General features: G+C 39.1%; 2 protein-coding genes across 6 annotated transcripts; both read left to right on the plus strand.

Moving 5' to 3' along the window:
• The first annotated feature begins 72,043 nt into the window (after positions 1-72,043).
• Positions 72,044-81,129, plus strand: SULT1C4 (sulfotransferase family 1C member 4). Of its 5 annotated transcripts, none has more exons than XM_050331292.1 (10): positions 72,044-72,256; positions 74,138-74,403; positions 75,367-75,584; positions 76,509-76,686; positions 77,755-77,892; positions 79,141-79,238; positions 79,561-79,687; positions 80,138-80,232; positions 80,440-80,620; positions 80,776-81,129. In XM_050331292.1, the coding sequence occupies exons 4-10, from the start codon at positions 76,521-76,523 to the stop codon at positions 80,886-80,888; spliced, it is 918 nt and encodes a 305-aa protein (XP_050187249.1). In that variant the 5' UTR covers positions 72,044-72,256; positions 74,138-74,403; positions 75,367-75,584; positions 76,509-76,520; the 3' UTR covers positions 80,889-81,129. The 5 variants fall into 5 exon arrangements, with proteins under 5 accessions (XP_050187249.1, XP_050187251.1, XP_050187248.1 ...); XM_050331294.1 differs by lacking the exon at positions 72,044-72,256 and adding an exon at positions 72,290-72,567 and having other exon boundaries at positions 73,675-74,403; XM_050331291.1 differs by lacking the exon at positions 72,044-72,256 and having other exon boundaries at positions 72,290-74,403.
• A 6,602-nt stretch (positions 81,130-87,731) lies between these two features.
• GCC2 (GRIP and coiled-coil domain containing 2) lies at positions 87,732-117,044 on the plus strand. The gene is made up of 23 exons (XM_050331278.1): positions 87,732-87,858; positions 90,641-90,703; positions 91,366-91,450; positions 92,540-92,607; positions 93,769-93,873; positions 94,626-97,097; positions 97,773-97,842; positions 98,527-98,627; positions 98,707-98,805; positions 99,800-99,919; positions 101,127-101,291; positions 101,671-101,775; positions 102,364-102,526; positions 103,065-103,165; positions 103,293-103,370; positions 104,041-104,178; positions 105,331-105,452; positions 106,956-107,132; positions 108,585-108,802; positions 110,117-110,311; positions 111,112-111,251; positions 112,128-112,329; positions 113,428-117,044. Exons 1-23 carry the CDS (start codon positions 87,757-87,759, stop codon positions 113,496-113,498), a joined length of 5,160 nt encoding a protein of 1,719 aa, XP_050187235.1. The 5' UTR covers positions 87,732-87,756; the 3' UTR covers positions 113,499-117,044.
• Positions 117,045-121,896: the final 4,852 nt, after the last annotated feature.

The raw sequence follows: 121,896 nt of genomic DNA on the forward strand, positions 1-121,896 counted from the left end.
AGAGAGACCCTGTAGATGAAGACAGCAGCTTAGGAAAGCTGTTATTTTCCATTATGAAGGCAAAACAGGCAAGCCAGAGACTGTTTCAGTGTGAGAAAAAAAACAGCATAACTTCTGTTACTGTTTTGATCTAAATGCTGCTTTGGGAATCTTAGGATGAATGTGAGATCATATAGAAGCAGAAGCAGAGCCAACAGAGAGAAGCATCCAGATAATTCAGTCTAGATAACCAGAAAAAGTGATGCATGCTGCATTGACCACAACATGTTTCCCAAGAAGAGTATTGTCATTACAGCAGGCACTTGCTTTGCTCAGCTCCCAAGAAGCAACTCAAATAGCTCCAAGGAAAGCCAAAACTCCTTGGTGCAGCTCCATTAGGTGAGATACCTGAGAAAAATGAGGAACAGGAGCGTTGATCTCTTTTTTTGCCTACATTTCTATGCCTGGATTTATGTTGGTGAGCTACTGACAAGTTAGGAGAGCCTTAAAACATTTTAGTGTCTGTACCAAATAAATAAACATAATTATATCCTTGGGCAAAATTTTTCCACTCATCTACCTTCAAAACTGCTGGCATCATTCCCAAGGGAAAGTCTAGACACAGGTCTGGAAATAGCCCTTCAATCGTACTGTATTGTTGGGAACATGAGATCATCTTCATGCATTCAGAGCTCTCACAGCGCTTCACCAACCCCTGTTGCTTTGAATAAGCCTATTTTGAACAATATGAGGATATATAGAGATATTTCAGATGGTCTAAACAAACAGGTGTGGTAACTGAAGCAATCTAGATGTACCTGCACAGCCATAGCCTAAGCTAACTAAATCTGTTGCTAGGATAAGCTTGCTTTCAGTAGCCTTGCTACCTCTAAATCAAATCTCCCTCTGCTATCCCTGGAGGCAATCCAAGGGCTGTTATCCAAGAAGCAGGACTTTGGTTAGGCAGGGGACAAGGACCCACAGGAGAAATTGTCAGGTGGAGCAGACCAGATGGTTGAGTGGGACAGAAGAACTGCACACATGCAGCAGGCAAAAGAAGTCTCATGAGAGTCTCAAGAGTGTCACGTAAGTGTTACTCTGCAATACTGAGACCTAAGATGCAGACATACCGGTCAGGTCATAGAACCACAGAATCATAGAATAGTTTGGATTGGAGGGGACCTCTAAAGGCCATCTACTCCAATCCCATTGCAATGATCAGGGACACCTTCAACTTGATCAGGTTGTTCAGAGCTGCATCCAACCTGACCTTGAATGTTGCCAGGGATGGGGCATCTGCCACCTTTCTGGATAACCTGTTCCACTGTTTCACCACCCTCATTGTGAAAAATTTCTTCTTTATATCTAGTCTCTCAGTTGAGGGAGAGGCTGGCTTAATAAGATGAGGGTTAATGTTGACTCACAAGAACTCATCACCCAAAGGCTGGAATTCTGAATGTTATCTTCTCTCTGATTCATTCTATTGGACAAAATACATTCCTCATTACACAGACATAGTGCAACCACCTCAGGATCATCAGCTCAGAGTAAAAAGCCTGAAGGATGGAAACATTAAAGTGAAAAATCAGTCCTTATAAAGAGAACATTATGATAAAACTGAGTGTTTAAAGTAGAGCAAATGTATTTGAGAGCATAGAAAGATTCAACTGCGGTCATTCAGGGGAAATATTTATACTGGGACAAGGACACTTCAATGGACTATGGCTGCTACAGCCCTCACATGTGGTATCTGCAGTTCATCACACTAAATTAATTTACAGACCTAATGGACAGCACCATTGCCATTGATACACATGACTGAGTGAAAGAAATACAAATCTGAAAGGGTCCAACAAGTGCTTTAAACAGATACTCTTCTGAAATGCAATAAATAGATCATAACAAGAGTGGAAGTCATCTTTTATTTGTTGCTCCTTGGACTGATTTCCTTTTACTGGGTCCACTCTTGAATATGTGTGAGAGGATTATGGAAGGGAAAAAGGATTAGTTTATAAAGGCCATGTGTTAGTAATTCATTCCCAGACTCATTAATATAATGAGGTGCCAACTATCAGGCTTTCACATCATCCTATCTTGTTTTCCTCTAGGCTTAAACTCCTGAAGCATTAAGTAGCCTGCATATACCACTCATGTCAAATCAAAGATTTCTCTTGGCATGTGCGCTTCTCAGAATACTAGGATTAACTTCACTGTCGGTGCTCAAAAGTCAAATGCTTTTCCAAAAGCCTCTATGAGCCACCTTTACTGAAACAGGGTTTACATGCATCCCACAGCTCTGTCAGATTGAGCAGAAGGGATTAGATACACTCATTTCATACCATCCATCCAACCAATACAATAATGCCATTTATCAAGCTGTAGTACAAAGCTCCTGAATTACTCCAGAATCCACAGTCACAACTCACAAGGGAAAAATGCATTAAAGCATTTTACCTTTACATGTTGCTATCTGCTTTTCATTTGCTTTACACTAAAGTTTATACCCTCTATTACAAAGAACTCTGTCCAGTGTATCTTTGTAATAAATAATCTAATCCAAAACATTACATCAATGGACAACACTATCATAATCTGAAGAATACAATATTTCTCAAGCTTATCATGCTAAAATTCAGGTTTCTGTGCAGTCATAATGGTGACATTATTTCTTAAACAAATATGTGTCTCCCAAATATTCAAGAGGCTATATTTCATCCTTAGTGTCAAACACATGAGACATTCAGCTGGAACTTTCCTTGAAAATAAAGACGTCTAAGATTTCTTACATTTGTCTTACAGGGCTATTTTTCATACTTAGTGTTTTAACGCCATTTCCATTTACCAGTTTGTCTCTCATGCCCTCTTATCTGAAGGTCAAATGTTAAAAATAAAAATAATCCTTAATCCTGATAACATTTAAATACTTGCAAATAATCACCATATTTCTCCAGGACCTAGCATTATTTTCCAAGCTACCAATGTTTAACTCTCTGGTTTTCCCTCAAATTCAATACTTCTTGTCCTCAGCTAGAAACTTCAATTCCACTAAAATACTCCTCTCAGTATTTCAATCCAAAATGGCATCACTGAGGTCAACGTTATCACTAGCTATAGAAATAAGGAATTTCTTCATATTCCATTCATAATAAAACCAGAATTTCATATTATATCATACTCTCACTTGTCATAAAACCATGGGATTTCATCAATTCATACCCTTGAAGGACCACTATAGTTGTTCTATTTTCTTGCTAAAAGACATGTAACAACTTCTGAATATTCTAGATTGGAAAAGCACAATCCAGTTCTGTTTACTGTGTGTATTACCATTAACATGAATTAATCTGATCATGTGTAGAAAATAAATTACTAAAGTTTATGTCTTGAGAGTTTAAAAAATCAATTATGTGGTTTCATATATAGCTTTTTATATACATATATATGTACACACGTATGTGTATACCCATACATGTATACATATGATCCTCCTCCTGCAATCTTCCTCTGTGTGAATAATTCACTCGATGCTGATTAGCAGGCTTTTGTGCTCTGGTAGCAACAGCTCCTGTCATTATGATTTAGGTTGTATGGGGCACTTGTAATGGAATTATAAAATCTATTTCTAAAAGAATGACTGATTCAATTCATTACTGGCTTTCAGTATAAAATAAAAACTTTCTGAACCCTAGAAAAAAAAAGTCATGAGGCAAATCCAAGTGATAATAAATCACCTGTGTATATGTTAACAAAATGGACTCAATGCAAAATTCACTCTGCATGGCCACAGTGAATACTCTATAAATAAAACATATTTTCTTTTTCACTAAGTAACAATTCAAGGAGTTAAAATAATTCAGTGTAGCTGAAAATAGGTAAAAGCTGGCTGTAGCAGAGTGCACAGTAAAGGTCTTTATTGACTGATTAGCAATTTGTTTCTACAAACACTGCACAGCAGTTGCCCTACTTTGCAGCAGGCTATTAGAGCCTAATGAAAAATGTGCATTTTCATTAGAGTTAATGGTCTTGAACAGAAGCCCTATGCTTCTATGAGGTCTTATTCTGTACTTAAATTATGGATTCATGTCTATGATTATATCTGTTGTCCCTTGTTTGTACAATATATGCACATTGCGTAGTTTTGTATTAATGGTGTGACTCCAGTGAACACAAGGAACAAAACCTGTTACTCTTGGATGGTGAAGGCACTGTCCTGTGAGACCAAGAAGCAAGACTGTCAGCAAATGGGCTGAGGCCTGAATGGCAAAAAGCAGGAACGTTTTTTCCTTTAGCTGAGTGTTTCCTGCTTTTAACATTTCAGATTCTCACTGAACTGAAAAACTTCAGTGCAGGCAGTGGCCTGCTGCACATGCAGCTGAAGTTATAATGAATCACAGAGTAGATGAAGTTCTGGATTAATTAAAAACCAGGGCATGGGCTGGGCATTCTACTGCCTGGGAGAGCGCAGAGCTGTGCAAGGTGCAAGCACCACAGCAGGGAGAACAGGAGCACATCCTCCATAGAGTGCAGGATGACAGCACAGCTAACAGCAGGCTCTTTTGTGCAAATCATAGAATCGTAGAATCATAGAATCAACCGGGCTGGAAAGGACCTCTGAGATCATCAAGTCCAACCCTCGATCCACAGCAACAATACGATAAGGATAATATCAATAGGCAAGCAAAACAAAACAGGTACAATTTTACTCTTTAACAGATAATAACAGAGGCAGAGAGGCTGCAGCAAAGAAATCTTCCCAAGTCTTATCTGAGCTATCTATAATACTTTCACCTTCTAGCCTAATACTTCTACCCTGTTTAATACCTTTCTGTAATATTAGGGAGCATGTCTTACATGCTACATCCATTTAAAGCTTGCAAATCAGCAGATCTTTTTCATAATACAATCACATATGCACTAGCAGAAAGATCCTTCTCACAGTCTTTGGTGTCTACATCTTCTGCTTCGGCAATTGCCTATTTCTAGGTGTGCCTTAGTAAGCATACACTGTGCTGAGTTTTGTGTGGAGTACATGTATGTGTACACACATGTTATGTGGCTTGTTATTTACCTGATTTGGTTTCATGTGCATGGGAGCCATTTTTCCCAGACATCTTTGGTCTCTATACTTGTAGATATGCCTGACTTTGAGACTGGTTTTAATTTTCCTTTTGCTTTTCTTAAATCCGTGAGATCTGCAATGTCTATTCCTTATCCAGTTCTTATTTTAGTTAAAGTGGAATTCCCAGAACCTATTATCCTAAATAATAACAGAACTGTTTTCCTCCATTTCTCCCTTCTGATCCTCCTTAGGCTTGACTTTGGGATGGTTATTTATTTTCTTCTCCTCTGTTTATTCTTTATTTTGCTATCCACTTCTTCAGCTGAAACAGGGCTTGTGATGATAATGACAGTAACAACAGGAGAATTGAATGTGGTGATTTTTTCGTGCTTTTAAGATTTTGCTTCCTGAAAAAAATTGCTATTGATTGTTCATCAAGTTCTCTGCCACAACCCATTATTTATATTCACTCCAGTGAGAGACTTTTGGGAGAGAATTATGTGGCTGATGATGTGTTCTGTATATGGAATGTTATTTTTTTATTGCTAAGCTTCCTAGAAGAAAATCTATTATTAACTTAAATTCTTGTGCTTTTTGACAAGAATCAAAAACTTCTGAAGTGAATGAAATAAACAGAGTAAAATAAGAAACATATACAAGGAAGCGCATTTTCTCACCCTGTCTGCATGCACTGAGCACCTCCAACAGCCTCACCACTGCCATCACATAGTTATAGGCCCATAAACACAGTCCATATAGTCTTCAATTTACATATTACAGAGCAAATATCACATCTCCTTTAGCCCTTGGGTGCGTGGAAACATCCAAAACATCCATTTAACCTAAAATTTTCTCAAGCCTCCAACTGAAAGTGATGAATACTGGTGGCTAAACTGTGTTAGATGATTGGTAGTCCAAGGACTACTAATAAGGTGTTCTGAGTAGTGTGTTGTAGCAACTTGTCAGCTCTCCATCAGTGGACCACGAGTGTGTTGCAGGATTTATAATGACCTGTTGGCCTGGGAACTTATGCTTCAGGGTCAAGTCATTTATACTGAACACACACAAAAAAAAACTGAACCAAACCACTGCACACTGAAAATACAACCTCCTTAGATCTCTACATGGGCACTGTTCATTTGCAGTACAGCAGTACTGCTTTATTTCACATTTTAATACACTATTCATATTAAACAAAATGGAGCAAATCTTCCTCTGAAGCTAGGAGACCTAAAAGTCTCAAATCTCCAGAGTTCTCATCCTGCTCCTAAACATGTTCCCACTACTCAGATTCCACACAACACTGTAAAGGCTTTTCTGTTTTTCAGCAAAAGCCTATGCAAATGACCATCTTAAAAAAAAAAAAAAAAAAAAACACAAACACTACAGGCAGTTCACAGAAAATCACATTGACTGAGAATATAAATTACATTGAGAGAACTCATTTACTCATTCTGATTGCCAAAGTATCACCTAGCACAGTACTTCTCAATCTCTTTTAATCTCTTTTAATTAGAAGGACAACTGATCCTTATGAAAATTGCATAGGCCAGCTTATGCTGTGCTGTCTCTGTAGTTTTTATTTACAACCAAATGGAAATTAGATTTAAATTTTAAAGTTCGTGTATTGCCTACATTTACTAGCTTACTTGCATGTAAGAGTATTTCACATATGAAAACATATAGATCATTTTTTGCTTCTGGCATGTTGCAGACTACCTGGCAATGTCTCACACAGTTTATCAAACACTAACCTATGGTCTTTGACTGTATGAATAAAAAATCAGTTACTGGTTCAAATTATTTGTGATATAAGCACAGGCACAAAGGTCTGACATACCAATAGGACTAAAGACAGAGCACATGGTTGCAAGTCATGCATATAGGGAGGAGCATGAGTCAACATCTTAATTTGGGACAGGCAGGAGTTAGGATGTGACTAAGGCATGTCAGTTCTCCATGATTTTTAACATAAGCTGTGAAGGTTCCTGATCAAATGTACAGTCTTTTCTTGCCCACTCCCACCTTATCAGGTTGAATCTAGTCCCACCCCTGCAAAAAGTGATCTGGGTTGGTTGGGGGAAGTGCTTTTTATTACTCAAAAACCCCCATAAATTCTAGTTTTTTGCATAGTTCCTTTTGGGATAAAGGGAGTAGATATCTTCCACTTCCTGGTAATATTATCCAGTGCTAAAATTCTATCTAAATTCTTAAAGAGAAACTGAGTGTACTCCTCTTTGCCATCTGTCTCTTTAATGCCTGTTCAGAGTTACTTCTAAAGCCACCAGCCTTAGCCTTCTATGCCTAGGGAATTCTGTATTTCAACAAATTTTGCAATTTAAAAAATAATATCAAAGGTCTTTTTATTTTTCTACCTAATAATTCCATCAAGAGAACTTGTACATTTGAAAACACAGCTTTACATTATCTTTAACTCATTGTGATTTTTATGTTTCTTGGAGGAGAAGCTCTTCAGCTCTACAATACCTGTTCTTTCAGAGACACGTTACCTTCCAGACTGACAGCACATTAAATTTATTGGAAGCTGCACATCTCAGAGAAAACTGACATGATAAATACAATTGTGCTGCTGCCCTTTCTGAGAATGTAGATATTTTCTTTGCTTATAAGGTTTATTATTTTACAAAAAGTGAGATGAAGAAAAGGCTGTTACTGTTTTTTAACCCATTACATTTCCAGAAACTGAAATCTGGTTTCATGTTTTCCTGAAAGAGAGTCATAGAATAATCTCCCCAGCTGGGCTGATTTTCCGCAGTGAACTTGGTTGACCTTAAAAGAAAAGGAAAATTGCATTATTCCAGACAGAGTCCAGATGCCCTGCCTTGTTCCACAACAACTGTTGTATATAGAAGCTTAACGATATGAGGCTGTTAAAGGAAAACCTAGAGATGTTACAGGACATAGGGTCCTAGGTAAAATCTTAAAATACAGAGGAGGAATGAGCCCATTGTAATTTTCTAAAGAAGCATATCTGCTGCTCAGTTAATATTGCTATAGTCCATCTTAAATTATTACCATTAATTTAGTGCGTTAGTCAGCAACTATTTACAGCTAGACATAGAAACATTTCTCATAAACATCAGAAGAAGAGAAGAAAAATGGTTTTTCCTAATATTATTGTGTGTTTAATTTTGCCATATAATGTGACCTAAGCCATTAGTCACTGATGTATTTCTTTCTGGAAAGGAACAAAGATCAGTTATAGAGTTGCTCAACAAAATTATAAAATATACTTATTTTCTGCTGTATAACACAAGCTGACAGTCATAACAGGAGATGCTGTCTCACACACTGAATCAGTAAATTTTACCAGAAGACCAGAAAAGCCTGCTTCCTCTAATGTTGTCCTTTTTGCTCCCTTCTTCCTTGTCTTCTCCAGGATGAACATCCACAGTTCTCTCAGCCTCTCCTCATAGAAATGATGCTCCAATGCTTTAAACATCTTTTTGACTTTTTGCTGGACTAAGTTCAGTACGGTCATGTCTCTCTCATCCTGGAGCCAGCACTCCAGGTTTGGCCTCACTAGTGCTAAGGATCCCCACCGTCAACCTTCTGGCCATGCTCTTTCTAATGCAGCCCAGGATTCCATCATCTTTCTTTGCCACAGGGGCACATTGCTGGACCACTGTCAACTTCACCACCCTGCAGGACTCCCAGGTTCCTCTCTGCAAAGCTGATATTTATGTAAATATACATGACTGTCTAACTTAGTACCTTTTGCTTCCACATGTACATGGAAATCAATATAGAAACAAGAGAAAAATTGTCATGGGAGGCACAGGATCTTACAGTATTCACAAACCTAGTAGGTGCTTTATGTCACACACTGTTTATTCCCTTCACTGTGGAAAAAACCCAACAAATAAATGCTTTCTTGTGAACACATTTTGTTAGGACCCAAGCTCAGTGCCCGTGGGTAAAGCTGGATGGGGCTCTTTCATCTCTCAGTTAACAACTTACAAAGAGGCATGAGTGGTAATTTACTCTTAAATAAACAAATAGGCGAGTGATGACTGTGGAAACGGGGCACGCAAGTTACAGTTTGCCTGAAGGGATTTAATTTCTCCACTGAACATTCTCATTCAGCATCTGAGTGTTGCAGCCCGGTGATTAATCTTCCTGAGCACCAGACTGTTCGTAACAGGTTCAGGAGGTTCGTATCTGGAGTGTACAGCACTGCTAATTAGTGAATTCACAGAGCTCTTGACATGTGTGGTCCTAAATGAGCCTAATTTATTAGGTATATTTATTAATGTCTTTTGCATTCAGATACAGAGAAATATTATAGGTAAAGCTATTGGATGCACCTAGGAAGAATAATTAATCTTGTAAATAACCCAGGAGAGAATGGAATATAAATCAAGGCATCTGCTACCTTATGTCATCTTAAGTGTAAAGGAAAATTTTGTTGTCTTTGATTGAATTCTCTGTGCATGTTTGCAGCAGTGTCCAAATACAATATGACACAGAAGGAATGGATAGATAGCTATGTATTTGAAGAATTAAAAGTTGCAGCAATCAGATGATTGTTTTTTACAGAGATACCAAGAAAAATAGTGTTTTATATATATAATAATAATAGTGTATCTATAATAATATAATACTAAACTTTTGTTGAGGTGTCTGATCGATGTTTTATCTGTGGTATCCAGTATCTGGACATTGATGGATTGGATTTACTCATGTTTCAAATCCAAAGAACTTGCAAGGAACTCGTCTATGCTATAGGGTATTAGGATAATGCCTCTGACTGCAAAAAGCATAGAAAGTAATAAGAACATGGTTTGATGTCACAGACAATTAAAACATTGTAAAGAGATTAGGCAGACAAATAGAATAATAAAAGTGCACAGAATTTGAAGGAAAAAAACTGAGTGCCACGTCTATTGCACTGATGAAATTCAAATAGGAACCAAGGGGACACTTTGGATTTTTTCTTGTACAAACTTCCCAGCATACACCACTGATGAACCAAGAATTAGATTCTGGTCAAGTTCACAGGCATGTTCTGACCCTGATAAAAGACAACTGCAGCTGTGAGCTGGAATACTTTAATGCCCCCGGATAAAAACTCGAACTGGCCCAAATGGAACTATCCCTTCCTTTTCCTTTGAGACATAAGCAGCTGACCTCTGTTGATTAGTGAAGGCCATAAATGACCAAGCTACTTGTCATCAGTGCAAGATGGCTATTAATGTCACTGTTCATATTAAACTTTATAAAAAAACCCCACTGTGATATTCTTCAGAAACACTCTGAAGAGTGCCTGATTCTCTCTGTCAGTGAGAACATGAGCTTTGCTTTAAACTGCAAAGACCATTTGCTGTCTGCTGAAATCCTAGAAGGACACGGCTTTCCAGCGCAGTGACTGCCAGTGCCACTCCTGCTTCTCCACAAGGAGACCATACAGACCCATACCATTGATAAAAAGGCACTTGTTTACTTTGGCTGCTTTAAACCAGTAAGCTTTCCTTGCACCCTATGTGGGGACAGAGTCCAAGGAGACCCCATGCCTGTCTGGGTTTCTTCTCACAACAGCATAACTCATGCTGTGCTCTTAAGCAGCTCATATCATCAGCATATGGGCTTTATTATCTTTGGCACAGAGACAGAAGAATAAGACAATCTTGAGGACAAAAACCTAAGCACTCTCTACCTCCAGTCATATCCATTAGGACTAAATTTTTACTAACCTCTAGGATGGTATTAAGTGGGGATATAAATAATCTAAGACTAACTAGAATTTCAAGTATGATTTAGTTATTTCTTTCTGGGAACTTTTCCTTCACTCTTACTTATCTGTCAACCTCACATATTTCATAGTTTTCTTTGAATGTAGTCAGCTGAAATAAATGTTCTGCATTAATACTTTATCTAGAAAACAAGACAGTAACTGTTAATTCTTACAGTCATGACCTACACCTAGAGTGTTAAATAGCATCTATGCAGTTATTTTAAATTTTTGAAACAGTGCTTCATAGAGTTGAAGTATTCTAAGAATTATTAGAATAAATAATTATTAACAATAAATATTCCAGGAATCACTCTAGGCAGGCTTTGGAAGAGAGAAATGATTTATTAATTCAGTTCAGCACAGGATTTCTAGAACTTTACAGTAGAAAGTTGTACTTTCTCCTTCATAATCTAGGCCACAGCTTCTTAGTGACATAGAATGACAATTTCTGCTCAGGACACTATGCATATTGTTCACTAGATCTTCCATTTGCAATTAAACAGTATCTGTGGTACCCACTGCAAATGCATAGTTGGTAAATACAAACTCCTTAGTGATCCTTAGATAAGAATGATAGCACCAAACCACCTATTAAGGCACAAGAACTCCTTAGTAAAACAGTAAGTGACAGAAACAATGGTCAGGACAGGTTGCAAACAATTTTGAGTGGACTGCATTTCCTTTTCATTGCCCTGGAGCAAAACCTTCAGCATAGATATGAAACCTTTCCCATCTAGGCCTCTCCTAGATCCAGCTCCAGCAAACCATTCTGTCACATCAGCAGCTTTCTGCTCAACCACCCACGGGAGTCTCCCAGCACAGATGAGAAGTCTCAGGGAAATTCATGTGCCAACCTACTCTCAGCAGGGATAGGGGTTACGGAAGTCTGAGAGACAGCGAAGGTCTTGTCCCAGTAGCACCATGTAATGAGAAGTTTCCAGGAGTGCCTCCTCTTTGAGAGGTGGATTGCACTATGTCTCCAAGCTTGACTTTGCTCTTTTTCAATGTCAGTATTTCATTTCCTGTACTCTTCAGCTACTCTGTATGTGTTTGATGTGACGCTGTCACATTAAAATGGGGCAGAAAAGACGAATTTTCTGTCCAACTTGTATTAATTTATTTTTTTGTCTATCAGTGTCCCCCTCAGGAGATCAAAGCCTTTTAATGTCCGAAACAGTCTGTTAGTGTCTCACCTAATGAGACCCTTCGCTTAACAGATTTGCTGAGACAGACAGGACATTTGATACCTTTTTATATAGGGACTGTATTTAACAGCGATAGAAAAACCCCTCAGCAGGTTTCTCCTATGAGTTATTTCACCGTCAATGAAACTGTCAGCACCTAAAAACAGACTCACTCTAACAGTTCATGAAATAACATATTTAATAACACAAATTTAGGACAATTTATGGGGTTCATTGTGTCTGGAATAGGGTCTAACTGCAAAAAGCACACTTAAACTATATAGTAATAATAAAGCAAAGCACAGGCATATGCTCTAAGGCAGAACAACTTAGAATACTAATACCACAAACCTAAGCAAAAACCCTAAAACAGAAGCAAAAAACTTAAGCACACACTCTAAAGCAAAAGCAACTTACAATGAATAACCAAAAACGTTAAAGTACTATGAAGCACAAGTAAAATTTGTGTATACATATGTATGTATGTGTGTGTGTGTGTTTGAAACGATTGCTCACCTCAAGGCATCTCAATAGGGTGGAGGGAGAAAAGGTATCTCATCAGTTACCTCCACAGAGTTGATGAAATTTCTCCCCAGTTTTTGCTTAGGTCCAATCTCTTTTTATACCTTTTTTCTTTAAGCAGTTTGAGCAGCTATAGTCAATAAACTAATTTTGGGGTGATAGACAGATGACAGAAGCCCAAGAGTCATTTTTCTGTGTTCTCATCTGTCAGGATACTTTTGAAAGAAGGTCATGTTATCTCCATATCACTCCTTTCTTCATTTAATCCTCTTATTAGTTTCTGGGAATGTCTCCCCAGGTGCTGGGGTTTTCCAGGAAATGATCAAGTGTTTTTTTCCTCCTATTGTGTAGCCTTTCTATCACCTTACAGATGCTAATGTGAACAACAATTTCTTGAAGTGAGGGTATAGCACAAAGTTCTGTGGGATTTTCCTTGGACTCAGTCATTGATGTTCAATTTAAAAAGTTGGCTTTCTACATTTTTAACAGAGCCTGTTACAGGTTGAAGGTTAGATCTACAGTAGAAGGCCAAGCACCTCTCACCTGTGCAGTGCAACTCAGAAGAAAAGGTCAGACATCCTGGCATTCTCAGATAATTAATGGAGAGAATTAGGCACAGTTCTGAAGGGCAATCAAAAGATATCCCATGCACAATACAGAACACCAAGAAATTACCACCTTCTTCCTAGAGATTAGACCTCGTTCCTTTTTGGTATTGAATGAGGTGTCTTCTCCTAACGAAAGTATGTTGAGATGCCCTCAGGAAGAGGAAGCCTTAGGTCCTGAACCACATTAAAAGTACGTGTTTCTGAGGAGCAGGTCCTTCCCATGTGTCTATACAATGTTCTGAGTGAGAAAACCATCCATGAAGAGCGAGAAAACCATCCATGCAGTCTCTGCAGCTCAACAGCCAAGAAGATCAGAGCCTTCAAGGCTGAGAAGAGAAATGTAAATATCTTACCTTGTAGCCTATGGATTGTAACACTGACCCAGAGGATGGAAAGTCTGTGCTCTGATTTACAGGGTGGTCTTGCCAAGTAATCTCAGTGTTTAGCCTACAGAAATTTTGTAGGGCAGAGAAAACTAAAAAGAAGACAAATGTTCTGTGGATTTTCACAACAACAGCAGGAAAGCTTGCTGCCACTATAAACCACATATGATACTCTGAAAATACCTTAAAATTCAATGGTATCCCACTGGGGAAAAGTAAGCTTGATCATTGTAGTGCAAATATTATGGCGTGCCACTAAGGTGTAAGGTATAAAAATACTACCTCTACATCTCCTTTCCAAAGTAGTGCTGCAATAGGCTTTACAAACTGAAATACTTTCTAGAGATATGATATAAAAATTAAATATCTATATTACTGTCATCCTTACCAGATGTAACAAGAAAGATGGGTATTTGGACAGGATCAATTTATTATACTGCCAGTAAGAAAACCTGAAATTAGAAAGCAATAACTGGCTTTCACAGTAGCTCCAAACCTCTTGTGCTAAATTAGTCCTCAATTAAGTCTGTTCTATTCTTTTGGTGAGCAGGGTTGTGCTGCTTAAAAAAGAAAATCCTCATTTTATAAACTTTCAGACAAAGCACTGTAAAAAAAAAAAGACACAATACAGCTGAAAGAGCTGATGTTCTCTCTCTTTGCAAGAGCTGTAAATAACTAGTTCATGGGTAGGCTGCAAAACATTTAAATTATCCCTACAGAGGCTAGTAAAGCAGTATTTTTCAGAATAAGTAAATTTGCATCAGTTCAAAACCACAAAAATACTGATGCTTGTTGTTCTCCTTTTCTCTGCAACCGTCATTGATTTTTTATGTGTACCATGCAGGACACTTTTTATCCTTTTCTGCCTGGCTTTGTAAAAGCATCTGCACTGCTTAAATCACTTCTTCATTCCAGTGTACTCTTCTCTAAGGCAAGAAAACAGCCTGTAAAATGTTTTCAAAGTGAATTTTGAACCAGGACCAGAATGGCTCTTAAAAGCAAGCCTGTACTATAAAATCTTGCTTCCAGCTACAATTTGCTGAGGTCTAATGGCCATCTGACAATTAGACAGTCTGTACCCACATATGAAAGAAAGTGGATATACAAAGAACTCTCAATATTTCTATATCCCAGCTAGCAATAGCTCCAGTTCAAAATGTAGCTCTCCAAGCACATGTCAAAGAATGGAGAGGATGGGTCAGAGGGCCAGTTGTTTGCGTCACCACAGCTTTTGCTAGACAGAATGCATTAAGAATATTTATGAGTTGGACGAGCACAGTCGACCATAATGCAATTGCAGCTCATTTAATTGAAAGAAGGGAATGAAAAATGCTTACCTCAACATGTCTGCTTAAGCCATCATCTGATTTACTCCATTTGTATCAATACAGGAAGTCAAACAGGCAAATTGAATTTATGGACGAGAAGAAGATAAACCAATTTTCTCTGGAGAAACCCAAGTAACATAGCTCATACCTAAGCTTCCTTTTCTGTTTTCCCATCAGTCACCGTACACGGCATTTTACAAAGCAGTAAACCAATTTAAATGATCCATACACGTCAGCTGTTGTACTGCAATCTCTGCAGCAAAACCTTGCTCTTTGTAGGACAACTCACCATCTCAGTCCTCTGCTTAGGGTGAGGGTCCCAGCTCAGACATCCACACTTATCTCAAGTCTTGCTGGCTTCAATAGGGATGTGCCAAGATCCTGTGCCCTCCTGATCCCCCTTTTCGTGATCACATGCAAAATGGTGCCCATCTGTCAGAACTAAAAAGTGTTCACAGCCTAGGACCAATTTAACGACAGTCTTGCCCCACCACCACGCCAAGTCTTTTTGTTATGGTTAATATAAAAACGTGTGCCTTTCAGGGCTACTTATTCTAAGCAGCTTTTTCAATTAGCTCAGTTAATTGTATCTGAAAAACAACAGTATGTCAAAGACAAAGCTTTAATGTAAATAGGCATGTATTCGAAAATACAGCTGACATGGCAGAAGTTTTTCTAGACTTCACATTTTTCTGACAGAAAATGACAGACTTATCAGAACTGAAATGTTCTCGGGAATATGTTGACAAAACATCCAACTGACTCAAGGATGGTTCCCATGAAAATCTGCTTGGTCACTGGCCCGTTTGCCCTCTCCTCTTTCCTCCCCTCACCTCTCCAATGACCAACATGGTAGGGACTCATCAAGCCAGGAGTGAAACAGTAAGCAGCTCCAGAGTCAAGAAGCTGTATTCCTAGGGAGCCCAGGAAGTCTGTTCTGCTTTTGAAAGTTTTTGAAAGACTGTATTTTGCAGTGATCCATGATAGGGATCTAACCCAGGACCTTCATACTGAGAGAAGCTTCCTCCCTTTTGAAACAGATGCAGGGGACTATGGGATGCTCAGCTTCTACTACATTTACTGAAAGCATGGCCTTCTCTGGTGCATCTTCCCACACACCTCAGTATAAGTTGTCTTATAGTAGGCTCTTGGATGAAATATCGCACTATTTGAAAGTAACGGACCAAGACAAAAGCTACCTCCTTTGAACTATTTTGCTGGCAGGGAAGGTTGTCTTGATCAGGAGGTCATCTAACAGGCATCTGCTGTTACCAAAACAAAAGTAATCATGAAGTTGCTTCAGGGACTGAAAGACTTGCAAGGTCCAGACTCTTTTCCCTTCTTTTTGGCCTTTTTTCCTTAAAAAGGGAAATGAGACAGCGATAACGCGCATCAGAGTGCACTGAAGCTCAGACATTAGGAGGACATCTGTGGATCTGAGCCAGTCCCTTGTGTTTTTGTTCTTGGAAGGGGATGCTAAACCAGAGTTTGGGCCAAGTTCCCTAAGAGCTGCTTGGTGAGTTAAAAAAGTCTAATTTACCAAGGTCACCTCTAAGCAGACTGAACTAAGCTACTTTGCAGATGTAGTCTGAACTTTATAACGGGGGTTTAGCTGACCTTTGGCTGTCAGATGACATTCTGTTTTAGCATGCAGATTCCCATGTTGCCTGTGTCTGAAGTCAGGCAAAGTGCATCCCACCCACAGCGCCAAGCGATTCAATATGCATTTTCAAACACAGTATAAACTGGGTTTTTTCCACATGGACACAAGATCCTTCTGTCCTTGGTATAGCCTGGAAGGATTCCATCAAAATCATTTCAGGGGGATGATTACATGTATTCTCACTGTGCTCACTCTCCTTTTTTTCCTTAGTCAAGATTAGGCATGCAGAATGCTTATTTTCCTATTTGATAAAGTGCCTTCAGATCATTCTGGGAGGAGAGCTAGATGCCATCTCCTTGCCCTCAGGAAATCATGTCTGCCTTGCCTGCACCATAATGATACACAGGAGTCTTGAGCAGTACATGTCTAATCAACTATGACCACAGATTAGAAAATGTGTGTTTGTACACTAAGTTCTAGTCCTTTAAGTACAGAATAGCAAATTGCAAAGGAAAAATTTCCAGGATAAAGTACTAAAACACTCTACCACCATCAAAATATAAGCTCAGGAATGGCAAGAAGTGTTAAGATACGTGGCTTTCTTGAGTTCACAGTCAATGCTGAAGCACAAGGGGTCTAGGCTGATTTAAATTGGCCCTCATGTTGAGAGACATTAACATTTCTGATTTTTTTTGAGGGAGTCGTAGTATAATTATATAAAGCTTTAATTCAATAACTAGATCTGCCAAACTCAGCAAGAGAAATAAGATGTGACGTGTAGAAGTTAGAGAAGTAGGATGCAAAATTCATTAAGGCTGTAGCTGTATCATTTATAAGGACAACATAGCCTGAAGGAAGACTGTGTATATTTTAAGAGGGTGACCCCAGAAACTAGGCTTACATAGGATTAACAAACAAGTGAGTTTAATCTATTGTTTGTGACAGGTAACAAACTGACAGCCTTGGCAACAGAGTTATTTATCCTGGGACCATGGACAGCATAGACAACACCACCAGCAGTAAACTATTTCCCACTTCACACAGAGCTGTTCACAGCCCTAATGTGAAAAGATTACATTTGAAAAGACATAACATGACTGTGTCTCTATGGTCCTTCTTTCCTGGATACTCACCAGCTAATGACCAAGCTTACTAAAACTAAAAATTGTCTCTCCACACAGTCTCCATTGCCACTGAAATCCAAACCTGAACTTAAGTTATCTTGTTCTTCTATCCCTAAGATCTCCACTAAATAATTGGATTCATCATTTGGGAAATTCAAAACTGGCAGAGACAACTTCTGTATTCTAAACAGAGATACATTATACTCCTCTTCTTCTGTGACACAGTCATTTTCTTTTTGTAGATCTCAAAGATGTCCCATCTTTGAGGTTCCCTTTGCTTAGATCTGCCTTTGTAGTAGATTTGACAAACTGTTGTCCTTCCCATGCCCTTCTTTTTGACATTTTTCATGAAATTGGTGTCTTGGAGTTTCTTCTTATCCTTTGAAGTTTCACTTTCTATTTAAGACTTCAAAGACACTCTTTCACATACTTTTGGTAAGAAGTTCTGGTCATGGCCAGCTGATAGCTGAGAGGCTCTGTATCAGAAAAACAGGGAGACAGTAGATCTGTAAAGAGTTATTCTGATCAACAAAACAGCCTTTGAGAAAAAAAAGTAATCTGCTACTCTACTCTTGCACTCCTCCAGCATCTCCCAAACATGCCAAAATAAGTGGGAAAGACATGCTGCTCTCATTCAGCAGAGCAATCCAGGTAGGGCTCTTGGACCTCTGAGAGGACACAGTCCCAGAGCAGATATACATGGAAACATAAAAAAAATATAATGAAAAATAAAAATAATGTAAAAAATCAAAATAATATAAACTATAACATTTCTAACCCAGTTAAACTAATTTCAGCAACTTCTCAGATACTTTTGTGCTTCCTTCAGAGTAGCTTGAGTTGCTACATGAAACTTAGTCAGAGGAACTGATAGATGACAAATCAAAACCACACCGCCTTTCACAAATGCCACCCTAACCTCAGTTCCACCATAAAATCCTTCCACTGATAACAAATACTCATTTGTTAATAGCCTCTGGATTTTGATCTTTTTTGGGTCATATTTACAAGCAGTCTCAATATTTCTGAACAACTGCCAGCCCAAAATTTTCCTTTCCCTTCTATTTTGGTTGTGTAAAAGGACTTCATGTGTTTGGCTCATTAACTTTGTGCTGTCTGGGAAGGGAAGGCAAAAGCTCTGCTTCTAGGCATAATTTGCATGTAGCTGACTGCAGCAATTCATCAGGTTCTTGGACCTTAATATATCCAAGAATCTGTGCCTCAGTTAAATTTCTAAATCAAGTAAATCTTTAAAGCTATAATCAGACAGTGTTTTCTAAAAAAAAAATCTTATTAGTTAAGTTGTTATAATTGTCAAGGTATCATTTCATTATGCAGACTATAAGCAGGGCTATATGCTTCTAAAATCATACAATTCTAAAATCACAAAAATCTATACAAAAGCCTCATTGCCTTAACCTGTGATAGAATAATATGTATAGTAACATACACACATATTCACCCTTTGATATCAGACCTCAAAATCTACCAGAGAGGAAGTTCAGGATTTCTCATTTATAAGATACTGTTAAGACAATTTAAAAATTCTATACTTTATAAACATTTAAAATTACATATCTTGGTTTACCAATCTTATACTACTACTTTGTATTCTATATAAGCAATCTATCTTTACAAACAAGGTTGAAATCACCTCAAATAGAATTCAACTTTCCAGATAGAAAAAAAAGCACAGGAAAAATAAAGAAAAAAAGGCTGAAACCCTCTCTCAGATGAATTAGTGGAAGGGTTACCCTTGATTTTGATTTGGCTACATTTTTTACTGTTCAGATCAACTTCTAAAGTCCTTTCTCAGCTGAAATTTTCACTTCTCTTTCTTTTTTTTTTTTTTTTTTTTTAAGAAAAGATACATTTGTTCTTACTATTGTGTATCTGACTGGAATTTTAGTTACTTTTAGAGACTATTTGGTCAGGCAGCTCAGACCCAAATGCAGCCCAGAGACAAAGCAGGAGGAATATGGTCCCCAGCATCAAGAAATGCAGTCCAGAAACCTCTGCTTGGCAGCATTAGAAACTGTTTAGCCATGCAGCTGTCACAACTGCATATTTGCTTTTGTCCTGTACCCAGGAGTTTCTGATTTCCAAAGTGCCAGTTCAGGTTTAATCCAATTTTGGCAGACTGATTCACATCTCAGACCAAGGCCCTGCCATGGCTCAGCTCTGAAGCACATCCACACCTTCCTCCTCTCAGCCCACCAGCTCAAAAGCCTCTGTTCAGATTTTCCCAGAGGTCAGTGGAGTTGAGGCCTTTTTGTTCAAGAATGGTCCTGGTTTCTCCAAGACCCACAAATTTTATTTTGCTGGATTATTTGCTGTTTTGTATTGGCTTTTTTTAGTACAGCTTATTCACTGAAGCCTAAGGCTTATGGGACCTGCATTCTAGCCCTTTATTTATCTGAAGTGGTCCAAAATCACTTCAGCTGTCAGTGATGGTGTTGTGTTGAAGCTGTGCCTCTGTGCTATGGCCAGACTCTGACTCTACACTAGCCAAGGTTGTCCTAGGACACTTGATCAGAAAGGGGGAAATCCTGAGCACCAACCACTGTAACCAGTATCCATCTACTAATATACACAAACAATATCTGCAGCAAGGACTGGATTCCAGCTTTATTACCAACCTGCAACACTGGTCACCTGCAGCACTGTAGTAATACTACAGAGTATTTTGTTCCTCCTAACTTTATTCTGCTTTCAGCTGATTATTAAAGTACAAGTAGGCTCTTTTCACAGAGCGAGTTGAAAACATCCCCACACAGAACAACCTCCGAGATGTGGACATGGCACTTCTGGAAAGTTTTCACTTGCTGTCAGCTCAACACAGGCTCAGCTTGTTTGAGGGCAAGGGCTTTGGTCCTGGACCACATCTTGCAGTTGCAACAGCTCCGAGGACACTTTTACGATTTCACCATATACCAAGGACTGTCACGGCAAATGAACATCATGCATTTGGGATGCAAGTTAGCTGAGGTTCAGACTTGTGGTCTGAGATGCACAGTGTATGTGGCAATGTCTGGATTAATTATGCTAAGTTTTAAGAAAACTAATTCAAGTGTTACTGCTAATCACACTTTCCCTTTAAAACCGTCAGAGCAGCAAAACTGAATGGTGCAATCAATACTCATTGACAATTCTGTTTTATTCATTATCTGCTTATTGACAGATGCAAAAAGAAAAATTAGGATGTCTGCAAGCTACCTCAATTCTTGGTTAAGTTTTGTGCTGGTTTTTTTCCTCTGTGGGGACATAAACATTTGATTTGGAATGACCAGTGACAAAACACATTGTTAAAATTATTCATACATTCATATTTGCCTGTTGCTTTATTTTATTTAAAGAAAACAATACACATAACAAACAAGTTACTAATAAATTCCAGTTTAAAAGAAGCTGAACCTAATATACAAAGAATGCTTACTAATGTTCCGTAAGGCCATTTGACTAAGCAATTAGAAAGTCAGAAACCACTGTATTCCAGATTTTTTTTTATCAAATGCATATTTAGAAAATTTTTGCTGCAATTTCTTACATCATTTAGTTTATGAAAACTAGCATAGGAATTTATCTGATCTTACAGTTTACTCTTTATTAAGCTATAATCTGAAATTACATTTGTCTTCTTTGGAAATTTGCTTAAAGGGAAACAAACTGAACTTTCAGGAAATAGTATGACAGTTCTTCATGAGGGCAAAAGTAAAAAGAGATGGAGATTTAGCTTAAGGCACCACAATTAGTTATTGGAATGAAATTAATGGCTTGTCACTAAAAAGCTAATTCTCTGTTTGGAACATCTGGCTGGCACTGGCTGCTACCAGCATTATGTTGGTGTCATGTCATATGATAAGTAATAGAAGAAGGCAGGATTTCTAGGAGATGAAGATCTAACTTTATTGGGCCTGTTCCTATAAACACCACACAATGTGTCCACTGTTGTCCACTTTATAACTTTTTCTACTTTGAATGGTATCTACATTTTTTCTTGCTATTTTACTGAGACAATATAAACTCTTGAAACCAAACATACTCTGCAGCCATGTTTTTGCTTTCACTATACTTTCCTATGCACATCCAATAACACCACTGCAACTGAAGTTTTACTTGCTGCTCAAACAAGCAGTCATAGGATCTGTTTTCAGTGTTTTGAAGACCATGGTCTTGAATTGAAACAAAGTTGTAAAATCCTGTAACTCTTTTTCTTGCTATATGCAGTTGCCCCATATTTCAGCCATCTTTCCAAGAGAGTTTCCCAAATTAAGTTGGAACGAATATTTCTATATCATACACTGTGGTAATTACTACAATGAAGCTATTGTCATTGCAGAAACTTGATTTGTTTAATAAATGAATGTCATATTTTCCTCCACGTCTCACTCTTTTGTGATTTATTTCTGCACTATGCATTGTAGCCTTTCAAGTGAAGCTTTCCATGACAGTTCACACACTAATCTTTCAGAAATCTAGACTCAACAATGAAAAACCAAAGAAGAAAAAGAAAGCAAACCTGATGAAAGGAAACTGTTAATGACAGAAGCACACATTTTTCTGTTTTGCTGAGCCAAATCAGTCCTTAAAGCTATCCAGATGCTACAGTTTCAGAGGAGCAGTAGAGTAGAAAACACAAAACTACTCTGATTGTCCAAGACTGATTAAATTTAGAGGAGTTGGTGTATGCAGCAGTTCAGTTAGTGGGGTTTTTTTTAAGTATGAACAGGTCTGAACCATACCAAGCTGTGCTTGGTTTTTCCTTAAGTAGCTGCACTACAGTTATAAATTCACTCTACTTATGCTTCCTGTTGGGTAGCATGCCAAAAAGGTCCCCTCTTCATCTACACTACAATATTCCTGTTTCCTTCAGTTCTGTCTCAGTAACTTCAGAACTTGCTGTCTAGGTACACACACAACAGCAGATGCATATAGCTACACCCTTTACAGAAAAACATCTGTCTCCAAGGTAAAAATAGTACAGATTGATGAGATCAGTATTAAAATGGTTCCCTCTAATGAGTTAAAGACTCCCATCTGTTCCATATAGTAATGTGGTTGAAGCCTGCAAGAAAAAAAAAAGATCAATACAAATTTATGTGCTCTTCATAAGCATTAAATTAAGAGCAAGAGAAACGTTCCGTGGAAGGGATGCTCATGATGCTCCACTGAGGCTTATAAAGCTAACTGAGCACAAAATTATGTAATTATGGTGTTAAATAAGACTTCTAGGGTAGAGTACCTAGAGGATTAAAAAAATATATATATATGATTGCTACAGCCTTGGCAATTTAAAAAATCTTTTCAAAAGGAAGTCTGCACCATCAGTCTATCTGTCAGGGGTCAGCTACCCTCTCTCGCTCTCTCCCTTTCTGCCTTACCAGTTTCTCTTTTTAATCCTCAGCATTTCCAACTCCCCCATCTAAGGCCCTGCCCTGTGTGTTTCCCCAGATCTTTACTTCATCAAGGTATAATCTTTTGGTACACAGAGTCAAAGGTTTGCTATTTTCCACTTTGGGCCTTTTGACCTCTTTCAAAGTTGCTTTTATAGTCCTAATGATTTACTCTCTCCTCCTGCTGTTAAGTCAGACAGTTCCTTCTGAACTGCAAAGTACAAATTATATGTATTAAGTCTATTGACATGTTAAGAAATTATCAAGCAAAGGAACTAAAAAAGCTTCAGTTCCTGCTGAACCAAACGAAAGTTAATTAAAAAGGGACACCATAGACACTTTGGGTATGTTATAAAAAAAAATTAAAGTCATGGCTGCATTTTGCAAAATGTCTTTGGGAACATACTATCAGTTTAATAAAAAAGCTTATTAGATAAAGCCCTTTGGAGGAATACAGGCAGAAGAATTACTCTTTTCCATCTCCCAGCTGGTCACCTCTGAAGTCTCTGTCCTGCTGAGCCTAGGCAGTAATGAAGATGTGAAGAACTGACATGCAGCACAGCAGCCATGGCAGATCACTAGGTAGTGGAGCAGGATTTTCAGGATCTAAATGCATTCTCAATCTGCCTCTACTCAGCAAAAAAAGTATGTTGTACTGCAATAGTCTTTCTTGCCAATGAGTCAGAAGTACTTTTATGAATATAGCTTCACATAGTGCTCATAAGTGTCAAGCGCATAAATAGAATTTGAAATATTAATACATATAATTAGAATGTTTTCAGGAGTCAGTATTTTCCTTGGTTTTACAGAACTACATAACACAAAAGGACTACATTCCATGTGCCGTCACAGCAACAAACTTGGAAAAAAAATTCCTTTTTGGAGATCATATAAATTTAGAGACAGGCTTTATTTTCGGTTTCTTAGAAAGTTGCTGATAAATAGCACCAGCGTTTATTGTAGTCTAGTTACCTTTGGCACTGAAGAGTGACACACATTAAAATCAACAGTATCAAACTATACATCTGCAATTTGGATGTCACAGAAGGCAGCTTCTCTAAATTTGGAATAAAGCAGTGCTTCGTTGTCATTTGCTGCAGTTTGGTGAATTTTTAAAGCTGATGCTGCCTACAGAGGTAGCAGAATGGCTGTGGCTTAATTTGTAACAAGACTTTTTTTAAAAACAGGTTTGAGGTTTTTCAATGGAATCAATTTCTTTTCCCCCTTGTTTACTTTGCAGGAAAGTACTAAGGAGAGTTATCTATGCTTCCAGGTTTTCAGATTGCAGAAAAAAAATTTGCTGCTAAAAGATGATGAGCAAATGAGTCCTGGAGACCAGAGGCACAGGGAAGAGTGGAAAGTTTCCATATGGTATTATGAGCCATTACAGGTGTCAGTATTTCCACTACGAGGAATGACTCAGAGCCAAAGCAGATAACTGCATAACATAAAATCAAAATCAAATTACAAGGTGAATATTATTTGTTTCTGGGTATGCACATAATTGTTATGTCCTGCTTTAGTGGGAGGCTCTTGAATCAAGGAATCCAGACTCTACTTTGAGATTATTTTAAACCTTTAGTAAATTTTGATGTTTACAGATCTTTGACCACGTTCAGAAAAGCTTGTCCATGTGTTTCCTTAAGTTTATAAAACTTAGGAAGAGCCCTGGCAAGGTAACTGCATAGTATGAAGGCAACCCTCCCTACGCACGAGCAAAGGACTCTGGCTTTCATTCTGAGATGAAATCCAATGCCAGGAACAAGAAGTTCCTGTAACTCTGCTAGTAGATACAATCAGAATGGAATATTATTTTCTGAACTCAAATAAGCTTGGTACTACTGTCAGTCTCCTTGCAATCCTTCCCCATTAGCTCTGGTAAAGCTGTTCCCATAGCTGAAATCCTATATCCCTAGCCTTGTTCAAATCTTCTTGGCTGGGCAAGATCTGAGCTAAGACCTTGAGTCAGGTTAGCAGGCTGCACACCAACCGAGCAGAGAAGCTTTGAGTGCTTCCTCCAAGCAGGCTTTTCCTGAAAGCACCACAACTCATTCCAACCTGAATTAAAGGTCTTCCTCCTTCCAAGAACACTGTTTTACATGCATGCATCTACCTGCTTGCATTGTTAAGTTTTAGGAATGTTGCAACTCCTTTTGTTCGGTCTTGTCACCCCATTACAATTACTGAATAATAACAGAGTTATGAGGTGCTAAACAAGCTGTTTTGCATACTAGCTTCAGGAGTGCTGCACAGATTAGTCCTTGGCTGCCTGGTTCTCTTGTGCTTCCACCTGTGCCCCCACCACCACATTCCCTCTCAATAGAGCTGAACTAAGCTCTCTGCACAGTATTTTCACTACAGTTTTCTTCTTTGCCCCTTCCCAGGCTTGTGGCAGAAATCTTCCTTTTCCTTGTGAAGCCAGCAGAGCAGAGCTGATGAACAAGAAGGGTCATATGGGAAACGTATGTGGGGGTGAGAGGGATAGCTAATGGGATGCATCAACTGCCATGCTTTAGGTCACTGATGGAGATGGACCAAGTCTCGCTGTCATTCTGCTCCACCATGGCGAGTTTCTATCAGGAAGTGCCTACAACCCCTCTCACCATCCAAATTAGATAGAGGGGTGACTGAGACTAAAAAAGGGCAAAGGATCCTGTCCCAAGTCATGCATCTGAAACTGTGGAGATTCCTTGGCTAAAGTTCTAATAATAATGACATACTATACCATTTTTAGCATACTCAGTGATGCTGAGAGGATTCCTTTTCACTAACAAAAAGATAGTTCTAAAGTCTCATCAATCCTTGATCCAGAAGGGACCATTAATCTTTTAGTCTAAACCCTGGGACTAGAACTTCACTTAATTTACTCCATATTATCCCTTAACTTTGGCTGAATCTGAATGAAGTGTTTCAGAAATATGTCCAGCCAGGTTTCTTAAACTTCTCACAGTGGGAATACACCACATCTATCTTGAATTGCTCCAGGAGGTAGGCATATTCACCACTTAAAATATCTGCAACTTGTTTAAAATCTTTATTCACCTAGCTATGTTACCAGTCTAGAGTTTTCTGTTGTTGCATTAAAGAGCTGTTGGTTTTCTGAAGCTTTTCCTATATCTAGATATCTGTAGGTAACGAGGAAATCACATCTGCAACATGAACCGTTTGAAGTAATTGGTTCAGGTTTCTACCTGTTTTTCAGGTTTCTACCTGTTTTCCAGATGACAGCTTAGACTCTTTTCAGTTTTTTCAGAAGAATTCTCAAAATTAGGACCTCAGAGCTGAAGTGTTCCAGTGATGGCTTTGCTAGCACTGACGTAGACAGCCCTGTCTCTCCTCATACCCATGCCTTTGCTGATACCTCCCCAGGTCACATTAGCTCTTTGGCTAACCATCTCAATGGAAATGCCCATCCTGCCAGTTGTGTACCTTTCTTCTAAAATCTTTTCGATGTCAGTGTAACAGTATCTTATCTCAAAAGTCGGACCCATATTCTATGTTTCAAAATCCAGTCTTCAATTCAGTTGTCTTTAAAAGCCCACAACTCAGATCAGCTCACTTTACAGAATAATCCAGCTTACTCTGTATGATTAGCTTGTCACCTCTCTTTATTTACTTACCCAATAGCCTGAGGTCACCTGCAAATTTTTCAAGCATTGATTTTCTATTTTCTCCCAGTTGATTGATACAGTTACGAAGAATGCCTTTAATTTGCTCACAATGTACATATAGTCTCCTGTAAGATAAAGGTTCTGGATCTTAGTGAAAGGAGAAACATAGAAGTAACTCTATTGATGTTTCTTCTTTCCTCATTAAGAATGTCTTTTCCAGTTATTCTTGCCAGACATTTTTATCTTGAGCCCAAATTGCAATAGAATTCATCTTCAAAACTCAGTAGTTTGGCAACAGTCTCTGCAGTGAGATGAATTAACTGTGATGTTCACCTTGCAGGCTACTGAGGGTATTTTTCTATCACTGCTGAATTTTCATTTAATAAGACAAAGCACATTTACAGAGAAGATTTTCAGGAAGAAGGACTGACATCTACCGTAATCCAAACCAGCATTTTGATGCTCAGTGCACATGAGAGATGATCAACAAAGAATAGAGCACACCCTTTTGCTTATACTCTGTACAGACCATCCCATTCAAACACTTATGACATCAGAACCTTTTAAATTTTCAGTCCCTCCGCCCCCCATGCATAACTCTTCTACAGCAGTCCGTCATTCAGAAATAGCTTTTGGTCTTCAAAAGCTACATCTTCTTATTCTTGCTCTAAGTGAGAAAATGCCAGTTTCAAATCAGCAGCTCAATTCCATCTTCTTTAAACATAATGGAAACTTTCCAGATAGTGCAGTAGATACAAGATGAAATTCCTGAGATACTTTGCTCTTAATTGTATTTTTCCAAATATGTGTTTATAAAGTGTGTACTAAGTTCAAAGTTTCAAAGTTGATTGTTCAAGAAGGACAGTTTTAATGTCTCTGGTCCCAGGCAGCGCTCCTCATGAGACTTTCCCAAGTTTAAAACCGATCAGTTCCAAAAGCAACAAGTGACTGCCACCTTTCATGCCCAGACTCACACAGCTAAACATGCTGACCATTGAAGGACAGCCCAAAAGTGATCAGCCTTTAAAAAAATCCTCTTTCAGTCTACCACCCTCCATAGTTGTCCATGGGGCAAGCCAGCCTCTGTTGGGTTATCCTGAAAGTAAAACAACAAGCTTGGCAATGATTCAGGCATGTTGATGCAAAAACACATGGTTTTTTCCCGAAGGGAGAAAACACACTCCAAACTTATAAAACAAGCAAGCTGCTTCTCTCATGGACTTGCAAAAAAGAAACAGAGTGTTTAAAAGAAACCTCAGCAGATGTTCAGTGCCACAAAGAGATAAATCATGTGACACTTTTTTTCTGCTAGAAGAATATACACTACACTACACAGCAGAATCACACTATGCTACTATTCACTACCAAAAGACAGCTAGTCCATCAAAACCCATCATGGTTCCGTATTTTATTCCTCTTCCCTGAGCTGAAAGTATGCAAAACATTTTCTTTCCCCCCTGCCCAAGTTTTGCATAAATATTCCCAAATGACCTGAGGAAAAATATAAAAAGTTATAGAAATATTTTAAGCAAACAAAATAGTGAAATGGATCCTTGCAGTGAATGGCAGGGAGGTTAGAATGAAGATGGAACATAAAAGTTACTGGGATACCAGCAAACAGAAGGAAATACTTATGATTAAACAGTGAAAAGGACTCCCAGTAGCACACATAGTAATAAAACCATTTATAGATTACTACAAAAACATTCCCTGACCATAACTGAGGGCATCTATTATTTGGTGGGTGCAAAAATTGGAATATCTGCAGCAAAACCTTAAGGGGGAAGAGTTCAATTTCTTTCTAGTTGAATGCGGTGTCAAAGTACCACATGTTCTTGTAATAAGTTGCTGGGAAAGCAAAAATCATATTGCAAGCGAAAAAGAAAGAATGGTTCATTCATGGTTGGTAAATCTCTATTTCGAAATCCTATAATTAAAGTAAATAATTATTAAACATTTTCTTAGTCTTATATTTCTGCTGAGCCCCTGGTGGTCTAGTGGTAAAGGCGCGGCGCTATCACCGCCGAGACCCGGGTTCGATTCCCGGTCAGGGCCACTCCCGGGCAGGTGGGGCTCGTTAGCCCTTAAAGGCAACCCACCTACGTCCTGAGGACCTCGCTGCCACCGTCCAAGCTCGCTTGGCCCCGGCAGATGAACCTTAGGATTAAAGGGTGGGCTCAGTTCCGCGCACACTGTGTCTCACCTAAAAAATCCAATGCGCAGGCTGGAAGGTGGAAAGACCTTCCCCGGATCTTCGCTCGCGAAGACTGGCCATTATTTATTATTATATTTCTGCTCCTCTGGCATTTATTATAGATTTGTGTTTGGAGTGAAAAGTGAGGCTTGGGTTTGCATATTTTTCTAATCATTATTTTACACAGTCTTGTCTCTGCAATATGATAGCTCTGGTCTTCAGTAGTCTAGCGTCACTATCACACATACGTCCAGACAGTGACAGAAAATTGCCATGTTGTGTGTGGGAAAGAGGGTTAATCTACTCATTACCCTACATAGCAGCTAATAAAATTTATGATCTGGAGTTGCTAGGGTCGCTAGCTGTTCTAAATGTAAAGCACACTGTCCTCCATTTCTCCTAGAGATAATTTATTTTTACATATAAGAGTGGGAGTTGTGGGAACTCCGTTTGTACATCTAGCATAGGATTTGGTCAGCCAACCTCATCTTCCTTGCTTAACTTTGAGAAATAATTGGTGACTAAGACCCATTCCCACACAGAAATGTGGGACCTGCTGTTTACGATCTCGCTCTGAAGCAACTCCATTTCCAGCATGAGTTTCTTCCTCAAAGGTGTTGTAGCAATTGCAAGTGCCAGAAATTTGAGCTGACACAGAAAAAAAAAATCATTAAGTAATTTTTTTCATTTATTAATCTGTCGTAGATGAGAACAGCAATAACACATGTGCTGAATACTATATAGCTGAGACATTCTTCTCTGAACCACTTCACTACAAAAAGGTTGAAAGCAAGTTAAAGAAAGAAATGCATACTAAGAGAGAAATGTTTTAATCAGAGATTGCTAACCAAAACAGAATGCCAGATAAACCAGGTCTTGTTTATCTGTAAGGGCCATAGTTATGCCATTAGCTTTTCCTCAGTACAATTTGTTCAGGGCAGTGGGAAGTTTCATGTAAAAAAATCAATGGTTCAATCTGGTCCTATAAACATCAGGTAGTGTAGCCATCTACAGCATTCTGGCAGATTCAGGACAAGATGGATGAGATTCTTTCTTTGAAATTTTCTCTCTGAAACTAGAAAAATGACCAGAGGGTGGCATATTAAAAAGATCACAGTCTTAAAAAAATTAGTTGTCTAGGATGATTAGAAAAGTCAAGTAAATTGCAAAGTGATAGCCACTCCCTAGTGTAATTTGTATCATCAACACCCAAAGAATCATCAGGTATAAAGCAACAGCTGTGACGAACACAACCTCCACAGCTTAGATGTGTTGCCTTACAGTAACACCCCACCACGACAGCTCTTTGGAAGCAAATGTCAACACTCTGGCTTCCTCTACTGGTCCTTTCTAATGAACTCAGGCAGATGACCAAATGAGCAGGTATAGACTGACGGGTAGAAAAAGAGACCATGGCATTGATTTGAGTGTTTAAGCACTGACTATTCCTCTGCTCTTACTGAAAGGTAGAAACCCCTGAGGAAGTCACTGATTGCTCTAGGGGCAATATGAGAGCTCTGGACATCTCTGTGTGACATCCTTTGATACTAGTAACAAGGTGTAGGAAGTATTAAGTTCCAGTTAAACTCACATTTATGTGGAAAAACGGGTGATGACCCCAACTCTAGAGTGACCAGCTTATCAAATCTTCTCAGAGAAAAATCCTTTTTAAACTGTGGTCCATCCCTTGTAGCCTATAGATGATAAGTGATCGTCAACCTGTTACACCCTCATTGTCTAAGATGATCTATGTAATTGCTTCAAATTTATTTATATATTACAACTCTGTAGCCATTCTCCCCCTTCTATTTGTATTTATTTTCTAAACATTTAATAAAGTACCCTTGCAATTTAATTTAAAAAAAAAAAGGAAAACTTACTGTTTCTCAAACTGTATAGCATTTTAATGCATAATTTATGTGCTCACAGCAAACTGCAGATTCATTTATAAATGGCACACACAATGGCATTTTTCTGATAATACAAAACTCCGAGATGTGACTCACAATTAAGTCATGGCTCATAGACTTGAATGCCTTCTGTGGTGCTCAGAAATGTGCTCAGTGCACCAGCAATGTCATATAGTTTACAGCCAAACAGGAGTACTGTAGAGTGCCTGAAACAGCAGCTGTACTCTCTTCTCACTCAGGGCAATGGAAGAGGAATCTTCCAAAACACCATTGCCCTCCAGGCTACTGTATCCAGAGGTCAATCCAAAATCATGAACTTAAGGCTATTGCATCTTTTAATTTGGCCATGTCAGTCACTTACTCAAATGCTGCATGAAGATATTTCCCAAAATCATTGTGACTTAAAGCCATGTGTGCTTTAGATGTTGATGGGAATTCTGTGTAGAGGATGAGCAAGTAAGAAGTGTGAGTACCCTTTAGGGAGTAACAGAGTGAAGCAGAAATGAGTCAGTCTGTAAGGAACTGATACAACTCTGCATTCAAGGTCACCATAATGAAATTACAGTGTACATTTGAAAGTAATCAGAAGGACACTCCAATGTTCATTTGGCACAAGACACTCTTTTATCACAAGAATCAAATTTTGAGAGCCCTAAATAGACTTCTCACATTTCTATGCAGCCCAGTTCAATCTTCTAAATTGCTCATGCTTGCCCCACAATGGCAAATGTAATCAAATAAATTAAGATTATTCTCTAATGTAATTTACCAAAAAACAAGTTCCATAACAGGTTCTGAGCTACAAGAGTATCAAGTACACATAGTATCTTCTGAACCTGCATGTGACTTTGAATTACTGTCTTGATGTTAAAAATGGGAAAAGGAAATTCATACTGACTTGTAAATTAAATATGAAATAGCACAAAAAACATAATGCCTGCCTATTTATGGAATACTTTTACTAGACAATATTAATATAAATGTAAGTGTATAGAGGCAGAAAATACACAAGTGGCTGGGAATTTTTTTTACAAAGAGGTAATTTAGTCCTAAGTAACTTCAACCTGCTAAATTTCTTTATTTCTCATGGTGCAAACATAAGAATTGTCACACCATTGAAAACTACAGGCCCATTTGGCACACAGCTTCAGACTAAACCATTTAGATGTACTTTCCAACCAGCTGCTGACGTACTGTATCATATCAAGGCACCATCCAAGGCAGAAGACTATACCCACACAACACATCCAACACAGCTAGTTGAACTTATTGCTTTTTCCTTAGCCCTCCAGCCTAAACAACTTTTCAAGTTATCTGAAGCCAGCATTGTGGACTGTATAGTCCACTTACACAATACCCTGATACAATAAAAATGAAATGTTCTCTGTAGCAGCGAACTAAGAAACTGCTCTGGCTTTCTACCCTCCGCCTCAGTACCACCAATGTAGTTATAGAGCAACAATATCTACATGCAAGCTCCTTTCCTTTCACAGTCAGTGGAAAGAAACAGAAGCTCAGGACTCAGCTCTTCTTAGAGACATCTCCTCAGGCTTTTCTCAGAGATGAGCAGTGTCCAGCAAGAGATTGGACTAGCTGACTTCCAGAAGTCCCTTTCCACCCATTTTTTTCCTATAACTCTGTGTAAAGCCCAAGTGTCTATTTCTCATCACAAAAGTATTTTGTTCCAGGAATACACAGTGACCTACTGCAGCTCCACAGCCAGCACTAATGAAAAATGTGATGTCCTGATAAGAAAATGAGATAAAAGCCTTTTTTGCTGCTAATAGGAGGCAGTATATCACAAGTCATTAAGTCTTCCACAGTACTAAAGAGTTGAATTGCTCCATCTATCATGGGACATCACACACAAGAATACCTAGTTCTACAGAAGGCTTTCCATATTGTGGAAACACTCTTCTTGAATGGACATTTAATGGGGAGTCAGGTGAAAGAGAGGAGCATAGAAGCTCATGCTGGTTATTTTTCTAAGCATCTCCTATTGTACTTTCTTTGGAAGGACCAATCTTCTTTCCTGCATAGCAGATGTAATAATTAAGCCTGTAGATTTGAACTAGAACTGCAAAAGGTAAATATCTGACTGATTTGATCTTCTGAAATCTAAAATACATGATTTATCTCATGCAGACCCTAACTATGTAGGTCTAAGTGAGTCATCTTCAGCTCCTTGTGCTTTACATAACAAGAGAGAGGCACAAAGACATGGTGGCTTTACTTGCTGTTGTGGTTTAATCCCAGTCAGCAGTTCAGTCCCCACCCCTGCTGTGGGTTGGATGAGAGAATCAGAAGAGCAAAAAAGAGAAAACTCATCAATTGAGATAAAGACAGTTTTACAGGGAGTGTTCTCTGAAGATTTGGTGTCTTCTTCAGGTAATGAAGAGATAAAGTTATATGTCTAAAATGAGTACAAAGGAACACCAGCTGATGACTCTGAAGGTGTCTTACACACATTAATCAACCTATCAGGTATAGTCACTATGAAAGCAAATGCCTTCATTGAGAAAGCTGTAACAGAAAAGGCGTATTCCCTCTTCAAATTAATTTGAATGTAGTAATGTTTGACTTATGTTTTAGGTAGTATTCTGCATGCAGATGTGAAAAGAACAAGATTATCGTTACTTTAAAAAGCCATATTTTTTTCTTAATACTACATATCTGTGTGTTTAAGCCTCAGCTCAGCATTTCTTATCAAGTTGTTCCCTGGAATATGTTTATATAAGGAAATTGATTTTTTTTTTTTTTTTTAAGTAATGCTGCTTTGACTTTGCATTTTGGCACTATTTCAGAAAAATGACATCTTTTTGTAAGGATGGCAATAAAACAAAGTGTGCATTACCTCTCAAGTGCAAATACATTTTGATCCTGTGACTTTCTTGTCTGAAGATAGGAAGTCCTGGGGGAAAATTAAACTTAATAGCAATCTTCCAATAGTTAAGGGAAGATAACTGAGACAGAGCCAGATCCTTTAATGAGGGAATGTTGAAGAACAACAGACAGTACTCACAAACAGAAACAGGGAAGGATCGAGCTGGACATAAGGGAAAAAAACCTAAAAAGCTACAAAGACATTTCAAGCTTCCAATCACTACAGAATACCATGTTTGAATGCTCTAATGACAAAGAGGTCTTGAAATTCCCATGCAGGTAGAGGTGTTTTCTTGCTGACCAATAGCTGAAAACCATGTATTCTCTTTCTCCATTGATGGAATTTCTCTTAGGAAGGATCAAAACACATCATAAGGATTTATTATTATATTTAGAAATGTGTGATGACTTTTTTCTGCTAAGAAGAAGAAGAAAACTACTGTTTCCACAATACAATTACTCTTCCTTTAAAGGGAAAATCCCATACAAAATAAAGCCTGCTCTGGAACCCAGTTAACTTGATGATAAAAATGCCTTCACTCCATGAGTAAATGCCAAAGGAGTACAGCAGAGCTTCTGCTACTTTTATTGATTTTGGGCTTTGCTGTGCACTGTCTAGCTTGCACACAGAGGCAGCATTTCACTTTATCTTTTCTCTGTGCTAATCTAGTGGAAGACATTGTACAAATTAGAACTGAGCTCCTTAAGATTAAGATTCATAGTTATGGGCTTTGTCAGAGTCTTTAAGTAATTTAATAACACAGTGTATCTGTTGGATGGATTGAATGGACAGTATTCAGTTAAGTTCAGCTTTTGAAGACAGGCCAGACTAATTTCTTCAGTGAAGACCACATGCTGCATAGAAAAAAAAAAAAAAAAAAAAAAAAAAAAGAGAAGGAAAAAAACAAAGTAAAATTCATAACTTAACTGTTTCTGAAATCAAAAATTTAAGAAGAAATGTTAGAGGACATTACAGCGAGGGAAGTTTATTTTCCATTCCATTTCTTTAAAAAGTCCTGGTTATTGAAAAATATACTTCCTTTTCTCATTTTTTTTCCTAATCTATCTCTTCCACTTACCTGAAAGCACATAATATTTCTTTTGTGTTGCTTTACTGGCAGCAGAGAGTAAAGGAGGACAAGCGGAGCACTCAGCACTATCCCTCAGCATAGTTCATAGGAAGTTTTGTTACACCAAGACTGGCCCAAGAGAAGAGTCATAACTTCGAGGCCCAGCATTCCAGTAGTAGGATTTTGACCTTTCCCATCTTCCACACTTTTGGTAAGAGATAGTACAGAAAAAATTGTCAAAGGTTTATAGAAAGGTGCCTTCTCACATGCATGACTGCTTCCTTGTTAATCAAGATTCTGATTTCCTTATGACAACCCCACCGGTTCAGAAAATTAAACACTTACTCTGAAAAATGTCCATACTAACACAGTTATTATGAGCACTGCAAAGAAAGCATTAAAGTCAAAATTAGAGTTTAAAACAAAACTAATCACAGCTTGTGGGAAAAGGCATTAGCATGGGTAAATGCATTAGCAATCATTTAACCACTCACTAATTTCAGTGTGTTCAAATGGCTGCTGCATTTAAAGCTATCGAAAGTTTTCGTTGATTAGGCTGCTTACCAACAGTTATCTGAAGTATTTTGTAGAGTCATGAAGAACTAAAACAAATGACACTGTGTTAGACAACTGGTTCCTTGTACTTCTGGGGCCAAGTGGTGAGGTTTCCAAATATTTTATACTAGTGTTTTGTTTCACATGCTCTTCTGAACAACCATGCCTGGGACTTTCCACCGAGGGAGCCAGAAAGGTGCATGGCCAAGAATGTGGGAATTACCAGTCTTTCACCTTGGTGTCTCTAGTTTTCTGCTTTATAAATCAGAAATAATATTGCCATCATTTTTTTCTGGAACATTTTAAATATCATAGGCCTCATCTACAAGCAATTCTACAGGCTACATATACTACTCTTGCTCCATTGAGGTCAATGACAAAGTGCCCGTCTATTTCAGAAAGGGCAGATTTTTCTCTCATTGACTTGAACCTGGCCCTGTTGCTAAGCCACAATTTAACAACTGTTATTATTTTAAACTCTATAAATATTTACTTGAAGAACAAAACCACTTGTCATGTCAGTCCTAGCTCAGCAGTGGATAAGCACAGGCCTAACACCTTTGGCTGTTGGCAGAGTCTGGTCCAGTGTTTCCAGTGGGTCTGTTCACAAGCTGCAGGTAAGTGTCTGTTTTTGCAGCATATCTATCACATATTCCAGAGCAGATGTAATAGACAGCAGACAGTGTTTTCTGGAACCGATATATTAAAGTTGCAAGCATTCAGTTGCTGCTAAACACTCAGAAAACAGCTCTTCTAGAAAGTTTTGCCAATTTTTATTATCTTTTTAGACTGTGATATAGTTTCAGCATCAGCACATGGCAAAATTCTTTCAGCAATTAAAGGATCTTGCATGATCATGGAATAGGAATAACTATATTCTTGTATGTCCACTGAAGCGCCATAAAGTTCTGTGTCATGTCACACAACTTCATTTTAGGCAAGTGAAAGGACACAATTCTGATTTTAACAATATATGGCATTTATCGACTTATAATAAATGAAGATAGGTTATGTTTCCTGTCAGGCTAGAATAAATATAAAGAATGACACTGCTCATCATTTATCCCCATGAGAAAATTTATAGATGATAGAAACTATTTTGATAATGATTCATTGTGCTAATTTAATTATTAATTATTCCCACTACCTTTTACAGGAAATACCAGCTTTCTGGAAATGAGAAGAGAAATAATAAATTGTGGCAATAATTTGAATAAGGAGAGCACACTAAAATCTTGGCCAGCATTTCTAAGCCCAGATACCTACAAGTGGATTAAGTCATATCTGACACCTCTGCAGAGGTAGAGGAAGAACCTGTACTTCTTCTTTCCTCCATTAGCTTTTGGTAACAAATCAGCATGCTTGAAAATTAGGCCTTTTGGTATGCAGGTATCATCTCAGATATAAGTGACTGATTTTAGGACTGTGGTTATAGCACATTTCTTCTCCTCTCACTGGAAGACAAGTTCCTGTCTGGATAATCCCAAGGTTTCTGCAGCATTTATAAGCCTGGTCTTCAGAGTCTTGGGTAACACATTGGTTGTTTATCCTTTGGAGACAGGCGAGATATGCTAAAGTTCTTCAGAATGGAACACATATCTCTGGGAGGAGGAGTGTCATATAGGACAAAAAGTCATGAAAAACATGGAAAAAAACCCCAAAATAGTTATTTCCTATTCCTTGCAACAAAAAAAAGATGAAATGTTCATTAAATGTTCAAACATGAAGTTTCAAACAAAGACATTGGTTACAATTTGGCAAAGTACACAAATGTATTTTGACTGCCAAATAAAATTGAAATAGGAGAAAAATGGTTGAACTAGTTGAAGAAAGATTAATCCACTGGGATATTTTAAATATAAACAGCCTTCAGACCAAGAAATCCCACTGCAACCTGTGCTCAGAAAGTGAAAGAGCATACTACAAGAGTCATAGAATCATAGAATCATATCATATTCTAAGTCGGAAGGGACCTACAAGGATCATTGAAGTCCAGCTCCTAGCCCTGCACAGGATAGCCCCAAAAACCACACCATGTGCCTGAGAGTATTGTCCAAACACTTCTTGGATTCTGACAGGCTTTGTGTTGTGAACACTTCCCTGGGGAGCCTGTTCCAATGTCTGAACACCCTCTGGGTGACAAACCATTTCCTAATATCTAGCCTAAACCTCTCCTGACACAACGTCAGGCCATTCCCTCAGGTCCTGTCACTGATCACCACAGAGAAGAGATCAGTGTCTGCCCCTCCTCTCCCCCTCACAAGGAAGTTGTAACTGCAGTGAGGTCTCCCCTCAGTCTCCTCTTCTCCAGTCTGAACAGACCGAGTGCCCTCAGCCACTCCTCATACGGCTTCCCCTCAAGTCATTTCACCATCTTCATTGCCCTCCTTTGGACACTCTCTAAGAGCTTAATATCTTGCTTATATTGTGGTGCCTTAAATTGAACACAATATTCAAGGTAAGGCTGACCAAGTGCAGAGCAGAGAGGGACAATCCCCTCCCTGGACCAGCTGGCGATGCTTTGCCTGATGCCCCCCAGGACAGGGCTGGCCCTCTTGGCTGCCAGGGCACTGCTGACTCATATTTAACTTGTCATTTGCAAAGAAAGCTTGCTGCTTCCCATCACATTTTCCTGAGCATTTCTAACTGACTATGATGGTGGAGATTTAATCATGGATATTTAGTATGACCCAATTCTTTTACTCCATCTTGAGATCAAGAGACTAAAAAAAGGAAAAATGGTTAAACAAATGAAAGTGTGGGCAGTTGCAGCCTTCAGTGCTCATTGACCTCCTCATAGCCCTGAACTTTGTCCTGGTTTGTATGCATAAATTTTTCATCTGAAATTTTGCAAAATGTCCCAAAATTAAATGCAATTACTTTAAAAGGATCGATAATATTGTAAGACACCTTGCCTAAAATAAATTCTTAACTTCTTTTTGGAGGGAAAGAGATTTGGAATAAGCTTGCATGTATGTTCAGAAAATATTAAAGATGTCCCTGAATCAGATTAAGTGCTAGCTCTTGGGGCCCTAATATCTTGGCATGCTGCCAGATAGCAATCTTAGTGATTGAGTCATTTTGTATAGGGAAACGTTCCTCAAATAATGCCCAAGTGAGTCATGAGATCTAATTCCATTAAAAAGAGTCATGAGGCCCACAATATTAATTAAATTTATGCTACTAAGCAGAGGAATGCTTAATGGAAGAGGACAAGAATAATTCATTTTGAGTCCCTTCCAATGGAACCAGAATAGAAAGAGTATTGCCCATACCTGAAATATAAATTTGTCCCTGTGTGGTCTTCCAGTTATGAGCTCCATAAGTGCTGGAACAGTTACAATACCATTAGTGAGATTAAAAACAGGGGGTGCGGGGTATGGAAGATGCTAGAAGGGATGGTCTGGTGCTTCCCAGAGATTGTAACCTCTGCCTATCTCACTATGAGTGAAATTCTCTTAGATAAATTCATATGACAAGATAAAACAATTTAATGACTGCTCAGTTGAGATAAACATAGACAGGCACAACTCACGCACAACTTCCATAATTCAGACAGGAGAACCCACGTTTTCTTGTGCTAAACAAAGAGTGGCCTTGTTTTCTGTGTCAGCTGGATGTAATTGAGATGGAGTTTTACTCACACAATGTAAGGAAAGAATTGTATTCTACAGCCTGAGCTGACTCACACTTTAATTATTTCTTTAAGACTTTGACTAAACAGGTATTCAGAGATTGGTGCCTGTTGAAGTCAAAATAAAGACACATTTTCAAATACTTTTGCTAGCTTTTCTGCTGTGGCTCAAAAAGGAGGACTATTAATCTGTATATTTTTTAATAACCAAGTCTTTATTCTGGAGTACTTGAGTTTCATGTATGATGGGCAAATTTCATTCCGCACCCTTTCTTTTCGCTTTTATTTGTGAGTAGCCCAAAGGAAGCAAAAAAATGCCACCAATACGGTATATTCTTAAACTGTATATAATATTGACACATATAATATATACCACAGTAACCCACTTGACTTGCAGCAAGTCAAACCACCTGTCACATATGGCAGGAGCTCTGCTCCATCTGCACCATCAAGCAGCACAGCACAGCACCAGGACTGCAGAGGTTGCTGAGGAGACGCTGCTCCCCTTGAGTGTCAGGGGTTGCTTTGGGCTGCGGCTCAAGGAAGCCAGCAGGCAGAGCTCACTGAGTGTGCTCCTCCAGCACAGCTTTCGGTGACATTCCAGCAAAAGGACTGCAGCATTCATAGATCCCTTGAAAAGTAATGACCTGAGGGACAAAGCTTCAGTTAGCACTTCCATTAGTTGTGAAGTGAGTATTTTAATCTCTAAACTCCTCAATTACAACATTTAACGGAATTTCTTCATTACTTCTTTCTGCAACTAATTAAAAATATTCATCATTAAAATCTGATAAAACATATTTCAATTACTACTTCACACCTTGTCTTGACTGAAAAGGTGGTTTAATGCCTTGACATAACTAAATTGGTTGTGAGTTCCAGACTGCTGAAGCAAGCCTCCTATAACAAGATGATCTGTCTTCAAGCCGTTTTTGTCTTGGCAGTTTCAGACAATGATTTCATCAAATCTAACACAAAAATGCCCTATTTGCTTCTCAAACAAATCCTAATCTTGTAATCCAGGGGAAAAATGAAGCATGAAAAGGTAGCACTTCAATCAGTGGATTTAAAAAGGCTTCAACATACAGTCTTTATTTTGTTTCAAACCAATTACATTGTAAAAAAAGCACAGTAAATAATGAAAGAGGTTGTTACTTAAGTCATTGATGTCAGGTGAAAAATCATCTTTAGTAATTTTAGTTTCTTCCAACTGGATTTAACTTTTACATACCACTCTGGAAAACATGCACAGATCCATATTTTATTTTCATTGTGCCTCTTGATATTGAGAAGACCACTGTACTGAGCCACAGGCTAAATATAAAACCAAATATTAATTCAAACTTCTGATGTAAACATTTATTACTTGATCACTTGGTACTTACTTGTACAGTTGACTTCAACCTAACAAGGATAAAAATTTAAAAAAAAGAATATATTTGCCTAAGGATGCCCAAATGTATCACTTACCTCATGCAATTAATTACAATTGTTTGAAAAAATATTTACTGAAATAATTAGGAACATTTACACACTATTTTATTTCTCAAATTATTGGACTAGATCTTCAGTTCTATCTTTTCAGACAGATATTCTAGTGGCACAGAAGGTCAGAAAGCCCCTTTTGCACAAGAAAACAAAGTAAATATAGTCCAAAAACATTAAGAACAATCCACCAATTCCACACTCACTTGGGTTATCCACTGTACTCCTGCCAAAATGGTGAGCTCAGTTGCACTCCTTTACTATGACCTTTGCAGGACATCAGAGAAGTGACCTGCCACAAACACAGCCACAATATGCTTAAAGAAACAAAATAGAGGCAACAGTTGAAAATCTGGGTAAGCATCTTACAAAAATACCATCCTAAAGCTGCAGTGCTATTTTTTTCTCTCCTCCAACACGGTTCTTGCTGAACAGTAAGGCATCCTAATGAATTCATAAGATAAATGGTCATTGGTCAATCAAAGTACAGCTCAATCCTTTTTGGCAATTCACAGGAAAAAAGTAACAAGAATGCAAAGGGCTTAAAGGTTAATAACAATAAAAGAAATAGTTAAAAAATCTTGTAAGAGAAATCTCTCTAAACAATCTTCTGCTCCAGCAAATTCATTTTTTAAACTAGCTATTAAAATATAAACCACCCTATGAAATATTTTCATTGTCTCCTCACAGTCTCTTTCTGAATTTGTGCCAGCAGAGCTATTAGCAGTGATTGAAGGTGAGACAGATAAGACGAAATTCTCCAGAGAACAAGGCAAGAGACGCCTTTCTGCCCTCAACCCATCAACTATAATGAATGATAGGCACAGTGCATGACAGGGACTGAAATAGGAGACTGTGACAAAGACAGGCTTAGGAGTGCTTCAGAATAATTCATTCAGTTGGATTTGGCAGCAGCAGATCATAATATTTTTTGTGTAGCTACGCTGTCAGTGCAAAAAAATAAAACACAAAATTACATTTGCATGCTGATTCTATTACAGTCAGAAAGAAAGGAGTAGTGAGTTAATCAAATGTTTAAGTTATATTCTCCCTCCAGCTTCCTGCTGCCCATGAGCACACAGAGCAGTATGAGACAGACGCATGAGGCTGAACGGGGATCGAGGCCTAACTCACAACGTATTGATTACAGCTGCTTCTCCTCTCTCCCTCGAGTGACAGTCTATGCTAGAAAAACCCACTGCTTTATTCATCAGCTGTGTTTGGAGTCTCTCTGCTGAAAGAAGAGTTGGAAACACCTCTTCAAGAGAGAAAAGGGATCAGGAAGAAAGTCAGAGAGAGATTCAATCCTGATTTGGAAATCGGACTTCAAGAAGCAAAATTTCAACCCCAGCTGTTGTGATAGTTGTGCAGTATATAAAAAGATACAGAAGTTTTTAATGTTGTTTAAGTGAACATACTTCCAAAATGGCTTTTGTAACTCCTTGTGCAAACTCACCTTCTTCTTCCCAAGTTTCCTCAGTCTTATCTCTGCCTTTGGAATGTCTGAGAGATAACTGAAAGCTTATCTATTAGTTACTAACCCTTTCTTGTAATTGGTTGGTTGTAAGACCACCTGGACTCCCAATGGTCACTTTGTAATCCCCCCAAGAGCTATTTAGGATAAATGCTCTCAACCTTTCTCCTCGTTGCTCATGTCCTGTGGTCTCTGCGGGGGCCATGGAGACCTCGTGGTGCGGAAGAGGGGGCACCTCCCCTCCAGGACTAGGGGTAAAAGGAAATCTCTGGCCCAGAGTCCCTCTCCCTCTCCAACCTCAACTGTCGCACCCAGCCACCACCTTACAGCTGTCATCACATCACAGTGACTCTCTGTCCATGCTTTACCTGCTGAAATCAGTGCCCCCAGGCCCCCACACCTTTGTATCCACACAAGCTCACAGGCACAATGACTTGTCACAGTCAGGTAGAGGTGCACTGAACTAGCCCATAGTTCCAGCCTGAACTCAAGAAAGCCATGTAAAGTGGTTGGTAGAGGACTTCTGCAAGGTGTCACTACAGGGAGTGGTGGTGGCAGACATTACTGGCATCTTCAAAAGAACTCAGGTCAAAAAATGGACCCTGAAAGCAGGGTTAGCCTCTAACATCCTTAACACAGCCACTTCTGACAGCCAGGATCCTGAGGAGAGGGAACGCTGGGAGACCAAGCGCTCAGCCCAAGCCCTGGGCCCCATGACCCCCGTCCAACACAGCAGAATATTTCCTATGTTCTTTGGGTTATTCTCCATCTCTGGTGGATTTAAGCTAATAGGGATACACCAAAAATGCCTATTTCATTATGTCTGGTGCAGAAGCTACACAAATTCCCTGCAGTCTAACTATAGTAACCAAAGCATTCATCTAGGATATGGAAAAATAAATATAATCACTTGTTCAACTATGTAAACAGGTACAGTCTTTATACAAGAGGTATAAATTGTTTTTATGGCAGAGACTGGTACGGCAAATGGGCTATGCAGGGACTCTCCTTAAAGATGGAAAATGCAGTTTTGAATTCCCATCAGACAGGAGAGGGGACTGAACTTCTGTCTATCACATCACAGATGACTGCCCTGAACACTGAGCTTACTGCTAGGAAGGAGGAAAGACGCTTCCTCTGGTGGCATTATACAACCATGACCTCTTGCTCTACTTAGAATAAAAATGAGCACTGGCACTTACTTTCAGGAGTTTTGTTCAAGGAGTCCCCAGTGGAGAAAGGCACTTTTCTGAGGCAGAGGACAGGCTGGCTCAGCAGGCTGCTTGCCAGTCTCCTCATTGTGGGGCTGTTCAGGATCCCTATCCTCTGCACAGAGGTTGTCACCATTCAAACTGAGGGCTGATGACCATTTTAGGAGCCCAGCACCTAACACTCTCCCGGGACATCATTTCCAGTCCAAGCTCTGATGCCCTGAGGGTGACAACTAACACTAAATCCTTCCTTTAGCACACTAATACACTAACTGCAACAATCTGCAACCTCCTTCCTCTGTTCTAAGCAAAAAGATAAATGATGATGAATGACAACAGGTGATTTACAAGCTTTTTTAGCATGTTCAATTCTGTCTAAAGTAAAGATCTGGCTCCACTGAAGTCAGTAGCAAAACCTCCATTTCTTTTATAAGGATTCCCAGTAAAGAAATAATACAATACTAAGGCATCAAAATAAGACTATTGGCTAATCGCAGTATAAATATTCTTACTGGAAAACATTAGGTGAGTGCAATGGGGATAGATTACAAAGCCTGATGTAAAATTAAATGTACTTATGATTTGGTGACTGTAAGAAGCAGTTAATACCTTCTTTCACTAACATTTCATACCCACAACAGAAACATAGTTGAATCATGCTAGTGTTAAGAATTAGAAATTTGCCTGCACTACTTACTGTGGGAAAGCAAATGGCTGAGTTCATTCCCCTACCTCAGGGTGGGTAGAACATGAATATGTGGAAATGCTTATTAAATAATTACCTTTCTGCAACAACTACTGCTCCTTCCAAACTAGCCAGATTTCCTCACACAGGTGACAATCCCCAGAAAGCAGGTAAGAAACCTTTCCAAACCCGGAGGGTTACGCCCTCCTGCAAGAAGTCTTCCTGTTTTCAGGGGAATTATTTGGGGAGAAGGGAGCTGCAATTCCTAGCATTAGGAAGAAAGTCAGATGTGGTCTTGAACAAAATGAAGACAGATGTTTACAAGCATGTGAGTGTAACACTGAGTGTAAGGAGATACAGCAGTAGCTATGACTGGCTACCCAAAGAGCTTGGCCAAGTTAGCTCACCGGGAGCCAGACTACAGGTACTGTTCAGTTTAAGACTAAGCCACTTAAATTTAGGCTTTTGCATGTAAATGCAAAGGATTTGAAGCAGTAATTTGAGTTGAGATCTGGAGCTTGATTCAGCTGCCCAAACTCCATGCCTTTTAGAATTCCTTGCTACTGAGCTTTCCCTGGGGTAGCAGGTAAATGCAGCAGGCACAGGACAGGTCAGAGACCCCCTCCAGGGCAGCCACAGAAAGCCAGCAGAATAACTGGGGTATCTCACCAACGTTTAGGCACCAGAACCATGCCCTTGATTCACATGTGAAAAACCTCCCACCTGTACCTAAATGTAGGTGTGTTAGTCTGGAGCTGATTACGATTGATTAGGACCTAGTCATGGCACCCCTGCATTGGAGGGACACTCCTGCCATCCCTTCTTCTGTGTGCATATAGGACACAAGACATGAAAGGTACTGATACCTGTATGACACACCTCTGTCACTATTTATTCACGGGAATACTAACTTTGGGCAGGAGAAAAAACAGCCTTTATTCAAGAATCCTAACAATAACAACAATGTTTTCTTTGTATACATCACACTTTTTTTTCCCAGAAGATACATTAACAGGTATCCACAATGTGTATGCAAGCTAATCATCTCCTGATAAAATACATCCTTGTATTTTTCAATACCTAGCATTTTAAAAGGCTTGATAAGTCTAACAGCATTTTTAAGGGCAGAAAAAATACAAAGCCTTTTAATATACAAAACAGAAATAAGCATCTCATTTTGTGTATTGATTCCTCTCAAAACACTTTGAGGCCCGCAGGGAGCTTGAATAAGAAATTCTTATAAATCCCTTTTGTCATTCTCCTCTCAGAAACAAAACAGCATAAATAAAATAAATAGCAAAGCAGTCTCTTTCTACTGCATGACACACAAGCAAAAATGGCATAAATCATCTTTAAAATGTCCATGGGCAAAGTGTGTTCAGAGCTGTTTGCCTATCAGTTTACAAATGAGAGTTTAATCTTTGCACGTCAAAGGTAACAAGCAGGACATGGGAAAGATTTATTAAAAGTCATGATTGGTTCATGATCTAAACAATAACCTGCTTCTTGGAAACCTGTCAAATGAAGGCCCAGCTGTTTCATTTCAGGCCTAACCAGAGTGACCCTGAGCACAGCCTAACTGGCTCCTCCATTTACACTCATTCCATTTGCGGCTTGCTGCTGCAGCAGGGCAGAGACAACATTCCCAGGCTTAGCACACCCAGATGCCTTTTATTTACAAACCAAAATCTGAATTTTATCAGTGTCTAATGCTTGATTTTGAGACTATTACACCAGCTAATGCCTTTTTTTTTCCTAAATTACTCCTATGTAGCCTCAACCTTAACTGCATGCTGATATGATTTGTATCTTGTAAACTGTCAGAGGACTGAATTTTTACTGCAGATGTGATGACTGCAGCGAATGTGTGACTCATTGCCACATCTTTTATTGATGGGGCTGGGGGTTACACTGCATGACATTAGCAGAGGAAGAAAGATGATTTGCAAATTAAACTCTGTGAAAAGAGTAGCATCTTGCAGGAGACTATGGCCAGGAATTAGTTTCCTCCTAGGGGGTTGGCCTTTTAGAATCAAATTCTTACTGATTTAGCATTTTTCAATCTTTGGTCTGATTTTATTTCTTAGTCACAGTCAATTCTCTTTTTCTTTGCCTAACCGTGTTCTCATTGCTGTATGCCAAAATGAAACCACTTAAATACAAAATACACAGTGGTAGGCAATTCACTATTTGTCTTTCCTTGAAAGCCTTCTCAAATACAGTCAGTCAATGCAGAAGTAAATCACTGCTCCTGAATCTTTCTTCCCCAAACACCTAGATATCTCAACTATTTTGTTTTTCTTCCCCAGCTTTCTAAACGAAACCAAAATCCAGGCACTACCTCTGGCCAAATTCTCTTAGAACAGATATTACTTTCTTTCTGTAAAATAGCAATAAAGAAACCCAGAGCCTGATGAAAACCAAGAGTTTGACAGAGACCATGCATTTCTCATGAAGTAACAAGATCTTTCTCAGCTCCCCATAAAGCCACTCTCCCCTAAATTCCCACACACTAAACAACAATAAATGAACAGAGCCGTGTAGGCCTACAGTTTAAGTTGGAAACCTAATATTATCTCAGGTGGGGCTTCACACAGACTCTGTAAGAAGAGAAAGGGCTGCAGGTAATTGCCCCATTCCGGTGGAGAGTACTTGAAGTGTGGCCTCACCAAGTACAGGGTTAGAATTACTTCCCTAGTCCTGCTGGCCACATTATTTCTGATACAGGTTAAGATGTCATTGGCCTTCTTCGCAACCTGGACACACACAGAACTAGGAACTGCATTTATAAACATTCAGCTAAGGAAAAAAGAAAACGAAAAGTAGTTGGAGAGTATTACAAAGTTCTGTCCAGAAAAGAAAAAGAATTATACAGGACAGCTGGGAAGGCACCTTTATTAAAGACAAACTATAACATCAAATGCAGCAGTCTTATCATGGGCTACAGCTACAACAGAACAAATGATCCTACCAATCTGCTGGGAAAACATCATGCAAATTATCACTGTATACCTGTTGAGGTTTTTCTTTGTTTTGTTTTCTCCAGTTATTTCCCATTTTGCTTACTCTTTTATTGATGTATTGAAAATCACAACCTGGGCAGAGTTAGTATACCTTTCACTAGCTGGTCATAGGCAACCTCTTAGATAGAGCAAAAGAGATTACTTCAATAAAGACAACAAGCCCAAAATATTTTTCCTCCAGTAATTTTTTCTATCATCTCAGCAAGTTATGCAGTCAAGGACTCCACTTGCTCTTTACCGTGATAATGATGTTCCTACTTATGCATCTACATCTTCCTACCAGGGATTATGAAATATTAACTAAACTGAGCTTTAGTGTTACTGGGAGGAAAATGTCTAACACTGCAAGTATGTGTCAGTACCTGTGTGCATGCTTTGCAAATACATATATATATAGATTTGTGGGCTGCAGAGTTGAGGGAGGTAGTTAAAAGTCTCAAACCTTGAGATTAAATGAGTGTTCATCTAGAAGGGAATGAAGTAAGTAGCTTACAAACTGCTGCAGATAAGAACCCATGTCTTTCAGGAATATGTGTTGGCAATGCTTGTGAAGTAACTTGCCCTTCAGGTCCCTTTCAGGTGACAGGTGGTTCTGTTACTGCTTTTCTCAGTCTGTTATGTCCATCAGTAGTTGCTGGCAGCAGAAGAGATCTGTGTATATCTATATTTTGAATCCAACAAGAAACTAACAAATATTTATCATCTAGCTCTCTTGCACAGGTAATTTATCGCTTCCAAAATTTTCTATTAAAGAAATAAGAAGTATTTTTGCTCACAGTCAGCAGAATTATAATTTTTTCTTTAAAAAATACTTACAAAAATGGGGTTGGTAATAGACTCAGTTACATTTGTTCTGTACCTCCTCTGACACTGCTAGAGAGTGTACTGGGTTTGCACGGCCAGGTTTTGGTAGTGGGGGAATACAGGGATGGCTTCTATAAGAAGCTGCCAGAAGTTTCCCCCATGTCCAATGGAGCCAATACTAGTCTGCTCCAAAACAGACCCACTGCCAGCCAAGGCTGAGTCCATCAGTAACAGTGGTAGGGCCTCTGGGATAAAAGATTTAAGAAGGGGGAAAGTTACTGGGCAACAGCATTCAGAGAAGAGTGAGAATATATGAGAGCAACAGCCCAGTAGACACCAAGGTAAGTGAAGAAGAAGGGGGAGAAGATGCTGGAGGCACAGGAGCAGAGATTACCCTGAAGTCCATGTGTTACAATCTGGTTTAGAAGTCCCATGCCTTAGTGGGTGTTACACTTTTATTTCAGGCTTCAAGAGACACCTACACAAACTCTCGAAAAGCCTTTTGATTCTTTGGTACCTTGAAGTCACGTCCAGAGAAAAACTACACATTTTTCTCTGGGAGATTTCTTTTAATTTGGTGAGAAAATAAACATTTTGGCAAGAAAAGGTGTTACAGAAATAACATGCAACTTTCCAAAAGCATTACAACAGATTATGAGACTAGCAAGCTTTGCTACAGTAAGGGAACCTTCGTTACACCCAGCAAACACAAAACTTTCCCAGTTTAAATGAGACACAGGTGTTTTGCTGAGGATGAGTTATGAGAAAATACCCAAACTCCTCCCTCTAAGCAATTTTAAGTCTGAAATTAAGAGGCTCCGATTTAGAGAAAAACAAATTATGGAAAAGGGGAAAAAAAATAACAGCCCTTTATTAAAAGGTATGTGTGTATTGACAGAAACAACAAAAGAAAACAAGTAAAACAACCAAACAAAGCTCCTATACCCACAAATAATCGCCTTCAAAACACACCAATAAACAAGCAAAGAAAAAAGTAAATAGTTCAGTTGGCACCCTTTGGTGCAATTCTAACCATGGTCAACAGGGGGCACCGTTGGATCACTGGAGATGTAGAGCTTGTAGTGTCCTGTGCCAGTCACCAGGTGGCACTGTTGGATCACTGGAGATGCAGAGCCTTCAGTTCTTTATGTTGACCAGCAGGGGGTGCTGTGGAATCACTGGTCATTGCCACATGGGGGTAACACCCTCTGGAGAAACCAAAAAAAATGCATTTCCGGCCCCTCTCACACACACTGGGAAAGGGGAGAGAGAGAGAGGAGAGAGAAACAACAACAAAAAAGTCCTCCCCCATGGGAAAAAAAGCAAAAATTCACTCTGTTCGGCTGGTCAAATCATGCAGCACAGTCCTCCCTCTCCCCCTGATGTGCACACGGACCACCGCCAGGAAAAAAGGGAATGAGGAAGGAGAAAAACTTCCAGTAAACAGCTCCTCTCTGACGAAAAATCCAAGCAGGATCCCCAGTTGGCAAGCAGGCCAAGAACAACAGGAACCATTGAGCTTCCACTCCAAACTTGTTCCAGCCTCTGCAGCAAGCCCCAAAACTCCTCCCCCCGTTTCCATGGAGATGAGAGAAAAAAGTAAAGAGGAGCCCCTCATCCCCTCCATTTCCTAGGAGACAAAGTTTTGAGTAATTAACCAGCAAGCCACTTCTTTCGTTTCTCTTAAGTGCCCATTTAATAGCTCTGCACACAGTGGGCAGGGGAAAGGAAAAATTCCTACTTAGTTTCTAAGAGCCAGCAAAACCATGACAACAACTCAAGTGAGAAACTTGCAACTGAAGTGAAATACAGAAAATAGATGCTTCAGTTGCCCACAAGAGTAAAGGAAGACAGATTAAGATCAGAATAAAGAGAGAAAGAGATCAGAGACATATATACCACTCTGGAGGTCACATCTTGACAGATAGGGAGGGCAGAGGCCAAGGGAAAATGGAGGCCTTGTGCGTGTGTTTGTGGACTGGCTATTGTGGTCACCCCCTCTAGGCAGGACCTTTGGCTCACTGCCACTCACTGTCCCCCTGGCCAAAGTGAGGGGTGCCACAGCCAGCTGGAGGATCCAGGTGTGGGTAGGCCACCAGGGGAACCTTATTGACAGCCCAGCCACGTGGCTTTCCTTGCCATGTGCTCTGCATGGGCGCAACTATGTTGGCTCCAGGCCTAGGCCTAGCCCTTCCCACCCCACAGGCAGACAACATGGTTTATTCGACCCATCAATTAAACAATTCAGTGAGATATGAACCTGGTCTCTGATGCCATGGCAGGCTGGCATGCCCATAGAAGTCCACAGTGGAGCAGATATCCACCTGCAGCCCCTGGAGGATCCCATGATGATAACTGTTGAGTGATCTCTCCCTGTTCCTCATCTTAACCCATGAGCCTTTCACTGCATTTTCTCCCCCCACCCAGCTGAGGAAGGAGTGTTGGAGTGGCTTTCATGGGCACCTGGCATCTGGCCAGGGTCAAACCACCACAGAGGAAAGTAATACTAAACTTGAGGTAAATTACTTGGGACAGAAACTTGAAAATAATATAAATATACCTAATGCTTCTGACCATTTAAATTAGACATTAAATAATATATTTCAGTGTCATGAGTATTTTGAGAGGATCCAGAGATCAAATAGGCCAAAAACTCATGTAGAGCCCAAGGCAATTGTCAGGACTTTTTAGAGGCATCATATATGCTACTGCTTCAGAAAGACCAGACACAACTTGATCTTATCTGGGAACGGTCTTCTTTCACCTACAGAAAATGATCCCACAGGTTCCATCTTGCAAGCATTTTAACCACAATGAATTATACTAGTTAAAACCAATTACACCATCCTCAGCTTCACTCAATGCTCACAAAGCAATGAATACTGTGTCTGGTTGGCAGACACTCAGCTCTTTAAAAATGACAATATTGAATTTTGCCATTTCTTTATTATTTATTATTTATCTTGCTTTTTATTAGCATATTTCTGAAAAGTTTGAAGAATTTTGCATAGTTGACCTTTTGTTGCATAGGTGAAGTCTAGATAAATTCATAATTATTTTGCCAGTATGTACTCATGACCAGAAAAAATCACAACTGCCTCAACTAAATAATGAGTATACTTATACTGAATGTCTCCAGTAACTGAGTTGCTAGTGACCCAAAGGCTATATTTAAAAGGCAGAACGAGCAAGTTTTAAGCAGAGGTACTCCAAAAAAAAAAAAAAAAAAAAAAGAAAAGGAATAAAAGGAATAAGGAGAAGACATTATTTAACATGAATTATTCTGGCTATGCCTGACTGAGCCTGCAGAGCTAACCACCTGAGGCCATCACTAGGTTTAAGCATGTGCTGACATCACCACTCAGCCTGTTCAATGCAGTGCTGCAGTTAACCTGATTTTGGAAAAAACGGTTTGCCAGATGCCTTTAGCAGCTGTGGCCGAGTTAACAGCTTGTCAAAGTAGTGGCACAATAAAGACTCTTCCAGGACAATGAGATACCCCTACTTTTTTAAAACAAAAGTGGAAAACCTAGCTCTGAGGAATATATAAGCCATTTCCTGCCATAACAGCTATTCCAATAAAGACTATCTTCCTCTCAATTGAGGGTATGTGGCAGATTAAATGTATGTTTCAGGAACACACTGGGAGCCCCACTGAGGCCCAACCAGCCTATAAATGACATGCAACTTTCTATTTTTTTCTGATGCTGCCAACATACCTCTCTTTGAAAGCTTTTTAAAGAGCTACTATTTCAATCTACAAAGGGTTTTTGCTGTTGTTAGCTTCCACAAACACTGCACAAAGAAATAATAAACCCATTACACTCATTTTTTCTGCTTTTATCCTTTGATGAGCTTGGGGAGGAAAAAAAGAGAAAGAAATATCTCCCACAGGCAGCAAGTATACCTAATAACTGTGCTCATGTTCCTCTAACAGGAACAATTCACTCTCAATTTTAATGATAGTTACTTCTTATGTGCCTGTTATTCTCACAATCTTATAATAGATTTCAACACTTACTGCAATGAGACCACAAGTCCTTAGTAGCGTACAAAACCTATGTGTGAGAAAATTTAAATTATTCTGCAGCTTCCCTTGCTGAATGGCATCACAGTGAGCCATGTTTTATTCATCAACCACAAACCTGACTTTTTAAAAAAATTCTTCCCCACTGTTTAAAACAGCAAAAAGAGTATTTGTGTCAGTCATTTGCTCTATAAACTGAAACTCTGGGGCAGACTTTGGCTTGGACAAGTGCATCTTTATGGAAGTCAATGTAGACATCGCATCAGGAAGCTGCTGCAAGCGTATGTTCAGAAACAGGATGACAATCTCTATGCTCTATGCACAGAGGATGCAGTTTTATGTTCTCCACACACACAGTCGTTTCATCTTGTACCCTACACTCTCGTATGACTGCATACACTTGGGTTTCCTCTTCTTATGAATGTGTCCAAAGGCTGCTGTGGCAAAGGCATTGTTGCAAAATAACTCCCTTTTGGCATCATCACTACAAGTTACTTTGTTAAATGTACCATGGTGAGTCAAACAAAAAATATGGACTTTGTACAATTTTGCAATAAAGCACGAAGAAATGCAACAGTGAGACAAAACAGCTCAACTCCACTAGGCTGAGTGGTCAGAGATGGATCTGAGGATGCAGCCAAACACCTAAGAAAGGTGTCTTAAGCAGTCAAAGCTTGTGTCTCAAGGCTCACTGATGGCATAATGGTATTTTGATTACTGCTATCCTATGTATGCAATAAATCCATACCTTTGCAATTACCCCTGAAATACTTACTCAGTTACATAGGCAAAGATTAAGGCAGACAGACACAAGATGGGCTTCTTATATTTGCACAACAAGTAACTGCATCCAAGGGTTATAAGACAGGGGAGGAAGAGTTACTTTGATCCTTTGTCATTTCTATGTGTGTGGACTGCATGCAAGTCACAGTCATGGTTAGACATTTAAGGATGAAAAAGGATTCTTTGCATATTTTCATATTCACCACTCAGGATGTATCTAGGACAAAAATAAATTGTGCCTAATTAGTACCTGCAGAGCCATAGCCGTGCCTCTTATCTAAGTTAATAGCAGCCACAGACGGACAATCAAGAATAAAATTTGGCCAGCAGTCAGGATGAGAAACTGTGGAGAAGTTATGATTATCACATCACAGGCAATACAGTAGGGTTAAAAACAGCAACCTTCATCAATAATTTAGCCACCAGGCAGATTCACTTCTGCACCAGAAAGCTCCAGCAGGATAAGTGAAATTCATACTCTTTATTCTGGCATTCAACGTTTACTACTTTATTAGAAAAGGCAATAGGAAAGTGTTTCCTCTCTTTCATCTCACACTTTCATAAGGAATAAACTGGAACACACCAGCTGGTTGCAAATTACTGGTCTTTAGTGCTGACTAGGACTGAATTTTAAACCACAAATTTTCGAAGCTCCTTCAGTTCCAATATCATTTTGCAACAATACTTGCATCGTATCCAAGAAGGTGAGAGTATGTAGCTCTCTTGGTTGTAATATTTAAGGGGTTTGTTTATTTTTCATGGCACTATGAATAGTCTGCCTCAGCGGACTCTTACTAACGAAGTTGTGAAGTGCTTCAGTCTGCTGAGGAAAACCAAACTTCCTTATCAGCACTTTTCAGAGTATCTCGAGTACCTGGTAAATGGCTGAAAGAAGCAACAGTCATATAGCCACCAGCTGTTGGTGGATTATCCTGCACGGGCATACACAGTGCTGGACACAGTGGCATTCATGGAGACCCTGTGAGCTTGGTTAACTTGGTTTTGGAGCACCTGCACAGAGCTGGCATGGATCTGGATATGCTAGAAAGAACAGAATAGAGATGCCAAGTTAGCTCCACTGCAGCTACAGTACATTCATGTTTCAGTTCTTGCATTTCACCTTTTTTTCTTACCCCTTTTACAGTTACATCTTCTGGCGTTTTGTGTGACAAACCAAGAGCTGGGGTTTTATAAGTGATTCCAGTGAGGAGAAGCCAGTGAATCAGTTAGCCATCACTGGTATAACTTTTTATTTAGAAGAATGCCCAAAGAGCAAGAAAAAAATTCTTTGGGTTTCTGGTTTTGTCTTTCCTCCCTTACATAAATAACATGGAGCTGACTATACTGTACTCTAAATATTCTTTGCTTATAAATAATATTCCTACTTGCATTGTGTCCTTACTTTAACTCTCCCATTTCAAGGTCCAAAGCAGATGACCCAAAATATCTCCACTCTGCTGGCTGCAAGAACCAGGAAAACAGTAACTAATTCAACTTCTTCCTTCCTCTGAAACTTGCCAGCCAGCAGCATATGATTCAAGGGCCTTATCCTTGCAGAGTGGCAAAGTCAGGGGAAAAACTTACATCAAACCTGATTAGAGTCCTTCATGGGGTACTGAAAATTATTCATCAAACAGTTGAGCAGTGAATAATGTGTGACTGTCTGGCTGCTCAGCAGCAGCTTCAGAGGAGCAGCGCATCCTCAAACAGCTTTCCTGATGCTGGTTACTCCTGATTAGGCACCTCACTGGCTCACCCCAGTATGGGCTCTCTCTCTGCCTCTCCACCCCTGAACTTTGGGATGTTGTTGCCAGGGTAATTTCTTCTGCAGAGGTTTTAGATTCAAATTCCAATATTTACCTGACCAGTGCTCGTAAGTCCTTGTTATTGTCTCTCCCTTCACTAGGATTTCCTCAGCAAACACATCTGCTAGGTATTTACCGAATACCCAGGTGAAAGGAACATGACCATGGCTGAGGAGACTTTTTTCTCTAAAGCAGAAGAGAGCTGTGGAAAATTAATTCAGTCAGCCACAAAGTGTCAGCCTGCTCATCTCATGTCTGGTGCACCATACTCTCAAACCCACCACTACTGCACTTACAGCTGGTCCCAACCAAGCTGGGTTATTTTGTGGTTTTCTGGGACAGGACAGTGTGGATACACACTGAATCTCAGCACAAACATGGGCATTATATGCATGAAGAATTGAGCTACAAAAAGTATACAGGTTATAAAAAAGGCATTTGAGGCCTGGATAAAAAGTGCCAATGCCACCAGGATCCCGTTGAACAAATGTGATGTTCTACTTCATGCAAAACTCCATGATTGCATCGGGGAAGATGAGGTTATTTTTTAATTTGTATGTTCACAGTGATGTACAACATCAAACTTCCCTGAATGTCAAGTGGACTTAACACTGAAGGGTTTTTTCCACTATTCCAGTCCAGTACCTCAACACTGTATATATTGCTGTCATGACCACACACAGATGTTATATAATACTAATTGTGATTTTTTCTTTATCATTTAGTGCTATTTTCTCATCCACAAACCCTGTATTGCCAAAATAATAGACAGACCCAGCTCATCCACACATATCACTTCCATTTCAAAGCTGCCTTGCACTGCCTCTACTTGGGGCTGAAATGTATGCCCCGGTTCTTCATACAGCTATCTTAAATGAAGGATCTACTAATTTCTACAAAATTTAACCCAACCCATAATGACATAACCTACTCTGTCAAGCAATGAACACATTTTGAATGGTTAAACTGCATCTGAAACTTGCTCATTCTAAAGAAGACTGTTTCTGACCTTAACTAAATAATTCACACCTGCTAGCACAACTGTAATTGCAGCCTAGTCGCTCTGAAAGTGCTTGTTCCAGAATGAATATCTGATGGTTATTCTTAAGTCCCGAGGCAAACACATTTATTACATTTTGCAATTGGTAATCACAGACATAAGAATTAAAGTCTTTTTTGAAGAAAACCCTTTTGAGATTCACCTGTTTGTCTGGAAAATAAAATTTTTAAAGAGGAAGGAAGAAGAATGACAAAAGAAAGACATCTGTGTTGGGCATGTTTCAGAATCACAGTGAAGGAGCACTTAAAATGCATCCTGCTGTTCAATTAAAGAGTAGAAGAAAAGAAAGTACCTATAGGTTTTTAAATGTCATGACATTCTTTTACAGGAAAAAAAAAAAAGAAAGGCAAGAACAGGGCACGCAGAAAGGTCTTTGTTTTCAATTTCAGGCAAAATCGTAGCAGACACTAAAAATTTAGACAAGTAAATATTTAATTAAATTGATGATCAAAGTTTCTACCAAACATTGAAAAGGATTGGAAAGTGGGTTTTGTTTTGCCTCTTTATGATGCATAAATTTCAGCCTTGCAATAAATACATTTTATAAAGTGCATTACATTGTGAGTCTGGTCAATGGAGGCTGTGTCTTGATTGGTAGAGTACTCTATTCCCCAGTGGCACTGGCTGCCTTTTTACATTGAATTTCTAAGCCATCCTTTATTGCAGCATATATCAGTGAAAGCATTCAGTCGTGCAAACAATAACAAAGCGCAAACAAAGCGTGTTTGTATTTTAAGCCATACACTGTAAATACAGAGAAGATGACCTCAAACTACTTACCACAGTAGAAAATGGCAGTGGATAATATTCATGTTTACTTATCTGAAATTTTTTTTTAGGGAATTGTTCGTCTGGGGAAAGAGGTAGGGGAGAATCTAGTGTTTCCTGGTCCCTGGCTGGCCTTAGTTTGGGGATTTTGCAGGGTGACACACAGCACAGTAAACCAGCTGTTGCCTGCATTGAGAAAACACCAACTCAAATTCCCACTGGAAGTTTTAAAAATAGAAATGTTGCAGGAACAAAGACTGAGCAGTGAAGGCTATTTCTCTTGAGTCTTCAGAAAGCTCTAGGATAAAAGTGTCTGGGTTATTATTTTCTTCATGCTCATGTTTACTTCTCCTACGGCTCAGAGGTAGGGAGAGCATTCAGAGTTCCCCTCCCTGGAATCAGAGTAAGGCCAGTTCAACAGCCAAAGCAAGCAGTCAAAAAGTGCTCCCAGATCCAAAACCGTCCCTGTTTTTCACCAGACAAGAGTGGTGTGGTTTAAGCACCAAACTTCAGAAGGGAATTCACGAATAAAAGTAGGAAATAAAAACAGAAAAGGAGCTTTGTCCACCACAAACATTGACAAGTCCAATCTGACACCAAAGTCCTCTCATTCAAAGACAGAGGATTTTTCTAGGCACTGAGATACCTGAAACTTACATTTTCCAGTCCCCGAGGTCCTTTGTAAAGCAAGATTTTAGGTCCCTGCTTCCCCTTGTGAAAGTAAAACAGCAGCACATACACACATGAGGGCGGACTCACCCCTCAGCAAAGACACAGTCTCTCCAGAGCACTTCACAAGGTATCAGAAAGAGACATTTCTTATCGCTGACACTAGCAGCAGATTTTTCTGTAGCTTGACAAAATGAACGCTGAATTTACTGAAAACCAAAATGGGGAGAGGGAAGAGATATCACGAAGCAAAGAGAGGGGGAAGAGTTACTATGAAGCGAAGCAACAGGTACAAGCAGCAGCCAACAAATCACGATCACAGCAGCGGGAACCAATTACTTTTCATCGCTAGCAAGAATCTTGATTATTTTAACAAAATACAGCCAAAATCTCTCGGAAGAATGAAACGCCTTGGCCCGCCGGCCTGAGGGCTGCTGGGGACGGTGTAGTGCCACTCCCCAGAGCTCCGCAGCGGGCAGCGCCGCGGGGCCGGGCAGGAGCCGGAGCATCCTGCGGGCATCGCTGGCGCCGGCTCAAATTATTCAGAGCAGTGCCATCTACCGGAGCCAGCTGCGTAACGAAGCCTTTCCCGGAGGCCTGCTCTTTGTTTTTTGTTCCTGTCTTTAATTAACTTGCGTGTTTTGATAGACGAGGCGACGGCTGATGAATGCTGAAGATTTTAGAAGTACCCTTTGTATTTCATTAAAATGCCTCACAAAATGTTTTCTAAAGGTCAAACTTCTCCGTATGGTGCTCGGTTTCTTTAGATGTTTTAAATCATGAGGGAGAAAAGGGACTTTTTTTTTATTTTAATTGATACTCTCCAGCACAATAAAAGCTCAATCAGTAAAGCACTTAAGCAAATCCTCACCTTTAAGCATCTAAGTGGTTTCTCTGATGGTGGCAGAAATAATTGCATGTCCTCAAAGTCCTGTAGAGTAAGGCATGAGATCAGTGTAAACAGAAAAAGAATATACTTCTAAAAGTATCTGTCTTTTATCTACCAAGGAAAAAGTATCTGTCTCTTAGTTACCAAAGAATCACTCAGACATATTCTGGACTCAGAATTGTGCATTAAAAAAAAAACAAAAAAACAAACAAACAAACAAAAAAAAACAAAAAAAACACAAAAAAACCAAAACAACAACAAAAAAAACCACCCACAAAAAAATTATGAGAAGATTATATGAAGTAAAAATTTAGTTCTTATATGTAGAAAATATGTATATTGTAAAATCACTGTGAATTAGAACTAATAGAAAATGGAGTATTTAAAGTCATTAACAAGTTGATATTCACAAGTTCAAAAATTCTTTTATTATCTTTTTAAATTATTTATAGACTTTGCAGAACTGATGCTTATAACCGTAAACTCTTTCTGGATGTTTTAATATACTAAAAATCTCTTCCTATTTATGTTTCTAAGAGCATCAGGAACAATAATAATTCTAATTTTACAGCCTCTGTACTAGCTCTAGTTTTACACTTGAGAAACTCAAATACAGGTAGAATTTAAGCTGTGCTAATCAATCTTGGATAACCTATCTTAGTTATTGAGACAGTCTGCAGGAGATATAAATGATGTTGCCTTATCACTTTATGGACTGTACAAAGAAGCTGATGAAATAATTTTTAGAAGAAAAATAAAGGACCTCTAATGAAAGTATCCTGGTTATATTTTTAAAGAAAAAAAAAAGACTTAGAAAAACTTGTAATTAAACTGTGGGCTTCACTGCTACATTTTACTGTGGACATCAAAAGTATATGTTCCTAAAGGATTATCTACATTTATGGATGATAACTCCATCAAAGAGTTATAGTTCTATATCTTTGTTTTCCAGAACTGCCTTTTTATGGTCTTATGGATATTCAAAGCACATTTTCAGTCAGCTCCTACATCAGTTGTGAGTGTGTTTGGCACCACCACAAATCTATCCCTAGATCTTTCACATCGTTCTCCAGGCAATGTGATGCACATCATCAGTGGTCAGCTGTGATCATTTTATCTTGGAGCTTACTGCCACATCTACAGAAGGGTTTTGAGCACCCTTATGTAGTGTGATGGTCTCTCCTGGCAGCTGGGAAGTCTCCAAAGAGCCAGTCAGATCCTTCAGAGCAGTGGAATCTCTGGAGCTTAAATCCCTGGTATGTAATTTTTGCCAGCACATTTGCCTAAACCCCACTGGGATGGGATTTCCTTAAATACTGGTGATCCCTCAAACCTCTAATCCAACAGAGAGCATTGGAGCATGCTTCTAGGAGAAGCTTCATGCTCAGGGTAAACTATTGCTTTGGAAGAAAAAAAACTTCTAAAATTAAGTTGGTTGGTTCAGGACTTGATGAATGGGTACAACTGTCATGGGAAGCTGTACAAAGTGAGGGAGGTAAGGAGCATCTAATATCTACCCTGGCTGCAAGTAGGCCCACAAACCCCTATTTCCAGCCATGCAAGAGTGACCCAAAAGCTCTTGTTATCTGTACCAGCAGGTCCTGGTGAAGCATTGCAGTTTTTGGAACTGGAAGCTTTCGTTTCATTATCAGGTTCCTACATCAATTCTCCCAGCATCTTGTGTCAGTCATTTAAGTGCTTTTTAAGTAGGAATGTGGGAACAAGTTAAGCTGGCAGCACCTGCATTCAGTCAGTTAGAATCAAAAGGGAGTGTTTTGGCCTTGGAGCTGAGAGGGAATATGTGAATCAAAACACTGAGTTTGCAAAAAGTCCTGGGAATTCTAGTTAACTGAATGACAACACCAGGTGCTGTTTACCAAAGAACCCTAATAAAGGTGAAACACAGAGAGAGCTCTGTGGAGAATCCCAAAAAATGTATCATGGTGTGTGTGTGTGTTTGTGTGTGCAACCTCGTTTCTTCATTGTCCATATTTGGTGGCCCCAACAGGATGTGCATTACAGGAGTTTTTGAAGACCACGACCCAGTGGGGTTAACTGAGTTAGTTCTGCTGGGAGAAAGTCTGTCTCCACTTGAATTCATTCACTGCAGAGGAAAGCAGAGGTGTTGTAAACACAAAAGGCCGAATTTCATGACAAAATAGTAAAGCACTGAAAACCCCTCCATAGTTATGAAGGCATCTGTACTGATCTTCTAAAAGCAGAAGAGGAATGTAAGCAAGAGAAGACTCTGGCAGAAAAGCAGATAGAGACAGATATGCTTTGGAGACCAGCCAGTCTTTTTTACTTATATCCCTCCCATATGCCCTTTGCACTGGATTTTGAGAGGGCCTACAATCAAAATCCAACAAAACGTAGCAAGAAAATCTGCTTATGGATTTAACACCACATATCCAACTATGATATATTACAGACTCCTAGTTTCAGCACCTGCAGCTGGGTTAGCTTCTTGCAGACACCAGGGATAAAAGGTAGCTGGTGGGTGCCCAGGTCACTGTAGATGAGGTGAGATGGAGTCCTCAGATTTGATGTGGACAGAATGCTTCCTCCTGCAGCAGTTCTCCTGACAGTGTTCCAACACACTGCTGACACACGGTAGATGCTAGAGACACACTAGGAATGTTTGTAAAGTCATGCTGTCAGCTTTCATGTGCTAGAAAAAGAAACAAGTAATATATAATACACAGTCCTGCTGTACGCCAACAAATTCCCTATAAATATGCTGGTGGAAGCCTTGGCAACAACAGTTGCTTAAATAGAGGAGAACACTGGATTAAAATTTTGAGGGAGTATTAATATAGGGGGAAAAGAATATCTTCATTTCTGACTCACTTCTGCGCTTGTATCATGAAATGCTCACAGTTCTGGACAAGTGTGAGAAGGCTCCTTATATGAGTGTTTCCTCACCTGACTTTCTGAATTAGATTTGCTGAGTGTTGGCTGCCAGCTGGTAAATGATAAGTGAAACCAGTCATCGGTTTCTGCACTGGCTGTTCTGGGACAGCAGCTTCAGGTTCTAAGTCTTGAGATTGGTTCCCTGCAGGTTTTGAAGACAATGGAAGGGGTTTAATACATTTTATATCTATAACTATTACACATAATTGCATTTCCTACATGCATTGGGATGTATCCACTGTCTTTGCAGACTAAGAGATCACTGACTTACTTCCACAGAGTCCTTCAAGCAAGTCAGGTGCTAATTTAGCATATTTCCAATACATTTGCCCATGGTAGATATGACCCACAGGAGATTTCTCTCCCTCTGGAGATGCAACTTAGGGACAGATGGAGGTGTCCAAGGTGATTAGACTCTTATTGCTTAGGCAGTTAAATACACATAGCCCTTATGCTATGTGGCCCCAGATAAGCCCATCTCTGCACCCCAGGACTAGCTGGTGGTGTACAGCCCCTCCACAGCTTCACCACCAACCACAAAACTCCCTGAAGTCAGCAGCAGCTGCCTCCTTCAAACAGCAATGCCACCCTTAGTGAAACACAGGAAATCCCTGTAAATAAATCTCAGAACTTGCCATTTTGTTACAAGGTTTATAGCAGGGACAGGATTAGGAGAGCACGATGAACATGGCAAAAAAGGTAATTCAAGTGATGATAAACAAGATAAAGAAGTAGCTGCAGTTATGTGAGGGATGTCTTTGTGGTTTGCAAAAGTGAATACTGTTTAATAGAAAGGTATGATTATTGGTCATGTTCAGCAGGCTACTAACAATGAAAGTTTTATTAAAACCCACAATTATGCTATGCAACAAGTAAAAAAATGAATAGCTTATTTTGAGGAAAAAAATGATTTCTACTCTCAAACTTTTGATCCCAAAACAACAAAACATTTAGACAAATGTTTGATTTCAATCATATGCTGAAGTTCCCAAAATCAAGGAAATAAAATGAAATAGGATTTCAGAGTGTTTTGAATCAGCCACAAACTTAATTTCCCTGAAGAGTTCTGTTTCAGTTATATTTCATCATAAAATATGAAGGTCATGGGGGGAGAGGTTTTAACTGCTTTTGGTATTTCTAAATATATTTTTGCATCAGCCAAATTGTAAAATATGGGTTTGCAGAATTCCCTAAACTGAGTGGCCAGTAAAAGTTACAAACCTTCTGGTATTATAAAATCACAACTCAGCATGTTGGCAAACTCCAGCATACAAATGTTTAGGTTAAGGGGTTTAATAGTTTACTTGAGCTAAGAGATTCTGCTTTCCTTCAAGTAACTTAGAAAATCTGTATAGCTGACTGTAAGAGAAGGGTGAAAAAGACATAGTCAATCTTAACATAAAACCTGGAAATAAGCATAGGAACATGTTAAGAGCAAGCAGATTATTTCACTATTTTAATTTGTCAAATTTTAAATTTGGCATATATGTTAGAACTTACCTTGTAACTACTAGTTAGTATTACAGTAGAAAGAAAAAAATTAATGTTGAACCTGCATAAAATCACCTTCATAGAGTGGCCATTTATCCATCAAACCCCAGCAGTGATCATGGTGCATTGGTTGAATGCCATGTCATTAAGGTACAACTCAAAAAACGTTTAGAAGCATTCTTACGTGTGACAACACCACACCTGAAGAAATAGTGCTGTCAGGTAGGTCACAGCACCATTAAATGTTCAGAACATGGAGATGTGGGCAGGAACTCCAATCTCAGAGCTCCGCTATCACATGGTAAAAATGATTGATATTCCACAAGTTGCACTCTGAACATCATGTGCTAAGATAGCCTCAAAAATTCAAAGCTTAGACAAGAGTCTTTGCATGTTGATTGATGGCCTTGTGTCACTCTGGTTTATGGGTTATGACCACTGGAGACTTCAAAATGAACTAAACCAAACATAACAGCATCCTTGCTCAGTGAAGCAAGGATGCAGGACTCAGAAACCAAACTGTTCTGTCAAAAAAGAAAATATTTAGCTCAAAAAAATCTGTCAGACTTTCAACACTTTTGACAGTTTCCATATTCAATGCATACAAAAGAGAGTATGATGAATGCAGTCAAAGCATCCAGAATGCTTCTTTGACATTAAAATATCTAATCTGGTATACTACCCTTAAATAATTCACACATCTCTTTTATGTTGGTTTCCCTGTCTTCGTTCTACAGAAGAAATATCTTCATTAAAGTAAACAAAAACTACTCTTCTTATATGGGGTAGTATTAGAAGCTGTCCTTACGCACAATACAAAATTATGAATATGTTTTAATGACACTGATGAACAGCATATATTAACTGCAATCCTTTAAGCATACAAATATCAAGTGTATTTATCCTGTGTTAGGACTGTAATTTCTTGTGACAGGAGGAATTTTTCTCAGCATGTAAGACAAAATATACATAAAAGGTCATGATTACCCAATCCTTCAAATTCAGCCATAGTTTTTATAAGGACGTCATTTGTAAGATATGAGTGGTTAATTTGCAATCTTCTGTTCTTTAATTTTGTTAGGAATCCTTGTGTCTCACATAATTCTTGTTGAAAAAGAAAAATCACATAAAACTGGATTATTAATATGTTGCTGAACTTTTCACACTTTAGAAAACTACAAACAGGACAGAGTTAATCAACTCTCACCAAATTCAATAGAAGAGTTTTAGATCAGACATAAGCAATCTAAGAAAAGACACCTATCCAAAATGATAAAAGGATAAGTGGCCATAATTTTCCTAATGTTGTACTGAAGGCACACATGAAAGATTTTAACTGAGATTTAATACTCAGTAGTGACTTTCCAGGAGACATTTTTCTAGACAATTAGAAGACTTATGAATGAACACTGTCAAAAGATAAGAAATTTCTAACAAACCATGCTCTCACACTTTTGTCATTCATACAGTTTAGATCAATGGACAAGTACCTGACAGGTAATTTTTTATTCCTATAGCATTTTCACTTCATATCTGTTTTGGCCTTAAACTCTCTTTTCTGACAGACAGATGCTGTCCTTCTCTCTTGCAGGTGATATGTGCAATTGTGTAGTTGAGCATCCCAAAAAAACAAGATTGGAGCTACAGGAATAGAGAGTATGACACAAAGTACACACAAAAACAGAACCTCATGTGCCTCCTTTACAATCTCTGAACAAGAGGATTGTTCTCTACGAGATACACTTTTAAGCAGAGTGGGAAAAGTATCTGTTTACTGCAGAATTTTTAGATGCTTGTAAGATTTTTTAAAGCATTACAAATTACAATAGTTTTTAAGTCTCCACCATCACAAACTAGCTCTTCTCCCAATAAATTAATAGGTATATCACCCTACATTTTTATGGAAGCAGGACTCTAGCCACACATTTTAGAAATGAGGCTATTTATGCAGGGGTTTTTTCAGACCTTCTGTTCAACACTTGGTTTGACAACAAAGATTTAGACTACAGAATTTTCTTTATTTCTTTATGTACATACATTTATATATAGGTTACTATTCTTCATATATAGACTTGTGGGTGAGATTAAGCATACAGTTCCAAACACATTATATTGATAGTCATAGTTGAGTCTCAATCTAGCTTGCCTAACTTCAGGAATTTGAAAGGGTGCCTACATCAGAATTCTGGTTGCTTTAGCTGTCCCACATGTCAATGAAGAGTTAGATAATTCAATGAAGGCAGTTCAGCTGCATCTGAGACTGTGGATACCATGCACGTGGAGTTTTACACACACAAAGGGAGATCATACACATAGCAAAGCAACCAGGTGCTACTAATATATGGAGAAAAGTCCACCCGACATGTCTTGATCAGTTAACACAAACTTTAACTGTATGGTACTCCATCCTGATAGTTCATGATAGCTGTCTCACAGCTGTAATAATGTAATAATAATGGCCAGTCTTCGTGAGCGAAGATCCGGGGAAGGTCTTTACACCTTCCAGCCTACGCATTGGATTTTTTAGGTGAGACACAGTGTGCGCGGAACTGAGCCCACCCTTTAATCCTAAGGTTCATCTGCCGGGGCCAAGCGAGCTTGGATGGTGGCAGCGAGGTCCTCAGGATGTAGATGGATTGCCTACAGGGCTAATGAGCTCCATCTGCCCAGGGAGGTAATACCCTGATGTGAAAAAACAGCTTGTCAGACTTGACCAATACAAACTGGTTGTTCAGAAAAGGTTTTTCTAATCATCTGTCCAGTATACAAGGGTTATACTAGAAGAAATGCAGCCACAGGCTGTGTAAATATAGCATGCAACACCACAGTTGCCATTGTATCTTGAGGGAAAGGTAACAGACATTTTAAACCCAAAAGTTACATCTTAAAAGCATGAGAATTTCTTCCTCTTAAAGCTGCCACAAGGAATAGCAAAGTCCTTAGCCTATCGTGTAACACTGAAACACATGTGTTTCAGAACTGTGTTAATTCTTCAGAAATGTGAACACTGATTTGTTTCTATGCCAGTGACCTGTAGGAAACAAGTTAATTGATTTCTTGACCTATGGGAAGAAAAGTACATGGCAACCTCAACAAACTCTTGAATTCTAGGTTGACTACTCACCTTCTGATTATATACTGGTGCAATTCCATTGATGTGAATGACAAAGTCCCCAAAAGAGTGCCCATATGAGAGGTGAAACACATCCATTAAACTCTAAGCATATTTTTATCTATAAGATTAAAAAATCTAAATATATAAAAGGGGAGAGTAAAAATTTCCACTTTAATATTCTCACCTGCATCAGTTCCAGTAACATCACAACAGGCAAGCTTAGCAGGACAGTGAGGGCTCCAGGTCTCTAACACCACGTGTAAGACCCCAAGCCTTGAGCTACAAGCTCACCAAAGGGTTTTACTATAAAAATATACAAAGCACAAACAACATTCGCCCTCTGAGTATATTAGAAGAGCCCTCAGTTCTTTTGACACCTTAAGAGAGAGCATAAAGGAGAAGCTGCTCATTTTTTCTCAGGAGGTACTTTACTGGTAAAGGTTAAGAAATAAGAATACGTGGCAAAAGTTTATAGGGTAACATTCAACCAAAATAAAGCATTCCCCAAAGCATGGACTTAGCATATGCCCCAGGAAACTAGCAGGGACTGAGATATGGGATAGGGCATTGCCTTACCACTGTGAAATTTGACCTATCCCTTCCCCACACACCTGACTTGATTCGAGCCAATAATTGATATAATAATCCAGTATCTCACACCAGATAGCCTCATCATGGTACTCATCCACAGGTGCTGAAGTGCTCTTTTGTGATAGGACTGGCAAGGGGTGCAGATATCCATCTGTTTCAACTTAAGTTTTGTGAATTTTCAAGCACACAAATGTCTTTGTGATTGAAAATGTGAACAGACTTTTCAAAATAAATACATAAAATACCTTTAAAATGTCAACCATTAAGGATCCATCATTCTAAATTAAAGCTGGCTTCCTGGATCAAAACACACAGGCAAGTAGACATACAGACTTCTTTACTTCTAAAAAGTGACAGATTTTATGCTGGTAATGAATGTTTTCATAAAATGTTGGTGGTAATAATTTAAAGTTTATACTCACAAGAATACCTACTAATAACTTTTACAGCTTTGTTTTCCTTCATTGCACTATGTTTAACGGAGTAAGATCTTTTTACAACCATGCATAATGACAGACACTGCAAAGAGAGAAATTTTCATAAGCCTTATTGGTAAGAGTTTCTTGTAGCTCAAGTATTTAATAAATAATGTTTTTTCTGCTACCTAGTAAGAACTGTGATACAAAGACCTGTGGTACTGAAAACAATGATATAATATACGTTTGAATTTTTTTTGTTTGTAGCATCTAGATTCCTTTCTTTAAGTAATGAAGTAGTCATATAAGGGTTTCCCAGAACCAAGAAACACTAGGCCAAAGAAGTAAGATTGTTGGGCTTACACAATTTCAGAGAGGAATTTGGCTAATGATCACAAGCTCAACATAACATGAACATCTCTGAAGCTGCTTTCTGAAGCTTCACATCCAGAGGGATTTTCCTGTCTACAAACAGATGTTTGTAAAAAGGAAACTGAAGTTATAATTTGGTTGGGTAAGCAAATGTCTTCTGAACTGGGAAAGGCAGTCTTCGTGCAGCGAAGTCCCAGCTTGAACAGCAGATGTGTTTTTTGCTTAAGCAAAACTCCCTTTAATTGTTCCAGATGAAAGGTCAAGATCATAGAATCACAGAAATGGCCAGGTTGGAAAGGACCTCTGAGATCACAAAGTCCAACCCTTGATCCACTACCACTGTGGTTACTAGACTATGGCACTAAGTAGCCACATCCAGCCTCATCTTAAAAACCTCCAGGGATGGTGAATCCACCCCCTCCCTGGGCAGCCCATTCCAATGCCTGATCACCCTCTCTGTAAAGAATTTCTTCCTAATATCCAACCTAAACCTCCCCTGGCAGAGCTTGAGACCATGCTCTCTTGTCTGATAGTTGCCTGGGAAGAGATCAAACCCCACCTGGCTACAGCCTCCTTTCAGGGAGTTGTAGAGAGTGATGAGGTCACCCCTGAACCTCCTCTTCTCCAGGCTAAACAACCCCAGTTCCCTCAGCCTCTCCTCTCAGTGCTTGTGCTCAAGTCCCTTCACCAGCCTCATTGCTCTTCTCTGGACCTGCTCCAGCACCTCAATATCCTTCCTGAACTGAGGGGCCCAGAACTGGACACAGCACTCCAGGTGTGGCCTCACCAGCACTGAGTACAGGGGAAGGATCACTTCCCTCATCCTGCTGGCCACACTGTTCTTGATGCAGACCAGGATGCCATTGGCCTTCTTGGCCACCTGGGCACACTGCTGGCTCATGTTCAGCTTCCTGTCAATCCAAACTCCCAGATCCCTTTCTGCCTGGCTGCTCTCCAGCCACTCTGTCCCCAGCCTGTAGCGCTGCAGGGGTTGTTGTGGCCAAAGTGCAGGACCCGGCACTTGGCCTTGTTGAACTTCATCCCACTGGAATCAGCCCAACTCTCCAGTCTGTCCAGGTCCCTCTGCAGAGCCCTCCTGCCTTCCAGCAGGTCGACACTCCCTCCCAACTTGGTGTCATCTGCAAATCTGCGTGATGGTGGACTCAATCTTCCATTCTAAATCAGTAAAGATATTAAACAGGACTGGGCCCAGCACTGATCCCTGGGGGACACCACTGGTGACCGGCCGCCAGCTGGATGCAGCCCCGTTCACCAGCACTCTCTGGGCCCAGCCCTCCAGCCAGTTCTTAACCCAGCACAGAGTGCCCCTGTCCAAGCCATGGGCTGCCAGCTTTTCCAGGAGTATATTATGGGAGACAGTGTCAAAGGCTTTGCTGAAGTCCAGACAGACACATCCACAGCCTTCCCCTCATCCACCAGATGGGTCATCTGATCATAAAAGGAGATCAGCTTGGTCAGATGGGACCTGCCCTTCCTAAACCCATGCTGGCTGGCTCTGATCCCTTGTCCATCCTGTAGGTGCTGTGTGATTGCACTCAGGATGATCTGCTCCATAACCTTACCAGGCACTGAGGTCAGGCTGACAGGCCTGGAGTTTCCTGGGTCCCCCTTCCAGCCCTTTTTGTAGATCGGTGTGACATTCACCAAATTCCAACCACCTGGGACCTCCCCAGAGAGCCAGGACTGTTGGTAAATGATGGAGAGCAGCTTGGCGAGCTCTTGTGCCAGCTCCCTCATCACCCTTGGATGGATTCCATCTGGTCCCATAGACAGGGGAGGATCCAAGTGGCTCAGCAGATTGCTCTTTCCTCCTTGATTACAGGGGGGCTATTCAGCTTCTTATCCCTGTCTACAAGCTCCAGAAGCCAGCTGTCCTCAGGACAACCTGTCTTACTGTTTTAAACTGAGGTAAAGAAGGTGTTAAATACCTCAACCTTTTCCTCATCTTTGATAACTAGGTTCCTGCCCATGTCCAATAAAGAATGGAGGTTTTCCTTGCCCCTCCTTTTGCTATTGATGTATCTATAGAAAGACTTTTTGTTATCCTTAACAGAAGTGGCAAGATTGAGTTCAAAGTTTGCCTTTGTCTCTCTGATTTTCTTTCTACAAGACCTAACTATATTCCTAAACTCTTCCTGAGTAGCCAGATGTTTTAGTGCCTAAGGCATTACAGGGTAGCACTTGAGCATCCTGCTATACTACCAGTAATGCCAAGAATTAAATTAAATTAAATCTCAAGGTTTCAGCTGTAATGAAGAAGTGCATGTTTCTTCTCAGAAAATAATCACAAAAAGTATTGTGCAAGACTGGTTGTGTTTTGCTCTAAGCTACCTTCTGACTTTCATACAGCCTCAGAGGCAGGCTGCAGTTGCCAGAAGCCCCAAGGGATCCATATCAAATAGTAAATCCAAGGCAGTGAAGCTATTTTGTCTCAATCACATCCTTGTCTAAAGGGGTATAGAAGATGTATAGGTGTACATAGGGTCTTAAGAGCAAATGTGTTTTCCCTGGCTTCCAGGCATTTTGTTCTGCTGCTGAGGTTCAAATACCCACTAAACGGTCAAATTGGAGCCTTAGAAAGAAAGGCCAGTTGAAAGAGGACAGATATGAAATTATACAGTTTACAAAGTCCCTTTCAAAGAAGGTTTGATTACATCAATAAAGAAGGGTCAATAAAGAGATCATGCAAATAGCCTGTTGAATAACTTCTTAATTACAGGTGGAGGTATCCATAAGAAGCTGTGCTACAAAGCAGATGTTTGGCTTGAATGGAAATATTTTCACATCAGTTCACCAAGACAGTTGCTAAAAAAACCCCCACTATTACTGTGGCATGAAGTTTGCATGTGGATCCTTAAATGCAATACATGACAACTTACTCTGTTTAGTAGAAACAATGCCAAAAGCATGCAGTGCCACTGACAGGGTAACACTGCAGCACTTTATATTCATATTTTCTTGGGAAAAGTATTTAGAAAAAGCTGCAGGATTCTAATTAAACTTATTCACTTGACTATGCATGCCTACAATAACAAGATTATATACTAATATGAACATGACCCCAATACATACAGGGTTGGTCAGTTATACACACTGGGGGCTCCAGCACTTCCTCCAGCAGGAAACTCTGCTGGAGAGAGGATACTTAAAGCAAAGAGATTTCTCAAGTGTGATGGTAATGGAACATAAGTGTTTTACTGATAGGGACTGTGCCTAAATGTGTCACTGATTTAAATCCGTAGACTTTTCATTCCATGTTTACACTTAACATTTCCCTCAGTACTTTGCTATTACATAAATATATCTGTGACGATTATCTCGCCTGCACCTGGATGCAACCCAGACATTCATTAAATAACCATTACAAGATTGGTAGTACTGTTCCTATTTTACAGATACCTGCAGGATTGTTCTCAGCAGCGTACGAGCTGTAACAGCTGGGAGTCTGTGACGGGACATGGTTTGTGATTAACTCCAGAGGCATCCCACAGCACAAAAAGCTTTCGTTGCTTAAGGTTGCTCACTGACTCATATTCAGGTCAAGCTTAAATCAGTCACCAAGAGATGAATGCAGCTTTAAAATTTAGGAAGCCTCAAAGTGAAACCTAGGTCTTTCCAGAGTGCCTTTTCATTTCTCCAAAGTATGAATTTTTCTGAATGAAGAGTACAGGTTAGTATCCAAGGATTTCAACAGCTATAAAATGTAATGCTAAATTCAAAATATTTTAACATCTTTTGGAATACAGGCTGTGTTTTGTCCAGCAGAGGGAGATCAGAGTTTCAGAGAAATGTAATACAAACATTAGGCATAAGAAGGAAAAAAAATTTCACTCAAATGTATCAGATATAGATTTTAATACAGAGTTTAATTCATAAGACATAGTATCCTATATTATCTAGACAGGTAAATATCTGATGAAAATCAGACTTAAAATCATATCATAGGGCTTGATACTGATGTAGGATTTGTAACCTTCATCCCATTTCAAGCCTGATCCTGTGCAAATAACAAAACACAGCCAAGCTAAAATCAAATCAAATAATAAAATAAAATTAAATAAACTCAGTGTTTTTTACATGAGGAAATACCTGCCAGCACTTTGCACTCAGGAAAAGGTCAATGGAAACCTGGAGGAAGCTCTCTGCAGAGAGTGCCTGGTCTTTTTTTAAAGTAGCCCTGTAAATCATAATCCCAGACCAGAAATTCAGTCCCTAGGCCAGTGAGCTTAATTCTTGTCTCCCTGTGGATTTTGACCTCACTGTAGCTTATCTGGCTGAGTTCACTGTTCAAAGGCTGCTGAGATTCACAGCTGCAATAAAAGAGTCACTCAATAAGCAGCTCTTGGGTTTTCTTTGTTTTTACTCACCAGCTGATACGCTTTGGGGATTACTGCGTTGCCAGCATGGCTGCGTAACTGAAAGGGTGGTGAATAACATTACAAACCAGCAAATGAACTGCCAGGTGCAGGTATGAGAAGAATAACAGAACCAGCTCAGGTTTAATAGAGAGAGGAAAATAGCAAATCTTCCCATGACAGAACTTGAAAGAAGAAATATTAAACTTTAACCTTGTGTTGTCATCCTTCAGAACAAAAACCTGGTGTCAGAGCCAGAAGAAGATCAAGTGGTTGACCAAAGACCAAATGCATATTTCATACCACAGGACACCTTCTCAGCAGGTGGAAGAGGAAGAAGGAAGAGGGGGTAATCATGATATACAACATTTACCTTTTGGAACAACCACTACGTGTGCTGAAGCCCTGCTTCCCAGGAAGTGGCCAGACATCACCTGCTGATGGGAAGTAGAGAGTAAAATCTCCTTGGCTGATGTAGTTGCCAAGCCACTTTCCACGATACTTGAAAAGTCATGGCAGTCAGGTGAAGTCCCAGGTGATTGGAAAAAAAGGGAAAATTGTATCCATATTTTAAAAAGCATAGAAAGGAGGACCCTGGGAACTTCTGACCTGTCAGCCTCTCCTCTGTGCCTGGAAAGACCATGGAAGAGATCCTACCAGAAGCAATGTTAAGGCACATTGAAGACAGAGAGGTGATTCAGGACAGCCAGCACAGCTTCATACACAGCAAGTCCTGCCTGACCAAACCTAGTGGCCTTCTATGATGGAGTGAATATGTCAGGGAGAAGGGAAGGGTTACAGACATTATTTATCTGGACTTCTGTAAAGCCTTTAGAGTTCCCCACAACATCCTTCTCTCTAAATTGGAGAGAGATGGATTTGGTGGGACCTGGACAGCCCCAAGAAGTGGGTCCATGGGAATCTCATGCGGTTTAACAAGACCAAGTGCAAGATGCTGCACCTAGGCCAGGGAAACTCCTGGTATCAGTACAGGTTGGGGGATGAACAGATCAAGACCAGCCTTGCCAAGAAGGGTTTGGGGGTGCTGGTGGATGAGAGGTAGGAGATGAGCTGGCAGCCCAGAAAACCAACTATATTCTGGGCTGCATCAAAAGCAGTGTGGCCAGCAGATCGAGTGAGGTGAATCTGCCCCTCTGCTCTGGTGAGACCTCACCTGAAGTACTGTTTCCATCTCTGGGGGCTCCAGCACAGGATGGACATCAGCCTGTTGGAGCAAGTCCAGAGGAGGGCCACAGAGATGGAGGGATGGTGTTGGGGAGCCCAGCTGGCTCTGGGCTCTCAGTAAACTGAGATACTGAAGATGGAACTTCTTACACCTGGCAGAGGGTTAACCACGGACAGTAGGACTGTGACACAGTGGGTTTCCTGTTAGGAATGTCAGCCTATTGTGTTAGGACATGTGGCTGTATGTCCAATCATGAGTTGTTACGACAGTGGTAAACCAATGCTGTGTGTACATGTGTCACCCCAGAACTGTATAAAGGTAGCTGTACTGTTGCAATAAAAAAGCTGCTGGTATTCTGAAACCCATGTCGCCTCCCCGCCTCGACCGCGACATATGGTGAGCCCCCGACGTGATTGCGAAGGAAGATAGAAGAGAACTCGACGACAAGAAGCGAACGAAGAATCGCTCGGGCGGGATCTCGAGAAGCTGCTACCCGGAGGGATCAGACGGCCGCTGACCCCCCCGTTCCGCTTTCACCGCTTCTCAGCCCGAGAGATCGTATGCCGCTGAGCTGCCTTTTGCTGCTGCTGAGAACTTTCTCGCTGCTGCTGAGACTTTGTCACGGCTACGTAAGTTACTGAGCGGTCCGTTATCAACCCTCCTGCCGCGCTGCCCCGTTCTACCTCGGAGCGTTCGTAATCTCGCTCCGCTCCCAGCCTTCCCGCAGGGCTGCCCCGCTCTCCCCCCTGGAGCATCGTTATCTCGCTCCGCCTTCCAGCTGCAGCCCTATTGACACTGCGTGGCTGCGTGCACAACCTGGGTAGCCCTCGCTCCTGACATCCCAGCTCCGTGCAGCGCCTCAGCCCGCTCCGTGCCCGGTTCGCATCCCTCCGCTATCACCGGACGTCCCTGACTGTGCGTGGAACAGCTGAGACCGCACCCCAAACGTGCCCTGACTCAGCAGTGCTCTTTGTTCCGAGCGACCCTGCCTTCGTTACTCTCGCAGCTGTGGGGCAGGCAAACTGCTGTGTGCCGCCTCCCCCGCTTGGCTCGGACTCCTGCGAAATCTCGTATCCCGTCAACCGGCATTTATCAGCTCTGGGCTGCTCAAAGCAACATTCCAGCTACGGTTTAGCTTCGCCTTTTTGTTACTTTGCTTGTAACTTACATTAGTACCTCCTGAAGCAATCTAAAAGGTTTTCACGTCCTAAACAAGGACGGAGAGAGACAGCTCCGAGAGAGCTGTTGGAGGCGGGAACTCCGGTGTAGTTTTAAAAGTGACAAAAAAGTCGCAGGGGGCCGGCCCAGATATTTTAGAGACACCTGTCTAGAACAGGTGAACCACCGGAGTATAATAAATTCCATGTTATCTAAAGAGGATGACTCTGTCATCCAGAGTGGCAGTTACTGCTAAAGAGAAACATGGAATCAAGCTAGATGCCCTGCTCCTGCAACAATGCTAATTTGGAGCAGAGATCAAGGATGCCAGGACGTCTAAAGTTGCTTTCAGGGGAGTCATGGAATTATTAATTTCCTGACACCTGCTTTTTGAAGCACTGAAAGACTTTAAGAAGTCAAAACCTACCAATTATAATATGAAAAAAAAAAATAGAAAAAAGAAAAAAAAAAGGAAAAAATAGAAAAAAGAAAAAAATGGAAAAAAAAAAAAAGGAGGGGGGAAGGATACTTGTCTGTTCAGCTAGCTTTTGAAGAGCAATATTCTTATCCTCCAACAGTCTGCTTTCTACCTACCTGTGGCACATGCACAAGCTACATGGACAACTCATTTATGGACATTCAGCACTGAGAAGAAGGAGTACCATTCTTGTGGACTGATGAAAGAAGGACTGGTTGATTCTTTGCCTATGTGTGTAATTGTATTGGATTATTGATATTGCTATGTTGCTAGTGCAAGGGCCCTGTATTAGCTGATGCTGGCATTTTCTATAATACAAAAGAGGGGGAATTGTTGGGGAGCCCAGCTGGCTCTGGGCTCTCAGTAAACTGAGATACTGAAGATGGAACTTCTTACACCTGGCAGAGGGTTAACCACGGACAGTAGGACTGTGACACAGTGGGTTTCCTGTTAGAATGTCAGCCTATTGTGTTAGGACATGTGGCTGTATGTGCAATCATGAGTTGTTATGAAGTGGTAAACCAATGCTGTGTGTACATGTGTCACCCCAGAACTGTATAAAGGTAGCTGTACTGTTGCAATAAAAAAGCTGCTGGTATCCTGAAACCCATGTCGCCTCCCCGCCTCGACCGCGACAGGATGGAGCATTTTTCCTGCAAGGAAAGACTGAGAGAATTGGGATTGTTCAGCCTGGAGAAGAGAAAGTTTTGAGGTGACCTAACTGTGGCCTTCCAGTACCTGAAGGGAGCCTACGAGAAACATGGGAAGAGACTTCTTACAAGGACATGTAGTGACAGGACAAGGGGGAATGCTTTCCAACCGAAAGAGGGTAGGTTTACACTAGTTGTTCAAAAGAAATTCTTTACTGTGAGGGTGGTGAGACACTGGATAGAACAGGTTGTCCAGAGAAGTTGCGAATGCCACATACATAAGATGGAGAAAAATTCCCCCTTAAAAGCCTTCACAGTGCTAGTATGAGTGCAGTAGGCTTACACAGAGCAATTACCATGTGGGCTGAAACCCTGCTTCCTGGACAGTGGCTGGACATCACCTGCTGTTGGGAAGTAGAGAATAAAATCTTCTGGGATTTTTTCCCTTTGCTTGTGCACTGTTGGGGGTGAACAGGAGGAGGAGGATTTTAGAAGGTGGAAAGAGACAACTTCTGGTGATGTGGGCCAGACAGTATAAGATAAACAGACTGTCTCTGTTAGATTGTAAGCTTTCTCTTACAGGAGAGAGCAGGCTTCCTTTGATTGAACAGTGTCTGGTCCAGGCATCTGGCCTTTCCAATTAGGTACTTAAAAGTTATCTGAAGATTCATGTATCCCCCCTCTTTTGTATCTGTCAATCCCTAATCCTAACCAATGTCCTGTCCAAGTTTTTGCATACCTTTCCCCTTTTCCAGAATCTTCCTTATCTGCCCTATAAAAACCTTCCATTTTGTAAAATAAAGTTAGATCAGCTCCTAACACCCACAGCTGCTGTTCCTGTGCAATTTGTCTCCTGAGTGCGGTCGGTCTGTCCCTCTGGGTGAGACAAAATACGATCCTGCCAGGCATCCTGATAAGAACTACAGCTCAGCTGAAGGAACCTAGCTGGTCTGGGTATGACCCCTGTACCCCAAACCGTGTCAGTGCACATGTAACCTTTGCAAAATTAATTATTCCAAGACTGTTCACAATGACAGAGGCAAATTAAAATAATCTTGCTGAAGCTATTGACCAACATTTAATGTTGTTGCCAGTAAAGAATCATACTTTAAATGAGAACTCAAAATATTTTTCTTTCACAGGATTAGAAAAGATTTCACAAACAAGGATTTCACTCCATAAAAACTGTTCAGCTGTTGGCTACTGCTGCACTTCCTCCTCCACTCTGCTCACACTGATAGGAAGAATGGAATCTCCACCCACCCAAGCTTTTATCCTACTTGTGCCTGAAGATCTAAGTTGCTGCATAGTTGTCAGTACAGCCAAGGACTGAAGATACTGAAGCAGAAAAAATTCTCTGGCAAGTTTCTTGTTTTATTTTTTTTAATTTCTTGAGTCATTGCCCAATGAAACATCTTACTCTACTCAACTGAATCTGTGTGAAATTGCTGTGCGTAAACAAGAAAACGAAAGGAAATAGTCTAGCAATGTTTGCGGTTGGGATTGAAATGTCTTTTCTCTTTTCTGGCTGATATTTTTAATTGAGATTAGTTCTATAGCCTCCCCTAAAGCAGAGCTTTCCTCTGACCAGATTTGAAGCTCTGAAAGTTATAGCTAAGAAGGGGCCTCCTTGAAAGAAATCCAGAAATCAATAACTAGTTACTGTAAAACAGATTGATTTAAGTAATTAAAGCCTAACAACCTTTAGTTAATGATCTATCTAGTTCAGGTTATTTATATGTAACAAACTTCAAAATACGGCAGAGAACTCTGGGAGTGAAAAGATCCAAGAACAAAAGACACAAAAGGTCTGCAAACATTTTCGTGAGTATGAAGCACAAAGGGTGTTAGCAAGAATTTCTGTTTATTTTCTCTACGGAGGAAGGGTTGGGTCCTGAATGCTGATTTCATTGCCAATTGTTATGCTCTGCTTTCTTTTGAATCACACCTCTTTTTCTTGCCTTTCAAAGGCAGCATATCTACAGTCAGAATTTTACATAAATATATTTGGTATGGGAATAATGGCTTTTTTATCTTTTTGTATCTGAGTAAACAGAGTGAATTTTAGGGATAGTGAGAACTATCAGTAATATATCAAGCATTTCTGAAAATGAGATCCAGCTTTAAAGAGTCTATATATGAATCCAGATGGGCCAAATCATGACCAAAGAAATCAGAGGACATAGAATTCAGTCAAAAAGAGAGACCTCAAGAATGGATGAGTAAATTTAGGCTTTTTTTCAGAGCAACCAAGTTAATTCCAAGCCTTTCTTTCTTCATGTAGTGCTCAACAGCCATGGATAAAATGAAAGATTTGAGTCTGAAAGGCACAATTCCCCGAAGTGAGTTAACTGAAGTGGAAGGTGTTCTCATAGCAAAACCAATGCTCGTCACCTGGGATCAAGTATGCAAGTTCAAAGCCAGACCTGACGATGTGCTCATTTCAACCTATGCAAAAGCAGGTTGGTATGTGTAGGAAAGAGAATAGAAAAGTTTGGGATAGTGCTTATTTTTGAAATTGAAAACTATGTTTTTCTATTGTGACTCATATTCCAAACCAGATCATAAAAAAATAATTACTTGAATTAACAATATTTAAGGGTAGGTTTGTTGGGTTTTTTCAGTAGGGGAAAAAAACACCAAAAAATACACCACCACTAGTTTTGTAGAACCTGAAAGCTTTTAATTCACTGTCTGCATACTGAAAGCAAAACCACGGTTTTTTATCCAGTCTGGATTAAAACCTCCCAGTCACTGAACTGCAAAAAAGTTGGGAGTCCACTTGACATTATGTCATATCTGCCTCAGGTGCACAATTCAAGCATCTTAACAGCTGAATTTCCTTCCCACATTGCTTTCCAAGTTATCCCTTAGCCTGTTTTCTAGCTGACCTGTCACAGTATCTCAGAGGAGATGTGGTTAACACAGTGATCACAGCTATAAAAGAAAAGAAGCATGAGATACATAATACTTAACACAAGATTTTGCAGTTGCTCAGGTAGATGAAGTTGCTCAGGCAGATGTACTGATCTTCATTAAAGGGGTTCAAATGGAAACTGTCACTCTTTTATATTTTCAAACTGTATGGAATTTTTACTCACTTGAAGTTCAGGTATTGCAATTTTTCACTCAAATTCATCATGAAAACAAAAGTTGAAATACCTGAATTTTTGTGAGGTATGAAAATTGGAATGAGGGAGCTTCATTCCTCTCTGTAAAGAATACAACCTCCAAAAAATAGTGAGTTTATCCCAGAACTTTTTTCAGTACTGGTGTGGGGTTGGGGGCTATTTCTTTTGGCATGAAGCAGCCTGTTGTAAAATGGAATCCCTGAAATTCTGCTTTGGGAATTACCTTTGTATTCCTAATTAAGCATTTTTCTCCCATTATCCTTTCTTTCCACTTTGTCCATTATCTTTTGTGCTATTCCTTCCTCCTTTAATGCAGAGTCCATCCTTCTGGCTTTCAGTTCCCTAGAAGAGACTCCTGGCTATCCTGGAGGGAAACATCTAAACACTTGACATTTTCAGGTACCACATGGACACAGGAGATAGTGGATATGATTCAACAAAATGGAGATATTGAGAAGTGTAGACGTGAAACAACTTACAAACGCCATCCTTTCCTTGAGTGGTTTATTGCTGAACCTCCATCTGAACGTTACTCAGGTGAGTATTATACAAGTAGGTTTGTATTTTAGACAAAATGAAACAAAACAAGCACTTGGTGCTGATGCCATAAGTTTCCTGAGAAAGGTCCCACTTGCTTTGTTACAGAACTATGCACCATTAAGGACTAGTTCAGTTGCTTTAACGTAAACATCTAGTACTACTCAAGGTGATGCAAGGCTGGCAGATTTAACTCAGGTGCTACTGAAGACCATGCTGTTTTAGAGTGGTATCCAAATGCTGTGAATGATACTCCACGGTACCTAAACTGGATGGCAACTGGTGGACAATTGAATCCCATTCTCTGATTGCAGGTTGTATGGAAGAGAAACCCATCACTGATGTATTTACAAAAGGTGGATAATGTTTTCAGTGGTTTTGCCACTGTTTCAAGTAACTGCTGTTCAGTTCTAGGGCCTACTCATCTAAATAAACTATGGGACCTTCAGGTAACCAGCAGGCATCACTGGTTTGCAAAGACAGTTTCCTACAAGAGTCTTTCCCCAACAAGGGCTCCACTTGCACACAAATCCTTGTCACAATCCCTTCACATTTGAAGCTAAAAGGCTTGACTAACTCTGCAGAAGTGCTACTTTTTCTCTTCTAAGTTAGACTGTATTGACACCGAGAGAGACAAAAAAATCATGATGACAGAGGATGATAGAAGATGACAGGGAAAAAAAAAAGGTCACGACAGATGTTTCAAAAGGAGAGAAGAGGAAATAACACATCTCCAAATATCACCAGATATTCCCAAGTACTCACATATATTCATAGGTACTGAAAATCCACTGTTGTTCCCCTAGTTTCTATTTATGTGCTATCCAGAAAGTCTATCAGCCAGTCATATTCTTCTATTCTAGAAAGGAGCAAAAATTTCTTACCTGTGCAAGTGGGAGGAGATCACTAAATACTGCAAAGGAAAAACTGTGGTTCAGTAATTATAAATCAGTATTCATCATCATCCCTCAGAATGCAGGAGTTAGATGTGGACCCAAGAAAGTAAGAAGATATGAACAAATATTTCCCCTTTAACTTGAATATATAGGTAAAAACTTCCTAGAAACACTGAGGATGCTTATGTAATGTTGCTCATGTTACACTGTTATGTAATTGCTTTGGAGATGAATGATTGGTGCAAGGTATACTGCTGAAAAGTCATGGTCAAAATCACATGTACGAGAATAGCAAAGAAGTGCTAGTGCAATTTAGAGAACAACTCACATCTCATAATTAAATATCCCACAGGTATAGAGTTAGCTAATGCCATGCCATCTCCAAGAACAATAAAAACTCATCTGCCTGTGAAGCTGATGCCTCCTTCCTTCTGGGAACAAAACTGTAAGGTAAGGCTGAGGAGGTTGGACTCAACTCTACTTCACGGGCAAACGAAATGACATAAACCAGGACAGAATATGTTTTCCAGAATGTCTGTGAAACCTAAAGGTCCCCACAGATATTTTCCCTTTAATGTGCAAAGTCTGTGAAAATCTAAAGAAGTCATGACTAAGTTACCTGAGCTGGACTTTAGAAAATGGAAGCTTGAAAGCAATATCTCCTAAAACGCTGTCATCGAGGTCCAAGACAAAACTTTAGGATATTCTCAATATCTACATAATCATGTGCAAGTTAATTTTTTTTTCTCTCTCTCTTTTTATGTCAATAAAGATAATCTATGTGGCAAGAAATGCAAAAGACAACCTGGTGTCATACTACCATTTCCACAGAATGAACAAGGGATTGCCTGAGCCAGGAACCTGGGAGGAGTTCATGGAGAAATTCATGAATGGACAAGGTGATGAACTGCAATCAGTTGTATAAAAGATTTTGTTAATTTTAAAAATGCATTGCAATGATTTATTTATTTCAGCTATGGTTTGATATCTAGTGATGATTTCACTCTGTGGAATGATAACTACTGAAGATGTTTCAGTCATAATTTATCTTCATTCACAGGATTTTATTAGTACCTAAAGGATTATTAAGCCTATCTTTACACTCCCATTTGGAGAAAAAACCCACCCAACTCTTTATTCTGCTGTGGATCCTGCTCTGAGCATCCATACACCAGAGGGATTAATAGCACAAATGCTGTGATAAGCACAGAGCAAAGCAGTCATGGCCACAGTGATTTAAAACCAGATGGTAAATTCCCAGGCACTGGTCATAAGGGAACGATGAATGCCACATGTGTTAAAGACAATTAGGGCATTTATAGCTGCTGTTGATGTTCCTTCTTTTTCAGTGCTCTGGGGTTCCTGGTATGACCATGTAAAAGGATGGTGGAAGGCAAAAGATAAGCACCGTATTCTCTATCTCTTCTATGAAGATATGAAGGAGGTAAAAGGCTGAATGTATGTTTATAGAGCTCTGAAATCCAGAAGTCTACTAGATACTGCCTACAAGCTACTTTTGTATTATAATGCCAGCTGTATCTGTAAACCTTATGACAATCTGATCTTCTCAGTCTAAGAATTGCAGCTTTAACACTATGTTTGATTTCTTTTCCTGCCTCTTTTTTTTTATCCCATGTCATTGTCTCTGCAGAATCCAAAGCAAGAAATTCAGAAGATTGCAAAGTTCCTGGAGAAGGACTTGAGCCAGGAGGTTCTAAACAAGATAGTCCACCACACCTCGTTTGAGGTAATGAAGGAAAATCCCATGACAAACTACACTAAAGACTTTAATGGAATTATGGATCACTCTGTTTCCCCATTCATGAGAAAAGGTACTGAGATTTGTTACTTAAATCAGCTCTTTTTGGTTGTCATTCTGCTTTGAAATAAACCTTGAAGTACAAGGATCTAGTGAGCTCTTGGTAATTGGCTTCAGGAAATACTGATAAATTAATCTTTTTCCTTTGTTTGCTTTGCTGTTTCTTAGGGACTGTTGCAGACTGGAAAAATCATTTCACTGTGGCACAGAATGAGAAATTTGATGAAGATTATAAGAAGAAAATGTCTGATACCTCTCTTGTTTTTCGCATGGAATTGTGATTATTTGCAATGGGAATTAATGATCTTCAGTCTTTTCCACGTCATATATTTTGCCCTCACAAAATGCCAGCGATCCTAGGATTTCCATCTCTCTTCACACCCCACTGATTTTTCATTATTGTCAGAGTGCCCAAATTATGCCAAACTTTAAGTCTCGTTGAAGAAAATAATTCCATTGGATACTTCTCATTCATCACTACCGCAATAACTTTCAGCATTAATAAAAATATTTCAGATATGCTTTGAGCTTTTGTCCTTGTAAAACTGTAGTTGATATTGCTGGCATTTTCAAATCAAACTCTTACAGAAACTAGGAACCAATAGGGAAAAATGGTGTTAAAAGAGCACAACCGATTGTATGAACATTAATCAAGAAATAACAACAAACAAATTCAAAGGTGGTCAAGTATAAAGAGAGCAACAGAACAGCACAAAGTAGAATAAATTTCCTTTTCTCTCATTTTAAGCTGGACATCATAAATGCTGTTGAGATGAAAGCAATATTTCCAAAACCACCAAACACCCCTTACTTCCTTTGATCAAATTTGCTAAAGGGCTACACACAGGCATTTATTTAGAATCCAGCTGTAGAGGCAGTAGTCCTTACTGCATTAAGAGTAGAAGCTTTTCTCACATTTGCCTTCTCAACTAGATATCATATTCTTCTGTTAACATTTGGAGAATTCTGAAAGTTGACCCACACCAGGTCAAGAGTCAGTGCTGCACATACCATCTCCATCTTCACTGTTGTAAGTGTTCATCAGATGTCTCACGTTATTGCCTCCTCCTTTACTCCATTTTTAATCAAATATATAAACGTCCCACTGAGGGCTCTTAGTTGCAATAGGGCCTGGTTGATATTAGGAAATAAAAAACAGTTCTGCTTTAGCATTAGTATCACCACTATAACCATGCTTTGAGCTTGTGCAAAATTAACAAAAACAATTCATAACCCAGTTAAGTATAGGCAACTGTTACCAATCCACTTTTGGTTTTAAAGTGCCACCATTGAGCTTGGCACATAAAAAAGGCCCCAAAGAGTTCCTGCTTAACTGGGTTTGCACTCTGAATGTTAGAAGGAATGCAGTGCAGACTACAGAAGCTGAAGGAGAATATTCTCTTAGTCTCATTTAATCTAGTTTAACACAAGAAATGCTTGCTGGGGTTATTTTCTCTTTGGCCCATGTCAACATGCACAGTCCATTTCAGGCAACCTACTTAATCCAAATATCTAAAATGAATGCAGTCCTCTAAAGGGCAGCAATAATCTTTCAACAAGTTTGAAAACAAACAAAAGGCTTCATGTTAAATGTGGAAGTTACATTGGCAGTTCCCTGCCCAATGAGTTTCCCCCAAAAATGAAGGAATCACTGAAACCAGAAACACACATTTAATATATTAGCACACTATATATATTTTTTTAAGGCTTAGATCAACAGATTCCTGCCCACAAACAAAGGATGTCTCAGTAAAATGACTACCTGAGAAAAAAATTACCTGTCAGAGGCACTGCTGTTCATCACAGCAAGGCTAACTACCAGCCTGAGGAGCTTTCTTCTACTTGTTTGGTTTTTGTTTATGATTAACCTGATTTACTATCTCACTATTGCCAGTATGAGGAAAAGGCGTTGGTTGCCTGCTCTCTCGGATATTTCCATTCTCCTGGATTGCTCTATGAAACCACATGAGTCAGCACACTTTGTCAATCTAATCCTCATTCAGTGCCACAAGAGATATCAGTAAATGGAAAACATGCTTAACTCAGTATCTTGGTGACATTTTCTGAGCAGCTCTATACAAAAGGTCACACAGAAGACATATTTGCTCCTCCTTTGAAATCTCTGAATCTATCAGAAGTGCAAAATGCTGACAGTGGCTGAAAGGCAGCTGCACAGCCACCACAAGGATAGAGGCACCATATAATAAGGGGCTTGTATCACACTGGGAAAGTCACCTTTGCTCCCTCACTTGCTTAGGTAACTCTTCACCCAGCTGCAATTCAGCTGCTATGAACAACAGATAAAAACTAACACAGGTCAGAGTGCAGTCCCAGAATAAAAAGGGGGGAAACAAACACAAGCTTCTGGTGCAAACAAAGGACTGTTTACTGTGGAGGTAGAACTCTGTTTATTAGACATATGTCCTGAATATACATCTATGCCTTATATTCATCCAGTTGCCTAGATGCACAGTTTTACTAACCTTCTCAGGTGCAACATCTTCTGTGTTAGTTTAGCTAATGCAATCCCTCAGCAACTTCTTCAATGCTGCTTGTGTCTTCTTTTATAAGAGAGTGTACATGCAGAGTTTTGATAGTGGAGAAACTCTGTTATTCATCTCTTAAAAAAGTCTCAAAATCAATAACATAGTAACTGTTCACATGGTTCTGTTTCATATTGCTCATGTTGCTCTGCGTGAACAACTACCAAAACAAATGCTCCTGCAGAAATGACTGAAGATTCCTGCTTTGATACAGACTGTTTAACAGGTACTGCTGTATTATTACTAGAGTAGTCGTGACCAGCCTTTAGCTTGGCTGTCAACAGCAACTAAGGGAACTGTTTTACTTTCACATGGAATGCAACCATTTGCGAAACAGAACGGAAGAAGCACCAAGCTTCAAAAAATTAAAGAAAGAAACACAGAAGAGAGCTGTTTTATCTTCCCAGCTAGCATTCAAAGACAGATGGACATTGCTTTCCTTTCCACTAATTTAACTGTAGATAATCGGCTTCATGCTTGGATTGAAAGTTGCTGTTTGTCCAGTTAGGAACACAGACTATGTACAGGAAGAAGTTTTTATTTAATTTGTCCTATCTGTATCAGATATGGATATCCTATCCTATAACATATACTTTGTAAGTTTTTTATAATGATTTGTGACAATATGTTCACAAAAAGCATTATCTTTACAACAAGGTTAATTATTAATGCTGCCATTTTTTCAAGGTACATTAACATATTTTAAGCCTGGACTGAATCTTCCATATTCCCTCACATCCTCCATGTATGTTGCAAGGTCTGTCTCACTGTAGGTGAGCCTGGAGGCACACTGCAAATGAAAGTTAAGGCCTTCATACTGATAGGTTGCAATCAAACTGTGCTGCCAGACTGAAAGTCACAGGCTTAGGCTGGATAAAAGGCTCTGTTTGCCCTCCAAACCAAGAACAGACTTAGGCACTGTGTAGGTAGATCAGGAATGCTGTCATGCAGCAGTGTCCCATGGTTCATGTTGAAGAGGCAAATTACTCGTGGACTATTTTTCAGAAGGGCTTTGGCATAGCCTGCTGCAAGGGCAGCTGATATTTATCCGTTGTGTGAGCTCACATTGCCTTTAGGACTGTGTGACGGCTCACAGTTGAAGCCATCTACCATGACATGAAGACAGAGGGATTATGTCAAAAGCAAGCTACACTGGGTCCTGCTCTGGTACAGTCCATACAGGTGTAGATAGAGTCTTAGGTTAAGCACCTAAAAATGAAGGTAACTAACTTTTTTTTTTTTAATTATTAAAATTGGGCCTCTTGATTCACAGTAATTTTTGTACCAATAACCCTCACTCGTGGTCTAATTGCTATCACACTCTGTGTGCAATTAAAAGGACTTTCGTATTCTGTTAACAACTGAACAGGCTTTCATAGTCAGACCCAACCCCAAGTGCAGGAAAAAAAAGGCTCCTTTTTTCAATTTCACTCTAATTATTCAGCAGGCTTGGTGGGTTTTGCTGATAAGAACACCAAACTAATCACCTCTGTTTCCTACTGCAGTTTGAGACCAGAATTAAGGACTATGTATACAATTTTGGTTTTTTAACACCTAATCAAATTCTTTACACACAAATTAGTACTGAGATTAATAACTCTTAACTTTTTTCATTCCACTCCTGTAAGAAGTTATCACACCTCAACTCAAGCCAATGAAATGGTCATAGTCAGCCAAATAATCTACAGTTCATTTGCACAGAGCAGGGGGAATACTTTAAGTTTCCAAACAGAGAAGAATAGTTAACATATTGTAAATTCATATGTTGCTTTCCTTTATACTAACGTGGCATGTGGAAAAGACATAGAAGTAGCTCAAAGCAAGAACTCTGACCCAGCTTGGTTCACAAGCAGGAGTTTGCAATCTTCAGAATCTGTTGCAAAGGCAGATTCTACAGTGGAAAGTATTTAAAGCATCAGCTCTTGTATGCTGAAAACACATTCCTCAGCTGCAAAACTAGAGTAATTTTCTCATTCTATGCTCTTCAGAAAATTCTTGCAGGTCTAATAATTCCAACGACAGTGAACAAGCATTTGCACCCTGCCTTGAAGTAAGGGCTAATCACAGCCCCTGGGACTTGGCTTCCCAATGAAAGCAGGATTGAAAGTTTGTTATGCTCTCTGCCCCAACACATCTCATAAATGTCCTGACAATATTGTTTTACATAAACAATGCTATTTAAAAATAATAATTAATTCTCTTTTACAAAGATAATAATATCCCAGGATATAGGAAGCATGTAAATTATTCTAGTTTTTCTCACTTAACTTGTTTCAAATTAGATACATGATTTATTATGTATCAACTTACTGGCTCCTTCTAGATATGAAAGACATGCAATTCATAAACTGTTTAAGAAAACTATGTAAGACTATTGCAGGTACAAATTGACACTTTTTTCCCACAAAATATGGAGCAATGTACAGTTTATTGTAACAAACCAAAACCCTCAATTTTTTTTCTTCTAGTTATTCTAGAAACTTTAAAATTTTTGTACCATTCCCTAATCAGGATGCTTTGCACTTGCTTTTGCAATTCAGGACCAGAACAAAAGACTGTCAAAGACAATCTCAGATGTAAAAATACACCTAAATTCTGTTCCACAAAATGGAGGGGGGTGGGAGGGGAGAATTAATCTGTCTCTGTGAAGTACTTGTTTCACAGGAACAGGGAGCAAGGGGAGGGTGAGTAGTTCCCAGCCAGAATCCCCAGAAAGCCTGGGATGAGTAAGCCAGTCTTCAGTACAAACACATCTGAAAACTCTTTTATGTCTGCCTTGGATTGTCTCCAAAATCAATTTCTTTATAGGCTAAGACATGAGATGACCCAAGAGCTGGATCATAATACATATTTTCTGAGGACAGATGGAAGGAGCAAATTTGCATGAAACATTGTTTTCTCTGGGGTTTTCCAAAAGAGAAGGTAAACTTTCCTGAAGTGTTCTCCCAAATGTCTAAATTCAGTTGGAGGCTGACCTCGAAGCACAAGAGCTGTGCAGTATGGCATTGTTTGGTATGAAAAGCTTTAGCTAAGAATAGTTTTGGAAGGACTGTATCTAGAAATGGTCTTCTTGAAATTGTGTAAAACACCCATGTTAGATCATGGCAGCACAGGTGTAGGTACTCAGCTCAGAGTATCCCAAAGGGGAAAGGGAAAGGAAGAATTTACCTGTTCAATGCCCTATGAGGCTTCTAAAAAGTATAACAGAAGTAACGAAAAAACAGCTTCTTGATGTTTCATTAGGGGCATTTATTCCTTGCCAGCAACCTGTGTGACCATGGAACCATATGTTCCTGCCACAGTTGTGTACCTGCATAGACTACAATACACAGTAAATATATACAATGTACAGTGAATGCATTGGAGGTGAAAAGGAAAAAAGGAAACAATTTCTGAGGTATATGTGAAGAACCTTTCTGTCTTTTGTCACTAGTTGCCATTTGAAATTTAAAAGAAGAATGACTGTAAGCAGACTTGGAAAAATGCAAATTATTCTTCTGAGAGCAGCATTTTGACTAACATGATTCTCATTTTTAAAATTAAAATAGATATTCTCTCATGACATTATAATTAACTTGGTGGTATTCAGTATTTATCCAGTGAACCGTAAATATGCCTAAATTGTTTCTCTCAGGCAACTTCTCATTAAAAATCAATTACTTATCATGAAAATGTGAAAAATAATTCAGGCACTACCAAAGTGCATGCATGATTACAATGAAAAACGTGTACCCTTTAAAGTAGGTATTGGTCCCCTCAAATGCCTACCCAAACTGGCATAAAAAATGTCTCTTAAAAAACACGTAACTACAAGCCATAATATCTGGCTTCTGGTAATTTTCCTGTAAGTCCTTCACCTTCATTTTTAAATTTACAGAATGACAGAATACTTAAGTGTTGGAAGGGACCTCTCTGGGGATCATCTAGTCTAACCTTCCTGCAAAGGCAGGGTCATCTAGAGCAGGTTATACAGGATCACACACAAGTGGGTTTGGAATGCCTCCAGAGGAGGAGACTTCACAACCTCCCTGGGAAGCCTGTTCCAGTGCTCTGCCACTCTCAGTGTAAAATTCTCGCCCATGTTGAAATGGAACTTCTTGTGTTTTAGTTTCTGGCCATTGCTCCTCGTCCTGTCACTGGTCACCTCTGAAGAGTCTGGCACCATCCTCTTGTCACCCGTCGCATTTATTCGATAAATAACTTAGTCACTTTGTGCTTCCATTAAGATATTAAAGACAGAGTCTTGAACTGTTAAGTTTCTGCCTGACACTTTGCTCTTCACGTCATGTTCTCCCAACGGTGACACTCGTGCCTGCAGCTGTGGGTTCCCCTCAGGAGCCCTTCAGGAACAGGGAAGGGGCAGGTTACAGCGGTGGTGTAGCCGTACACCTGTGCCGCTTTTATGAGGCGGAGACCATGATTTCGGCAGCGTTACGTGCTCTTCCCAGCTCATGCCCGTCTCAGGCCGCCTCCGCAGCCGGGGCAGCCGGGCCCCGGGGCAAGCCGAGCCTCGGCGCAGCCCGCGCCCCCTCCCGCCCCGGGGCGGTGCTCGGTGACGGGCAGGCGGAGCGCGGCGGGCCGGGAGCCGCGTTCCCGGCGTGCCGGGATGACGGAGGCGGAAGCGGGCCGGGGAGGATGTAGCGGCGCTGACAGGGGCTGCGGCGCCGCGACCTGCCCGCCCCTGCCGCCGGCCGGCCCCGCCATGGAGGTAACGCGGCTAGGGGAGAGGGGGCGCGGGGCCCTCGGAGGGGAACCGCAGCTGGAGCGGGTGGGCAGGGGGGCGGTGCGTGACCTTGGGGTGCGGCGTGGCGGGGCCGGGGAGGGTGAGGACCAGCCCCTTCTCCGCCTCCCCCTCCCGGGGTCCCTGCCCGCGGTGACGGGCGGGGAAGCCCGCGGGCCCCTGCGCCGCCTCCTCGCTGCCTCCGCGGGCGGCGCAGCCCGGTGGGCGGCAGCTGCGCGGGGCCCGCCCGGGCCGGGGTGGGAAGGGGCGCTCCGGCCCTGCCCTGCGGAAATGCGAGCGCCGGGCCGGGCTACAAGGGGTTACTCAGTGCCCCCCTGCTTACAGGGTGGGGGCGTCGCGCTGTTGTCAGGGCCGGGGGGGAGCAGGCGGTGCTGGAAGGGACTCGAGGGGAGCGAGGCTCGGGTGACACGGCGGGTGCGCGGAGTGGTGACTCTGTGAGAGCACCCACGGGCCAACAAGGGCTCCCGTTCCGCTGCGGTGACCCGCTGTGTTAACACCACGTCAGCTGTGAAACACCTACCAACACAAGCAAATAAATCATTGAAGCGTCTGTATCTAGTGTAGCTTTCGTAAAACACCAAGGCAAATCCAAATACAGCGCTGAAGAGTTTAAAGTTCATACAATAAATCGACTCTCCGGGTAATGTCTGAGCTGCTCACGTTCTAATGGAGCTTTAGTGCTGCTGTTGAAGCAATCACAATTCAAAAAGTGTTTTGATGTGACTTGGTACGCTTAGAGTTGGTGATGCCTAATAGTTGCACACTGCCCAGAAGATTGCTGTTCGTGGTGGTCATTATTGCCACAGTTCACAACAAAAACTAATATATTGCATTTGTGCATTCGTTAGGCTTTCTAAGACTTTTTTTCTGTGTTAAGCTATTGCAAAAGTGAGGGACAGATAGCAGTTAAAATATATAGAACATGCTGAAATATGACATAGAAACACCTTAGAGTAGATAAAGTGACTTGAAATAAAAAAAAGAATGTATATATATGTGTGTATGTGTATATATATATATATTAGTAAAGTATGGAAGCATACCCTGGTTTCAGAATGGTGGACTAGAAGCCTAAAAATCCTCACAGTATTCAGTGTTGGGCTTAAAAGCATACTTACTGTCTACTGGCTTGCAGCTTGGATGCACCTAATCAATGAGAAGTTTAGGGTCTTTTAGTAGCTCATCTTCCTTCTTGTTCTTCTATTTCAAATGAGTGAAGCGCTTTACATGAACTGCTTCTGGGTTCTGTTACCAGAACAGCAAAACTAGATGTGTTGTTCTACACGATATGTGGTTCTGCCTCTGTATGTATTAGCTTAAAGGAGAGTAAAAATATTGTGAGAAAAAGATTCATCTGACCTTGCTGTAGTATGGAGAGACGTGAGCTGTTATTTTCTAAACAGCACATGTGGTTTGCTATACTTAATTATGCTATCTAAGCATACTGCTTGTAGTGACAGTGTTTTGCTAAGTCTACTGCTGAAATATTGAGTGTAACTATTAACAAAGTTTTATATACCAAGAGAATATGAAACTTAAACCTTATAGCTTTTTTGTAATGCTGTATTTATGTTTAATGGGCATGTTATTTTTTAATGATTGCTTTTGCCATCTGAAAAAAAATCACCTTTTTGCCCATGTGATACATACATAAGTTTAACTGCCCTTGTCTTTGGCCTGTACTTGAACTTATATTTCTAATGAGGATCCTTTTTATTATCTGTATCACCTGTTCCCCCTAAATTGTTAGTGATTCTTCATTCTTATAGTGTTCCGATTCACTCTGGTTTTTCCTTAGTTTCTACTCTAAGGGTTTTGGGTATTTTGGCAGAATAAAGAAAGCAGCAAAATAAAAGTGAAGGTATGTGTGTACACATACATACACACACAAACATGTAGATATATAAAAATACAAATATTAATGTATATACATATACTCATGCACATATGATAGTATGAAGGAAGAAGCAGGGTAAAGATCAAAACTTGGAAATGCTACCCTTAATATATTGGAAGCGTCTGTTCCATTTTCCTTTGCACCATCATGGCTACATATGTTTCTTCATGTTCCTGATCATATGTAAACATATCTCATATAAATCACAGCAAAGTAACAGAATCTCCCAGATGAGATCTGTGGAAGTTTACAGAAGAAGGCATTGTGCATATATGTCAGGAATAGAGAGCCCAGAATTTGCGAGCTTTTTCAGTTACATTTGTCAGGCCAGTAATTATAGCAGTAACTAGTAGGTTTAAAAAACAGAAAGGAAAGGGGGAGCTATAATTCAGGGTTTAAAAGAGTCCTGACTTTGCAGAGTCTTTTGAAATATAGTTTGTTAGGCGAACAATTCTAGCAATACTAATGTGTTTAAGAAACAAAAAAAATATTGGGACTTTATGTGGTTCAAAAGGTCCCAAAGTTTGATTTAACTGCAGCCCCTCTACAAGTCTTTTTTGTTCATGCCATTTTTTAATGTCTCTTTTAAGAATGAGGTCATGTGTCACACTTTTTAAGCTGCTCGTAAATAAAATTGTTTTTCAGTGCATCAACTCTAGGTGTCAGTTCAGTAGTGGAATCATTAGATCATACTGGTTTGCACATCAAGAGTTTTCTATTCTGCTGTTCTAATAATCATGGTAACTCTTTTTCTGTTATGCTTCTGACTAGTCCCACAAATACCTTGTTTTTAAATTTTATTTTAATTTTTTTCAAGTTAGTTACTGCAGATTGTACTTCATTTTGTTATAGGTTCAAGATGCTGGGCAGGATATGGTGGCATCTTCTGGCACACCAGGATCAGGCAAATCAAAGGTAATCAGTCCTCAAAAAGTTCATTTATTTGGATAGCAGTAGCTGAAAGAGTTACAGCTTAGCATGCAAGCTGTGACTAATACGAAGACATAAAGGTATTTTTAGCATTTCCTGTCTTCTAGACAGGAAAAACTTATCCTAGTTTATAAACACTAGGATAAGGTGTCTTGGAAAACATGCGGAAAAAAATCTCTTCTTGACATGTTCCCTTCTGTTATATTTGATAAATTATTAATAGCATCCAGTTTTGGCAGTAGTGTGTTTCATAATGGTCACAGACAACTTTGCATATGTTGGAAGTAAATTTAAAAAATGACAGTGTTAGGACAGCATGCTATTTTCAAAACACTGTTCAAATTATATTACTGAATTGTAATCCTTCCCAACTGAGTTTTCCTCTCTAACTGATGCTATCCAATTCTGTGCTCCAAAATTATTTCAGAAAAGTACAGAATTAGGAGTAGTTTCTGTTATTGCACTTGGAATAACAGAATTGGATAACAGAATGGCAGTAACTTGGACTGTTTCCCTTCTTGCATATGCATGGTAAGAGTTTCTTGCCCTAAAATTCAACTTCTCGGAAGTCAGATGCTAAAATGCCCTGTTTCTGTTAAGTCTGGGTTAGAGGAAACTGATTTCTCTAATATATGCTTTTTTTACAGCTGGACACATTGCCCAAAGAAGACCTCATTAAGTTTGCAAAAAAGCAAATGATGCTTATACAGAAAGTGAAGTCGAGATGTACAGGTACCTTACTAGAAAGAGAACAATTTCTGCCTTAATGTTTGGTATTATCTTACCTTTTCTAATATCACTGCATGTTTTTTATAGGTAGATTTAAATTCTAGGCAAATATCCTAGATGTTTTTTTCTGCAATTTCGCTATTTATTTTGGAAGGATAGGGTCTGGAGTCCTTAGAGTAAGAATGGGAAGAAAAAGAAGCATTGCTTTTGTCAGGTATTAAATTAATTTTGATCTGGCAGTATGGGCATGACGGAACAATGTAGCTTGCGTAAAAGTTGCAGTAGGACGTCATTGTCTGTTCCCCATATTGGCACAGGGATAAATACCTGTTGCTTTTCAGGAAGTAAATGGAAGGGGAAATGTCTGTGATAGTTTTTTCCATAATTAGTGCTGTTGCAGAGCACAATGGCTTCTTTAAGATAGTTAGCCAGTTTATATTTAATCATCTGCTGCTATAACAAGAAATCGTAAACTACCCCAAACAAAATTTTACGTTAACCACCTAAAAGTATTCTGTGTAAATCTGTGCTGTCGTGTGCTGCCCTTCTCTGCTCTGCTGTCCCCTTTCCTCCAGCGGCCCACTACTCAGACTGGTGTCACTTCCCCTTGTTTGGAATTACAATTAATTAATTATGCTGGCTGCTGGTAGCTGCCCAGTGAAACAATAAGGATAGAGGGATGAGCTATACCAGGCTTTTCCTCAGAGGGGTAATTCATGACATCTCGTTTTTCTGCCTGCTGCCATTTTCAGAGAACCAGTAGGTACTGAGTATCTTTCCTCTGGCTTAAATTGATCATGAAATAGAAGGTAAGATGATCATGAAAGGAATTTCTGTCTGTTGTCCCTCAGTCCAAAGAAGGACGTTTCGCTTCCTCAGAAAACCGTGCTCAGTGTTAGAACTGGAGAAGTAATCCTGAATATTTGTCCTCTTTCCATTAGTCCTTTCTATCATTCAGTAACAAACAAAAATTGATGAAGTAAAAGACATCTCTGATTTGAATAGAAGTGTTGTTAGGCACTGGATTTACTAGAAATTTGCTACTGTGATGGAGTATCAATTCATGCTGTGAAATTTCTTTACCTTTTTGAGAACTGGAGAAAGAGATTGAAGAACTCAGATCTAAAGCAGCTACTGCAGGAGCTGATGATATTATTCAGGTAGGAATACATAATGAGTTTCTACTGTATTACATAAAGTTAGCTGAAATAAATCCACAGAAATAATTCGCTAAATAGTAAATAGCTTTAAAACTATTATTTAAATTGCATGGAATTAATTTTCAGGAATATAAGGCATTTCCTAAAACCTTTTTTTTTCCCCTCCTCCCCCCAAGTCCTTCCTCCACTTGTCATAAATCCTATTGGTTCTGTGAGAAATTTTACAGAATAGTACAATTTCCAGGGAGAACTTACCACAGTCCTTCAGTACTTGAAATGGGCTTATAAGATGAGGACAAAACTTTTCAGCAGGGCCTTTTGTGGTAGGACAAGAGGCAATGGTTTTAAACTAAAGGAGGGTCAATTTAGATTAGATATAAGGAAGAAGTTTTTTTCATGGGGGGGGGTGGTGAAACACTGGAACAGATTGCCCAGAGAGGTGAGAGAGGCCCCATTCCTGGAAACATTCAAAGTCAGGTTGGACAAGGCTCTGAGCAACCTGGTAGAGTTGAAGATACTCCCTGCTTATTGGAGCGGGTTTGGACTAGATCACCTTTACAGGTCCCTTCCCACCCAAACAATTCTATAAATGTCCCCAGCAAGACTTTTTCCTTGTGTAGCTGGTTAGACAGGCTTTTGTTTAATGTGGAATGACCATTGCAGAAAGACTTCTGCCATTTAGAAGACTTCTGAGACAGTCATGCGATGAGATTAGAAATACATAATTAAAGTTGCATGTCACAAGAAATACTTTCAGGAAAGTAACTCGAATAGTTTTGATGTGGCAAGAACATGTCATTTTCAACGTAAAGGTCATAGCATATGAATGTGAAAATTGGTAATGAGGAGGACTTTGTCAATTGGAGAATCGTTTTGAATAATTTGGAGGGACAATTCTACAGAAGGTGGACTTCCCCATCACTACCTGGTGATTAAAAATTAGCTGATCACAAGTAGGATTTTTAACAGAACCAACGTCATTGTTTGAGTCTACCTATTTCATATCAGTCTTATTTGGGCTGAAAGTAACTTTTAAAATCATACTGTGTTTAATTGACAAAAAGGGTCATAATCAATATGTGAGTTTCTACATTTTTCAGAAATCATTGTTTCCATTGTTAACAAACTCCTCTTTCAGTGATCTTTCTCGTTTAATATTAGGCTCTCACAGAAAGACTGGACGTTGTACTTCTGGAAAAAGCTGAAAGTCAGCAGCAATGCATAGCTCTGAGAAAAGAAAATACTCAAATAAAGCAAGAAGGGGAGGTATTGAAAAGACCCATGGAATATTACAAAAATATTTCAGAATTCTGTTTATTTTCTAGGTTTGCTTGTTGTGTTTTTAATTTTGACCTTTCTCTTCACTTACTTGTGTTTGATCTTTTAAAAAGATCTAAAGGCTTCATATATTAAAGCATATTTTCTCTGTACCCCCTAATCCATAGTAATAAATATAAAATTCATATGTATGTTGTCTAGATCCACAGCTGCAAAAAGAATTCAGTCTCTGCCTTAGCAGCCTACATATGTTATGGCTTCAATCAATCATCTCTGTCTTTTCATGGGAGATAGGAGGTTTACATTTAGATATTCATAAGGAGCCTGTCAACCAAGGCATCTATCTTATATCAATAATCTCAATTAATAATAAAATAAAGAGTGAATTGCTTGTGATTGATGAACAGTGTTATATTCCAGATACTTGAATTTGATGTACTAAAAGTAATTTGATCTTTAATATGTTATTAAGGTAGTTCCTAAAGCTGAAGTCTGTCATGAACGTTTTGTGAAATTATTCTGGTAAACATGATTTTAGGACTTAGTTTTCCTTTCTCGTCCTGCATATGTTCTGGTACTCTGTAGTGTTTGAATTGTCTTAATATAGTTAGATATTTAAAAACTATAGCAATTTTTAAGACTAAGGACTCCTATATTTTCTAATTTGTTACTGTAAACAGTTCATTTGAAAATTCTGTGTGCTAAATTACCAGTATTTAATAACTTGCTTGTTTGTTTAGGCTGCAGTGGCTAAGACAGAAGAATTGCAGAAGCTACTGGAACAATCAAGTATTGACTCTCTGGAAGAAATAAAAGCTTTGAAGTGTGAATTAGCAAATGCACAATGCAAGCACAATGAGGATTTGAAAAAGCTGAAAATGGAATTAGATGAACAAGTGAAAAAACAAATGGAGCTGATGGAACAGGTTGAACGTCATAGTGAGAGTCAAAAAGAAGTTACAAGATTACAAGATGATGTCCAGAGAATTAAATCTACTTATGAGGAGCAAATTTTGTGTCTGAGCAAACAGTTGGAAACTGTGAGTGAAGACAAAACCAAAGAAGTAACAAATCTGCAAGAAACTATTAAAAACAACTCTCAGTGTTACCATAATGAAATCAAAAATATGAATGAAGAGCTTGAAAAATTAAAAATTGCCCATCAGGAAGAGGTGTCAGAATTGATGCATCGGATTGAAATATCATCTAGAGAAAATGAAGAAAAGCAAAATCAAATAAATGAGTTGCAGCACAGTTTGGCAGAGAAAAATGCAAAGGATGAAATGCATGCTCATACCGATCAGCGTGAATACGACTTGGAGCAGCTGAGAGAAGTCTTAAATAAAAATGTAGAAAACAGGATAGATGTTGCAGATACACCAGAAGAACCTTGTGTAGAAGCGAAAATGGAAGCAAAGGTTAGGTACCTGGAGCATAGTTTAGAAGAACTCCAGTCCCAACATAGTATATTAAAAGATGAGTTAACGTACATGAGCAATGTCAAACTAAAGCTGGAAGAGGAAATCCATCGCATAAAGGAGGAGTACTTTCATGAGAGGGAAGATCTGGATTTTAAGATAAATGAATTGCAGCTTACTAAAGAAGATTACTGCAGTGTAATTGAAAAACTAAAATTGGAGCTTCAAGAAGCAAGACAGCGCTATGAATCTGCTGTAAAAGAGCATAAATTAGAGATTCAAACTCTGAAAGAGCAACACAAGACAGAAATTTCTGAATTAAATGAAACTTTATTATCTGGTTTTGAAAAAGAAAATAAGGTATTAGTTTTTGAAATACAGGAGCTTAGAGAACAGCTTGAAAAGCTAACTCAGGAGAAAGAAGAAGCAGTGTCCAATTACAACAGCCTGAGAGAAACAATGGAAACTCTCCAGGCTGAGCTGGGCGAATCTGCTGGAAAGATCAGCCAGGAGTTTGAATCAATGAAACAACAGCAAGCTTCTGATGTCAGTCAACTGCAACAGAAACTCCGAGCTGCTTTCAATGAAAGGGATGTTCTTCGTGAAACTGTAAATCGTCTCCAGGAAGAAATAGAAAAACTACCATCTAAGCAGCTAGAGGTAGAAGAACTTAAATGCAAAATTGTTAGTCTTCAGGAGGACAATAATGCAATAACAAGCTCCATCAACCAAAAAGAGATTACTGTAAAAGAACTGGAAGAGAAGGTTGTTGCTCTGACTGATCAAAACAAGGATATTTTAAATGATGTGAAATGCTTGGGTGAAGAGAGAGAAACGCTTCAAGAAAGGTGCAAGCAAGAACAAGTTAAAATTCAGGAACTTCAGCAAGAAGTAGATGTTGCTAACCAGCACAATAATGACCTGACAAAAAAGGTAGAGGAATTAACAGAGAGACTGAATGAAGCTTTAACTACAAAGACTGAAAATGCTCAAATGCTAGAGCAACTGGAAAAACAGATTGAATCTCTGGTACATGATAGAGAGCGGCTTTCATCTGAAGTGTATACTCTTCATGAGGAAAATAAGAAAATAATTCAGGAAAAAGGTGAATTAAGTGAAGAGCTGGGAAAGATTACATGTGAAAAAGATGGTTGGTTAGTGTTGAAAGAGCAGTCTGAAAACTTAGAAAAGAAACTACAAATGATGACTGCAGAAAAAGACCATATATCAACATTACTTGAAAATGAACAAAGGCATACATCCCTTGTAAGAACTCAACTGTACCATCTACTTGAACAAGTGGGGTCCAGCATTTCAGATTCTAATGAAGAATATGATTCTCTTAACTTGTTAAAAATTGCAAATGAATGCTTGTCAAAAATTAAAGAAGAGCAGTGCCTTGCTCAGCAAAATGAGGAGGAAGTAATTCATTTACGGCGGGAAGTTGAGAGACTAGAGGAAGAAAATGCTGCTCAATATAGAGAACACAGATCCCTGATTCAGGATTTTGAAAAAGAAAAGGCTCTCTTGAGAGAGGAACTGCAAGGAGTGTTGTCTGAAAAAGAAGCTCTTCAGCATGATATTCAGGAGCTGAAGAATGCCAGTGAGAAAACAAGGATTGAAAATCAAGATCTTTTAGCTAGTATTGAAGAGGTCACTCAAAAACTTGCTTTTTATGAAAGTCCAGTACAAGAACAGGAAAAAGGATCAGAGAAACAAGACGACTTAAGTTTCATTCTGGAACAAAAGGAAACTGAACTTAGAAATGTGAAAGACGAACTGAGTTCTCTAAAGGTTATATTTTGTTATTGAAGTATACAGACTAAACCTCTAAAGTCTTCAGAATTAAGGTTCAAAAAATACTTTCAATTCTCTCTTTTCTTCTTTTATTGTTTTCCCCCTTGGCCTGAAAGTGAGTTCCCCTTCTGGAAGGCCCATCTAGCACCTCAAAGTCACTTCCCTGCCCCCAGGGAAAAAAAAAAAAAAAAAAAAGAAACCAAATCATAATACTTTTTTGACAAAAGTTACTTCACTTGAACCTTTCTTCCTATAAATAGCCCTCAAAGCAATCATTTGACTAGATGGACTGACTGACCTCATCATTTTTCACCTCTTAACTTTCTATGACTCCATCTCAAACAAAACTCCTGCTTGATCTGCATTAGCTCCTCCTAACTTCCTGTCATGGGAATTGCTAGCTATGTAAAACTGACAGCTGCAGAATTAATGGTCTCCCATTTTTTGTCCTTGGACAGAATGGAAAGCAGTTGTTAAAACCTTGGAATGTTTTGCTTTCAAGTAACTATGCTTTCACCAAGCTGATAACAAAATTTCTCTTAAAAACTTTCTTGGTATTAAAAATGTAGGTAATTTTAGCTGTAGCTGAAAATTCTGGTTGCTTGTTAGGGAAAAAACAGGTATCACAAAGAAATTTTTGTAATTCTTCTTATATCTTTGTTTATAATACAGAATTTAATGGAGAGAATGACTGAGAAAACTGATCAACAGTCTTCAGTAGCAGAGCTTCAAGAAAAAATTGGTAAATTCCTCACTGTTCTCTTTTATATAAATGGTTTGGGTCCTTTGGATTGTTAGTTTTTCTTTTCATAATTGTCTTGTATTTCCTACAAGCCAAGGAAGATGAGGAAGTAGATATCAATGCATCTTCCTACTAGGAAGCTGTTCTTTCCACTAGGGATTTAAAATATTTTTAGCAGTTTTAAGTTGGGTATGATTTGATATTTCTTAAGGCTTTTTCTTCCTATGTACATCTGGCTATAAGCAATGTAGTGGATTTAATCTTTGTTTTTAAATATGGGAAGTGTGTGAATAAGAATTCCTAAGACTGCCAAGAGGAGAAGGAAGCAACACTTTGCCAAAACTACTCTTGCCTCATTGCAGTTATCCCAACACATTAGCAAGAAAGTGGTTCCAAGTTGTTAAAATTTATGTAGAAATAGACAGGAATATGACTGCTAATGTTAACTGTGATGGAAGCCTCTGAAACAGGGAAATTTTCTCCAGGGAAAGATTGTCCTTAAGCTGTCTGTATGTTTTAGCTTGAAATTAAATGTTTAACTGAATCGAACACTTGAACATCTCCCCTTGCTTTATATTTTGTTTGTTTTTAAAGTCAGGCTGATATTTGTGTTCTAATTGAATTTCATTTCTCAGGAAGAAATAAAAAGGTATATTTTCTTAGTTTTCTTCTTTATTTTTTTAGGGAGGCTGGAAAAAGAATCTGCAGAAAAAGGAGAGAAGCTAAACAAAATTAAGGTTGTTGCTGTGAAAGCAAAGAAAGAATTAGATGCCAGCCGAAAAGAGGTACCTTGACTGTTTCCTAATATGAAGAGCATTCTACATGTGGTGTTCTGTTTTAATGACACAACTTCTTTTTAAAAAGATGCAAGCTCTGAAAGAAGAATTGGAGTTGGTTCGATCAGAAAAAGATCAGTTGTCTGCTTCAATGAAAGAAGTAATTCAAGGAGCTGAAAGCTATAAGGTAAGAATAGTACTGCATTTACAAAAGACAGTTAACTGTCTGACAGTTAACTGAAGCGGATATTTATTGCTGTTTACTTGCACAACTATATTTGGCAAAAGAAATTGTGTCAGTGCAATTGGATACCAAAATCAAGAAATGTAAGGTTCTATTAAGGGAACCAACTGCTGTCAGAAGAAAATAAGGCACTTGCTTTCTACTGGAATGATGTTTCTAAACCTCTTGAATCTAGCATCATACATCAAACATCATACATTACCAATGTGTTGCTGAGGGAAAACATAAATCCTGACAAATTCTTCAAAGTACATGATACTGAAGATCAGTTTGAAAATCCTAAAGTGGTAAAGACATGAACTAATATTTCTCTGGGAGCATATCTCTGGGCACATCAGGCAGTAGCAGGTGACAGTCAGCATTGCTTCAACAAGAGAAAGCTCTTCCTTGTAAGACTTATGAGGAGGAACATAATAGGAGCTTTCCAGAAAGTACATACAAAAACATTATCAGGGACAGAGAATCAGGTTGTAAATGGTGGTGCAAGACAAGACAGTAGTCTTAAATTGAAATGAGAGATTAAAGCTGGGTACATGGATAAACATTTTTAACCTATGAGATGGTTGAGCTTTGGAAGAAGTTGCCCACGGGAGTGGCACCATCTCCATGCTTGGAAAGACCTGATTGGACTAAGCTCTGAGTTATGAGGTCTGATCTCACTGCTGACCCTACTTTAAGCAGAAGGTTGAATGTAGACCTGCTGAGGTCTCTTCCAACCTGAATTATTCTAGAATTTCATTACCTGAAAAGGGTTTCTCCCAGAGTTTGTAGTGGAATAATAGCATTAATTTCACGGCAATGTTTCTGGTGTTGCAGTAAGACAACTCATATACTGAAATATCAGGAAGATAGGTAGGCCTTTGAGATGCATGTGCTTATGCTATATGTATATATATATATAGTAAAAAAATTTGATTTTGTGTTTGTATTTGTTAAGAATCTTTTGATGGAATATGATAAGCAAGGAGAACAGCTGGATTCTGAAAAAGGCAGAGCAAATAATCTTGAACGTCAGATAGATGACCTCTCAAGACAGCTACAGGTGTCATCCCAGCAGGTCAGTTCTGTATGTGGGTCTGATATATTGATAATTACTGTAAAAATCCTGTCTATTGAGTGTAAGTTTTAATCATGTCATTGTTAGTACTGTTTTGTAGCCTAAGTCTGTTTTGAATAGTGACTTGCAATTCAGGGTGGTTTGTTTGTTCTTTTTCAACATCTGATATCTTACCTGGGCCATGACAAAGGTAAATATATCTAAGGTGTTTGGCTTTGTCAGCAGAAAGAGTTTAATCTGCTCCAGGTCAACTTACAGGAAGGAGCAGGTGTTTATCTCTGGCTTTGTTTGGACATAAAACTCTGCTGCGAGTATCAAACTTGCACTATTTGTCTGATTGCACAGCTACACTTCTCATGAAGTGCAGTAACCTTTATCTGAGAAATGTTTTTCTTCTATTTCTTCAACAAAATGTGGGTTTGGGTATTTTTTCTCTTTTTTTTTTGTTTATTTATATAATCAGCAGAGTATTTGAACATACTAAATTAATCATGGGGCTTTGCATTTTTCACAAGGATGAGACTTTAGGATGCAGAGTACCATAGTATCATTCATAAGTGTCTAAGATGGTAATTAAGCAGCTGTGAGACACATTTTTGTAAGGGTAGTTGCAATGAGTTTGGTATTTAGGATTTAAACTCCCAGGCCCCATACACTGAAGATTTAGCTAGGCCACCATTTCCTTATAAACACAAACCAGTAGTGAGAAACGTAGGAAGAAATAAGAAATTATATTCTACCTGGTTATGCAGGCATTGAATTTTTCAATTTTGTTATGAAGAAACATGTACTGATACCATCTCTTGGAAAAACTTGGTGGTTTAATAAGGTTTGCAGTTCAGTCTTTTTTAGGTGTTAGTAGTATGATCATTTGTTTGTAAATACAGCATCTGTAGGGACAATAAGTATTGAAAGAAGTGTTGTATCTTGCGAGAGGAAGGTGATTCTTGCAGAAAGAATAAATTTGGAGGTATTTTTTTCAGGTTTCTTTTAATTCTAGCCATCTTACAGAAAGCTGGGCAAATTAACTCTGAACAAAATAATCAAAATGTGCTAGTGATTTTAATTTAGCCTGGTTTTAGCCTGTTAATCTGGTTTAAAACAGTTAAGCTGGACAAGACTCATCTGTAGGACTGTATATCTTATCTGACAAAAATCACACATAAATTCAGCTTATGTTTTTATCTTTCCACGATGACAATTTCAGCATGATCAATTACGCTCTGCTAACGAAGACCTCCTGGCTCGTGTTGAAACACTGCAAAATAATGCTAAGCTGCTGGAGACTCAGATACTGGAGATGCAAAAAGCCAAGGCAAAGGCTGACAAAGAACTAGAAGCTGAAAGGCTTTTAAAAGAACAGAAAACAAAGGTAGTACTTTGTCAAGATAGTGAATGGGCTGAAGCGTTACTTTCACTGGATGTGATTTCTGTTAGACCTTGGTAAATTGTGGTTTTATAGATCAAGTTCCATGCTTTCTCTTCGTGTTACTTGACTGTCTCTTTTGAAAACCTGGTCTGATCACTGAAAGAACTTTGCAAGGCTGTCACTTGGAATAGACTGGGGGGTGTTACAGAATGTGAAAATCACTTCATAATCTTTCGAGTTTTTCTCCAGTTCCTAGTAATTTCCTGAAAAAAAGAAAGAATTACCTTTGTGCAACCTAAGCATGTGTGTCTATAAGTATAAACAGATGCTGACATCTATTTTGAAATTGGACTTGCATAACTGAGAAGTATTTAAATTTCAGGAACATAGTGGTGCTCTCCGAGAAATGGAGGAGCTTCAGATGCAACTTCAGAAGGAAAAGAAGCTTCTGCAGAAAACTATGCTAGAACTAGAGCTGGCCAGAAAGGTAAGGCTAGTGGTTTTGTTAGTGCTTAGTGGACTACCAAAGATTTTGGCCTGTCTTGCTGTGTTGAATGTCCTCCCTTTCTGTTCTGAGGATTGTAAAGCCTGAGGTGTGTAAAAGGGAAAACATGAGAGCTTCTGCCCCTGGTTTTGTACTGGAGAGCTGATGTGTACTTTTGGGTTTGGTTTTGTTGGGTTTATTTTTTATTTTTGTTTGTTTGTTTGTTTTAACTTGGGTTATGTGGCCTGTCATGGGTAGAAGTAGGAAGAGAATTTAGATGTCTAGGGTACATGTATAGTGCACTGTTCAGAAACTGCCCTTGTTTAAGGACTGAAACTGACAGAAACTAATATCTACAAAATACCTACTGATAAAACTTAAAGATAGAAACAGGTTTTTCAAAGCTTCTGGTTATTGTCTGAAAACAGATTATTTACTGAGCATATGGAAACCCGATGGATGGGTGTTGCTTGTGGATATGGATAGTGAAAAAACTTTTGTTAGATGTGCAATACAGTTTTTTATATATTTAAAAAACCTGAGCAGACAAAGCAAATTGTAAGCTCTACCTTCATCGTATGTAACTTGCAGGATGCTCAGAAGAGTACACTGATGGATATGGAAATAGCTGATTATGAAAGGCTGGTAAAAGAACTTAATCAGAAGATTACTGATAAAGACAGCAAAATAGAAGATCTTGAGCAAGAAACAAGTATTCAGAAACAGAAGCAAGAGACTCTACAGGAAGAAATAAGTGAGTAAACTATAAACAGCAAGAGTCACTATGGTATAGTTAGTAATGGTAAAAAATGCAATTCAGAAACATCTTTTCAAGTCAATGAGTGAGAGTAAGGTTTGCAGGGAATATTAAAGAGTTACACTGGAAAAGTAATTTTGACTTAAAGGAAAATTTACTAGGTTATCATCCAGTATTCAGTAGTTAAAAGCCAATTTGCCTTCCTGATATACTGTTTCTTACCTGATTAAGTTAATCATAAGTTCTGAATGTTGGTGATGGGTTTCATCCTAATATACCGCATTCATAAAACTTTACTAGTTAGCATGTGGTTAAAATTTAATTTCTTCCTATCCTTAAGTATAAGTCTTAGAACTATTTCATTTATTTGACAATCTTTGTGGTAATTTAGACAAAGGATACTAAACTTACTGTAAGCTACTTGTTTGCAACTCTTAAGGAATCTGTCAGAATTTGCTTAAATATTTTTCAGTGTTTTTAAGGAAATACAGGAGGGGATGTTTCCTTTGCATAAAACTGTTGTTTTCTGCATTAGAATTCCTTCAGTCAACTATGCAACAGGATGAGGAAAGAAATGCCAAGATAAAACAACTCCTGGTAAAAACCAAAAAAGAACTGGCTGATTCAAAACAAGCTGTAAGTCCAGATGTTAATGACTGTGTGTTCCATTTTTAAACTAACTTTAAAAAACAGGCTGGTAGCTGAATAATTAAGTTGCTGAGCTTCATGTAGATTTTAATATCCAGGTAATTTTATCTTGCAGGAAAATGATCATCTAATGTTGCAGGAATCATTAAAAGGGGAACTGGAAGCCAGTCAACAGCAAGTGGAAGCCTATAAGGCAAGAAACTTCACTTTTTTTTAGTGTAAGGTTTCTCATTTAAGTAATACATGTGTACTTTTTACGGGCAAATGGAATATAGAATGAAGAACAAAAAGGTGTTGTTTTTACTACTAAGTTATTGTTTCTTAAATTAGTTTTGTCTGTTTATTGCTTTCACCAGATATTTTCCCTGTAGCTTTCTTTAAACATATTTTCAGTCTTTTTCCTCTTTTCCTTTCTAGCAAAGGAGAGGACTGTTTGAAGCTTGCAACTGGGATATGTTTTAAAATGATTCTTTAAAATGGAACTTACTCAATTTAAAAACAAAATAACACAACATAGCAAAAATCTTAAGTGTTGTCTCTCTGTATAAATTTTGTTGGTTGGGCAGAACAGGAATTGAATGTAATGAAAGTAGCAGGGAAGTGAAAGAGGCTGGCTTTCTTAAATGCTGCCACACCACCATCATAATTTTGTCTTGAATTGTCTCTTTAAGCAACATAATTTTATTTCAAATTATTACATGGTAACCCATGTCTATTTTTTATTCTACTTTTATTGGATTTTAATTTTCTATTCATGAATTCTGTGTAGGAATTACTGTAGTAGAATCTTCTGTTCTCAGTGGCATGTCTTCTTGGAGAAGAAAACCTTTTGTTATAGTTCAGTTTTCAACTGACTTTTTCAGATTCAAGTGGCTGTTCTGACATCAGAAAAGCACAAAGTTCAGGAACAGCTGCGAACGTCTTCGGAGCAACACCAGCGTATGATGAGTGCTTGCCAGCAAAAAATTGCAACCCTGCAAGAAGAGTGCAGAGCAGCCCAGGTACTCTAGTGGGAGAAGTAATCTTAGAGACTTTAGAAGGGAGGTTTACTGCACTCGCTGTCTGCTTCTCTAAAAGTACTTTGCACACCTTACTCTTCCCTTTTTGTCTGTCAAGAATTGGGAATTATCCTAGTGCTTAAGGTAATTGGGTGGTGGTATAAAGGACAGGCCAGACTGTGTCCTGGTTGTCATGCATCACTTTTGGATCATCTGGACTGCACAATTATATTTCCAGTAGGGAAAACCTTGCAGTGGTGGTGAGGAGTTGGAGTTTATTTAAAATGATCAGCAAGTATACACTCAGGAAAAGAAGTCTTTAAAGAAAAGGGGAGAACAAAAAAAAAGGAATATAATTTGCTTCATAGAAAACCAGCAAACACAGATAGCACTTCAAGAAAAAAAAGAAAGCTGTGAAAAATATATTTGCCAGCACCCTTTAATATGCTGAAATCTGAGCAGCTTCTTAATTGGCAGCTGAACTACATGCAAAACTTACGCTATTGCTGAGGGGTTTTTATTATTTATTGGGGTTTTTGTCCATATGGCACTGTATTAAATGTTCCTAGAATGTAGCGTTTGCGTTGGAGACAGATTCAGAATATAGTAGGACTGCTATGTTCAAACTACCTTTATGGAGATTACTGTACTACTCTGTGGTCTCTGTTGTATGATAGGTATGCAACCTGCAGGTAAGTAATAGCTGAACTTTACAAAATCCTCCTTTTGGAAGGTGAGAGCATTTTAGTTATCTTGGGGATGACTACTGAACCTGAGAGCTTGTCTTAAGATCCAAGAAAGAAAATGTGCATTTGTGGCTTTTCTAGATATATACAAAAGGAAAACAGAATTATCCCCCCTTTTTTTTCCTTCACCTTTGCCTTCGTTTAAAGCTGTTGACAGAACCCTTTGCTTTTGAATCTCTCAGTTGAATGCAGTTTTTGAATTTTCAGGTATTCTTTCTTTACTTTAATACTAGTATGTTGAAAATTAGTGTCTCAAGTTTCATGTTTTGTGATACCCAAATTCTAAAGAAATATGATCTGTTATGGGAGTCTCTGTTTTAATTATCCATTTAAAAGAAGAAAGTGCAGACTAATAAGGGAGCAATACTCAATAGTATAACTTGTTAAGGGTTTGTTTTCTATGTGATAGGCTGAACAAGCATCTGTTACGTCGGAATTTGAGAGCTACAAAGTCCGTGTTCATAATGTTCTAAAACAGCAAAAGAATAAATCTGCTTCTCGGACAGAGTCTGAAGGAGCCAAACAAGAGAGGTAAAACTAAAATTTCCATATACATACAGAAAAATAGGGATAGTCAAAGTTACTGAGCTTGCTTTTGCTAATTTCTGACCAACAAGGGAATTGCACTAACTGGCTCTTTGCTTCGATACGGAAAATATAAGAAGGGTGGCAGTGTGCTTCCCCAGTTACTTTGGTTTGAATTTTTTTTGTTTGGTTGGTTGGTTTGGTTTGGGTTGTCTTTTTTTAATCTAACTGTGGTTCTGCCTAGCTGGTACAGTTCAGCTGAGTTCACTTTGAACTTTTTCAGGAATAAGTGGTTTAGTGTAGGTAAAGTTCTGCCTGCCAATTCAGTCATCAGTTCCAGCAGATTTATGAAGTACTGTTGTCGAATCAGCTACTGCATGAGGAAAGACTTGGAGGAAAAAGTTACACTTCCAAAAGGTCTCTGAAAATCCTTTTAATTATAGTAGTAAGACAGGTAAATTCAGATTCATTTTGGAAAGGGGCTCAATTAAATGTAAAAGTCGATCAATTTCTGTAAGTTACTGGTATAAGCCCTTAGTAACAGACTGGGTGTTTCTGTGTGAGATGTCAAAATTCATTTCTGACCATCTTCAAACAGTACCTACAACTGTAGCCAAAAATCCACCAGAGGGCGACTTGAGCATTGTTAGAGGACTGGTTTTACAATTGGTTTGGGGTTTTTAAAAACATTCCTGTCTTTGAAGCAAGTATACTGCAACAGTTGCATTTCTCTGTCTCTCCTTTTTGAAGAATTTTTAAAAGTTCTAAAATTTATTTTTTTTTGTGAGAGAGAGTCACCTTGGAAACAAATTGGTCAAGTAATAAACAGGTGACAAATGGTTCCAAAGAAATTATTTATAAGTATCAACTCTAAGATTAATGAGATATACAATTCATGAGACAATGGAGATGTCTGTCTATATAAATACAGAAAGCATAAAAGGAGAATGTATGTTACTTAAGACTCTTTATTCTTTGTGTATCTGGTTTTGATTTATTTCTGACCAGCTGAGTTTCTCTGTTTTTATAAATTTAATGTTGCTTCCTAGTACTTTGCTTAAAGTATGCTCCAACCATTTGTCCCCTGTATTCGGTCTCATTGAACTGATGTGCATTTCCTAAACAAACCAAAAAAAGCCTCTACCACTTCTAAGAAACTTTTTCTCCCAGCTGAATCCCACGTATTATTCTCCTTCTGTCTTGTCCCTCCAAACCAGCTAGAAGTAGAAAGTAATGCCAATCACTCTTTCTACCCCAATAGTTGCATTCCCAGCAGTTCAGATAGGATGTGGTAAACCTATTTGTGCCTATGTTGAAACAGGATCAGAACTTTGCTAATTGCTTCTTCTGTAGTCACATTCTAAGATATTTTGGTCATGGTGCTGTATTGATTTAATTAATAAATAAGCAATTTGGATCAGCTGTCCAAAATGTTGTGGATATTGTATAGATTCTGAATTATTCTGTAATTATTTTTAAATGTATGTCGTGTATTTTTTCTGCATGCAGAGAACAGTTGGAAATGGTGATAGATCAACTTAAAGTTAAGCTGCAAGACGCTCAGCACAACTCACAGATGAATGCATCTGAACTCCAGGCACTGCAGTCTGAACACGACACCCTGCTGGAAAGACACAATAAGATGCTGCAAGAGACTGTTGCAAAAGAAGCAGAACTCCGTGAAAAGTATGTTCTGCTGGTGAATAGACACAGATATTTTGTGTGAACTTTAAGAACTGTGCATGTAGTGGTGTATAACTGAACTTCTCAAAGAAAGGGCATATTATTGAGAAAGTTAAAGGAATTTTCAAAAGGATTGTTTGCTATTTTTCATGAGCCATCAGACATTTCAATAATGAAAATTAAATAGTAGCTGTTAAGGGAATTTGAGAATTCTGCAAGCTTTCTACCTCTTAACCATTAGATTTAAAATTTAACATTTCTTAAGCACACTTACTATTTTGAAATCCAATGCTCAGCGCTACATTTATGTTGTACTGCTCAACTTAATTTTAGGGATGTTTCCTATTTAAAAATAAGGTAGTTATATGCAGAGCAAACAGTCTCACTGACAAAATATCCAGTCCTGTGTTCACCAACTGCCTTTCTTGCAGAAAGTACTAAAGTACTGGATTTTAAGGCTATGCTTGCCACAGTCTTGCCACACTCTCTGTTTCATTCAAAATGAAAGGAATCTGTTTAATCTGTATCACATCACGTGACTACATCGTACTTGAGCTCCTCACAAAGGGTCTTTCCCTTGTCTGTAGAGGGTATCAGAAGTTCACAGGAAATATTCAGTAAAAATTACGGCTTGGTATTAGGAACTGTTGGCTTCTTGTCACCATCTTTGTACAGTTTTATCTGTTCCTGGTAGCCAGGTGATGGCTCACTGTAATCAACCAAATTATGTCCTGCATTTTTCTGGAACAACCGATTTTACAGTAGGTTCCCTTTATACCTGGAGAGACTGCTCTTTAACATACTGGCTCTGTTTAAGTCTTTATGCTTACAAGGGCAAGTCCTGTGCTTAGTCTTTCCATACATGCACTTGTTTAATTGCTTGTGACAATTTTGTTGTGCTTCTGGAGTACCTCCAAACAAACAAAAAAACCCAACAATTGGTGAGTTACTGACATTTTTCTTGCTAACAGTTACACTCTTCTGCCCTCTTCTGTCCTGAAAGTTGAAGCTTAAAAAAATTAAACTTAGCTTCTTAGAAACCTGTGTTTTTCGAAGTCCTGCATAAGTGTTTGGTAAATAAATGTTATAAGAAGTGGAGTAGAAGGTAAATGACATGCCCTGTATGACACTATAACCAGTCATGTTGCAATTTTAGAATTTAAGAAGGTTTAGAGCACAATGTCTCTAATCCTTACTCTTTTTTTCCCCAAGTATGTCTCAATTTTATGTTCTAAAATAGAAATCAAGGGTTTCTATAGCACAGTGCATTCAAATGATTGGTAATCAGCATAACTTTTTCAATCTTAGATTTCCCCTGTAAAAAGAGGAGTTTAAATGGAAAAAAAGTTGCATGGTCATTCTATCATCATACACATGAAAATTGAAAGCTGCTCCAAACTCTAAAGATTTTGAAATTTAAAAATTACTGTGTTTTGCTGTGTATCCTGTTTTCAGACTCTGCACAATACAGTCTGAGAACATGGTCATGAAAACAGAACATGCGCAAATGTTGAGTCAGCTGACGGCCCAGAATGAAGCTCTCCGGAACAATTTCAGAGATCAAGTCAGGAACCTGCAAGAGGAGCACAGGAAAACAGTAGAGACACTTCAGCAGCAACTCTCCAGAGTAGAAGCTCAGCTCTTCCAACTCAAGAGTGAACCAAGTACTAGAGGTAACTTCCAGGCACAGTACCAGGGTTTCTTGAGTTAGTTACAAATCTGTGCACCTGAGTCTGAATCTAAAACCTGCTTACAGTGTGTGATTCTGTAAATTACCAGAAACCTTTTCTGGAGACTCTGCAGCATGCCATATCAGTCCACAGATACCAAGTACGGAATGTGTCTTTTTTATTACTTACTGTCCCTTCAGAATCTTAGGGTCCTTGAATGCATCCATGGGAGGGCAACAAAGCTGCTGAAAAAGGTGGAAGGACTGTCCTGTGAAGAGTGGCTAAGAACTCTGGATTTGTCTAGTCTGCAGAAAAGGAGGGAGGGGCAACCTCATCACTGTCTTAGAGATTCCCGAGGAGGGGAAGCAAAGAGGGAAACGCTGAGCTCTTCTCGTTGGTACCCAGTGATAGGATGTGTGGGAATGGTTCAGAGCTGCCCCGGGGGAGATTCAGACTCGACGTTAGAAGTATCTCCTTACTGAAAAAGTGGTCAAACCCTAAAACAGCCCCAAACCTGTCTTTGTCTGAGCCATTTGGGCAATGCTCTTGATAACTTTTGGTCAGCCCTGAAGTGGTCAGGCAGTTGGACTAGATGTAGGTCCCTTCCAATCTGCATTACTGTTATCTATTCCGTGTCAGCATTGTCAGACAGATGAAGGGAAATTACTTAGGTTGTCTCAGGTTTTGGACCATACTGGACATCTGCCTCGAGTATGAGAGGTGAAGCTAAAGAAAAGTATATTGAAAGCTGTTTCAGGAATGTTTGTTGTTGCTATACTTGCCATTTGATCCCTCTTCTAATTTAACATTTTACTGTCTTCAAGCTCAAGTGTTATTTTTGTGTCTGTAAAGTTACTAACCAGGATGTAGTTGGACATTTGCAAACAGCAGTAATAGTTTAAGTTAGTCTACTACTGAAGCAGAGGGTCATGCACACAGTATTAAAACAGAAGACTTTATGCCTCCCATAGGACTGGTTGAAATAAAAGCTAATTCTGTTATGCCTTAAAAATATCTGTCACTCTGATCATAGCTACAATGCATCTTCAGGGAGAGTTGCACAAAGATTTCATAGTCACTGAAATAAAAATTTGCCAATATATTTTAGGTTTAGGAACAGGCTTTGATTGCAATGACCATTTGGAGATGAAAGGCTGTATTTTTCTACTATAAATGTTATGTGTCTGGCTTTGTCTTTTTTCTTCACCTGCATTCTGAAGGCTAGTTCGTGTGCTGCTCTCAGTCTGAGACAGTCACATCTATGAAATAGCCCTCCCAATTTCATTCTGATGACAAACATCAGGAAATATCTTTCAGGTCCAGCTGTTTCAAATCCAGGAACGAAGAACTTGAGAGAACGGAGAAACACTGACCTTCCTGTCCTCGATGTGCACACTGTAGCTAGGGAAGAGGGAGAAGGTATGGAAACAACGGACACAGAGTCTGTGTCTTCAGCCAGCACCTATGTACAATCCTTGGAACAACTTCTGAACTCATCAGAAGCAAAACCTGGTAGGTAGAACGTGGCTTTTAGAAGCACTTGCCTACGTAAGTTGCAGAAGTTTCTTCCCTCATGTTTTCATGGTTTTAGGTGCAAGACACGAGTCTGCTTGAGTGCCACTGAATTTACACTGTCCTGAATTTCTGTAGGAGTTTTGTTCTTAAATAAGGATTAAACTTTTTGCCGTAAAATAAAATATTGGTACAGGTTTTAGTAATTTAAAAATGTCGTATTTCTGAGTTTCTAAAGGGAAAAGACTGGATGAGCAAGCGAGTGAATAGTTGCAGAACTTTTTTGTATTCTGAATTAGTCTATACTAGGGACAATTAAGTGCTAATTTAACCTGATTAATCAAAGGATAAAAGTTCTGTTCATCTCAGTGAGGCTAATTAGAACAGGAATTTATTCATAGGCTTCTTTCAAGGAAAATGAAAGCTATAATGAAGAACAATCTTCTAAGAGTAGCCCCAAAACCAGAAAAATACATGGTAGCATCTAATCGTGATTTAAAACACTTTGTAGAAAACTGTTGAAAATCTCTATCTATGGGTAGGAAACAAGAGATAATTAAGACCGTATATCTTGATGTACTCTAGAACTGTTTTGCCAATCCCCTCCTAATATATAAACAAAAATAGATCAGAAAATAAGCATGCAACAGCAACACTGATGCCTGTTAATGTCTGCAGTCTGACTTTGCATGAATTCTGTTTATAAGGAACTACATTAATGAAGTCCTGATGTTAAGTTAGTATGAGGTAGATGCAAATGCTTTTTCCTTCTCTTAGTTTTCTTTCCCAATTAATTGCAGAACCATCTCAGTGGCAAGCAGAACTCACCAAGGATGAACTGATTCAGAAACTAAACACAACAGCAAAGAGTGCTGATCACTTGAATGAATTACTTCGTGAATCAGAAGCAACCAATGCAATCCTAATGGAACAAATAAAGGTTAGCAGACATGCAAGAGATGTGAGGACAGCTCTAATTTCCACAGTCTGTTTCTTAGACCAAATATTTAACACCAAATGTGTCAGAAAACCCCAGCCTATAAAATTTTGGTGATCAAAATTTAATTTTGTAGGAGCTTTTATTGCATGGGCCTAATTAGCATAACTAATAAGCACAACTGCTTCCAAAGTTGACTTCAATTTTTGGTTTTGGTTGGGTTTTTTTTTCACCACAGTTTATACTTGGGTGGGAAGGCGGGGTAAGGGGAGGGGGAAAGGAGTGTGGAGTAAAACCTTCTACAAAAAAACCTCAAGAGTTTGTAAGTTTAACATTTAGTAAAGGGGTCTCTACTGTTTTCACTTAGACAAAAGCAGTAAACCCCAAGGGAAGCATTGTCTGGTTTCTCTTCCTGTAACCTGTTTTAGCTGTCTTACTTTAAAAGAAGATATATGTACTAATGTCCGAGTTTGGTTTGGTTTGATTGCACCTCCCTGAGTTTTCTGAAGACATTTCTGAAGTTAGCATATTCCTTGAATATGCTTGGCTTTCTTTTCTGAAATGTTTCCTAATGAATGATGTCATCAGTTCTCTTGCTTTATTTAACTGTTCCACTCTTACTACTCTTTATTGCTGAAATTGTTTTAACTATTGCACAGATTTTATCAAAAAAGGTTATTTTTGATCAATAATAAGTTATTTCTGTACAATATTATCACAAATTCAATTTTCACTGGATTTTTGTTCTGAATATGTTGTATGCACACATTCTTTTTGAAGCAATATGTGCAATTCATTTATTAGGTCTTCAAAAGACCTTTGTTCAGTTGCTCATTGTATGAAGCAAACAATATTGCATATTTTTTCCCTCATCTGCAGCTTCTTAAGAATGAAATAAGAAGACTGGAGAGAAATCAAGAGAGAGAAAAGTCTGTGGCTAATTTAGAATACTTGAAGAATGTTCTATTGCAGTTCATATTTCTAAAATCAGGAAGTGAGAAAGAGCGGCTGCTCCCAGTAATAGACACCATGTTGCAGCTCAGCCCTGAAGAGAAGGGGAAGCTGGTTGCAATTGCCCAAGGTACGTGGTGTTCAAAATATTGTCAAAAAAAAAAGGAGAAGTGGATATAAAGGCAACTGAAGTTCTGTGCTTTCTGTTGTGTAGACCTTTGAGGGAAAACAAAACTTAGCAACAGTATGCTAGCGAGCTAATCATAAAACCATTTTGCTTTGTTGGGAAGTTACTATTCAGTGTTCAGGAAACAGAACAAATACCCTAAAATATAAATAAAATTAAGGTAAAATATAATTTCTTCTGAAATATGGACATTTTAGGAAGATTATAGTAAGTTCTAGAAATTTAACGTGTTCATGTTTTGAGTAGAGTTAAAAAAATTTTGTCAAAATAGAGGTTAATATAATTGAAATTCTGACTTGGCAGATGTTCCAAACAGGTAACTAAAGCAGTCCTCTCAAGGCAGTACTGTAGACCTAATATTAGTTTCTATATATTAACTTTAAAAATATCTTAAAGAAAATACGCTTTTTGTTCAAGAAATTAAGGAACTAGGGAAGGAAATAAAAAGAGTTAAGCATTTGCAAGAAATGAATGCAGGAGCTATGTGTATAATAATGTTCTGGCTCTGCTTCAAATACTCTGGGCATTTGTTCCCTTAAAACAATTTTTAAGGTATTGTTTGTCACTTCTCAAAAGCAGTAACTGTAGCTTCATGTACATCATTAACAGACCTATACTTTATTTAAAAATTAACATAAAGAATAAGCACCATGTGCATATATTACTTTAAAAACTTGCAACTTGTGAACAAAATCACATTTAAAAGAGAAGCATTAAAGTACTACATTCCATGATAGGCTGTGCATTTGGAAAAATTAGATGTTTTGAAGTTCTGGCCCCCTAATGAAGACTGATTGAATTTTTGTGGAGAATGGTTATAAATGGTTTTTTTCAAACATCCTGAAGTACCCAAAGTAAAGTGGACTTGGTGATAAAATCCATGAACCTATTGGTGGCAGCCCAAGAGTGAGTTCCATCCTCAACAGGTTTGAGGACAGCATTTGAAAATGGATAAAGGCTGGGGGGCGAAATGGGGCAAGGTCATGTAACCAAATAATGCAATGTTTAACATAAACTGAAATGTTTTTATTCCTCTTTCAGGTGAGGAAGAGAGTACCTCAAGGCCCTCTGGGTGGGCTTCGTACCTCCACAGCTGGTCAGGACTTCGATAAAACAGTGGAAACACTGAATCTTTAAACACATTCCACAACTGCAAAAAAAGAGAAATCTTACTGTAGAAAATCTGTTGGTGTTGTAGTGTTGAACTACAGGTTTTTATTTTTGTGTGTTACTTTCAGTTTTCTAGGCTCTTCTAAGAAAGAAGCCCACAGTAGCCCTGAAAGATGGTTCTACATTATGCTCTGGCAACAGTGAACCATTTTTCTTGTAAATGTTAAGGCTGATGATAAGAACTATGAGAAATGACAAATTAATTACAAATTGCCTGGAAACAGAATTTGACAAACCTGTAATGGCTCTTTTGATATCAGTTTAAAAACTTGATCTAATATATGAACTGGAATAACTAGACTTTAGATTTAAAGCATTTTAAAGGGTTTACAGTTGCTTTCACGTATTGTTGTCAGCTAACTAATCTATATGGTTAGTGTTACACTCTGCATGTTTCAGAAATTTAAAATTATTTCCTCACTGGTGATGGTTACAAAATGGAAGATAATTAAGAAACAGAAAGGGCATTTTCTGAACTAAAGTTTTAGTCTGTGTTAATTTTTTTTTTTTTTTGCAAAAGCTAGATTGAAATATCAAGGCGATGGTTCACAAAATGTAGCAAGTGCATAAATCTCTATGATATACAGTGCTTGGCTCACCTGAGCATGGTATTGCAGTAGAGATTAATGACATTTATGGAGGTCTTAGGGTATACTCCAAGACTCAGAGATCTTAAGTCAGCTGAAGCTTTTGGAAAAAGGGCTTAAGCTATGGCTTTTTAACCTGAACTTGGAAGTTTGTGGAAAAGACCGGGAAGAAATGGTCCATTACTATAGCGATGTCTGTACTTACATGAAAAGACTACCCATACTGACTTAGTCATATTGAAGACACTAAAGAAAGAATCTGAATCCATAGGTCAGATTTCTAGCATTAACTTCTAAGAGAACAGGATGGAGCTTTTATCAATAGATGCCTTTTTTGAATGGTCTGATGACTGAAGGTATTACACCCTTCTCTCACTTATCTGTGTGTCCACATTATTCACACAGATCTTTTGCACAGATGAGATAATCTCTGTTTTGGGTTACTCAACAGAATGTTATGGTTTTTTCTGAGAAAAATAAATCTTTACCATCTCTACTTCTCTTATCAACACAGCACCTTTTTTTACTTTCAGTTCTCTTCTCCCCTTTACAGTCCATACTACCTTTCACCATCTTAATTTATTTGTAAGTTATTAAAATTCATACACGTGTTTAAATTCTGTTTGCATCTCAACCAGAGTCTTTCCATACTTTTCACTCATATTTTCGTGCTCTCTGTGCTGTTTTACAGAGAATCATTTCCTGGTACACATACCAATACTAAATAGCATTCTTCCTTTCCTACCTTAGTTGAGGCTTTGAGGAAATGATGCTTGTTCCTTTAATATTGCCTTATTTGGGGCTGAGATTAATCTGGACATATGAACAGCAGAAAGTCAACGCGTTGAGAATAAACTGTTCAGTAGTCTACTTTTGGTTTAATTTTTTTTTTAATTTTTTTAATTTTTTTTAATTTTTTTTTTTTTTTTTTTTTACTTCCCCTCCAATATGTGTTTTAACTGGAATCTTTCTGGTTTGTGCTACCGGGGAAAACATCCTCTGTGGACTTTCAGATCACAGAACTGATGATAAGTGGTAGTGTTAGGGATGTCTCTAAGTATCAAACATGAGGTTACGCTTAGGCTTTCTTGTATTAGCCTTTGGAAGGATTTACCGTATCTTTAGCATTCACAATTTGCACCAAATCTCAGATGTTGAGTTCTAACTCTATTCACAGCTGGGTTTGATTAATGTCACTCAAAAGAATGCCAAAACACAGTGAGGGGAGAGATTTGAAATATGTATAAAAAGAAGTGCAAGTCGTTCTCCTGCTGTGATTTCAACAATGGAAGCACATGAGTAGAAGAGTACAGCTTTTTCTTACTTAGTTCACACTCCATTTGCAGCTGACCTGATTTAGTCTCTGCTATTGCTGAAGACCTGTGACAAGTTCCTCTTAAAATGCACATATTTCAGATCTGTAAATTATTTAACATTGTAAGCTGTGAATAAATGTATGCGAGTAACTTATATCACTGGCTGTATTAAATACTGGTTGCTTATTGACTTCTTTCAAGTGTGAGTTGCATGCTCACTGGTTTTAGTAAAACTTGAGTACTGTACTTATGAATGTAGTGAACAACTTGCATTACCTTTTTTTTGTTTTAAATGGAAGATTGAGATATTAATGTAAAAGTATTTTAATAGCTGTTACTAAACTGTGTTCTATTGCTAAGATTGACAGGACTTACCTTTGTGGTAAGCAAATACATCAGAGTTTAATAGACATTTGCAGTAAATGGCATAGAAGAATGTGAACTGGAAGCAGGATTATTTTGCATAGAAAACTTTTTATATGTCATATATTTGCATTTGTAATTTACAGCATTGTAGCTGTGATTTGCTTTCAAAAAGCAGTTTGAAGTTTTAAGTAGTACTGCTGCTTCTTGATATTCTGTGGTGCTCATTTTCTGGAAGAGCACTGTGCTAACTTTGCTTTCTGGTTCTTTTTGTTTTCTTTACAGTGCCGTGTTTGTTAGAATGTTTCCTAGAAAATGTCACCCTTGCCCAAAGAGTTTATAAGCTTAGGACCAATTTTTATCTTCTATCAGCCCGCCTTCAGCCCAAACCTAAGGAGGGCATAATAATAGTAATAATAAGGATTCTGCTGTCACTATACAGAGTATATTTATTAATTAAAAACCAAAAATGGGAGTAATTCAGAATTCTCAGACCTGCATGTGCACTGTGGCTGAATTTTTAACTTCCTAATGCTATCTTAGAAACAGGTTGTATACCTTTCATATTCCCTTTAGCCAGGAGGGAGACTCATCTGTGCAAGCAAAAGTGCTCCAGTTAAAAGAGCTTGAAGGAAGACCAGAGCTTGTCAGGCTGTTGTGTAGATGTGGCCAGTTGTAGTTGGGGTTCAGGATGGCCAGAGGGAACCCATGTTAGAAATTATACACGGGAAAATAGAGTTGCTTTTTTCTTTTGTGACCCTCCCTGCCCAAAGTACAGCTGTGAGAATACAGGGTTAGATAATTTTCTATATTTACATTTTCCCTTGGCTATCTCCCTCCATCCCTTTGCTTTGATAGCAGATGATGTATCACGAAATTGTGGAGGAATGCTTAAAAACTCTCCTTAGTTTGTACTAAGTGGCTTTGAACCACCTGTGCTTCATTTGACTTATGCCTTGGCTTCACCCAGTACACCAATACTTCCTCAACTACCTGCTACTTCTATTATTACTGGTACTATAAAAATATCTCCCTTAGGAGCCTTGTGAATAGCAGTCACCACCCATAAGCTGAGAAACCAAATATATGAAGAGGTTAAAATATATTTGTTGTAGTAATTTCAGAGCTGCTAGTCTGGATAGATAAGTGTTTTGGTTGGAAATAATGTTTTTGATGGCCTTTTCATGTGGCTGTCGCTTCAATAAAATTCATCTTTACTCAACAGAGTGCCTTTCTGTTTACCTGAATGCCTGTTCTTACCTGAGAAAATGTTATTCAGCTGCAAGGTAGAAAACAAGGGGATGATTACCAATGTATTAAAGATATTTTATGGATCTAGTATAGTATCCCCACTTTTTACTTTAGAAGATGATAACAGCAATGGAGTCATCTCGATGAATGGAAAAGAAATTGTTTTGTTATGGGGGCGGGGTTAGAATTTTTTTTTTTAAAGGCTCATTTAAATTACTTCAAATGTGTTACTAGATTGTTACCAGCAATCTGACAATATCTGACATGAAGGAGAGGAGGGATGCAGAAGCTAATAATGTCTGTGTTAAAAGGATTGCACTTAGTATGTTTATTTTAAGTACTAGCCACCTAATAAATCAACACCCCCTTCTAATAGCAGTGAACTTTGAATGACCTCTTCCCTAATTCCCTGTGATAATTTTTCTTTATCTGCATAGTTGTCCTAGTGCAAAGATTAGATTTTCTGTGGATGAAGAGGGAAGTGGTTGGTTTGTTTGCTTGATTTAAGTGAGTTTGGTGTGTTTATCTTCTTACCAACCATTTTTCTTAGTCTGTGCCTATTACACAAATACGTAATCAGGAGGGGATCATAAGCTGTGAAAAGAAAACATAATAAATGGATGTGATTCAAAAAGGAGCCTGATACAGTCAACTTCTAACAGCTTTCATGTAAATATATATGCTGTAGGGAAGGGAAATAATAATCTGCTGCTTTTTAAACTGAATTTGATTAATACTTGTCATATGGTTGTGTAAGGTTGAGAAGGTGTGTCTTAGATTCAAGAGATTTCTTACTGTTCTATGTTCCTCAGGCTCATTCTGAGGATCAAGGCAGGATTGAATAATGAAAACTGAGAATAGTAAAACAAAGAGTAGAGATTTTGTTAGTAGCATCAGTTATTGCTCCAACAATTCAGTACACCTTGGTATTAGCAAATTGTTTATTTTTTGCTGTCAATTAAATGCTTCAAGACTTCTTAAGAATCCAAGGTGAGTGTAATCAGTGTAAAAAACAGTATGCTGTTTTGGGCATGGGCACAGTCCCAGTCCTCTTGAAAGTGTTTTAAATTCATAGATAGTGGATAGCAGCTGCATACGAGTATAGGATTTAAGCAGGGTTTATTGTTTCATTGCTTGAAAATCAAAGCTTGTTCTGAGAGCAGTCAGATTGTTTCCAGAGGGGACGTAAGTATCAGGTCCTGGATCTTGTCCTTTGCACCACAGAGCATCTCAAATATAAAAACCATAGAAACCATTACAGAGCTCCAGAAAAAAGCTTTTACTTAAATACTGCTTTACTGTTGTTATTGCCCTTTGTGGAGTTACATGCTGATGCTCAGTGTCACTCTTGCCGAGGGAAAACGCCAATCCTATCAGTTTGGCTTTAGCACCCAAATATTTATACGGACTCACTAAAGCTCCTCTCACAAGTAGTTGCAGCATTTACTTAAACCTGCAGCTGCGGCAATCCAGGTGAAGCTGCCTTTGTGGGGGAACAAGTGGATGGTCCCTCCGCTCCACAGGCAGAGGGCTACAGCCTGTGGAACAGGGGAAAGAAAAGCATCGGGTGGTGATAAACACTTAACACAGACCATGTTGTTGATGTGTCGGCTCTCTGTCCCCGCCCTAACATTCCCCACCAGCCTTTCTCCTGGAAACCGGTTAAACCAGTTGTTTGCAGAGCAGTGGGGGATAGTGGATATATCAAATGTATCTTGCAGGTGGGGGATTTTCAGAAAACACGGAAAAGCTAACAATGCTTTTTATAACATTCCGGGAAGGATAGGAATTGCAGTGACAAAAAGCTTAAAAGAGAAAAATTACACGCTTCCATGAAAAATATGAGAATTATACCACGATAGCCAAAAGTCGTTAAGTTATTTCTTAAGGGACCTGTTTTGTGGTGCTGCCATCAGCTTTTTCTTTAGCCATTACTGTGTCTGTCCAATTACTGACCTTGTCACAAAGCAGAAATTTATGCTGCTAAATATGGAATTTCAATGATCAATTTTACAGGGGCTTGAGATCGATCTATAAAAGTAACGTCTCTGTTCTTGCACAGTCTCCTTCCCTCTTTCAAGAAATGGTGACACCAAATATACTATGTGTGTCTAAAATGCATGAAGCAGAAATCTGACTGCTTTTATAAAAAATAATTTGTTACTTGTGAATTTGTTAATAGCTTTGCTATGAATATTTAGCTGGACACCCCGTGTCCAAAAATTATTCACTGTTGCTTTAACTTCATATCTTCGGAGGTGTGACATGAAGAACACTGACCCCGTTTACAATTTAATTCCATTGATTGTATTAAGATAAAGAATCATGGGACTGCTCTGCTAATAGGCACTCAGAGTCAGGGCAGACTTAGACTGAATATTAGAAGAAAATTCTTAACTGTGAGGGTAGTGAGGCACAGGTTGCTGTCACTTGCAGTCACAGAATCAATTATTTTGGAGAAGACCTCAAAGATCATTGAGTCCAACTGTTAACCTGGCATTGCCAAGTCTACCTCTAAACCATGTCCCTAAGTGTCACTGCCAGCTGCAGTACAATAAATTTGGAATTTCAACAGTGATGGAAGATGTAAAATGCTCTGGAAACAAAACATCAAAAGCATATGGCTACTTAAAACTGCATTTTATGCTAGTCTAGCAGGGAGAGATGGGAGAGAAAAAAAAGATAGATTAATTTTGTGATTAATATGCTGGTCTGGAGACATGGAGTCCAAATTCCCTGCTTTGCCACATGCTTCCTTTGTGAATTTAATTTCAGTTTCTCTGTCTTTATTTCCTGATTTGGCTGCTGGGGGTAATGGCACTTCTCCACCTGATGCCAAGTAAATTAGCAGCATAAAGTTAAACTTTGTGATGGGTTTGTAAGCAGAAATAAGGAGGCACATTGCCATTTTTTTTTAACTGCATAGGAAGAAAATGGTCGTAGCCTTCATTATACTAGAATGGAAGGAGTGATCTTTTGAGTTTGTGGTGTGTGTTTGTGAATCCTATTAAACTATTTGCCTAAGTATTATGGACTGAATTTTACAAGATAATTAGAATGCCAGCATGCTGTAATACTAGGTAATGGACAACTAATAACAACTAAGAATTGTTATTTCTGTTGTACAGAAAGACACAACAAAAATTTAAATCAGACCCCAAGGTGCAAACTTGCTGCAAAGCGCACAGAGCCTGGGGAGGCAATCTGTGAAACTGAATTCCTGGCTTTTCTTCATACAGTGTTTCCAAAAGCTGCTGCTACTTAGTGTTTGGCATAAGTATATGTTTGGGGGATGCTCTCCAGCTCTCTATGAGAATGCCTTTGCTTACTTCAAGATTGTATTACTAGCAGACTGGGCTCTAGGGATTTCATCTGTAAAAGCACTGGAAAACTGCACATAGTGCAATTTACTTACTTTACTTAAATCTATTAATGTGCTCTCCAAAGGAAGTGCCGTAACGGCTGCACTTGTTGGCTGGCACTGGCCTGTTAATTATTTCCAGAATTTACTGTTTTGGAGTTGGCTGCCCTGGTAGTCATAGGCCTGCCCAGCCACCTCCCCCCCAGTTTCAGTCAGAGGTGCTGCTCCTCTAGCTGGGCTCAGCAGCCAGGAACTACTGTCTTGTCCAGCTCCCCAGGAGGACTTGCAATGGGAGAGGCCCCAAAATCCTTGCAGAAGAACTGAGGTTAATTAAAGACATTCATGAAGGTGCCTACAAGTAATGGCAGACTGCCCAAAGCTGATTAGAAAAAACAAAAGGGTTGTATTACCTTCATCTGGCACAGAATGAGTACTTACTTATTTAGATGATATAAGGAAGCTCTGTTGACAGACTCATTAAAATGAGTGGGTGGTTTGGGTTTGGTTTTATTTTGTTTTGGGTTTTTTTGGGTTGAGGGTTTTTTTTTTGGGGGCGGGAGCATTTGTTTTTTAATATATTTACAGATTGGTTGAGCTTTGTAGGTGCCTCTAGAGGTCACTTGTCCAACCTCCCTGCTCAAGCAGGGCCTCCTACAACCAGATTCCCAGGACCATGTCCAGACAGCTATGAGATATCTTCAAGGATGGAAGCTCCACAGCCTTCTCAAGTCATCTGTGCCAGTGCTCAGTCACTCGCACAGTGAAAATTTTCTCCCTGATATTCAGAGAGAATCTCCTGTGTTTCAGTTTGTGCCCATTGCCTCTGATCCTGTCACTGGGCACCACTGAAAAGAAACTTGTTCTGTCCTCTGTGTACCTACCCTCCCTTTTCAGGTATTTTTATTAATTTATAAGATCCCTCTAAGCCTTCTCTTCTCTAGGTTGAGCAGTCCCAGCTCTTTCAGTCTCCTCATAGGAGAGGTGCTCCAGTCCCTTAGTCATCTTAGTGGCCATTCGTTGGATTCTTTCCAGTGTGTCCATGTATCTCTTGTACTGGGAAGTTCAGAAGTGGACCCAGCCCTCCAGGTGTGGCTTCACCAGTGCTGAGTAAAGACGAGGGATCACGTCCCCCTCTTCTGGCATACTATCCCTTCCCTTTCCAACTGAGTACTTTATTTCCCTCTTTGTGCAGAATTGCATTCTCTGTGATGCTGAAGTTTTGCTATGTTTGATTCCTAAAGTTGGCAAGCAAAACTGAACCCTGCCAAAATAACAAATAAATAAACAAAAGTCCGCCAGACAGTCTGATATTTTTGTGTTTTTACAGTTGTAGTTATCTCTAGAACCATGCTCATGGCCCAGCCATCAAATATCTTTTCTGCATTAAAGTCCTGAAAATTTACATTCTTTTCCTGGTTCTAATGGATACCAAAGTAGATGTACTTTATGTACACGTAGTTTG

Source organism: Myiozetetes cayanensis, unplaced genomic scaffold (genome assembly GCF_022539395.1).
Source record: "Myiozetetes cayanensis isolate MyiCay16 unplaced genomic scaffold, myiCay2020 scf5-8, whole genome shotgun sequence".
In the NCBI taxonomy this organism is placed as follows: domain Eukaryota; kingdom Metazoa; phylum Chordata; class Aves; order Passeriformes; family Tyrannidae; genus Myiozetetes; species Myiozetetes cayanensis.

Bases quoted from the DNA above. Each gene is read 5' to 3' on its own strand.
- SULT1C4 (XM_050331292.1), top strand. From the start codon at position 76,521: ATGGATAAAATGAAAGATTTGAGTCTGAAAGGCACAATTCCCCGAAGT. The intron at 76,687-77,754 runs GTTGGTATGTGT...TGACATTTTCAG, and splicing joins TTCAACCTATGCAAAAGCAG to GTACCACATGGACACAGGAG. The intron at 77,893-79,140 runs GTGAGTATTATA...AATATCCCACAG, and splicing joins TCCATCTGAACGTTACTCAG to GTATAGAGTTAGCTAATGCC.
- GCC2 (XM_050331278.1), top strand. From the start codon at position 87,757: ATGACGGAGGCGGAAGCGGGCCGGGGAGGATGTAGCGGCGCTGACAGG. The intron at 97,098-97,772 runs GTTATATTTTGT...TTTATAATACAG, and splicing joins ACGAACTGAGTTCTCTAAAG to AATTTAATGGAGAGAATGAC. The intron at 107,133-108,584 runs GTATGTTCTGCT...TCCTGTTTTCAG, and splicing joins GAAGCAGAACTCCGTGAAAA to ACTCTGCACAATACAGTCTG.